Source organism: Amblyomma mixtum, chromosome 4 (genome assembly GCF_055824585.1).
Source record: "Amblyomma mixtum isolate Tamu chromosome 4, ASM5582458v1, whole genome shotgun sequence".
Lineage (NCBI taxonomy): Eukaryota > Metazoa > Arthropoda > Arachnida > Ixodida > Ixodidae > Amblyomma > Amblyomma mixtum.
The window spans coordinates 89674622-89808739 of record NC_143015.1 but is presented as its reverse complement, the minus strand read 5'-3'; the positions used below and the strand labels follow the sequence as shown (position 1 = coordinate 89808739).

General features: G+C 48.1%; 5 protein-coding genes and 2 pseudogenes across 5 annotated transcripts; 5 read left to right on the top strand and 2 right to left on the bottom strand.

The window, feature by feature from the left end:
- Positions 1 to 830: 830 nt before the first annotated feature.
- Positions 831 to 1799, top strand: LOC149347366 (sulfotransferase 2A8-like). The gene has a single exon (XM_089541567.1). The coding sequence runs from the start codon at positions 831 to 833 to the stop codon at positions 1797 to 1799; it is 969 nt and encodes a 322-aa protein (XP_089397693.1).
- Positions 1800 to 26146: 24347 nt separating this feature from the next.
- LOC149347365 (3-alpha-hydroxysteroid sulfotransferase-like) lies at positions 26147 to 27115 on the top strand. The gene has a single exon (XM_089541566.1). It carries the CDS (start codon positions 26147 to 26149, stop codon positions 27113 to 27115), a length of 969 nt encoding a protein of 322 aa, XP_089397692.1.
- A 22365-nt stretch (positions 27116 to 49480) lies between these two features.
- LOC149347364 (sulfotransferase ssu-1-like) lies at positions 49481 to 50458 on the top strand (annotated as a pseudogene).
- Positions 50459 to 56682: 6224 nt separating this feature from the next.
- On the bottom strand, positions 56683 to 94506 carry LOC149347363 (uncharacterized). Its single transcript, XM_089541565.1, has 3 exons — positions 92397 to 94506; positions 60848 to 60941; positions 56683 to 56816 (listed from the first exon to the last, which is right to left on the bottom strand). Exons 1-3 carry the CDS (start codon positions 94251 to 94253, stop codon positions 56683 to 56685), a joined length of 2085 nt encoding a protein of 694 aa, XP_089397691.1. The 5' UTR covers positions 94254 to 94506.
- An 18537-nt stretch (positions 94507 to 113043) lies between these two features.
- Positions 113044 to 114012, top strand: LOC149347362 (sulfotransferase ssu-1-like). The gene has a single exon (XM_089541564.1). It carries the CDS (start codon positions 113044 to 113046, stop codon positions 114010 to 114012), a length of 969 nt encoding a protein of 322 aa, XP_089397690.1.
- Positions 114013 to 122046: 8034 nt separating this feature from the next.
- LOC149347361 (uncharacterized) lies at positions 122047 to 123427 on the top strand (annotated as a pseudogene).
- A 2076-nt stretch (positions 123428 to 125503) lies between these two features.
- On the bottom strand, positions 125504 to 126082 carry LOC149347360 (uncharacterized). The gene has a single exon (XM_089541562.1). It carries the CDS (start codon positions 126080 to 126082, stop codon positions 125504 to 125506), a length of 579 nt encoding a protein of 192 aa, XP_089397688.1.
- Positions 126083 to 134118: the final 8036 nt, after the last annotated feature.

Sequence of the window (134118 nt, the reverse complement as noted above, 5' to 3'; positions counted from 1 at the left end):
AGGTGAAAGTGGCTCATGCTCGCGGTGTCCTTTGGTGCCCTGAAATTGTGCCAATTGTGGTCTCTCCTCCGCGCAGCGGCGCAACCTCCTCCCCCCTTAAAAACCGGTGCGCCGGTGAGGGGCGCAGCTGTGTATAGCAACCGTGGCGTCAGTCAGTAGCGGTAGAAGAGCGCGCGCGCGCGTCGGCGGCGGCACCTGCACTGCTCCTCCTTCGACAGACGTATCATTGCAGTCGAGTGAGCGAGACGCATTGCTCCGAAGCCGCCCAGTGATTCCGCGCCAAGCGGTTTTGTGAAGCGACAGAGGGTCGACCGCAAGGCTTTCGCCAAGCACACTTTAGAATTTGCAGTGTCTTCGGCAATTTTCGACCGGGCAAGCTGATACTCTGTCGGGTCAAATCGCCCCGCTGCGATGGTTCAGTAGTAGTAGCCCTAAGGCGTCGATTGCCAGGAAGCTGATTTCGATGCATAGGGACTTTATCCGGCAGCGGCCGCAGCATTCCAGTTTTGGCAAATGCAAGATGTTAATGCGGGTAGCCGAGCCGTTCGCTACTGCGCCCTTCATACGGCTCCACACGGTTCGCGGAACGCTAGAGCACACAAACAAGAAACCGGTGTATACAGAAGCGTGTGTTAAAACACCTACCTCATGAAGCTTTTTTTTTTGTTTTTAGCTGAACATCAAGCTGCTCACATCCGGTAGCTGGCTTCTGCCAGCGCATTCCTTCATAATACGTTTAAGTACAAAAAAAAAATCTCAAGCTCGGAAATTTCACTCAATCTTTGCTTCACATTTATTATTTGTGCAGGTGTATTGTCTGAAGTCTCCTCATGGCGAAGAGGAAGCCGTCCGTTCAAATAATAGATGGTGTACCCAGGGATCCTCACTACGACCCGGACCTCTTGAGGGACGCACTGAAGTTTCTTCCTGGAAAGGGCGATCTGGTCCTGATGTCTTACCCGAAAGCAGGGACGCACTGGGTTCTCTATATCGTACAGCTCATACTGAAAAGAGGCCAGCCCGTGAGCTCTTATGAACAGTTCAAAGAGAACATGCGCTATCTTGGAGCATCAGAGTTGGAAGGCTGGATGCCAAGCCTGCCCTTGCGGCTTCTGCAAACGCACCTTTCACCGCCACAGGGGGCCGTAAGCGCCGATGCAAAGTACATCTACGTAGCTCGGAACCCGTGGGACTTGGCTGTATCTCATTTTCACTTCGTGACCAAACTCAGCCTTTACAGCTTTCAGGATGGCTCTTTTGATGAGTTTGTTGAGGCCTTCCTCAGTGAGGGCATAGCCGGTTACGGCACCTACTTTGACCTTGTAGTTTCCGCATTTGCTATGAAGGATGAGCCTAACGTGTTCTTCGTTTGCTATGAGGACCTCATGGAAGACACGCAGGGTACGATACTGAAACTGGCGCACTTCCTCGGAGAAAGCTACGGCCGTGAGTTGCAAGGAAACGAACACTTGTTCCAGAAGCTACTGGAACGTAGCGCGGCGGAGAATATGAGAGAAGTAATGGTTGCCAATTTCGCCATCAGCGCACTAACTGAGGCAAATGCATGGAGTGAAAACCATAAAGAAGCATGGAAGGACGCATATCAGGATGACACCAGTAAATATAACTTCGTAAGAAAAGCCAAGGTTGGCGGCTGGAGAGAATATTTCTCTCCAGAACATCTCCGGCACATGGAGGCTGCTATAAGGAGGACAGAACAAACATCGGCGGTGATGGACCTGTGGAGAAACATCCGCAAAGAGGCTGCTGAAGTGGCTGGCATAGAATATGAGAAATAAACTGCCAGCGTTTTCTCTTCCGTGACAAACGGACTTCGTTGAGTTATTTTTCTCATATAAGGATGTCAAGAATAGCCTTGTTTTGAACTTAAGTAGCCGGAGAAAAAGCTTGTATTTCACCAATGGCAGATTTTTGGTTTGTCGCCATCCGCTTGGGTCTTCTTTGTGTTGTTGATATAATTTTTATCTTGCCGTTCATGTAGCAAGGGCCAGATTTTTATATTCCCTCGATCAGCTCACATGTCCTGTCCCACTCAAGACACATGAGGTTCTTTCCGACATTTGCCTCCCAGCGTGTTTTTGGTTGAGCAGCGTTTTTTCGCGGGGCCTGTTTGCTGTATGTTTCTTCAGTTTTACTTCAGCATGTAAGTTCAGGATTTACCAGCCGTCAGATATCCCTGAATAAAACTAAATCATTATTATGAATTCACAAGGCTGTGTGTGTGCGTGCGTGCGTGCGTGCGTGCGTGTGTGTGTGTGCGTGCGTGCGTGCGTGTGTGTGTGTGCGTGTGTGCGTGTGTGCGCGTGTGTGTGTGTGTGTGCGCGTGTGTGTGCGCGCGCGCGTGTGTGTGTGTGTGTGTGTGTGTGTGTGTCCAGAATATGAGAAATAAGTGGCGTCAAATCGTGTACGGTCTTGAAAGGATGCGTCCTTGTCGAGACTTTCCTTGCAAATGTCGCCAGCAAGTCCGAGAGGAATGCTTGTGAATAGCGAGCAGACGTAAAATGAAGCCAGTGAATCATCGTCTTCCAGAACGGTGCCAGCAGCTTTGTTCATGAAATAAGTTGTGTTGCGTACATGTCTCTGTCTTACCGACCAACAGCGAAGGACCTGGCGTAGGTACCCCGAAACCCTATGGAAATGCGATCTTGTGAAATCAGCTATGAGTCGTAACGGAATACCTGTCTTGTGAATATCTGCGAGACGATATACTGCTGGCGGGACTCATTGGTGCAAAGCAGGTAAAATAATAAAGGATCCTTTTCGACGGCAGAAGGCTCCCGAATATTTTCTAGAGTACTTTCCGCCACCCGGTTTGTATTTTTGGAGTCGGATCCTTCTCCAGCTATCAGTACGTTGATTCGTCACCCAACATGCTCATCATTTTCTCGTGGTACGTTGAGCGGTCTAGCAAAATTGTCATGTTCCCCTAGACCGCGGGCAGAATGGCAATGTCAGTGTTGGTCCTTAAGGAATCGAGGGCCAAGCATTCAGCTTCCAACAGGGCAGACTGGCATTTCTTGTTTCTGATGCGGGATAGTATCCCTTCCGCTGCTGTTCGGACTTCGTCCTGGACCTCTGTGTCGAGAAGGCGGATTGCTCCTTCGAAAGAGCAAATCAATTTTCTTGCATCCTGGGGCTTCCCATGGCTGAAATTTATGCCACTGCTCAACATCCAGGTCGCTCCCGCTGCAGAGACCGGGGTGTTGAGCCGTCGCAACTTTGGTGCGAGATGTTGCAAGGTAATGCAAGAGTGATGCAAGTGGGTGAAAACCGTAATGCAAGGCGCAGTAACAGTGACGTGGCTGCTCACCTGTGCTTCGGTAGCCACCCACATCAAGCTCAAAGTTTTTGATTGTGATTTTAAATTGCTGCGTTCGCGAGCTTTTTGGTCTTCTGCAAGATGCAGAAGCGGTGAGCTGTATGCCCCGTTTAGCTTGATCGTTGTAAAAGAAAGCAATTTATAAGGCAACTTTGTTATATTCGCTGAAGGAATAACGCCCTTGTTCTGCCAACGACATTTGATTCTGTTAGCAAGTCTGAGGTCGGACCGGCGCTCTAGGAAAATCGAGGTGGGTAAGAGAACTGGAGGGAAGGGTCTCTCGAATGGGCATGTGTAGAGGCAAGGTCACGGGCCTCGGTAATTCCGCCTCCACCGAAATTCGACCGCCGCGGCCGGGACTGAACTCTCGCCTTTCAGAGTATTATTGGATGCAGCAAATGCTGAAACTATGTTTTAATTCTCCTCCAAAAAATCCTTTACTGCTCTTTCTTACAATCTAGACCCACCGCTAGCATGATTAGTTGGAGACATATAACGTTTGGAACGATATCAGTGAACACTAATGACATCATGGAACAGTAACCTGACGTACTATGAAGGGCGACGTGCAACATCCGCCAGGCACGACATCAACGGCTGGGCGGTCGGTGGACTGATCGGTAAATATACCGTGTCGCTGACGCATCACCTAGCACCACCATCGGCTGCCGAACGAAACATTCACGTCGCCGAGTCGACGAATTGACAATTTGTTCTTATTCATTCCTTGTCCGTCTTATTATTACTGCATTTCGTATATTCACCCTTCGCCATTCATCAGCGGTACTAGTAGACCTAAAGACTCCGCATCATTCGTATGTGCAACGTTCGCGATGCGGTTACCGAGTTAAAAAGTTTTACCGAAGAGAACTGGTCATTATTAGCAAAAGTTACTCCCACTCCAGGGCAAAGGACTCTCCCATCTCTCTCCAATTAACCCTGTCCTTTGGCCGCTGCGGCCACCCTATGAGCGTACACTTCTTAATCTCATTTGCTCCCTTAACTTTCTGCCACCCCTGCTACGCTTGCCATCTCTTGGAATGCCCTCCGTTACCCTTAAGCACCAGCGGGTATCTTGCCTTCGAATTACATGCCCTGCCCAAGCTCATTTCTTCCTCTTGGTTTCGACTAGGATGTCATTAACCCACTCTTTCCGCTTCCGATATGTTAACCTGGCACCTATCAGTTTTCTTTACATAGCTGGCTGTGTTGTACTTCGTGTTTCGTATTTATCTCTCCCTGTTACGAAAAATTCTTCTGCGCAATCTACTGAACTATATGGGCTGAGATGCCGACTACGAGGTAGCTTATGATGGTCTTCGTGTTTCGATAAGTAATTTTACATCTAAACTTACCTACATTTTCAGGAATCGGCGAAAAACTGCATTCGACTGCGGCAGAACGTTTCATCCAGGCGAGAAAAGAAGCCAATTTGACAGGCTGCGCCAACTGGCGAGCGGTGAGGCAACCAATGTCATGGCTCGGGGCGGGAATGGCTTCAAAGGTGCGTGTCGCCACCTGGATCTTGCGCAGCAGCGGGGTTCCCTGAATGTTTCACTGTTTCACACATTAGCACACCGTGCTAAGACCTCAAAGTGTCCCCCAGAAACCTCAATGGATTTATGCTGCCTTTTCTCGTACGCTTTCAAAACTGCAGCCCTCATGCGGTTAGAAATCGCGAGGCAGTGCATCTTCAATGCGCTGCCTTAATTGTCTGCAGCTTGGCACACGGCCACGGCTGTACACTTGCGCCTTCAAAAAGCCTCAGAAAAAGTGGTCACACGGTGTAAGGTCCGACGAACGTGGCGTCCATGGCATGTTGAGGGAACCTCGTCCCATCCACCTGTTGGGGAAGTTTGCTCGTGCCAACTTCGGACGCTCGGTGCATAGTGAACAGGAGCCCCGTCCTGTTGGGATATCACATTTTATTTCTGAATGTGAAGCCCTTCGAGTTCGGGCAAAATCTTGTTTTCCAACATGTCCAAGTAGGAATCGGCCGTCACTGTGTCGTCGAAAAAAAGAAGTCCCCACGATACCTTCCCCCCAAATCCCGCACCAAACGACGACGCGGGTGGACTGTGCGTTTCATGTGGTAAAATATTTAAGATTTTCCTGCGCACAACACCTTGCATTTTGGCTGCTGACCTGATCGTCCAGGTGGAAAACTGCCTCATCCGCGAACAGCAAGAACTGCACATGGCCACGATCCTGCGTAAGTCTTTGGTTTTCTTCTCGACAGAATACGAGCCTGGCGCTCCATGTCCTGCTCCGCAAGCTCTTGTGCGGTTTGCAGTTTGAACGGGTAGTGTCCCTTGTAAGTGAACGGCTGATCGTTGACGAAGACCCCGAACGAAAGCGCAGCGCGCCTGCAGGACAAGTGCGGGTCCGATGCAAATACTCCTTCAACAGCGTTTGCCATGCTGCTGTGCGCCTTGCCTTTGTCGCTCAGCTCCTTCCTTTACAGCGTTCGCTTTTCCTCGAATCTTTTCCGCCACCATCACACTGCTTTCTCAGAGTGCGGACGATGACGCACCTTCTTGAATTCATGACTGACGAAGTGAATTGAACCTAGATTCGAAAACCCGCATTACAGCAGCAGCCTTCTTGCCCGCGAAGTATGACGGCATATTGCTATTTTCCCACAGCACAAACACAAACCACATGGCTAAAACGAAGCTCCCGTAACGTCCGGACCAAACCATCCAAAAAGAGACGGCATTGAAAAAAGATCGAAAACAGAAGTAACCAGCTCCCGTTTATTAGTGTCTTGGATGTTATTTTAAACGTTGTTCTGGGTGATTTTTCGAAAGAAGAACGATATCTCTTTCCGATCGTATTAATTTTAAGGAGCAGATGACACGCATATTCAAAGAAACCGCTCGAGGTGCGCATTCCCGCCCCGAGCCGTGACATCGGTTGCCTCACCGCTCGCCAGATGGCGCAGACTGTCAAACTGGCTTCTTTGCTCGCCTGGACGAAACGTTCTGCTGCAGCCGAATGCAGTTTTTCGCCGATTCCTGAAAATGCAGGCAAGTTTAGATGTTAAATTACTTATCGAAACAAGGAGACCATCTTAAGCTACCTTGTAGTCGGCGTTTGAGCCCGTATAGTCCAGTATTAGCACACGAGAATTTTTCCTAACACGGACAGATAAATACGGAACAGGCGGTAATTAAGCTTTACCCTTTTCGTTAACCTCCACGTTTCTGCCCCGTAGGTCAGTACAGGTAACATACAGCGGTTGTATCTCACCGGTACCAATATCCCTCAAGAAAAAGTAAGCAACAGCTGTGTACAAAAGAATGACCAATGCAATAGTCACTACTGAATGTAGACCTATATAGACCTGACCGGAATGGGTTAATACACTCAGTGAACTCATCGACCAGCGGGTGGCAAATACAGCTCGCCAACATTATCTACAGATCCATTGTTGAAAAGCATTCGACATTGCCTGTCAGCTCACAGACAATGTCTCCACTGTTTCTCCGTCCGTATCCGCCAGCATCGGCCTGAATGGTGCATATTGGATACCGATGCATCCCATATTGCAGAGCAGGGAGTTACTGCTTTGTATAGTCCCCCCGCCATCCGCATCTTAACTCTCGTCCGACACATACCGCGGATACGTGCACCCCCTCACGGTGGAACTTCAAGCCACTTACAGTGCCATTGATTCCCTTTCGCTGGTTCCCACATTCAATACAGTTAATCTTTACACTGACTACCGCGCCACCCATTATCAGAATTAGGCCCTTTGGCGCGCATTCACGATTACAAAATGCATTGATCTGGTCTGCGCGAAGTGCCCACGTCCTGTGCGCATACAGTGGATTCGCAGCCTTGTTCATGGTCCACATAACATTCAAGCGGATGATATTAAATATATTGACGCAATAGACGACCCGCCACACTCCCCTGTTCCCACTGGTCCGTTCCTGTACCATGTTTTCGATTAAAAGTTCTTCGCCAGTGAACAAGAGCGCTTATTCCTCAACGTTAGCACCCTCTCACTCGTAGTCTTACTCGGTAGAAGGGTATCCGAGCGCCCGATTCGGCTACGGGCCGCTTTGACCACATGTGCCCGCCATCGGTGGCGAGATCTGCCAGCAACTCACTATGACGCCGCATATTTGTGATCTGCGGCAATTGCTTTGGTACTACAACGGCTCCTGTTAGAAAACGGCTCCTCTGGGAGGTTGGTCAGCGGTGAAACTGCAAATGTGATTATCAGCAGTGGACAATAAACAATTATTCCAGCGGCAATCACGGCGACTACCTCAGTGAAACTTAAATTTTGTCCTTTTAACTATTTATCTCCTGCATTTTATTCCCCCGTTCTCAACTTCTACCTCATTGCACAGTTATGGAATAAAAAAAGTACAATGTTACAGAGTGGATTTATGGACACCTGGGTATAAACTGAAAATATTATACATGCACACCTGAGCTGAGTAGCACGAGCGTGCTGCGCAGCAACGGTGACAAAACCATGCGGGAAATTACTCAAGCCCAATAATCGCCAGCTAAATGAGCTCTGTGTCTGCCATCATTCCATAGAGCCACGCTGAATAAGGGGTTGCTTTTCCTATCGGAAGCGGGTTATCGCGTTTCCTTGCTTAGTTCCTGGTTCCGATGTCTAGCAGACCTTGCTCTAGTGGTTTTTTTCATGCTTGCTATATATTTACTTAGGTGTCCCAAATTGCCCCGCTACGTGGCTTAGCGGTTGAATTTCAAAGCATTATCAACAACCTAAACCGGAAAGGCAGATCGATGGTCCTAAAAATTAATATGCGGAAAAGAAAACTAATGTTCAGCAGTCTCAGAAGAAAACAGCAGCTTACGATCGGCTGCGAACTGTTACAAGTCTTTAGGGGCTATGTTCGCTCAGCTAATCACCGCATATCTCGACGACGAGAGTAAAATTACAACGAGAATAAGAATAGGGTGGCGTGCATTTCGCGGGTACGCTCAGATAAAGAAAGGCAGTTTCGGAATATTTATCGTGAGAAGAGTATACAAACGGCTGTATCTTACTGGAATTCCCTATGTGGCAGAAACGTGAAGGCTAACGAAAAGGGTTGAATTTAAACAGAAGACTACGCAGCGAGCTATGGAAAGCAAAACCGTAGGTGTAACTCTAAGGGACAGGAAAACGGCAGCGTGGGTGGAGGAACAAACTGACATCAATGACTTCGTAGTCGACATGAAGAACATTTTATTTATTTTTGAAATGAGCATGGACAGGGGGTGTAATGCGAAGGCAAGATTAAGGATGTTGTATAAGATAGCGGACTACTCCTAGAGGAAGCAAGCGTAGGAGGTGGAGGCATAAAGACAGGTAGGCGGCTAATATTCGGAAGTTTGGAAATGTCCGTAGCTGGCACAAGGTAGGATAATTAGAGAGATATACAGAATCTCTGTCCAACAGTTGGTATAGTTTGGCTGATGATGATGATGTTGTTACCATTCCGCAGCCGTAACCTGTCGGTATCGTCTGTGGAGCCAAAACACTCGTGCTACGAACTTTTCTACGGATCAAGTATCGCGCCGTATCATTAGAAAGTTTCGAGTGCAACACTGAAAGCTATCGCTGTAAACAAACCGCATCTTGTCTATACTCCTAAGAACTACTTTTCTCTTTCTGTGCATCCGCCTCAGCTGGCGTGCACTGTTATCCCAGCAAGTTTAAATTCTTGGTGGCGTGCCACCATAATATTGCCTAAAGTGCGCATTGTTACAGCGATTCGAGGCACACATTCTCGTAGCAGCACAAACTCATAACCGCAGCATGCAGACTAGGGCGTGAACATTAATATTGACTTTTACCTCATTATTCAGACTCGCAGGTCGAGTTCTTTCCACTCAGTTTGCCACAACAGTCGAAAAAGTGCTCCGGACCATTTTAATCACGTAGGTTAGCGGGCTTGGTAGCCACTTCGTGTGCTTCACCAGTTCGAAAGCTAACATATCGGTGAACCCGCGGGTGTCCAAAACTTATGCACGCTTGCATAGGACAGCCCTGCTGTACTGCCTGGCTATTCACGCAATAAAAAATATTCGGAATGAGAGCAACTAAAACTAAGGACCAGGAATAGTAAAGACACATAAGGTGCTGTGCCTGCATTTCCTTTCTCCGGTCCTTCGTTTTAGTAATTTCCCCCTCTTTCCTTGCGGATGATGTTAGGAAACATCTTCAGTAGTTGCTTCATAAACTCATCTTAGTTAGGCCAGACGGTCTCATTATTCTCATACCAGGGTCAGGCAGGGCGACCTAGAGCAAAGTAGACGTATCGGGGTTTAGTTCTGCCCCACAGGTTGAAGTCAGCCACATGATTAAACCCGTGGAGGCAATCCTTTGCATCTTCAGTTGTTAGTCCATGGAAAATCGGCCGCTTCCGGTGAAGATGGAAAACTAGTGGCGATGACTGGGTGTCATTTTCGATTCTCCTAAGCATGGCCTGTGGACGATTGAGTACAGTTACCAGACGTCGCATATAGCTGTCGCCAGTGCGGAATTGAAAAAGGCTTTCAAAAGAAGCTTTTTCGGCCTGACTAGACCCACAAAGAACTGAATGATTTGGTGGCGGCAATAGCAACGAGTGAGCTCGGCGGTCGACGAACTGAATGTCCCCCGCTCTCGGCTATGCTTAGCTTAAAGGTGACAAAGAACTTTCAAGATACAGTGCGCAATGTGTTCACATCAGTGACGAACAGCCTAGAATGCTTCCGCATGAGTGTGATCCTTCCAGATACTTCTAGCAGCCTCTGTCGTTACAAAGTAAACAAGTCAAGTGCCGGCGGCCCTGAGCGTACGCAAATAAACATTAGAAAGCTATACGCCAATATACGCTGAAAGGCTACACACTGGCAAAATTCCAAAACAAAGCAGGAATCGCACATCAGTTCAGAATTGCAGCCAATGGCATCGACGTATTGTCATGATGTCGCGGTCGACTGCTTTTATCTGTTAGCGTGACATTGCAGAAGCTCACTGGCTCATGCACTGGTTAGCTTGAATTAAGTATGACAATAGCAATAACAACGTTCTAAAAACACACTCTAAGTTCGTGCCCTCAAAGAATGAGGATATCCAAGAATTATAAAGACACCAAATGGAAAACAATTTTTAACGCTTATGAATACACACTTCAGGTGCCATCCGGAGAGCGGACCTTTTCAAAATGAGAGAGAGCGAAAAACACAATAAAGAGTGACATGAGTGATTAAAATATCATCAGCATCAAGCAAAAGGAAATGGCGCAGTAACAGTCTCACTTATCTTGGTGCACACCTGAACAGCGCTGTAAGGGAAGGGCAAAGGAGGGAGTGAAAGAGGAAAGAAAGAAAGCGGTTCAGAAAAGCGGTTTTGAGGAAACGAAAACCGCAGTAACTGTCTCAGTTCTCGATGGAACGGACGGGATCGAACCCGCGCACTCCAGCTCAATAGTCCAACGTCCTAACCATCGAGCCATCGCGGCGAGTTGCTACTTGAGTAAGGCGCCAAAAGGGATAATTATTGGCGGAGGTGGGGATGGAATGGGGGGATAGAGGAGGAGGAGCCACCGGCTGAGTAGCCGTCCTACCTACACACTACAATGAAGCGGATGTACCGGGGCGTTCTGACGCTTCTGATCTCTCAGCCGCTAGTCCTATTCAGACCTCGCTGATTACATTTCTGTGCTCATACTATTTTGCTCTTTTTCGCACAACTACACGAAAAATTAGTTTTGAGAAAAAGAAGGACGCAGTATGGAACTATCTCGCTTCTTGGGGACACGTCAACCGCGCAGCGAGAGGAGGTCGGAACATCTCCCAAAGAGTAGATGGCGCAAGCAGGCGCAATTCGGCGGTAAGCAACTCGAGTTCGCTGTACTGGCTTCTGCCATTAAACGCGAAACAAGCGGCTGAAGAAATAAGTTTCTGAAGAGAGGAAATACACAGTAACGCCCTCTCTACTCGCGGAAACCTCGACGGTGCCAACTGGGATTGATTTGTCAGGAAATAAAAGGCGAGGTAACTTAATGACTTTTCGGTGAACACCTCAACGGCACCATTAGAGAAGGGGGAAGGTGATAGTGAAAGAAGAGAGAAAAACCGGGTCCGTTATGGAGGGAATCGAAAATAAATTCCTCTCCACGGTGGCTGAGTAGTTGGGGTGTTCAGTAACCGGGTTGAAACCCAGCTGCGGCGGCCACGTTTCGATGATACCCAAAGGGCACCGGTGTGTTTACGATATCAGTGCCCTTTAAAGATCTTCAGGTTCTCGAAATTATACGGACCTCTCGACTACGGCATCACTTCCTTCGTTGACTCTCACCTTCCTCTTTACAATCACGGTTTGGTTCATGTGTCCACAGAGAAGTGGGACAGTTGCAGCGTTCCTCGTTTTCTCTAAACAAATTTCTGGCAAATAATGTCCACAACGCGGGGATCTTAATTCCCATTGGCATCGCATAGCACGCGGGCCCCTTTTTCTTTTCGAATCAAAGAAACGCAACCACAACGATGGTATTTGAACCCGGCAGGCCGAGCGCAGTGTTTAATAAATAAGAAACGCTACTGATGCCTCCCCATTACTCGAGTGCAGCTACCGCCATCCATGAGCCGTCCTGGAACGGTGTACGCATTTCCTGCAATGCTTTTCATGCTTACACCTACTTTTGACAATGAGATCGATTGTCGCTGCTTAAGGTTTAGTTCACCTATGCAGGGTGTTTCACCGAAGACCTTATAGGAGTTTTAAATGTACAGTGATGAGCAGCCTTGTCTAGAGCGCTTGAGCAGTGCGCACTTGGTAACAAAAACCGAAATTAGAGAGCAGCCCCTCATTACAGAGCAAAGTTTTCGTGCCTGCTTTGTTTACGAGCCTATCTGGCGCTACTTTCGTGCAAGCGTTGCAACTGGATCCTAGAGGCTGCCACAAAATCTGGATTTGTTTGCAAAGAAGTGCACCGCCCGAGCGCTCTAGACAAGGCTGCTCACCACTGTACGCTTTTGAATTATAGGAGTGCTCTTTTCGGCATAACCTGTCAGTGGTATAGCACTTCTGAATACAGTTGCGAAGTGCTAATAAGCAGGCCGGTTAACTGAAGTGAATAATTAAGCTTTTAGTCGGTACTCTTAAGCTCCTTAATTACTGAGAGGCATGTAGCCCACCGCAAGTAATATCCATATGAATTTTGAGAATTTCGATAACGCGGTTACTCCCGGCGCTTCGGCTCAACAAATTTTGGCTGTTTCTACGAGTTACGTGTACTGGAGAGATTGTTTTTTCTTGCAAGCCTCTCGAAACCGCATGTAATTTAGCGCGGTGTCGCTAAAATTTGTTGGGCCGCACCGCCGTGGGAAAAGCCATTTCCGAAATTCTAACATTTATATGGATATTACCTGCGGTAGGCTCCATGTCTCTCAAAACTCAAGGAGCCTAATAGTAATGGTTAGAAACTTAAATTTCCATGTTAGTTAAAGATCGTGCTAGTTAGCACGTCTTAGTTTTATTCCGGTATACTCCCCTGCTTACAATTCTGTTAAGAATTCGCTCTTCTATGTCCAAAAGACTATTTTAAAGATTCTGTAAAATCATAGGTGAAGCACCCTACATTTTCGTGTACCCTATTACTTTAATCACAGCAGGATCACAATTCAATTCGGTCATTATAATGCACGTAACGAGCGAGGAGGTATGATCGCCCGCCTTTGCAACACACATGAGAGTGAGGGGCAAGGGACCAGGTTTCGAGAACACGCAACAGCTCTCAAAGCTGGGCTGGCTAACTGGGACAAAAACAGAGATATGAGAAACCGCCGCGGTGGCTGAGTGGTTATGTTGCTCGGCTGCTGACCCGAAAGACGCGGGTTCGATCCCGGCCGCGACGGCTAGAATTTCTTTGGAGGAGAAATTCTAGAGGCCCGTGTACTGTGCGATGTCAGTGCACGTTAAAGAACCCCAGGTGGTCGAAATTTCCGGAGCCCTCCACTACGGCGTCTCTCATAGCCTTAGTCGCTTCGGGACGTTAAACCCCATAAACCCATAAACCAGAGATATGAGAAATGCAAAAGTGGTAGAAGTACAGTAAAAAGAAGCGAACAAATGCTGTTAGATGCCGAAAAAGGGCGCAAAATAAATTGAGGGGTCACTTTTAAGAATATGGCGCGATAACATTCAAGGTTTAATGTCCATATAGGCGGAATTGGTCAATATCTAGTTACATTCATTGATGCCTGGAAGTCTTCGTACTACTCCTGGAGCAGTGGTGATGTGGCTAGGCGATCTGCCACTGCCCTGCGATGAGAACTAGTGCCACTATAGAGCGGTGTCTTCTGACACCCATCACATGTTGTGGACCTGCCCCTCCAACCCCGCTATTCCCTCCATCCACAACCCAACCTGGAAGGACTGGGAGGCGACCCCGCTCGGCTGCCACGACTTACAGGCCCAACAAGCCTTACTTGGGCGGCGGCCACGGCCACTGGGTTCCCAAACTAGGACCTCCACCTTGTGCTTGCATGGATCGGTCCCTTACGGGCTAATAAAAACATTCCTCCTATCCCTTCATATTACATTTCTTCGCCACCACCACCACCTGTGTGCTTCGTGCGACTCAGGTTGATCTTCGAAAGCAACCCTACTGACTAATCGTTAAGTAAACTGCTGCCTACTACGATGGGCAGTTAGCTCACGCTCCGCAGAGCAGCTTATGATGACGCCACAAAGTCACATGACTTAGATGGTCCACCTGAGCTGGGTAGCACGCCTATGACGCTTCTCTGGGTATTTTTATTGTTAGCCGAGCAGGTGAGGAGCCTTCTGACAAGGCAGTGCCCCGAATTGAGGCGCTGGACTCGTATTAGGCCATAACACAATATACAGAGCTTGCCGTCCCGGTTAGCTCAAATGGTAGAGCGACTGCTCCGGTGAAGCGGTGGTCCCGGGTTCGAACCCAGGACCAGGACGAATTTTTCTTTAACTACGACGTTTTGAGAAAGCTCTATAGCTTTCCTTTGTAGCCGTATGGGTGCGCTCGGGTGGACGTCAATGAGTAATTACTCCCTTATTACAATATAGAAAGAGCTGAGTGCTCAATCCTCGGCCCGTTTCCTTCAACATAGAAGAGGCTACCAGAGGGAGACGCCTGCAGACTCGCTCGTAACGGAACCCGTGGACATACTCTACCATATTCTTCTATCTGGCAAATCCGTTCTGTAAGCTGTGTGGTGAGCCTGCCACTTTGGATCACATAGTCTGGGCGTGCTCAGAGAACCCGCCACCGGTAGATCTAGTTACGTCCCTCTCCTGAAAAGTGTGACCCTGTTGGCGGCAGTTCGCACCTCGGCGTTCAGTCTAGGGCTACGACGAGAACGCCAGAGGTCACCGACAGACTACAACTGCCGGCCACCTAAAGGAGCTCATTGACCCACTACACCCGCCATTTGATATGCTGACAAATAAAGTTGTTTCTCTGTCCCTCTCTCGCTCTCCCTTAAGGACAGTGACGCCGTCAACCACAGCGCCTTGCCTGCGACAAGGGCTCCTTAGCGCTGCCGCGTTAAAAAGAAAAGGCCCACTAAGCGCGGCTGTCGGAGCAGTGCATAGCTGGCCCCACAAAGACGCTGCAGGTTCTGAGCGGTCTACTCAAAGTCAAAGTCAAATTTAGTTTCAACATCAAACGTCCGCTAAACAGGTGTGATGTTGAGGGGGGGGGGGGGGGGGGGCAAGCAAAAAGCCTGAAAAAGGCTTGACAGGGCCTCCACTCCGTTGCAGATGGCGGAGCGACGCAGAAACCGACATGATAAGAAAAGAAAGGCAAGTACATTCTTATTTCATGTACAAAAAAAGAAGAAACAAACATACATCAAGGTAGGAATTACAGTGCAAGTAGCAAAGATACAAGAAAGGCGAAAAATACAAGAATACAAGATACAAAAATACAATACAAGAATACAAGATACAAGAAAGGCGAAAAAGACTAGTTACAAGGCAAGGGATAGCTATGGAATTCTAGGAAATTGAAAACTCGCAAAAAATACATATAGAAATAAAAATCACAGAAGTGTGGTAAGAAGTTTGAGAGCACATTGATTACGAGTGAGCGATATGGGCACCATTTAATACACTTGGTAAGGTGTAGCGTAGCATCTGGCGACCGTAATTGGTTAGTGTATATGGTAACTGCCATTGTTCTGTGCTCCTTGTATTATAATCAGCGTGCCGTTATTTCATTTCTGCAAGTTCCTTGAGATAAAAATCATTATTTTTCATCGACGTCTGATAGCGTGGTGCAAGCACTGAATTATAAAGATTTGGTAATGAGATTAGGTTCAAGTTTAAAAAATGGGCTTGGTGTGGACATCATAAGCAGCATTTGAAATTATGCGCACAGTTTTCTTTTGCAACCTTTGTATTTTAGCAAACTTAGTAGCAGTTGTGGTGCCCCACACTAGGTAACAAAATCTTAAAGTTGAAAAAAAGAGGCTATGATAAAGCAATAATTTTATGTTTTGGGGGCAAAAGAAATCGCCGGCGCGATAACATCCCAACACTACGAGATAATTTAGAGCGAGATAATTTAGAGCGCGTCAGGCATCCCGAGGTGCTTGCGAAAATATCGTTCAAGCGCCGAACGAATCGCACGTGTTCGACCCAGCGAAGGCCTTTTGTGACCGTGGCACCTGCGTACCACTGTGCTAGCAGGGTGTGTTTCGAAATTTTTTAATGGATATCTCAAAGCACACACGCATTCACATCTGGCCTAACAGTGTAAATCGGCTGCGGTTTTTTTTTCGTTCTCGGGTAAGGTTCATGAAAATGTGGTGGGAATTATATCCATAAAAATACAAGCAGTGCTTCAGCAAAATCCGGCTCAGCGCTTTCCGTACAAAAGCGACAGCAGTCGGGAGAATATGCATTCAGCTATGCTTTCGCATGTGTTGAGAAGATAAATGTGAACGGCCGGAGACAAAGTGGTGTGATAGAAGAATGAGGGGAGATATAAAAAAAATATTGTATTTAAATCAAAAACTAAAATTACCAAAAGAAAGGCAGCTGCAACGGAAACAGAAAAATTCCATGGGACACAGGTGAGCAGTCAAGAAAGAATAGAAAGTGCATCCGCTCATGCATCACAAAATAGGCGAACGGCATTCAAAGCATAGTTTGCCATCTATCGCGGCGCACAGTCCTGTTTTGCGGTCATCAAGTTTGGCGCAGGTTTCTTTCTGTTCGTACCGTGTATAGTCGGGTGAGTGTGGTGATTTTACCGGCTCTCGAGTTGTCGCAAAACACATATTATCAGCGCTGAAAAGAGAATCCACTAAGGCTATTTAGGGGATATTTGCGGATATATATAAGTGCTAAATGTGTCGATTGAAACTCGCAAGGAAACATAAAATAGGACACCGCACAACGAACAAAAAAGGAATCCGCACAGGATCTTCATAAATGTGGTTTCAGCAAATGAATGCTAGTGTTTGTTTGGACTTCACAGTTCTGCACCGGAATTAAAATTTGATAGAGCTTCAAATATTCAGCATTGATCACAGTTAAACGGCAGAACCCGAAGCACAAGCAGTCTTAAAGCGCCAGCAGCTTTTAACAAGGCTGCAGAAAGTTTTCCCAACTGCAACTTGTCGCATCGTGGCGTTACGGCAAACAAAGGGAGCAATTAGGCTTTGTGGTCGGAGACCTTAAAAGAACATCGGCGTTGGCGCTTTATTTCCTAAAGCTCTCCACTTGTGCAGTCTAACCGAATGTGGCGTCAAGTAGGCTGCCTTGATCGAATAAATGTACCGACTAGCAGAGGAAGCGTGATCTTGGGGCAGTGACGCCACTAGAGAAACGTTGGACCACTCTAGTTTCCTCCGCCTGCTATTGCTCCTATGTGTCACCGGCATCGCTTCAGTCGTTTCAGATTGGCTTCTATCGATATAGCCTCCCATTTTTTCCTTCCATGTACCATCTACTACAATGCCCTACAGGTTTTTTTTTATTTGCTGCGCAAAATGTTTCCGACTTTATGTAGCAGCACGAAAAATATTTGACCTGAATGTCAGGCCTCCGAAATACTTGTGATTCGGTAAATGGTGGTGTAGTGAACGCAAATGGTCCCTTTCTCATTAGTAAATATCTAGTTTAGTACATCCGAAGGATGGTGTATGAGGCGCCTGGCTGACAAGGATAACAGGCCTTTCTCAGCACGTTACATAAAAGTAAAAAATATGTCCATGCTTTCAATATTTTACTCACCAGTACAGTTGTTTCCTTTTACCTAGGTTGCTGTGAATACTAAAACTTTTAAAGGTGATTCGAATAACCTCCTGGCAGATGGCTGAAGGAATAAATTTTAAATATTTTAAATAAATAAGCACTATTTGAAGACCTTTCCAATTATTCGAATAATTTTTTTTAATAATTTGCAAGTTGAAACGCAGTACATTATATCGACGACTATTCCAAAGACAGCGATCAGTTAAACACTACGCAGCATATGAAATCGGCCTTTGCGGACATTAAGTTTGACCGCCGCTATGTGGTGCGTTTTTGGGGCAACGTTGATATTTCTCAGATGCACGACCTTTAAGATTCAGTCTGATTTAGGTAATTCTCGCGCAATTAGATCTCTGAGGCTATCGCTCAGGGCTCTGTTTCTCTCATCGACTGACATAAGGTGCTAGTTCACTCGCTGTAGTTAGCATCTGTAATAAGAGTAAATCGTCGTATACGTGTCACATGGCAGCCATACGCTCACTGAAATAATACCCTGGCTCTGCACATTACTCACCGTGGAGCTCTGGGCTGGTCCTTTTATAGCTCTAGATATATCTCCATGGTTTATAGCGGCGTGCTTTAGTGCGCTGCTGGAGCTTCGCTGTGTTTGCTCGCGCCACAAGTCGAATGGAATCTTCTTATAAACATTCGATTCGTAACAAATTTAACCTTTAGCTGCATGATTTCTACTCGATTCTTCAGCAAAACTACGCTTTTCGTACTACATTCTGTCCTGAGAAGTGTTGCGGAAAGCAATGTGCTGGTTGACGATGAATTCGAGAGCATATTTCATAGCGCTCACGACACAGTTCCTGCATTGACAGAGTTCCCGCATTGGCGCATTGACAGTACCCCGCAGTAGTGTTCTTGTGCACGCATGAGGTCCTAAGTAAACTGCAGTCGATCGCAAACGCTGCAAGACCCATCAAACTCGTCATCAGTGAAGTGTTTCGCTAAGGGGGCATCGACCCCACCAGTATATGGTTGTCCTGGCACACAACGACTCCTAACTTTACGCATATTTTCGAGTTTCGCTGCGTGTTCTTCGGCACTCTAGCGGTCGGGCCGTTGTCGGTGGGCTCAATGCTTGTGTTATAGTCGCCGGTGCTTCTCAGCCTCCGCTGGGCATCGCCGATGGCAGACTTGCCGCTTCTGAAGTAGGCGCTGTTGCTTGACATGGTCTCGCTGCGCTTCCTATCGGCGACACTTGCCGGCTGCGCAGTGACGTTTTCTATGATGATGCTCTTCTTCTGTGGGTCGTGGTCACTTGCGAGGCCCCATGACGTCCGGTATGTCAGGTGCTTAAGTTCGGCAAAGAGACACCGCACAGAAAAGGCGCACGAGCAGCAGCCTGCTGACAATCCGACATTATGAAGGATACAAATCGCGAAAAGGGACGGGAAAGAGGCAGGCAACAACAGAAGGGCGTCCCAGTCGCTGTCCCATCTCATTTTGCGGTTTTTAACCCGATAGCATAAAGGAGACCCAGCCACAGAAAATCCGGCATCGCCGTCGGCGTTCTTAACGGTGTGACTATTCACGACAAATCACCGGAGAATCAAAGTAAGAGGCAGGTGTGCCAACCAGGTTACGGAACCTTGTGGCGTCAACACAGCCTGCCCATCGGATTGTGGGCAAACGGCCGTGGCAGGTGGAAGTCAAGTAAATACCGGCCGCTAAAGGTTGCGCGGCAAGATTAACCAAGGTGCACACGCCACACCCGTGGCAACGCCTGCCATCGCATCGCTTCAACGCTGCATCACTGCGCCACTGTGATATGAGGATCAACAGGAATCTATGAATTTCAAGTAGAGAAAGACTAGTCCTGCATATATGGGCATTAATTTATTAAGGTACACTTTGAAGGTGGAGTGTCTCCTCCAATAATTTCGACGCTAGGTAAAGCCAGGCTCGCGGTGGCGCCCAGTTTCGCCTTCAAATGACCTTGAGCTTCCAAAACAAGTGAAAAGACGCGTAGCTGGCCCCTATGGAACTGTGGACATCTTAGTCGCACTTTAGTTGACGAAACCGATGAAGAACGAGAGCTTCGAAAGGAAAGGAAAGGCGCATAGCTGGCCCCCTTGGACAGTGGACACCTCAGTCGATCTTTAAGCTATGAAACCGATGGAGCGCGAGCTTCGGAACATTACTGCCCCTTGAAACAGCGCACGCCTGTCGGGCTTTAGCTATCTGGTGGTGGTGACAGATGTGCGCGGCATACGTTGGTATTGACAACGTTGTGGCAGGAACTCAGCACTGAGGCCATACGCCGTCAGCGTTCATTGCTTCATTGGCGTTCGCGTTCAGATCATTTTAGAATTAGATGATTTTAAGGTAACGAACTGGACATAACTGGTTCCCTTGATCAGTGGACGCCTGAATTGCACATTGGGGCTCGTGGGGTTGTGAGAGAGAGAGACAGAGAGATGTGGACGACAGGCGTTAGCGCTGACAACGTTGTGGCACGCACACAGTACTCTAGCTATTTAATAGGCCGCAGAGTTCACTGTGTGAGCTACCTGTCGTAGTCAACATTTAACTGCCACCTTCCAGGATGACAGGGTGGGCGCGCTGACGATCCAGTGTTCAGAACACAGTAGACGTTACAGACGCCAAGCCGCGTATAGTTAGTTGCCCGATACGCCATAGCTTTCGCTCTCCGACCAGATTCAGCAGTCGCTGCGGTGGATCAGTGTTTATGGTGCTCGGCTGCTGACCCGAAAGACGCGGGTTCGATCCCAGCCGCGGCAGTCGAATGTCGATACAGGCGAAATTCTAGATTCTGTGATGTCAGTACACATTAAAGAACAACAGGTGGTCGAAATTTCCGCAGCCCTTCCCTACGGCGTCCCTCATAGCCAGAGTCAATTTGGGGCTTTAAACAGCCTTAAACCACCAGTTGAACCGCAGCTATTTTTTTTTTTGTTCTTCATAATGCCGCCCCAACTGGCTTGCAACTTCCCTCTCCTAGCTGGCGATCCGACCGATCACAAGTACGCATGCTCGGCGCGGTGATCTTATTGGTCCAGCTGCAGCGAATGCTATCTCGAAATTGGATACAACGTGTATTCTGGGTAAGGTAGCTGTATAAATTATTATTCGCACCTCAGTACTATTAAACTGCATTTTCACACAACTCATCCTTGTCCCTTCACCCCAAAGGGCGCACATTGAATTGAAACGAAACATCAGAGCGTGTTTTTGCAGCGGTAGCTACACTACGCCAGCCGCTTCGCGAGGTCAGCGTGGCTGTGCGCTGAGCCGAGGCACCACCGCTCCGCCAGTTGTGCGCATGCGTGGAGTGACGTCACAGCAAGAAGCTGGTGTGCGTGCCACACACCTACATTCATCATCATCATCAGCCTGACTACACCCACTGCAGGGCAAAGGCCTCTCCCATATCTCTCCTGTCCTTTGCTAGTTGCCGCCACTGCATCCCCGCAAACTTCTTAATCTCATCCGCCCACCTAACTTTCTGCCGTCCCCTGCTATGTTTGCTTTCTCTTGGAATCCACTCCGTTACCCTTAAGGACCAGCGGTTATCTTGCCTTCGCATTACATGCCCTGCTCAAGCCCACTTCTTCCTCTTGATTTCAACTAGGATGTCATTAACCCGCGTTTGTTCCCTCACCCACTCCGCCCTCTTCCGATCTCTTAACGTTACACCTATCATTTTCCTTTCCATAGCTCGCTGCGTTGTTCATAACTTAAGCTCAACCCTCTTTGTTAGCCTCCACGTTTCTGCCCCATAGGTGAGTACCGGTAGGATACAGCTGTTATATACTCTTCTCTTCATGGATATTGGTAAGCTACCATTCATGACCTGAGAGAACCTGCCATACGCGCTCCACCCCATTCTTATTCTTCTAGTTACTTCCCTCTCACGAACCGGATCTGCGGTCACTACCTGCCCTAAGTAGACATATTCTCTAACTACTTCTAGCACCTCGCTACCAATTGCGAACTGCTGTTCCCTTGCAAGGCTATTGAACATTACTTTGGTTTTCTGCATGTTCAATCTTAGCCCCACCGTTCTACTCTGTCTGTCTAGCTGATTGATCATGCTTTGCAGCACCTACATTACGCTAGCATTTCGAGCCTTCAGCGTGGCGGCGCCGTGGCTGGTCACGTGGTTGATCACGTGGTGCGGGGCAGCTGCCGCATAGCTGCCGGCAGCACGGCGCGCCGGCTGAACCGAGTGGGGCAGGCGTAAAGAGGGGCAGGGGGGGGGGGGGGGAAGAGTGAATCCACGTCCAGGCACGAAGATGAATAAGGAACGCCCAGCCAAATAGAACTGAGAAAGACTGACTGCAATTCGACTGAGCGAGTTCCACTCGGCCAGCTGTCGCTAAACCACAGCCAGTTTTAAGGCGAAAGTTGCTCATGCTCGCGGTGTCCTTTCGCGCGCTGAAATTGTGCCAATTGTGGCCTCTCCTCAGCGCAGCGGCGCAACCTCCTCCCCTCCTTAGCAACCGGTGCGCCGGTGGGGGGCGCAGCTGTGTATAGCAACCGTGGCGTCAGTCAGTAGCGGTAGAACGAGCGCGCGCGCGCGCGTCGGCGGTGGCACCTGCACCGCTGCTCCTTCGACAGACGTATCATTGCAGTCGAGTGAGCGAGACGCATGGCTCCGAAGCGGCCCAGTGATTCCCTGCCAAGCGGTTCTGTGAAGCGACAGTGGGTCGACCACAAGGCTTTCGCCAAGCACAGTTTAGAATTTGCAGTGCCTTCGGTAATTTTCGACCGGGCAAGCTGATAAGCTGTCGGGTCAATTGCCCCGCCGCGATGGCTCAGTAGTAGTAGCCCTAAGGTGTCGATTGCCAAGAAGCTGATTTCGATGCATAGCGACTTTATCCGGCAGCGACCGCAGCATTCCAGTTTTGGCAAATGCAAGATGTGAATGCGGGTTGCCGAGCCGTTTGCTACTGCGCCCTTCAAACGGCTCCACACGATTCGCGGAACGCTACAGCACACAAACAAGAAACCGCTGTATACAGAAGCGCGTGTTAAAACACCTACCTCACGAAGCTTTTCTTTTTTTTTTAGCTGAGCATCATGCTGCTCACATCCGGTCGTAGGCAGTGGCTTCATGAACAGGAAGAAAAGTCAATGAGACTTCATTGTGCAGCCGCAGTGCAGCAGTGACTCAAGATATCTTCGAGCCAAATAACTCAGAGGTGTTCGCAACACCACCTAAGAACAGCATTCTTGCTTTGTTTTTGTTGTCTGGCAGACACGACCTTGGCTGAACGAAAGTTCATTACCGACTTGAAGGAATTGGTGAGCGCTAAAAAAACACGGAAAAAGGCACGACCACACTGGACGATTAGCGCTCACCAATTCCTTCAAGTATGTATTTCCAACTAGCCCCAGTAGTAGCTCTTCTGGCCTTCATTACCGAGCAACACTAAGTGAGCACCACTCAGTGCATAAGATCTCGGCGACAACCTACGGCGCTGTGTTAGGTGCGTTTCACATGCATACTATTTTTCGCAGCGACACTGCGAATTCTTTCAGTCTGCGACTGGGGAACGCCGTCTGTCTAGTCGCAGACTGCTTGCGATAGAGTTCCGTCCAGCGTTGGTGTCGTCAGACTGCGACTGAACAGTGGGGATCATTTACAATAAAAGGAGTCGAGTGGGAGCTGTTGCCACGGCGGAAGCAGGACTGTTTATTCTGTTCAAGACGTACTAAATATTGCGTTGCATCCATAAGTATGCCGGTCATAACATCAACCGGGTAGCGCTTCTGCCGCGTCTAATCATGGTTGCCTATTTGAACATAAAGCAACATTGCATGTCTTGACCACATTCATTGGGCATGCGTTGCATGTGATATCACCGAGCGAAAATCGCGCTTCGGCGTCACCGATTTGGCCTAATATTTCCATTCTACTCGAAGCCTATGGAACGGGCCTTAGGCGACTGCGCCGAAATCGAAGCGCGCGACGCCCGCTTGCTGCTGAATCGGTTTCAGGGCTGGCAGCACTGAGCACCATCCGCGCCGACCTCACATTACCGGTGTTAGTGAAAGTATACTTTAAGGCACAGCATAAGGAAACGGCATTTTTAACCAGTTGGTTACAGTTCATTTCCAACGAAGAACTACGCAAAGCGCACAAAGGACCAGTTCAGGGCGAAGACACGACAAGCGCTGACACTCAATAAGATTGTTGATGCTCGTAGTGAGGTCAGCAGCGTCGATGAAAAAGAAATAACCGTCCACGTATCTGGCCTTCCTCCAATGACAGCAAATCACCTGGCCACCGATTAGTCTGCAAATATGACCGCTAAATATGTCGCTAAACTCAGACACACGCTTAACCCAGAGAGTGTAGGGTAAGCATGTGAAGAGGAGGCTACGGTGAAACTGGTGAAACGCTGAACCGAAGGTTGGTTGCAACGAGAACCGCCCGTGGGAGGACGAGGGCATTGTGTAAGGAAGATGGTCTGATGCGACCGGAGCAAGACTTAAAGGGAGCGTCGCTGCCACCGCAAACAAAAAATTCGCTGTGGCTTAGCTTGGTTAAGCCCGGTAATTGCGAAAGCAATATCCGTACCTACGCCATGGTTCAGCTGGTAGTGTAGCTGGTGGTGGTGCTTGTGGTTAGACTTGTGGCGATGCATCTGCTATACAATCCAATCCAATGCAATCCAATCCAATGTAATCTAATGTAATCTACCCTAACCTAATCTAATCTATTCTAATCCAATCCAATCCAGTCCAGTACAATCCAGTCCAGTCAGGCCACCGTTCATGTGCACCGCCGTCGCACACGGACGGCGCGAGATCGCGAAGCAATGTTAAGCCGCTGGTGGTTGGCACAGCTACTGCTTTCTAGCGACGTGAGTCGAGCCCACGGTAGAAGAATAAGCTCGAGCCTAATCTCTTCAGCGTAACGCCACAATCGCGCTCCTAGCGGAGAGCGCAGGAGTTAGGCGCCGGTGGTGGCACCACCGCGGCTTGCGACGGCGCGACTCGGTCGCCCTTCTCTTCGGCGTGACGTCACAACACCTGTTGCGCTCCTACCGGAGAGCGCAGGAGTTAGGCGCCGGTGGTGGCACCGCCGCGGCTTGCGACGGCGCCAGTCGGTCGCCGTTCTCTTCGGCGTGACGTCACAACACCTGTTACGCTCCTAGCGGAGAGCGCAGGAGTTAGGCGCCGGTGGTGGCACCGACGCGGCTTGCGACGGCGCGAGTCAGTCGCCGTTCTCTTCGGCGTGATGTCACACATGACGTCACACAGAGATCAACTAAAGGTCAATGGTGGCGCCGCCGCGCCACGGCAAAGGCTGAAAGTGCAAGTAGTAACGCTTTCGCTTTAAAAGCGAGCAACCATTACCGTGAAACTAGGAGGGTACGGCAACAGCGGCTGAATGTAGTAAACTTCTTCGGCGACGGCCGCTGCCAAACGCGGCTACCGAGGGTAGGCTCAATGCCGGTGGCGTAGCGTGGTAGGACAGGCGGACTAAAGATGACTGATAGTCAAAGAATGAGTATGTGTTCTGGAATGCAAAGATGTCGCCGACTATCGCGTTAGAAAGTGGTGACCTTCCTGGCGGATTTTTGTTCATAATGTAAGCATTAGCCTACGTAATGTCTTCCGTTTCTAATTAATGCTTCGTTGAAAGTCAACGCACGCTCATAATCCATCTTACCCTCGTCAAGCTCTGTTTTACATTGTTTCGAGTCTGAAATGAAATATCGCATGAAAGGAAACAGCTACTAATAGTCATAACGGTCGAGGAACAGGTTCGCCAATTCAGGTAGATATCCCCACAAAAACTTGGAGCACTGTATAGTTGTTTTGATGTTAAGCTACAAGAATATAAGCCTCTGCTTTCTAAGCAAGAGATGACCATTCTTCGTTGTTAAATTCTGCTATACGCTTACATCGCCTTTTTTGACCCTGGCAAGCCCTAAACAATTCTTATTTTTCGCAACAAGCATTCAAAATCAATATCGGTTATTCATTACCGCCTTTGGGAACATATATTACTCAATTTCTGTTACATACGCTCCAAGCGTAAATTGCCGGAACTTTGTTTTTTCTATTTTAACTCCTGGTTATGAGTTCTAGTGCTAAGGAAAGTTTCATTTCATACTTTCGAAGAAATGATTTTATTCCATCTGTAATCAATTTAAAGAAAAAGGGGAGCTAACCACACCACCTTTGAGGGATAAGGGCGTACGACACTCGCATTTCTCATATTGTGCTCTACCTGGAGCTGTAGCACATTTCGTAGAGCACTCCATGCCACATTTGAAAACCGTGGGTTCTGATCACAAGCGCCGTGACTTTTCTTGTCCTTTTTTTAGTTCTTCTAATTTAAAATTATCTAACAGGTAATTACACATCACGTTCCCAAAAAGAACAAAATAACGGGGGGGGGGGGGGGGGGGGGGGGGGGGGGGCTAGCTGGCTTCTGCCAGCGCATTCCTCCACAATACGTTTAAATACAAAAAAATGTAAACCTCGAAAATTTCACTCAATATTTGCTCCAAATTTATTATTTGTGCAGGAGTATTGTCTCAAGTCTCCTCATGGCGAAGAGGAAGCCGCACGTTCAACTTATAGATGGTGTACCCAGGGATCCTCACTACAACCCGGACCTCTTGAGGGACGCACTGAAGTTTCTTCCAGGAAAGGGCGACCTGGTCCTGATGTCTTACCCAAAAGCAGGGACGCACTGGGTTCTCTACATTGTGCAGCTCATACTGAAAAGAGGCCAGCCCGTGAGCTCTTATGAACAGTTCAAAGAGAACATGCGCTATCTTGGAGGGTCAGAGTTGGAAGGCTGGAAGCCAAGCCTGCCCTTGCGGCTGCTGCAAACGCACCTGTCACCGCCACAGGGGGCCGTAAGCGCCGAAGCAAAGTACATCTACGTAGCTCGGAACCCGTGGGACTTGGCTGTATCTCATTTTCACTTCGTGACCAAACTCAGCCTTTACAGCTTTCAGGATGGCTCTTTTGATGAGTTTGTTGAGGCCTTCCTCAGTGAGGGCATAGCTGGTCACGGCACCTACTTTGACCACGTTGTTTCCGGATATGGCTTGAAGGATGAGCCTAACGTGTTCTTCGTTTGCTATGAGGACCTCATGGAAGACACGCCGGGTACGATACTGAAACTGGCGCACTTTCTCGGAGAAAGCTACGCCCGAGAGTTGCAAGAAAACGAACAGTTACTCCAGAAGCTATTCGAGCGTAGCGCGGCGGAGAATATGAGAGAAGTAATGGTTGCCAATTTCGCCATCAGCGCACTAACTGAGGCAAATGCATGGAGTGAAAACCATAAAGAAGCATGGAAGGACGCATATCAGGATGACACCAGTAAATATAACTTCGTAAGAAAAGCCAAGGTTGGCGGCTGGAGAGAATATTTCACTCCAGAACATCTCCGGCACATGGAGGCTGCTATAAGGAGGACGGAACAAACATCGGCGGTGATGGACCTGTGGAGAAACATCCGCAAAGAGGCTGCAGAAGTGGCTGGCATAGAATATGAGAAATAAACTTCCATCGTTTTCTCTGCCATGGCAAATGGACCTCGTCAAGCCTTGTTTTGACCTTAACGAGCAGGAGAAAAAGAGTGTATTTCACCAATGGTAGATTTCTAGTTGGTCGCTATAACCTTGGGTCTTTTTTGCGTGCTTGATATAACAGTATATCTTGATAAATGTTGATATATTAATATAAGAAATATCTTCCCTTCCATGTAGGAGGGGCTACATATTGTTACGCGGATGTTACGGCGGTAAGTCTGTGTTGGCGGCTGCTCTGAGATGGCCAGCACTCAGCTCAGACACCGAGGGCCCAGCTACCAACTGTCAACGTCGTCGTCGTTCAGCGCACCGCCACTTCTTCGTTCACGGTCCATCGGTAACACTATCCCCCTCGGCTGAAGGCAACGTCCCGGTGCGTGTTGGGCGTGCGATGTCGATGGTGCGTGATAGGGCTTGAGGCGAGCTACATGAACGACGTCGGACTTCAGTGGAGCGGACGTCGACTTTGGGTGCAGCGGCGTGATTTCATACGTGACGTCTGTAACTGCCCGTAATACACGATAAGGACCTGTGTAGCGCGGCAGAAGTTTTTCACATAACCCCACACGACGGGATGGGAGCCACAGCAAGACGAGAGATCCGGCAGGGTAGCGCACATCACGGTGCAGGCCATCGTAGCGGTGTTTTTGAGCCTCTTGGGAGGCGGAGAGCTTGTGACGAGCAACCTGGCGGGCGGCGTCTGCTCGGGCGATCGCGTCATGCGCATATGTAGTGACAGGGCCGGCTGTGGGCAGCAGAGTGTCGAAGGGCAGTAAGGGGTCTCGTCCAAAGAGAAGATAGAAGGGCGAGTAACCAGCGGTATCATGGCGCGAAGAGTTGTAGGCGAAGGTGACAAAAGGCAAGCTTATGTCCCAGTCCCGGTGGTCGTCGGATACGTACATGGCGAGCATGTCTGTAAGCGTGCGGTTGAGACGCTCCGTTAGGCCGTTCGTCTGAGGATGATAAGCAGTGGTGAACTTGTGACGAACGGAGCACGAACGAAGGATTTCGTCAACAACTCGGGAAAGGAAGCAGCGGCCACGGTCGGTAAGGAGTTGACGGGGAGCGCCATGGTGTAATATGACGTCGTGCAGAAGGAAGTCAGCGACGTCAGTGGCGCAGCTGGTTGGAATGGCGCGAGTGATCACGTACCGCGTGGCATAATCGGTGGCGACGGCAATCCACTTGTTCCCCGAGGAGGACTCCGGGAAGGGCCCAAGTAAATCTAGCCCAACACGAGAAAACGGGTCGGTCGGGATGGGAATCGGCTGCAGGTGTCCAGACGGCAGGACAGCGGGCTTCTTGCGGCGCTGACAGACGTCGCAAGCGGCAACGTAGCGTTGGACGGAGCGGTACAGACCAGGCCAGAAGAAACGCCGGCGCACGCGGTCGTACGTACGGGAGACACCAAGATGACCAGCCGTAGGTGCGTCATGCAGTTGTTTGAGGATAGTGGAACGTAGGTGTCGGGGAACAACGAGCAAGTGCTCAGCGCCATCAGGTCGCATGTTGCGGCGGTACAGCGTGTTTCCGTCGAGCAAAAACCGGGCCAGAGAAGTGTCGCGCCGGTCGGTGCTGACGCGGTCGATGAGAGAGGTGAGGGCGGGATCCAAGCGCTGTTCGTCGGCAATGTGGGAGAGGTCGGAGATGGAGAGGACAAAGGCATCCGACGACTCACAGTCTGTAGAAGGAGGATCGACGGGATAGCGTGACAGGCAGTCTGCATCTTGATGAAGGCGACCGGACTTGTGAACCACGGAAAAGGTGTATTCTTGCAATCGCAATGCCCACCGGCCAAGGCGGCCAGTAGGGTCCTTGAGAGAGGAGAGCCAGCACAGGGCGTGGTGGTCGGTGATAACAGTGAATGGGCGGCCAAACAAGTATGTGCGGAATTTTCCAATGGCCCAAACAAGAGCCAGGCACTCGCGTTCTGTGATAGAGTAATTCCTCTCGGCGGAAGAAAGAAGACGGCTGGCGTACGCAATCACGCAGTGCTGGCCGCGTTGTCGCTGAGCAAGGATGGCGCCAATTCCGTGACCACTGGCATCAGTGCGAAGTTCAGTCGGGGCAGACGGGTTGAAATGGGCCAATACAGGAGGGTTAGTGAGGACGGCGATAAGGCTGGAGAATGCAGTAGCCTGCTCTGGGCCCCAGGAAAAAGGAACGCCTTTCTGCAACAGATTGGTGAGAGGGCGAGCGACGGCTGCGAAGTTCGGGACGAACCGGCGAAAGTAGGAACAGAGACCGATGAAGCTGCGGACATCGCTGGGTGAGCGGGGACAGGGAAAAGCACTGACGGCACGAACTTTTTCAGGGTCAGGTTGTATGCCACTCGCATTCACCAAATGGCCGAGGACTTTGAGTTCGCGGCGGCCGAAAGTACATTTTTTTGAGTTGAGTTGAAGACCTGCGCGGCGGAAAAGTGCCAAGATGGACGAAAGGCGAAGCAGGTGGGTTTCAAAAGAGGGCGAGAAAACAATTACATCATCTAAGTAACAAAGACAGGTCGTCCACTTGAAGCCCCGGAGTAACGAATCCATCATCCGTTCAAATGTGGCAGGGGCGTTACAAAGGCCGAAGGGCATGACCTTAAATTGGTAAAGGCCATCAGGGGTGACGAAAGCTGTTTTCTCGCGGTCTCTTGCGTCAACAGAGATTTGCCAATACCCGCTACGAAGGTCGATGGAAGAAAAGTAGCGGGCGCCATGTAAACAGTCCAGGGCATCATCTATGCGCGGAAGGGGATAGACGTCTTTCTTCGTGACCTTGTTAAGATGCCGGTAGTCGACGCAAAACCGCCAAGTTTGGTCTTTCTTTTTCACGAGCACGACAGGAGATGCCCAAGGGCTGTTTGAAGGCTCGATGATATCGTTGGCCAACATCTTGTCCACCTCCCGCTGGATGACCTGGCGCTCTGGTAGCGACACACGATAAGGCCTCCGGTGTATAGGTCTTGCATCGCCGGTGTCAATGCGGTGAGTCACTACCGATGTTTGACCCAGAGGAGCAGAAGCGAAGTCAAAAATGTCGGTGTAGGACACCAAAAGGTTGTGAAGATCCTGTGCATGCTCGGGGCTCAGGTCAGAAGCAATCATCGCAGAAATGGATTGCGGAACGTTGGACGGGATGTCGGGCGCTTGAGAGACAGTAGAAGGCGGTCCAGGTGAGAGAGCAGTGACGGTACAGTCGGTGAGAGAAGACAAAGTAGCAAGCGATATGCCTGCAGGAAGAACTTGTGGTGACAAGCTGAAGTTGAGGACAGGGAGGTAGGTGCTATTCTTGGTGACGCTCACGATGAGGTGCGGAAGAACAACATTGCGAGAGAGAACGACATCGGCGAGTGGGCAGGCAAGATAATCCCCATCAGGAACCGCAGGAAATGGTGACATAGGCAGATAAACGGCAGAGTCAGGGGGCAGGCGAGCGTACTCGGTGGAGCGAAGGCGGGGCGTGGAGCTTGAGGGTGTGTCGGCTGAGCTGAGAGGCAGGTCCAATCGTAGAAGGCCGCTGGAGCAGTCGATAAGGGCAGAGTGAGCGGTTAGAAAGTCTAGACCAAGGATCACATTGTGAGGGCAGTGTTCGAGGATGGTGAACAAAACTGGGATGTTATGACCGGCAAGAGTGACGCGGGCAGTGCACAAGCCAGTGACGGCAGCAGTGCCGCCATCGGCAACGCGAACGGTGGGCGAAGCGGCAGGGGTCTGAACTTTTTTGAGGCGACGGCAAAAGGATGAGCTAAGAACCGAGACTTGGGCACCAGTGTCAATGAGGGCAGAAACAGGAACACCGTCCACAAAAACGTCGAGCAGATTACAGGGCGAAGGCTGGGTCAGTAGAGGATTTTCAGGTCGGGGCACCAATGCAGCATCACCTCCGGGAGCTGCACCGGCTAGTTTCCCGCGAAGCGGCCTGCAGAGGACGGTGAGTAACTGCGGTGCGGAAGAGGTGAGCGGGAACGGTGGGCTGTCGGAGAGGGAGAGCGGCTGGTTCTGCGAGGAGGCGGTGTGGACTCGGCGCTGGGTGGGTCATTCCGAGGCGTGTCATTCCGAAGATGTTACGGGGATGTTACGGCGGTAAGTCTGTGTTGGCGGCTGCTCTGAGATGGCCAGCACTCAGCTCAGACACCGAGGGCCCAGCTACCAACTGTCAACGTCGTCGTCGTTCAGCGCACCGCCACTTCTTCGTTCACGGTCCATCGGTAACAATATCTAAAATTTCGCGATCAACTCGCATGTCCTGTCCCACTCAAGACACATCAAGCACTTTCCGCTGTTTACCTCCCAGCGTGTTTTTGGTCTGGCAGCGTTTTTTTGCACGGCCATGTTTGCTGTATTTTTCTTCAGTTTTGCTTCAGCATGTAAATTCGGGATTGACCAGCTGTCAGGTGTCACTGAATAAAATAAATCCTAATAAAATTTATAATAAATAAGCCGAAATTTTCAGTCTGCCCAATGGTGCATCAGTGCTGCATACCGTAAGAGCTCCGCAGGCGTAAATAACAGGATCCTCCTATTTCTGTTCTGCTCGAGGCTAGCTCGGAAGTTGTCTTTTGTTAACGATACACAAGCAAACTTCGACGTACAGGGTCAGTCAAAAGTTCTAAGGCCACAGGCTTCGCTTGTGACCAGCGCGGTCGGGCATTTGAGATACCCTCGAAGCTCGATATATCTCTAGAGAATAGAAGAAGGATCGTTTTACCATATTAAAACCTTGATAGCTTTATCGGAATCTTAAGTTCCAGGATATACCGATGAAAAGCGGACCATGTGGCCTGGGAATTTTTGACCAACCCTGTACGTTAAGTACACGTTCGTTGCTTCAATTGTTTCCATCACCAAGTTAGCCAGAGTAAGGGAGATCGATTCACCCATAGCGCTTCGAAATGTTGGCTTGTATACGGATCCATTGTACGTGAAGTACGCGTTGCTTAAGGAGAAGTTTAGAAGATTGCAAAGCTAAGTGGCGTCAAATCGTGTACGGTCTTGAAAGGATGCGCCCTTGGCGAGACGTTCCTTGCAAATGTCGCCAGCAAGTCCGAGAGGAATGCTTGTGAATAGCGAGCAGACGTAAAATGAAGCCAGTGAATCATCGTCTTCCAGAACGGTGCCAGCAGCTTTCTTCATGAAATAAGTTGTGTTGCGTACATGTCTCTGTCTTACCGACCAACAGCGAAGGACCTTGCGTAGGTACCCCGAAACCCTATGGAAATGCGATCTTGTGAAATCAGCTATGAGTCGTAACGGAATACCTGTCTTGTGAATATCTGCGAGACGATATACTGCTGGCGGGACTCATTGGTGCAAAGCAGGTAAAATAATAAAGGATCCTTTTCGACGGCAGAAGGCTCCCGAATATTTTCTAGAGTACTTTCCGCCACCCGGTTTGTATTTTTGGAGTCGGATCCTTCTCCAGCTATCAGTACGTTGATTCGTCACCCAACATGCTCATCATTTTCTCGTGGTACGTTGAGCGGTCTAGCAAAATTGTCATGTTCCCCTAGACCGCGGGCAGAATGGCAATGTCAGTGTTGGTCCTTAAGGAATCGAGGGCCAAGGATTCAGCTTCCAACAGGGCAGACTGGCATTTCTTGTTTCTGATGCGGGATAGCATCCCTTCCGCTGCTGTTCGGACTTCGTCCTGGACCTCTGTGTCGAGAAGGCGGATTGCTCCTTCGAAGGAGCAAATCAATTTTCTTGCATCCGGGGGCTTCCCATGGCTAAAATTTATGCCACTGCTCAACATCCAGGTCGCTCCCGCTGCTGAGACCGGGGTGTTGAGCCGTCGCAACTTTGGTGCGAGATGTTGCAAGGTAATGTAAGAGTGATGCAAGTGGGTGAAAACCGTAATGCAAGGCGCAGTAACAGTGACGTGGCTGCTCACCTGTGCTTCGGTAGCCATCCACATCAAGCTCAAAGTTTTTGATTGTGATTTTAAATTGCTGCGTTCGCGAGCTTTTTGGTCTTCTGCAAGATGCAGAAGCGGTGAGCTGTATGCCCCGTTTAGCTTGATCGTTGAAAAAGAAAGCAATTTATAAGGCAACTTTGTTATATTCGCTGAAGGAATAACGCCCTTGTTCTGCCAGCGACATTTGATTCTGTTAGCTAGTCCGAGGTCGGACAGGCGCTCTAGGAAAATCGAGGTGGGTAAGGGAACTGGAGGGAAGGGTCTCTCGAATGGGCATCTGTAGAGGCAAGGTCACGGGCCTCGGTAATTCCGCCTCCACCGAAATTCGACCGCCGCGGCCGGGACTGAACTCTCGCCTTTCAGAGTATTATTGGATGCAGCAAATGCTGAAACTATGTTTTAATTCTCCTCCAAAAAATCCTTTACTGCTCTTTCTTACAATCTAGACCCACCGCTAGCATGATTAGTTGGAGACATATAACGTTTGGAACGATATCAGTGAACACTAATGACATCATGGAACAGTAACCTGACGTACTATGAAGGGCGACGTGCAACATCCGCCAGGCACGACATCAACGGCTGGGCGGTCGGTGGACTGATCGGTAAATATACCGTGTCGCTGACGCATCACCTAGCACCACCATCGGCTGCCGAACAAAACATTCACGTCGCCGAGTCGACGAACTGACAATTTGTTCTTATTCATTCCTTGTCCGTCTTATTATTACTGCATTTCGTATATTCACCCTTCGCCATTCATCAGCGGTACTAGTAGACCTAAAGACTCCGCGTCATTCGTATGTGCAACGTTCGCGATGCGGTTACCGAGTTAAAAAGTTTTACCGAAGAGAACTGGTCATTATTAGCAAAAGTTACTCCCACTGCAGGGCAAAGGCCTCTCCCATCTCTCTCCAATTAACCCTGTCCTTTGGCCGCTGCGGCCACCCTATGAGCGTACACTTCTTAATCTCATTTGCTCCCTTAACTTTCTGCCACCCCTGCTACGCTTCCCATCTCTTGGAATCCCCTCCGTTACCCTTAAGCACCAGCGGGTATCTTGCCTTCTAATTACATGTCCTGCCCAAGCTCATTTCTTCCTCTTGATTTCGACTAGGATGTCATTAACCCACTCTTTCCGCTTCCGGTCTGTTAACCTGGCACCTATCACTTTCTTTCCATAGCTGGCTGCGTTGTACTTCGTGTTTCGTATTTATCTCTCCCTGTTCCTAAAAATTCTTCTGCGCAATCTACTGAACTATATGGGCTGAGATGCCGACTACAAGGTAGCTTATGATGGCCTTCGTGTTTCGATAAGTAATTTTACATCTAAACTTACCTGCATTTTCAGGAATCGGCGAAAACCTGCAGTCGACTGCGGCAGAACTTTTCATCCAGGCGAGAAAAGAAGCCAATTTCACAGGATGCGCCATCTGGCTAGCGGATGAGGCAACCAATGTCATGGCTCGGGGCGGGAATGGCTTCAAAGGTGCGGGTCGCGACCTGGTTGAAATTATTATGATCTTGCGCAGCAGCGGGGTTCCCTGAATGTTTCACGCATTAGCACACCGTGCTCAGACCTCAAAGTGTCCCCCGGAAACCTCAATGGATTTCTGCTGCCTTTTCTCGTACGCTTTCAAAACTGCAGCCCTCATGCGGTTAGAAATCGCGAGGCAGGCATCTTCAATGCGCTGCCTTAATTGTCTGCAGCTTGGCACAAGGCCACGGCTGTACACTTGCGCCTTCGAAAAGCCCCAGAAAAAGTAGTCACACGGTGTAAGGTCCGACGAACGTGGCGGCCATGGCATGTTGGGGGAACCTCGTCCCATCCACCTGTTGGGGAAGTTTGCTCGTGCCAACTTCAGAAGCTCGGTGCATAGTGAACAGGAGCCCCGTCCTGTTGGAATATCACATTTTATTTCTGAATGTGAAGCCCTTCGAGTTCGGGCAAAATCTTGTTTTCCAACATGTCCAAGTAGGAATCCGCCGTCACTGTGTCGTCGAAAAAAAAAAGTCCCCACGATACCTTCCCCCCAAATCCCGCACCAAACGACGACGCGGGTGGACTGTGCGTTTCTTGTGGTAAAATATTTAAGATTTTCCTGCGCACAACACCTTGCACTTTGGCTGCTGACCTGACCGTCCAGGTGGAAAACTGCCTCATCCGCGAACAGCAAGAACTGCACATGGCCACGATCCTGCGTAAGTCTTTGGTTTTCTTCTCGACAGAATATGAGCCTGGCGCTCCATGTCCTGCTCCGCAAGCTCTTGTGCGGTTTGCAGTTTGAACGGGTAGTGTCCCTTGAAAGTGAACGGCTGATCGTTGACGAAGACCCCGAACGAAAGCGCAGCGCGCCTGCAGGACAAGTGCGGGTCCGATGCAAATACTACTTCAAAAGCGTTTGCCATGCTGCTGTGCGCCTTGCCTTTGTCGCTCCGCTCCTTCCTTTACAGCGTTCGCTTTTCCTCGAATCTTTTCCGCCACCATCACACTGCTTTCTCACAGTGCGGACGACGACGCACCTTCTTGAATTCATGACTGACGAAGTGAATTGAACCTAGATTCGAAAACCCGCATTACAGCAGCAGCCTTCTTGCCCGCGAAGTATGACGGCATATTGCTATTTTCCCACAGCACAAACACAAACCACATGGCTAAAACGAAGCTCCCGTAACGTCCGGACCAAACCATCCAAAAACAGACGGCATTGAAAAAAGATCGAAAACAGAAGTAACCAGCTCCCGTTTATTAGTGTCTTGGATGTTATTTTAAACGTTGTTCTGGGTGATTTTTCGAAAGAAGAACGATATCTCTTTCCGATCGTATTAATTTTAAGGTACAGATGACACGCATATTCAAAGAAACCGCTCGAGGTGCGCATTCCCGCCCCGAGCCCTGACATCGGTTGCCTCACCGGTCGCCAGATGGCGCAGACTGCCAAACTGGCTTCTTTGCTCGCCTGGACGAAACGTTCTGCTGCAGCCGAATGCAGTTTTTCGCCGATTCCTGAACATGCAGGCAAGTTTAGATGTTAAATTACTTATCGAAACAAGGAGACCATCTTAAGCTACCTTGTAGTCGGCGTTTGAGCCCGTATAGTCCAGTATTAGCACACGAGAATTTTTTCTAGCACGGACAGATAAATACGGAACAGGCGGTAATTCACCTTTACCCTTTTCGTTAACTTCCACGTTTCTGCCACGTAGGTCAGTACCGGTAAGATACAGCGGTTGTATCTCCCCGGTACCAATATCCCTCAAGAAAAAAGTAAGCAACAGCTGTGTACAAAAGATTGACCAATGCAATAGTCACTACTGAATGTAGACCTATATAGACCTGATCGGAATGGGTTAATACACTCAGTGAACTCATCGATCAGCGGGTGGCAAATAGAGCTCGCAAACATTATCTACAGATCCATTGTTGAAATGCATTCGACATTGCCTGTCAGCTCACAGACAATGTCTCCACTGTTTCTCCGCCCGTATCCGCCAGCATCGGCCTGAATGGTGCATATTGGATACCGATGCATCCCATATTGCAGAGCAGGGAGTTACTGCTTTGTGTAGTCCCCCCGCCATCCGCATCTTAACTCTCGTCCGACACATATCGCGGATACGTGCACCCCCTCACGGTGGAACTTCAAGCCACTTACAGTGCCATTGATTCCCTTTCACTGGTTCCCACTTTCAATACAGTTAATCTTTACACTGACTACCGCGCCACCCATTATCAGAATAAGGCCCTTTGGCGCGCATTCACGATTACAAAATCCATTGATCTGGTCTGCGCGAAGTGCCCACGTCCTGTGCGCATACAGTGGATTCGCAGCCTTGTTCATGGTCCACATAACATTCAAGCGGATGATATTAAATATATTGACGCAATAGACGACCCGCCACACTCCCCTGTTCCCACTGGTCCGTTCCTGTACCATGTTTTCGATTAAAAGTTCTTCGCCAGTGAACAAGAGCGCTTATTCCTCAACGTTAGCACCCTCTCACTCGTAGTCTTACTCGGTAGAAGGGTATCCGAGCGCCCGATTCGGCTACGGGCCACTCTGACCGCATGTGCCCGTCATCGGTGGCGAGATCTGCCAGCAACTCACTGCGGTACCCCATACTTGTGATCTGCGGCAATTGCTTTGGTACAACAACGGCGCCTGTTAGAAAACGGCCCCTCTGGGAGGTTGGCCTCCGGTGAAACTACAAACGTGATTATCAGCAGTGGACAATAAATAATTAGTACAGCAGCAATCACAGCGACTACCTCAGTGAAACTGGATTTTGTCTTTTTAACTATTTATCTCCTGCATTCTTTTCCCCCTTTCTCAACTTCTGCCTCATGGCACAGTTATGGAATAAATAAACTACAATGTTACAGAGTGGATTTAACGACACCTGGGTATTCACTGCCAAGATTATAAATGGACACCTGAGCTGAGTAGCACGAGCGTGCTGCCCAACAACGATGACACATCTACGCGAGAAATCATTCAAGCCCAAAAATCACCAGCTAAATGAGCTCTCTGTCAGCCATCATTCCATAGAGCCCGGCTGAATAAGGGGGTGCTTTTTCAATCTGAAGCGGATTATCGCGGTTCCTTGCTTGGTTTCTGGTTCCGATGTCTAGCAGACCTTGCTCTAGTGGTTTTTTTATGCTTGGTATATGTTTACTGAGGTGTCACAAATTGCCTCGCTACGTTACTTAGCGCATGAATTGCAAAGCATTATCAAACACCTAAACCGGAAAAGCAGAGCGATGGTTCTGAAAATTAATATCCCGAAAAGAAAACTAATGTTCAGCAGTCTCAAAAGAAAACAGCAACTTACGATACGCTGCGAAGCGTTACAAGTTTTTAGGGGCTACGTTCGCTCAGCTAATGACCGCAGATCTGGACGACGAGAGTAAAATTACTGTCAGATTAAGAATAGGGTGGCGTGCATTTCGCGCGTACGCTCAGATGAAGAATGGCAGTTTGGGAATATTTATCGTGAGAAGAGTATGCAAACGGCTGTATCTTACTGGAATTATCTATGTGGCAGCAACGTGAAGGCTAACGAAACGGGTTGAATTTAAACTGAAGACTACGCAGCGAGCTATGGAAAGCAAAATCTAAGGTGTAACGCTAAGGGACAGGAAGGCGGCAGTGTGTGTCAAAGAACAAACTGACATTAAAGGCTTCGTAGTCGACATGAAGAACATGAAAGGAGCATGGACAGGGAGTGTAATGCGAAGGCAAGATGAAGGTTGTTCTGTAAATATAGCGGCCTACTCCAAGACGAGGGAAGCTAGGAGGTAGAGGTATAAAGTCAGGTGGGTGGCTAAGATTAGGACGTTTGGAAATCTCCGTAGCTGGCACAACCTACGATAATTGGAGAGATATAGAGAATCTATGTCCCTCAGTGGGTGTAGTTTGGCTGCGGATGATGATTGTTTTACCATTCCGTAGCCGTGAGCTGTCGGGGTCGTCGGTGGAGCCAAGGCACTCGTGCTGCGAACTTTCCTACGGATCAAATGTGGCCCCGTATCATTAGAAAGTTTCGAGTGCAACACTGAAAGCTATGGCTGTAAACAAACCGCATCTTGTCTATACTCCTAAGAACTACTGCTCTATTGCTGTGCATCAGTTTCAGCTGGCGTGCACTGTTATCCCAGCAAGTTTAAATTCTTGGTGGCATGCCACCATAAAATTGCCTAAAGTGCGCATTGTTACAGCAGTTCGAGGCACACATTCTCGCAGCAGCACAAATTCGTGCCCGCAGCATGCAGACGGGGTCGGAAACATTAATATTGGCTTTTACTTATTATTCAGACTCGCAGGACGAGTTCTTTCCAGACAGTTTGCCATAACAGTCGGAGAAGTGCTCCGGATCATTTTAGTCGCGTAGGTTAGCGGGCATAGTAGCCACTTCGGGCACTTCACCACTACGAAAGCTCAATAAACAGGATAACCCGCGGGTGACCTAAACGTTTGCACGGTTGCATAGGACAGCCCTGCTGTATTGCCTGGCTATTTACGCAATAAAAAATATTCGGAAGAAGGGCAACTAAAACTAAGGGCCAGTAATAGTAAAGGCACATAAGGCGCTGTGCCTGCGTTTCCTTTCTCTGGTCCTTCGTTTTAGTAATGCCCCGCTCTTTCCTTGCGGATGATGTTAGGAAACACCTTCAGTACTTGTTTCATAACCTCGTCTAAGTTAGGCCAGATGGTGGTGGTGGTGGTGATCTATTTTATAACTCCCAAAAACAGAGGACCAGTCCAAAGACCGGTTGCGCTGGCTTAGAGGAGGTAGGCGGGGATCCCTTGGGATGACGCGGCCTCCACCGCGCGCTGAATAAGCCGGCGTTGGTCTGCCGGCTTGGAAGTACGCAGGAGAGACTCCCACGTCTCTGGTGTGTTTGAGTTGTTTGTGTTGTAATGTGTACAAGTCCACACCATGTGTATGAGAGTGGCCGGAGTTGAGCAGTGAACGATGGTCTCATTATTCTCATACCAGGGTCGGGCAGGGCCAACTAGAGCTAAGTAGACGTATCGGGGTTTAGTCCTGCCCCACGGATTGAAGTCTGCCGCACGATTAAACTGGTCGAGGCGAACCTTTGCATCTCCATTTGTTAGTCCGCGGAAATTCGGCCGCTCCCGGTGTAGCTGGAAAACGAGTGGCGATGACTGGGGTGTCATTTTCCATTTTCCTAAGCATGGCCTGTGGACGATTGAGTACAGTTACCAGACGTCGCATATAGGCGTCGCCAGTCCGGCATTGAAAAAGGCTTCCAAAAGAAGCTTTTTCGGGCTCACTAGACCCACAAAGAATTGAATGATTTAAAGGCGGCCATAGCAACGAGTGAGCTCGGCGGTCGACGAACTGAATGTCCCCCGCTCTCGGCTATGCTGAACTTAAAGGCGACAAAGAACTTTCGAGATACAGCGTGCAATACACCCACATCAGTGTGGAGCAGCGTAGAATGCTTCCGCATGAGTGTGATCCTTCCAGATAAGCCTAACAGCATCTCACGTTACAAAGTAAACAGGTCACGTGCCGGCGGCCCTTAGCGTACGCAAATAAACACTACAAAGCTATACGCCAATATATATGCTGAAAGGCTACACACTGCTACAATTGCAAAACAAAGCAGGAATCACGCATCAGTTCAGAATTGCAGCCAATGGCATCAACTTATTGTCATGATGTCGCGGTCGACTGCTTTTATCTGTTAGCGTGACATTGCAGAAGCCCACTGGCTCATGCACTGGTTAGCTTGAATTAAGTGTGACAATAGCAATAAGCGTTCTAAAAACAAGCTCTAAGTTCGTGCCTTCAAAGAATGAGGAAATCCAAGAATTATAAAGACACCAAACGGAAACAATTTTTAACGCTTATGAATACACACGTCAGATGCCATCCGGACAGCGGACCTATTCAAAATAGGCTGTGGCTAGAGTTCCGTCCAGACGGAACTACAATTTGCGCTAGATTTCCGTCCGGACGGAACTGCATGTAGCGATGGGGTTCCGTCCAGACGGAACTGTATCTGACACCATACAGTTCCGTCTAACATTATCTGCCACAAGAGTTATGTCAAGACGTAATTAAAGCTGGCGTTAGGGATTGGGAAACCAGTTTGATTGCAGACTTTTGCATGTCCATTTAAAAAAGTGGCAATCCTGTTCCGCCTAATTTGTGACAGGATATTCTGCTGCATAATTTTATTTTCCATGCAGTCAGTGAGAAATGGCAATAGAGCAAGTTTTGGCTTGGGTTTGTTGGTGCGTTTGCATAATGCTCGTTGACCGTTTGCGTACGTCTTAGTCTTTTTCGCGCTACGTCATCTTGCAGCACAAACAGCGACAGGGCTTCACATCACTTCGCGAAGAGTTTCTGCACTCTGCTTAACAGTATCATTTTCCTGTTCCTGCATGCATGCACGGAAGTTACACTTTCGAGAATGCAACTAAACGCAGTACGCGGACAGATATTTTGGTGCCGTATACATGCGTAGAGAGAGCATCTGGATACGGCTTTGTGAACTGGTTATTCCAGATGCAAATAAATGCGTTACGGCGGTAGAAATCACTCCTTTTGTATAGTATAGAGAGTACGGATATTAGACAGATTTAGTTTTACGTACGTAGAACCTCCACGCACGTAAACGTGAGCAGACAACGCAGCGTACGCTCGTGTCGCTTCGTACTTTTTTAGCTACACGTACGACATAGAAACTCTCTGACGTACGAGAAGCAAACTGTGTAGATCTGCCATAGAACCTAAAAAATGCGCTAGCATGTCGTGCCGCGCCATCTAGTACAGATAAACAAAACTAATTTTGTTCAGTCGAGCTGGTTGGAGCGGAGCTAGGCCAAGCCACACTGTGGGCGGTAAATACTTTCCCCCTTTCTTCTGACAAACGCTGAGCGATTTCATTCCACCGAACTGTATGTTGCATGTTATCTTCAAAGGGATTGCATTCCTTCACGTCCCGCAGCATATTGAAATCATCGCTTTTTGAGAAGCGAAGGCGCGCTGGTGTCCCACTCGTGTTGACAACGTGTGCGTATGGAGCCAAAACGTGCACCGTTTTGCTTTTCCCGCTGGCTGTGCCGAGGGTCACGCCATATCCCGCGAGGTTTTGAGCTTCGCGTGGTCTCGCGAGATTGTCGGCACACTCGTTGCTATGACGACCACAAACGCTTCTCCTTAAGCCTTAGAAGCGGCTGAAACGGATTTCTATATAGAAAACAAAAGCTAGTTATCACCTAAAACTTCATGCGAGAGCAAGAATGGGCCAAATGAAGGCAAATACAACAGTTTACAGCATGATACCACGTCGAGGGATTAGCGGCGAAGCTGTATTCGCTCTGAAGCGGGCGGGCAGGGCGCCGCCATCTTGCCAACGCCACGTACAGGCGCGGACAAAAGTAAACGGAGCACGCAACTGTCTTCGAATATTTTTCACGCGACACCTAAATGATATTTCCAGCAGTGGTGCCCGCATGCTGGTAGCGGACGTTGGTGGGCTTTCTTGTAGACAAACAAGGCTTCTTCATTTCCAGTCGAGAAGGCGTGATTGCACTTCGAACGAAATAGCCTGCTCCGTTTACTTATGGCAGAGCCTGTACGCAAGCAACGTGAAGACCGCAACGCAAAGATCCGAATCTCGCTTAGGTCCGTGCGACCCACGCAGACACTTCACGTTCTGCGCATGCCCACTTGTGACCCGTAAGCGCTCTACTTACGTGAAGCTTCTACGTACGTCAAATTAAAACTGTCTATTGTATGGACGGAACCCTAGCTGCAGTAAATATTCCGTCTGGACGGAACTGCAGCGGCAGCAAATGTTCCGTCTGGACGGAACGCTAGACACTCCGTTCAAAATAAGGGAGAGCGAAAAACACAATAAAGAGTGGCATGAGTGATTAAAATATTCTCAGCATCAAGCAAAAAATGAAAACTGTTTTTGAGGAAAGGAAATGGCGCAGTAACTGTCTCACTTATCTTGGTGCACACCTGCACAGCGCTGTAAGGGAAGGGTAAAGGAGCGAGTGATAGATGAAAGAAAGAAAGAGGTTCAGAAAATTCGTTTTGAGGAAGTGAAAACAGCAGTAACTGTCTCAGTTCTCGATGGAACAGCCAGGATCGAACCCGCGCACTCCAGCTCAATAGTCCAACGTCGTAACCATCGAGCCATCGCGGCGAGTTGCTACTTGAGTCAGGCGCCAGAAGGAATAATCATTCGCGGAGGAGGAGAAGGAATGGGGAGGATAGAGGAGGAGGAGGAGCCACCGGCTGAGTAGCCGTCCTAACTACGGACTACAATGATGCGGATGTACCGGAGCGTTCTGACGCTTCTGACCTCTCAGCCGCTAATGCTATTCTGTTCTCGCTGGTTAAATTTCTGTGCTCATACTATTTTTCTCTTCGCACAACTACGCGAAAAATTAGTTTTGAGAAAAAGAAGGACGCAGTATGGGACTATCTCGCTTCTTTGGGGACATGTCAACCGCGGAGCGAGAGCAGGTCGGAACATCTCCGGAACAGTAGATGGCGCAAGCAGGCGCAATTCGGCGGTAAGCAGCTAGAGTTCACTATACTTGGTTCTGCCATTATACACGAAACAGGCGGCTGAAGAAATAAGTTTTTGTAGAGAGAAAAGACACAGTAACGCTCTCTCTACTTGCGGGAACCTCGACGGTGCCAACTGAGATTGATTTGTCAGGAAATAAAAGGCGCGGTAACTATGACTTTTCGGTGAACACCTCAACGGCACCATTAGAGAAGGGGGAAGGCGATAGTGAAAGAAGAGAGACAAACCGGGTCCGTTATGGAGGGAATCAAAAATACATTGCTCTCCACGGTGGCTGAGTAGCTAGGGCGCTCAGTAACGGTGTTGAAACCCGGCTGCGGCGGCCACGTTTCGGTGATACCCAAAGGGCACCGGTGTGTTTTACGATATCACTGCCCTTTAAAGATCTTCAAGTTCTCGAAATTATACGGATGGATGACTGGATGGAAAAAATCTTTATTGTCAATAAATTGGTGTTCTTGACCCTTACGGGTCACTGGGCGCCGTGGTCGCTCCTTGGTCCAGGATGCCGCACTTGACTGCTGCCATCGTGGCTCGGCGCACAAGGAATCGTTGCGCTTCCTCGTCCTCGCTGGCCAGCAAGTGCTCCCACTGCATCACACTCGGGTTTATTCTTGGCTCTAAGTCTGCCTTTGGGCAGGTCCATGTGATATGTTCTAGTGTAGGTTTACCCTGACACCACGGACATTCGTCTGCATATTGTGTAGGGAAAATCTTGTGTAGTTTGTGCAGGTGTGGGTAGGTACCGGTTTGTAGTCTGCGCCAGTCTACCGCCTCCTCTTTGGTGAGCCTTTTGTGTGGGGCTGGGTAGCGTTTCCGCTGACCCCTGTAATGATCGAGTATATCTGAGTACGTGGGGGTAACTGGGTCAAAGGTGCCTGTGGTGCAAAGTGCTGAGTGTGCTCGGTTGACGTATCCTCGAGCTAACTCGTCTGCTGCCACGTTGCCCTCATCCCCTCATGTCCCGGAACCCACACTATACTATGTTTAGTGTTTTTGTGTCTTCTCGTCGTGTGTAGAATATGATTGGCGATGCTGTCGATCCTGCCTCTTGTGTATAGTTTCTACATGCTTGTTTGGAGTCCGTCACTATAGTGAGGTTGTGTCCTGTTGCGTTGCCGTGCGATATTGCCAGAGCAATGGCGGCTTCTTCAGCTGCTTCTATGTTTGGGTTGTTTATCGTTGCGATGGTTATTTCTTGTCCTCCTTCGTCTGTTACAACGGCGATCGTTTTGCGTTGGTATCGGTACTTTGCTGCGTCCGTGTAGACTACGTTGGTATTGTCGCTGAGTTCCCTGGTGAGTGCTCGGACTCTGGCTTGTCGTCTTTCATGATGTAAATTCGGATCCATGTGTCGGGGCATTGGTCTTACGCGGATGTTGTTTCTGTCTTCATTATTTATCTGTTTCTTGTCTCTTTGTGTACCTAGAGGTAGCCGTAATTTCTCCAGTAGGTGTCTTCCCGTTCTGGTTTGAGTGAGTCTGTCTAATTGCGCACTACGTTGCGCTTCTCGTAGTTCGTCGAAGGTGTTTGATACTCCCAGGGCCATTAGTTTTTCGGTTGGTGTGGACATTGGAAGTTTGAGCGCCATTTTGTACGCTGTGCGTAGTATGGTGTCGATTTGTAGTCTCTTGCTTGTTTAGTTCGTGGTAGGGTAGGCTGTACGTAACCCTGCTCGTGACGAGGCTTTCTATGAGTCTTAGGGTGTCCTGTTTTCTCATCCCCTTCTTTCTACTGCTGATTCCTCGCACGTTTCTTGCGACTTGCTCTGTTGTACTCTTAATAGAGGCAATGGTTTTGCTACATCGTCCTGTGTTTTGCAGCCACATTCCAAGTACCCTGGCTTCCGTTTCCTCAGGTATTGTCTCGTTTCCGACTTTCAGGGTGATTTGGGAGTCGTATTTTCGTGTACCTTTTTTGATTCTTACGTATTCTGATTTTTCTGCTGAGCACGATAATCCTCTGGCCCTGGCGTATTGTTCAGTATGGTCGATCGCTCTTTGTAGCCGCTCTTGTTTAGCTGCTAGGGAGCCTGTGGTTGTCCATATTGTTATGTCATCTGCATACATTGCGTAGCTGATGTTCTCTATTTCGTCTAGTACTTTCGTGAGTCCTATCATCGCTATGTTGAATAGTAGCGGTGATATTACTGAGCCTTGCGGAGTACCCTTGTTTGGCACCGTGAAGCTCTCCGATCTTGTATATCCGATGCCTATCATAGCTGTTCGTTCCGTGAGAAAGGCTTTGACATAACGGAAGGCTCTGCTTCCACAGTTTATGTTATTGAGACCTTCCATGATGGCCGCATGTCCCACGTTATCGAAGGCTCCCTTTATGTCGAGTGCGAGCACTATGTGTTCGCCGCTTCTTGGTATTTCAGTGAGAACATCTTCCATTAATTGTAGGAGTACGTCTTGCGTGGACAGTCCCCTTCTGAAGCCAAACATGGCATTAGGGTAATATCTCTTGTCGGCCAAGTAGTTTGTGATCCTTTCATTAATCACCCTCTCGTATATCTTCCCTAGACAGGAGGTTAGGGAGATTGGTCTTAGGTTTTCAAGTTGAAGTCTTTTACCCGGCTTGGGTATCATAATTACCTCTGCATGTTTCCATTCCGCCGGCACGATTCCTTTTTCCCAGATAGCGTTTAGGTACTTCGTAAGCTCGGCGATGGCCGTGTTTCCTATGTTTCTAATGGTAGCGTTATTTATTCTGTCCTTTCCGGCTGCCGTATTCTTTTTGCTTCCCCTATGGCTGCCCTTACTTCCTCCTCGGTGATTGGCCTATCCATCTCGGGGTTGTTTTCGCCGGTGTATACTTGGTCTTGCTTTGGGTGCATGATTGTGCCGTAGCATTTTTCCCTCAGTGCTTCTGTTGACTTGTGTTGACTCCTTCGTTGACTCTCACTTTCCTTTTTACAATCACGGTTTGGTTGATGTGTCCACAGAGAAGCGGGACAGTTGCAGCGTCCCTCGTTTTCTCTAAACAAATTTCTTGCAAATAATTTCCACAACGCGGGGATCTTAATTCCCACTGGCATCTCATAGCACGCGGGACCCTTTTTCCTTTCCAATCCAAAGAAACGCAGCCACAACGACGGTATTTGAACCCGGCAGGTAGAGCGCAGTGTTTAATAAGTAAGAAATGCTGCTGATGCATCCTCATTACTCGAGTGCAGCTACCGCCATCCATGAGCCGTCCTGGAACGGTGTACGCATTTCCTGCAATGCTTTTCATGCTTACACCTACTTTTGACAATGACATCGATTGTCGCTGCTTAAGGTTTAATTCACCTATCCAGGGTGTTTCACCCAAGAACTTATAGGAGTTTTAAATATACGTTTTTGAATTACAGCAGTGCTCTTTTCGGCATAACATGTATGCGGTATAGCACTTCAGAATACAGTTTCGAGGTGCTAATAAGCAGGCCGGTTAACTGATAGTGAATAATTAAGCTTTTAGTCGTTACTCTTAAGCTCCTTAATTACTGAGAGGCATGTAGCCCATCGCAAGTAATATCTATATGAATTTTGAGAATTTCGATAACGCAGTTACTCTCGGCGCTTCGGTTCAACAAATTTTGGCTGTTTCTACGAGTTACGTGTACTGGAGAGATTGTTTTTTATTGCAAGCCTCTCGAAACCGCATGTAATTTAGCGCGGTGTAGCTAAAATTTGTTGGGCCGCACCGCCGAGGGAAAAGCCATTTCCAAAATTCTAAGAAATGATATGGAGATTACCTGCGGTAGGCTACATGCCTCTCAAAACTTAAGGAGCCTAATAGTAATAGATAGAAACTTAACTTTTCAGGTTAGTTAACCATCGTGCTAGTTATCACGTCGTACCTGTATTCTGATACACTCTACTGCTGACAAATCTATGCAAAAAAGCGCTGTTCTAACAAAAATTTAGTCACTGCTGGATCCCAACATTCAATTCAGTCATTATAATGCACTGAACGACCGAGGAGGTATGATCGCCTGCCTCTGCACACATGAGTGTCAGGGCAACGGACCGGGTTTCGAGATCGCGCAACACCTCTCAAAGCTGGCGTGGCTAACTGGGACAAACACAGAAATATGAGAGATGAAAAATGATAGAAGTACAGAAAAGAGGAGCGAACCTATGCGGTGAGTTGCCGAAAAAGGGCGGAAAAAATTTTGAAGTCACTTTTAAGATTATGCGGCGATAATGTCCATGGCTTGATGTCCATATATGCGGAACTGGTCATGATCTATTTATATTCATTCATGCCTGGGAGTCCTCATACTACTCCAGGCGCAGTGATGCTTTGGTTAAGCGATGTGCCACTGCCCTGCGATGACAGTTGCTGCCACTGTAGAACGGCGTCTTGTGACACCTATCCTATCCTGTGGACCTGCCACTCCAACCCGGCTACTCTCTCCATCCACAAACCAACCCGAGAGGACTGGGACGCGACCCTGTTCGGCTGCCATGACTTACAGGCCCAACAAGCCTTACTTGGGCGGCGGCCACGGCCACTGGGGTCCCAAACTAGGACCTCCACCTTGTGCTTGTATGGACCGGTCTCTTACGGGCTGATAAAAACATTCCTCCTATCCCTTCATATTACATTTTTTCGCCACCACCACCACCTGTGTGCTTCGTGCGACTCAGGTTGATCTTCGAAAGCAACCCTACTGACTAATCTTTAAGTAAACTGATGCCTACTACGATAGGCAGTTAGCTCACGCTCCGCAGAGCAGCTTATGATAACGCCACAAGGTCACGTGAATTAGATGGTCCACCTGAGCTAGGTAGCACACCTATGCCGCTTCTCTGGGTTTTTTTATTGTTAGCCGAGCAGGTGAGGAGCCTTCTGACAAGGCAGCGCCCCGAATTGAGGCACTGGGCTCGTATTAGGCCCTAACGCAATATACAGAGAGCTACGAGTGCTCATTCCTCAGCACGATTCCTTCAACATAGAAGAGGCTACCACAGGGCGACGCCTGTGGTAGCCTCTTGTGGACATACTCTACCATATTCTTCGATCTGGCAAATCCGTTCTGTCAGCTGTGCGGTGAGCCTGCCACTTTGGATCACATAATCTGGCCCTGGCCAGAGGATCCGCCACCGGTAGATCTAGTTACAACTCCCTCTCCTGAAAAGTGCGACCCTGTTCTCGGCAGTTCGCACCTCGGCGTTCAGTCCAGGGCTACGACGAGAACACTAGAGGTCACCGCCAGACTACAACTGCCGGCCGCCTAAAGGAGCTCATTGACCCACTACACCCGCCATTTGATTTGCTGAAAAATAAAGTTGTTTCTCATTCCCTCTCTCGCTCTCCCTTAAGGACAGTGACGCCGTCAACCACAGCGCCTTGCCTGCGACAAGGGCTCCTCAGCGCTACTGCGTTAAAAAGAAAAGGCCCACTAAGCGCGGCTGTCGGAGCAGTGCATAGCTGGCCCCACCGAGACGCTGCAGGTTCTGAGCGGTCTACCCAAAGCCAAAGTCAAATTTAGTTTCAACATCAAACGTCCGCTAGACAGGTGTGATGTTGAGGGGGGGGGGGGCAAGCAAGAAGCCTGAAAAAGGCTTGAAAGGGCCTGCACCCTGTTGCAAATGGCGGAGCGGCGCAGAAAACGACATAAGAAAAGAAAGGCAAGTACATTCTTATTTCATGTACAACAAAAAGAGGAAACAAATATACATCAAGGCAGGAGTTACAGTGCAAGTAGCAAAGATACAAGAAAGGCGAAAAACACAAGAATACAAGATAAAAAAATACAATACAAGAATACAAGATACAAGAAAGGCGAAAAAGACTAGTTACAAGGCAAGGGATAGCTATGGATTTCTAGGAATTTGAAAACTCGCAAAAAATGCATATAGAAATAAAAATCACAGAAGTGTGGTAAGAAGTTTGAGAGCACATTGATTACGACTGAGCGATATGGGCACCACTTAATACACTTGGTAAGGTATAACGTAGCATCTGGCGACCGTAATTGGTTAGTGTATATGGTAACTGCCATTGTTCTGTGCTCCTTGTATTATAATCAGCGTGCCGTAATTTCATTTCTGCAAGTTCCTTGAGATAAAAATTATTATTTTTCATCGAGGTCTGATAGCGTGATGCAAGCACTGAATTGTAGATTTGGTAATGAGATTAGGTTTGAGATTAGATTTGGTAATGTCCATCTCCACAAAGGGAGGTATTGCGCCAAAGCGTTCCTTGCATCGGGTTCGTAGGTATATTTAACATTTAGGTAACTTGCTGGAGCCGGTTGATGAGAGCTGAAAGCAGAACAATGAAAAAAAGAAAATACTTCGTGCACACGGAGGTTTCACTGTTGTTCTTCACTCGAAAATTATCTGTGCAGGAGGACTCTCTCAAGTGACCTCATGGCGAAGAGAAAGCCATACTTTCGACTTATAGATGGCGTCCCAAGGGACGTGCACTACAACTCGGAGCTCTGGAGGGAAGCACTTAAGTTTATTCCGGGAAAAGGCGACGTGGTCGTGCTGTCTTACCCCAAAGCCGGGACACACTGGGTTCTCTACATTGTGCAGCTCATACTGAAGAGGCCAGCCCGTGAGCTCTAATAAGGAGTTCAAAGAAAACATGCGCTATCTAGGAGCATCTCAGATGGAAGGCTGGACGTCAAGCCTGCCCTTGAGAGTTTTGCAAACGCACCTGGTACCGCGAAAGGGGGCCATAAGCGCCGAAGCAAAGTACATCTACATTGTTCGGAACCCGCGGACGTGGCGGCCTCTTTTTTCGACATGGTGACCAACATGAGTGTTTACCGCTTTCAGGATGCCTCGTTTGAGGAGTTTCTTGACGCCTTCCTCAGTGACGACGTAGCCGGTCTCGGAAACTACTTTGACCATCTTGTTTCAGGATACGACATTAGGGATGAGCCCAACGTCTTCTTCGTCAGATATGAGGATCTGATGGAAGATACGCAGGGTGTGATACTGAAACTGGCCCACTTCCTCGGAGAAAGCTACGGACGTGAATTGCAAGAAAACGAACCGTTACTCCAGAAGCTCCTTCAACGGTGTAGGCCGGAAAACATGAGAAAAGTGATGATCGAAAATCTCGACGTCATCTTTGTTCCTGGGTTAAATGATCTGAAAGAAAACCTTACATGTAAGGACGGGTATAACGGTGACAGCAGTAAATACTGCTTGGTTAGAAAAGCCAAGCTTGGTGGCTGGAAAGAATATTTCTCTCCAGAGCAGCTTCAGCGCATGGCGGCTGCGATAAGACCGATGGAAGAAATATCACCGGCGATGGATTTGTGGAGAAACATGCGCAAAGAGACTGTTGCAGCGTCTTGTTTAGAAGACAAGAAATAAGCTGCGTGCATTTCTTCTCCTCTCGCAAATCAATTTCCTGAACGGCTCTTCTTCAAAATAAAATTTTCTAAAAATTGCCCTTTTCGTTTATTTGGACAATTCTTCTATCGCAGTCGAACTTCCTTTTTTTTTCTAAAAGGCTCAGTTAATCATTCGGTGACCGTGTCTCCTTAGCTTCGATTCTCGGCTGATGCTTGTGAATACCTGTACATATCAGGGTCACACTTTTATTTTCTCCTCTGCGTTGCGGGTTGACTGTATTGTTGCGGTAAATTTAATATTGACTAAACTTTCAAATCCCCATCACCAGCACAAATGTTTCCTCAAACTCAATACTGTTGACGCAGATTTAGAGAATTCCTTCTCGAGCGCATACTGCCTTTGCGGTAGCCTTTCTACTAACCCGAATTCTGCTTTCTTCTCCCTTCACTTTACCTCAGCAATTAAGTTTGGTTGTACCGAGCCATCTTGAATCTATGAAAAAAAAACTATTACCGCAGAAGCGCCATAAGAAACGCTGTGTACTATGTGTTTTCTTGTTAGTCTTAATGAGTCTCAATGATTTCTTATGCCTATAAATACAGATTTTAGGGTTTGTTTTCAAATCAAGCCTTGTACATCACCGGAGTTGTGCCTGCAAGGGCCCCGTTTGTGCTTCTGTATTCGGGATGATCATTCCCTGGTAAGTGATTTTGGTGAGAAATGCGAATTCAGTGTAGACATACGGAATTTCTGAGCGAAGTGCTTGTTTTTCTCACATGCACAGGATTTCGCCCAGTAGAAGTGTTTGGTGTCCGGCCGATGCTAGCACGGACCGGCGTGTGCGCTTCGTTGTTTCCAAGCATATCCGCGTGTCCCTGGTTCCAAATAACATGGCACTCTGCCAGTGTGGTTGTTCAGGATATCAGCAGCCCTGAGATTACCTCGTTAACAATGCTGTTTCGGTATGCTACTTCTGGGCCCGTGATTAAGTAGGAGGTAATAAAGTTATGCTTTTTTTGCTAACGCCTCTCCCCCCCCCCGCCACCTCAGCAGAGCGGAAGTTTGGACTACTAGTTGGTAAGTCATGACTAGGAAACGGAGGGGGGGGGATGTTAGCGCGAGAGAATAAAGGAGCTGAGAGGGACACAAGACAACGTCTCTCTCCCTCTAGTTCCCTCACAGTTGGCGCTTCCATTGCGCAAATGAGAGGGACACAGGACGACCGCTCATCCAGTGTCCCTCTCGTTTGTGCATCGGAAGCGCGAGGAAAATAGAGAGAGAAGATGAACAATACGACGAGACAGAACAAGCGCTTACTTTCAAAGGTGTTATACTTCGTTAATATTATTGCAATTTCAAAGTAAGGGTTCATTCTTTTCTTCGTCCCTATCTCGTTCCGTAAAAGTTAACGCTTGCATTGCAAAAACGATATCCCAACTAGCCCTAGGGGCCGGTTTGTTTATTGTCCGTCTCATGCCCTTGTTTCTCTAGCACTAAGCAGCCCCCCCCCCCCCCCCCCCCCCCTGACCCTATATTTCTTGAGGTCGAATGTACTCCTAGAATCGGAGGACCTCCCTCCGATCCCAGTTCCAAATTAAAATGTTTTCAATATCAACGCCCTTGTCGCAAAACTAAATGGCGCATATTTCTGGATAACTATAGTTTGCGAAATACGTCTCCCAAACGCGAAACGCTCCAGATGTCTCTCTCACGTTTGTTTTGTATTGCGCAAGTCTATCTACATGGGATTAAAGTTGGAATGTTAGTGTGTGATGATAGCTGATGCATGCATTTTTGGAATTCCCCAGTGCCTCCGAATCCAGCCTTCCAACTGCTTCCGCAGGCGCCGACAGAAGTGAAGGGAGCGCGCCGCAGAAGAAAAAATTGCGCGTCAGCGCCGCCTAGCCGAACCAGAAAAAAAAGCTCAAAATCGCCACGCGCATGTGCACGCCTCCAACCGGCGCAACCGTCTCATTGCTACGCTTGCCTCGAATTGCGCCGGCGCCAGTGCCCAGGTAATGATAATTCTGGTCGGATGGTTCCGGCCTTTGTTTGCGAGTGGGCATTCAGGAATGCGCAGACCTCTGCCTTGATGCCGCGATAACGCGGTGGCAACGCGTCCAATATGCCGCTTCATCTGAGACAGCTGCAGACGTGTTATTGTAGCACCATCCATCGTCGCAAGGGTGGTAACTGCTCCCAAAGGTGCTGGATGCTGGTACCGGATTGCAACGCGTATATTGAAAACAGGCTGATGTGCGATTGCACACGGTAGCAGTGAAGTAATATAGTAATATAGCAAGTGAAGAAGGACGACGAAGGGGCGCGTCCTCGAGACTGCGACTGGCTCGACGTTGGCCGTTCACCGTTTCACTGTTTGCTCCCATATCCCCGTTCATCCTGTAAATAAACCCATTCCCTTCGTCACAACTTGGTGGAGGTGCGGGGTAAGTCGTTCTGGACCCTGCAGCGCCTCGATGGAGCAAACGCTTGGCTGGGTTCATGGTTGAAAAACAGCGCACAAAAGACTAGACACAAGAGTAAAGGAGACGACAGGACAAGCGCTGAACTCACAACTAAGGCTTTATTGCGAAAAACCTGGGTATATAAGGAAGGTATAATCATGAAAACAAAACTGAACAAATAAAACTATGACAGTGATAAAACTAGCGTGCGCCCGAAGCCCACAATCTGCCAAGAAAAGTGATCTCGTTATCACTTAAAGCAACCGAAGGTTTGCTAACGCAGCCCCGTTGCTCCGTTGCGATGAAGTATGCTTCTGCTATTTCCCGCGTGGTTTGATCCCTATGAGAATACAACACCTTTGCTTGGCTTAACAAAGCAGTGCACTTTTTCTTCTTGTTTTTCATCACTGCGCACCCCTTACAATGGGTAACAAGATAAGATTGGTCATTGCCTTTATCTAAATTGTTGTTGTGTTCTTGCAAGCGCTTGTTCAAGCAACGGCCGGTCTGTCCGATGTAGCGGGCTCCGCAGGAAAGGGGAAAGCTGTAGACGACACACGTGCGGCAGTTGACAAACGGATCCGTGTGCGCGACACCGCAACCTTTTCTCTTTTTCGACACTTTCTTCCTTTCTATCGCAGCACACACTTGTTTAAGCTTGACAGGAGCAGACAGCAATACATCAACGTTGAACCTTCTTCCTACATTTTTCAGTCCGTGGGAAATCTGGTGCAAATATGGCACAACTGAGGTGCTTTTCTTTTCTTTTTCCTGACTGTTGAGTGGTGCATTCAGGGCCATCTGTCGCTTGAAGCACTTAAGTAATCTTGAGCAAGCCTCGTTCACCATGGCATCTTGGTAGCCGGCATTCCTTATCCTCATGAGTTGTGATCGGAAACTGTCAGCAACACCGTGGTGGCAGGATTTTATCAATGCATACCTCAGGCAAGAACTTACAATGCAGTTCTTCACCAATTTTGAGTGCCCCGATTGAGAACTCAGCAACGGCTTTACAGACCTTGGGTTGTATTTCCAGCAGACATGTTCACGGGCGAACCGCAGTTGCAAATCTAAATACTGTAGTTCATCGCTTACGGGCAACTCGAAAGTGAACAGCAAACCAGACCCGCACTCTTTAAACACTTTGACGATGTCAACCACACGCGCATCGAAGCGATCGCGTTCAGTGAAAACCAGATAATCGTCCACATACCTAACGGTGGTGTGATGCAGTCCTGTCAAGTTCTTTTCAAGGTCCCTGTCCACATACATCAGGAAAATTTCACTCAACACGGGAGCAACGCTGGACCCAATGCGTACTCCAGCTTTCTGCGAGTAGAACTTGCCCTCCCAGCCTACGAAAGTGGAACGTAGGTAAAACCGCAAAAGCTCAAGGAAACTTTCGACGCTCAGTCCTGTGTTGTTGCAGAAAACCATTTCGTCATTCTCTTCTGTGATGAACATCTTCACCCGCTTAAGCAGGGTGTCGTGAGGAAGGCTGTAGTAAAGGTCGGTGACGTCGATGCTGAAGGCAACACAGTTGCGGGGGTTGTGGTCTTTTAGGAAGGTTACTAAAGCATCTGAGTTGGCGATCTTTAAAGGGTCACAAAAGTGCAGAGAGGAAAGGTGTCTTTGCAGGAAAACTGACACCTGGTGCTGCCAAGTGTCCCTCTCTGACACGATAGCCCTAAACGGGACGTCCGCCTTATGTGTTTTTGCGGTGAAAAATACTTCCAAATGCAGCTTCTTGCATTTGTTGATCTGTGTGCAGAACCGCTCAAGGCCAAGTTCCTTGAGTAGATCAACAGCTTCCTTCTTTACCCTCGCTTCTTTCAATGGAGCTACATCAAAGTTTTTCGTAACAGCTGCCAATGCTTTTTCCTGGAACTGAGCTTCGGAAAGAATGGTGAAGTATCCTTCTTTGTCTGAAAGGATGACCCTCAGGTCCTTGGAGTGCATCCAATTTGCTATCGCGTTGATCGGACTTGGCTTAACAGTATTCCGCTTTGTGCGCTCTAAAACTTCAAGACATTCGGTGATGCAGCGAGCCCTTTCACTTTCTTCTGCTTTCCTTGCGATGGACCTTGACATAGCTAGCTTTCCCGGCCCGTATAGCTTAGGCTCAAAGGCATGCTTAGGACCCAGCTTAAGCACGTTGTTAATGTCAGGTGGGATCTGTTGCTCAGCAAAATTCAAAACCTTGCAAAGAAGCATACTTCATCGCAACGGAGCAACGGGGCTGCGTTAGCAAACCTTCGGTTGCTTTAAGTGATAACGAGATCACTTTTCTTGGCAGATTGTGGGCTTCGGGCGCACGCTAGTTTTATCACTGTCATAGTTTTATTTGTTCAATTTTGTTTTCATGATTATACCTTCCTTATATACCCAGGTTTTTCGCAATAAAGCCTTAGTTGTGAGTTCAGCGCTTGTCCTGTCGTCTCCTTTACTCTTGTGTCTAGTCTTTTGTGCGCTGTTTTTCAACCATGAACCTATACCAACTCGCCCAACTTAACGTTCTACTAAGCTTGGCTGGGCTATCCCCTGACCAACCCGACATGGCGAGCCAAGACGGACGCGGTCCTTCTTCGGGTACGGCTGGTACTGTTTCGAACGCAGGCCGTGAACACCAAGCATCGACCAATTCCTGGCCTCCTCAGCGCGAGCCTAGAACGTTTTCCGGCGGCGTGGACGAGGACGTTGAAGATTGGCTCAAACACTACCAACGGGTCAGCAAGTACAACCGCTGGGACCCAACCATGCAGCTCATCAACGTGGTTTTTTATCTCACCGGTACCGCACTACTGTGGTTCGAAAACCACGAAGAATCCTTCTCCACCTGGGCTAAGTTCGTGGAGGAGATCGCAAAGTGCTTCGGCGACTCCCTTACAAAGAAACGCAAGGAAGAGAACACCCTATCTCAACGAGCACAGTTGCCTGGAGAAACCTGTATAACCTACATCGAGGAAGTCTTGCGGCTCTGTCGAAGTGTGAACAGAAGCATATCCGAGGAGGACAAGGTTGGCCACATTTTGAAAGGAATTGCTGAAGACGTGTATAATTTTCTGATCACCAAGGACACCCTCACCAGCACGTCTGACGTTCTTCAGCATCGCCGCACGTTCGAGGCATTGAAAATGCGGCGAATTGCACCGAAGTTTGGGCGCCTTGCTAATGTTACCACTGTTGCTAGCCTCGACTATTCTACCCATGGCGATCTTGCCACGCTCGTCCGCAGGGTTGTCGCCGACGAGTTGAGCAAGCAGTTGCAAGGCGTCGGCGCACCACCACCACCTGTCTATCACGAATGAGCAGTCCAACCACCGCCTTCCGATCCCCAAGCTTCGTGGACATGGCCTCCTGACCATAAGCGAAACTCCTACAGTTATGATCGTGTCTCCGAGCCCCCATACACCCTGTGTACACCCGTACCCCGTACACCCAACGTGCGTTCTGCAGCTGCCTCCGACTCCCGAGCACCGCCCGCTCCCGTCGATACCTACGGTTTTCGTGAGTCGCCGACTTGCTATCATTGTGGCCGCCGCGCACACATCGCGAGGTTTTGCCAACGCCGGCGACCACAGCCTCCACGATCCTGGACCCGATCTTCGACCAATTTCCGGGACAACACTGCGTGGAATCAACCAGCCAGTTTCCGGGAGAACACTGTGTGGAATGAGTCGACCGGTGTCCGGGGAAATGCTGTTTGGGTTCAACCTCCTCCCACGCCACTTCGCCCTGGCGCCTTCCGGAGTGACTCTCCCGCTTCTGACCGTAGCTTCACTCCACCACCGCAGCGACGGGGCCGGTCTCCATCTCCACGCCAGCGCTCTTCTTCGCCCCCGCCGGGAAACCAGCGGGAGCGGCCGATGGGGGTGAGGTCGCAGAACGTTCAGCTTCGCCAATTCCTCCGCCTGCTGTGATGTTGAAAAACAAAGTGCCAGTTACTGTAAATGGTGTAAATGCTCTCGCTTTTGTGAACACCGGTGCCACAGTGCCTGTAATGAGTATGTGTTTTAAAAATTGGTTGGGCCCAACGGTTATGTTTGCTTTGGAGCGCAGCGCCAGTTTTCGCGGAGTTGGGGGCGAACATTTGCGACCTTTAGGACTCTGCTGTGTGCCGGTCGAGATCGCTGGAGAAACGTTTAGGGTCGAATACAAGGTTTTGGAACGAACCACGCATGACGTTATTCTCGGTATTCACTTTCTCCGTGAGTGTGGAGCGACGCTCGACTGTGCCGCTGGAGAAATTATCCTTCGGCGGAATATTTTGTCTGCTTTAGTTGAAGATTCAGCCGCCCCTGTTCACGGCGTATTGTGTGTCGCCAAAGATGTACTGTTACCAGCTGAGGCGGCAATGTTTGTGCACGTACGCTGCTCCGCCGACCGATCAGGCATCCGTCGTTTGCTCGTTGAACGCAACCATAACAACGCCGTCAAGAAAAGTCTCCTTGTGCCCCGTGCGATTGTTGAGGCCGTCGATTGCTGCGCCCACGTGTGGACGGTGAACATTTCGTCGGAGCCCGTTTGTATACCTTCCGGCCTCAAGTTGGCGACGTTTGGCGACTATGAAACCCTAAATATTCGGTCCGTGTCTCCTGTCCCGCATCAGAGGGCAGAATCCGACTATCATGCCGATATTAACCGCATGATCAACAAATCTCTCTCTACGCCCGAGCAGCGTGCCTTACATGAAGTCCTGACTCACTACGCATCCGTGTTCGATTATGCTCACAAAGCTGATTTGCCTGCTCCGCCGGTATCGCGTATGCACCGTCAGATAAACACCGATGACGCAGCCCCTATCAGGCAGAAGCCATATCGTGTGTCCCCAGCGGAGCGGCGGATAATCAACGAGCAAGTCCGAGACATGCTGGAGAAAGGTGTTAGCCAGGAGTCAGCAAGCCCTTGGGCTGCCCCTGTCATCTTGGTGCGGAAAAAAGACAACTCATGGAGGTTTTGTCTTGATTATCGGCGTCTAAATGCCATCACAAAGAAGGACGTCTACCCTCTGCCGCGCATCGATGATGCCGTGGACTGCCTACAATCCGCATCCTATTTCTCGTCGGCGGAATTGCGATCTGGCTATTGGCAGATACCGATGCATCCGGCGTACCGGGAAATGACAGCATTTGTGACTCCTGATGGACTCTACGAATTCAATATGATGCCCTTTGGATTGTGTAATGCCCCAGCGACGTTCAAAAGATTTATGGACACAATCTTGCGTGGCCTAAAGTGGGAGGTATGCATGTGTTACCTGGACGACGTCATCCTTTATGGAACGACATTTCGTGAGCATTACGAACGTCTTGGACTCGTGCTAGACTGTATTCAACAAGCTGGACTAATTTTAAATTCTAAAAAGTGTCACTTCGGCGAGCGACAAACCATGGTGCTGGGATTCCTCGTCGACCAGAACGGGATTCGGCCGGACCCGCAAAAGATTTCTCCTGTGCGTGACTTTCCGGAACCTCAAAATGTAAAGCATTTAAGGGGCTTTTTGGGCCTGTGCTCGTATTTTCGTCGATTTATCCAAGGTCTTGCCCAAATTGCCCATCCGTTGACTTGCCTCCTGCACAAAGACGCTCAGTTTGTGTGGTCTCAAGAATGTGCGTCATCATTCCAACAACTGAAGTTCGTGCTAACTTCTGGCCCTGTTTTGCGTCATTTCGATCCCGCGGCTCCTACGGAGGTCCACATCGACGCTAGCGGCGTGGGCGTCGGCGCGATGCTCGTCCAGCTTCAGAATGACGCCCAACACGTTGTTGCCTACGCCAGGCGCGCTTTAACGAAAGCCGAACGCAATTATACCGTCAGAGGAATGGAATGTCTCGCCATCGTTTTCGCTGTCGCCAAGTTTCGACCGTACCTCTATGGACGCCACTTCAACGTGATCAGCGACCATCGCTCCCTATGTTGGCGCGTTGGCTTACGCGACCCTTCAGGTCGGTTAGCTCGATGGGCCTTACGTCTTCAAGAATACGACTTTTCTGTGTCCTATAAGAGCGGCCGCCGCCACGCTGACGCTGACTGTTTATCGCGTTTCCCTCTTCCTTCAACGGCAGTCGGTGAGGATGAACTGGATGACTGCCTAGCCTCTTTGACCGAGACATTTCGAGATCATGTCACGTTCCAACAAGCACAACGCCAAGATCCAGCTTTGAGTGCGCTCTTTGCCAAGGCTCACATGGCTGTAACTACTACACCCTTCGTTATCCGGGACGGCCTACTTTACAAAAAGAACTACTCAGCTGACGGCGCCCGTCTGCTGCTTGTTGCCCCGGCTTCTCTTCGCGGTGCCGTATTACATGCGCATGCATGATGACATCACCTCCGGTCACCTTCGGTTTGCTCGCACCCTTGCTCGAACCCGACAACGTTTTAATGGCCAAGAATGTACACAACGACACAGCAATACGTAGCAAGCTGTACTCCCTGCCAACGGCTTAAGCGGTGCAACATACCACCGGCCGGTCTTCTGCAACCGGTAAGGCCACCGAGCTTACCTTTTGAGAAAATCAGAATTGACTTGGTCGGCCCGTTTCCGAAGTCGTCTGCAGGCCACCGCTGGATTATCGTAGCTGTGGACTACTTGACCCGCTATGTGGAAACTGCTGCACTTGTTTCCGCCAAAGCAGCAGACGTGTAAGAATTTTTGCTTTCCCACGTCGTTCTTCGTCACGGTGCGCCTCGTGTAGTGATCAGTGACCGCGGCCGGCATTTCACTGCCGACGTTGTAGAAGCACTACTCCGGCTGTGCGGCTCCGAATACACCATTCTATGCCCTACCATCCCCAGAAGAATGGGTTGACAGAGTGCGTCAACCAGACTCTGATCAACATAATGTCCATGTACGTAGCATCAGACCACAAGAATTGGGACACCGTGCTGCGATTTAATTTCATTTCATTTCATTTATTAAGTCATCAAAGGCCCCATTTAAGGGGTATTACATGAGGGGTGGGCGGGGAGTACGGCAGTTATGACAAAAAAAATGATTTCCGATGGCAGTCTTGAATTGTTCAAGATCTTCAAGGGAAGCGATATGGCCGGGAAGGTCGTTCCAGTCCAGGGCAGTACGGAGGGAAAATGATTTTTGGAACGTTGTGGTATGGGCGCGCTGGGGCTAGACTGCTTTGAGATGGCTGTGACGGGATAAACGATGGGCTGGGCGGATGAGTGCGTTGTTCGGTGGCAAGCTATGAAAAAATGTATGATAAAAAGGAAGGCGAGCTATTTGACGACGGAATGCTAGGGTACGAAGTTCAAGTCGAGATTTTAGTCCAGTTACTCTAGCGCGATATGAGTACTCTGAAAGAATAAATCGCGAAGCGCGATTTTGAATAGATTCCAGTAAATTCGACAGGTTGGTTTGGTGAGGATCGAATATAGAACTGGCGTACTCTAGTTTAGGTCGGACAAGTGATATATAGGCAATTAGTTTGACGGAAGGGGGTGCTAAGGAAAAGTTACGCCGTAAGTAGCCAAGGACGCGATTGGCTGAGTTAGCTATATTAGTAACATGACTGTGCCAGGGTAGGTCACTGGAGATATGGACACCTAGGTACTTAATATTGCCGGTTTGAGTTATGGGACAACCGTAAAGGAGGTAGTTGGGAGGTGAGTAGTTACGTCGGCGGTGAAAAGAGACTAAAAAGGTTTTATTGACATTTAGTTTCATGAGCCAGGTATCGCATCACTCTTGCACTTTAACGAGGTCGTTCTGTAGGACGGCAACATCTGATTGGTTATTTATGGAGCGGTAAATCACACAATCGTCGGCAAACAGGCGTATGTTCGATGACATGTTATTTGGCAGGTCATTAATATAAATTAGGAAAAGAAGGGGGCCTAAAACAGTTACGCAAGCCTAAAACACAGTGAAACACGAGGTCACGGGATTCTCCCCTTTCTTCCTGCTCTATGCACGCCTCCCGCGTACCTTCTTGGACACTATTCTGCCATTCTCCGGACATGAGGACATCACCCTCTCGCAACACCTCTGCCGCGCTGAGGAAGCCCGTCGCCTTGCTCGTCTGCGAACCATCACAGCTCAAGGCCGCGCCAAGGCTCGGTATGACGATGCGCATATGGCAGTGACTTACGCACCCGGAGTTCTCGTTTGGCTTTGGACACCATTAGGTCGTCGGGGCCTGTACCAGAAATTCCTTTGGAAGTACACCGGGCCCTTTGTCGTCATCAGCCGGCTGAGTGAAGTCACCTATGTTATCGCGAAAGTAACCTCGGCGAATCACCGCTCACGAAAGTAGAGGTCGCTCACATCGCTCGACTGAAGCGCTGCCATCCTAGGTCTTAACTCACTCGGGGCCGAGCTTCGTCTGCCCGGGAAGAAGTGTTAGGGAATTAATGCCGGGTCGCTACGCAACTTACGCCGGGCCGCGCTGTCGAACAAGTGAAGAAGGAAGACGAAGGGCGCAGCGGAAGAGAAGAGGACGACGAAGGGGCGCGTACTCGAGACTGGGACTGGCGCGACGTTGGCCGTTCACCGTTTCACTGTTTGCTCCCATATCCCCGTTCATCCTGTAAATAAACCCATTCCCTTCGTCACAATATAACTAGGACAGAGGAGACGTTCGCTAGCTGGTGACTGTCGTGGCTCATTATCTGATTAGATCATAAGGTGCAGGCAAGGTAATTAATTACCTGTGCTTCGCTCCGCAATTTCACCGCCATACACAGCGCGCTCTCTTGGTGGCGGTTAGCTAAAGCGATAAGAGCAGGTTCCAGAACACGGATGGTGCACTCGACGAGAGACAAACACGATGTATGCATTGGTGCTGCGTCGGCTCCTCGCAGGGGCCAGACGAACCATCAGTGATACTTTAATAAATTGACACGCACGTGCGGCAGCACGTGCAGTGTTTCGAGCGTATTCGTTTGCTAGCGAGATGCAGATGAGTTCCACAGTCAACAAAAGTTCGAAACATGCGGGTTATTTGCGGCGTAAACGCGCCTCCAGCTCTCTCAGACGAATCGGACTTTTGGGAGAGCCGTCCGCAGTGGTTTGCCTTATAAAAGCAGCAGTGTGTGCATTGGAAATGCCCGCTTGCCCCACAGGTCGCGACTATCCGATCATCATCACCATCAGCACGACACTGACGCCGGCCGATGCGCCGAGGTAAAAGGCCTACCGAAAGAAACAGCAGGAGAATTTGCCAAATTTTTCGTAGAGTGCATTCTTCTTTGACAGGGCGCCCCCGGTGGGCTCATCCCGGACAGAGAGAGAGAATTCATGGTGGAACTGACGCACGCCATCCTGCGCTACAGCCAAACCAGCCACCGGAGGACAACCGCATACCTCCCGCAGACCGACTGACTGACCGATAGCCTGAACAAAAGTGTCGCCGATATGCTGGTCATGTATGTCGATGCCGAATGCAAGGCCTAGGACATCATCCTGCCTTACATCCTCTTTTCCTACAACACTACAGTGCAGGAGACCAGCCAGATGACGCCTTTTAGGCTCGTCCATGGCAGGGATCCCAGGACCGTGATAGACGTCTTGCCGCCGAACGTTACCAAAGGTAACGTCGATGTCGCCGCATTCCTTCAACGCGAAGAAGCTCGAAGACTTGCCCGATTGCGGATCAAAGACCAGCAGCGGACCAATGCAAGACGCTACAACCTACGAAGACGCAACGCGGAATGCAAGCTAGGAATCCGAGTCTGGGTTTGAACGCCCATTTCCTGCCGCAGTTTGAGTGAAAAACTTTTGCGCCGCTATTTCGGTCCGAGCATGGTTCTTCGTCGGCTAGGTGAAGTGGACTTTGAAGTCTTCAATGACGAAATGACTCCATCCCAGCGACGCCACGCGCGACCAGAAGTTGTGGTCCGTCTAAAGCCCTATTATGCGCGCTAAAGGACGCTGTGTTTCCACACTTTGTGTTTATTTTTGTCAATCCGCTTTTCTTCTTTCTAGACGCGTTATGTTTTAAAGCATCGGGTCGATGCTTCTTTCGGAGGAGAGCAATGCCACGAGTCTTTGTAGTGTTTGCTCATTCTTCTTAGCTGCCGGCGCGCCACTTGCAACCCAATAACTTTGATTGGGTTGCAAGATGCGACCAGATTTATCTGGATTGATCGCATCGAGGAGGACCGTTACTACGCTGTTACAGAATGTTCTAGTAATTTTGCAGAGTTTATATGGAAAGTTCGCTCTGAACTTTAAATTCAGCACGGTCGAGAGCGGCGGGCATTCGGTTCGACGACCGCCGAGCACGCTTGTTGCTACGCCGCCACCGACTCATTCAGTTCTCTGCGGGCGCAAGCCGGCCGAAATGAAAACTTTTGTTTTGTTTCGTTTGTCTTCCTGAACTCTAGACTGTAGTCATCTCCACGTGACAACACATTCAGGACAGCATTACCAGGGCTGTTGGTTCATTTTAAAAATAAAAGCTGTCAACTTGAAGATGCAGCAAAGTGATGCCAGTAAAAACAAAGCAATCACCGTTTTCTATTTTTCTTTGGCATTCTTTGGTCTAGCTTAAAATTGGTCTTTTCTAAATTTCTGATGCCTATCCATGCGTCAGTAATTTCTTTGTTTGAAAACCAGACTCCCAGTAAATAGGTATGTTGTGCTGAAGATATTCAAAGTCGGCAACTAAAAAAACTCTAAAATTCAACATGCGTTAAATGATATGAGCATCAGTTAGTAGTTAGCAATGATAAATTTTTCTTGCTAGCTCACAGTCAGTCATTCTACATTTTACTCATGAGAGAAGACACCTCGTAGACATTGCATTAAAATTGTATCAGAGAACGTATCCATATACCTATGCCTGCCACATACTTAAACGGTTCATTTTTAATTTCATTTTATTCTGCGGCATCATAGCTGTCATACTGGAAATGCAAATTACAAATTCTGTTGAAAGGTTGGCGTTTGCTCGAGATAGAGAGAGAGAGAGAGAGAAAAGGACGGAAAGGCAGAGAGCTTAACCAGGCGATGCCCAGTTGGCTACCCTACACTTGGGCAGGGGAACAAAGGGGAAAAAAGGAAAAAGGGCGGCAATAAAATGAGTTTTCTAAATGTTCAGCGACCACTATGTCACGGGGACAGAGGGCGCGCACTGAAAACTTAAAGATTATAGACGGGAATACAACCCCGAGTCCCTTAAGAATCTCAAGGGCGCTTTCAGCGCTTTCCTTTGTGAGGAAGGTTGTGTCCAAGGCCCCAGAACGTTGGACTCTGCTCGAGATAACCTGATAAAATAGACATCATGTCCTGTTTCCCTGACTATACCTAGTATTCTTTCTCAACCTAAGCCAGCAGCCACTGCCATGTAAACCCTCGAAATTGATTCTTGTATTTCCTCTACGTGTAATCCAGTTTGCTGACTCCCACATCTCATTCTGCTTATATTAATGAGAATGGCATGCATAGACTTTTATGCAATACAAAGGCATCCACTTAGTTTTCCATTCACAGGGACATCTGTGAATGCTTTGGAGTTGTACAGAGTATATGCCAGCTTGTTTTGTACATTGCAACAACAACATGTCCTCCAGTAGAACTTCCCATATTTATTTTCGACGCTGCATTCCGGCTTGTGCACCTGCAATTTGAGTTGAGGAAGGAATGCTAAAGCACAACCTGATGGCCAGCTGCCACAGTTGCTTTGTTTTGCCTTCAGAACAACATTTTAGAGTGCTTTGGAGTTCCACAGAGCATATTCCAGCTTATTTTGTTCATGGCAACAATGACATGGCCTTCGACAGAACTTCCCATACTTGTTTTCAACGTTGCATTTTGGCTTGTGCAGCTGCAATAAGAGCTCAGGAATAAATAATAAAGGACAATTTGATGGCCCGTTGTCACTGTGCAGCCCAAAGCCGCACACTTTAGCCGAGTTATGCGCGTCTAAGCCCTTTTCCACCCACACCATGCTATTTCTATTCTGGCTTTAGTACTGGCCTGAAAAATACGACCACAATACATCACTGTTGTTTCATTTTTATTTTTCTGTGAAATGCAGAACTGCTTTAATCGCAAGTGATTTTACCGTTTCCAAATACTTGGAAGCGTCATAATTTATCTTATGCATTAGCATTTGTGTTTGACAGCAATCTTTTGCTAAAATGTCAATTTTTAATGGATGCATAATTCAGACAGAAACATACACACCTACACCTTATATTGTCACGGAACCAAGGAAGGAGACACCGTTCGCCAGAAGCGTTTCCAGAACCAGCTCTCCGGGCGCGTGAGCCAACCCTCACCTCTTTGTCTTCTGATGCTACCTGGGCCCCCTGGTGGCAATATATTGAATAGATAAGCATGTCTTTTTGCAGTAGCAGTCAGTACGGAGCCAGGGAGGTGGCCGTTTACATATTACAGGGACAAGTACTGTGCAAATGTTGAGAAAGTCTGCAAGTGCAATTATTTTTTTCTCTGCCAGCAATACAAAAAAACACTGCAGTGTGCTATTTTGAGTAACGGACTTATAAACTATTTCCGAAATGATTATCCTGGTTATAATTACGGACTGTTGTTAGCAGCGTGTACTGTGGCCTCCCCCGATCAATAATTCGCAATAAGAACCGCGTCGTCGTTCTGAAGTCGTCGGGCAGCGCAACTTTCAGAGGAAGCAGCATTCTGTTATTTTGGGGCACAAATTGTAAACCGCTGTGACAACACAGAGATGAAACGAGGAGGAAAAGGTTGTCGCCATGTGACGCGTTTTTCAGTCTCTTGGATAGAAATAGTCCAAATACGCATCGTTTCTCGCGACGCCGCCTTACGTGACCGGGCTCGCCTGCGATGTTCCAAAGTTCTGGCGCGAATTTGGTCATCAAACTAATAATGACTTTCTCCTCTCCAGCAATGTTTGTTTTCTAGATATTTTGCCTTACCATCATTTTTCGCGTCAAAAAATCATTTCAAATCTGGGTAGGTTGCGAGCAGAATGACCGCGATGATTGTAGTGAACACCCAGGCAAAGCAAAATTGGGACGACTTGCAAAATTCCCACCTGTGTTTCTCTAATCAAATGAGATGCCTGGAGCACTGACACCCAAAATTCCAATTGTGCTGTCCAATTAGTTCCAAATACGCAACTGGAGCAACTAGACATTCCAATTGGACCCAGTTGTATGCAACTAGTTAGTGATTTGAACCAGTTAGAAGTAATTTGGCTTTGATCATGTATTTGGAAGCACCTGGAGCCTATAAGAATGGTTGTTTGACTCGCGCCAGCTCGACGTGGACCACAGAAGACCATGCATGACCCATAACCACAGGAACAGTGAAGGTCTGAAGAGGTGACACGAAACCGGAGTGTTCAGTGTGCCCACTAAATAACGTTTTATTCGATCTTATATAAGTTATTCATTGGGCTTTCATCCTGGAGACAATGGCATAGGTGCGTTCAGTGAAGGTATTGTATTATATCTCAACAGCATAGATGGTGGGAATGATGACAACAATTAGATTAAGCAGATAATTAGTTTTTTTTTTTCAAGAACCTCTTTATTTCGCACCTCTGCGGTTGAACAGAGCAATGTGGAAATCACTGGCTTCCAGTTGCGCTTTTGAACTAGAAGCTCCAACTGGAACATATTAGCAGCTCAAATTCGAACGTTTTAAAAAAATACTATAACATACTCCCGCAAAGTGAGCGCTGCAAATCTTCTTTTCCAGAGCCAATGCGGGTCGTGTACCGACGAAACAGAAACATTCGCGACATTTTACCTTCGATCAAAATTAGCACCCTGCAATAAGACTCGTCAGGTAAGCGCCCATATGAAGTCATCAACCACCGCCTTTAGCACAGCCACCGAATTTTTTATCACAGCCAACAGAAACTTTAATTGTGAGAACTCGAACATGGTGCACATTCTTGACTGTTCGGCGCGTCAGCTTCTATATATCGACTTAACATAGACGCGCTTTAGAGTATGGTTCACCGTGCACAAGCTAAATCTCTTACTAACATGCTAACATTACAGCTCGTGAATTCTAAGCCTGAAAATAACCATTCTTCTGCCGAATTTCCGCTTGCATCATGACAGAGGAGTGCCAGAGTCATATCTTATCTGTGAACTCAAAATACCTTCCTCGGGACTTTATGAGATCCCGCCCGAACTCTGTTGTCTACCTAGAAGATGAAATGCATGGTTAAATTAATAATTCAGAACAGAAAACATGATATTCCGTGTGCTTAGTCATCAGAGTTCTATTTATTTTTAATTTATTTTCCAAGTTGTTTTCGCACTCTCACTTACTTTTTTACTTAGTATAATGGTGTTTCTATTTGCTCTTTTGGAGATCGCTTACTTTTATTATTATTTCCACCAGTCCTGTAACACTCGGGTGAGTATTTGGGTGGGTTGGACGCGATGCCCCATGGCATTTCTATTGTGTGCACCAGCAAATAAGGGCACAAAGGCACAGCATGCAGCCTACAACACTGCCTCGGTTAATTCCTCCACCACTCATCACGCCTTTCGACAGACCTACACAAACCTCTAGTAAAGACGACAAACACGCCGTTTAGGTAAACTTAGGGTTCACTCCACCGACATATTCGTCAGGGCCTTGCTTTACTCCGCACTCGAAGACCGATATCCCCCTGCCTATTAAGTATAGCTCCTCCCGGAAAACTAGACCACCATCCACATTCGTGGCTCCGAATTCCTGTCCGTCTGACTTATGTCCTTCCTACAATCAAAGGATACACTTATCAGATAAAGAAAACGTGTTTTGACCAATGCCCCATCCGCTACGGACAATGAATTTCTCAGAAACTTCACTGGAATGGCATGTGTGCGAGTGTTTTAAGGTTCTGTATTGTGTGCTCTAAGGGTGAGTGTTCCGACAGTTTGTGCTATACCTAAAGTACGGCCACTGGACACAAAATTTAACTTTAATGGTTAACCTTTTAACTATTTCCGATAGAAACCCAATTGCAAATGCCGGTTTGTAGCCTATCGTTATAATAAAAATATCAGATTTGATAATTTTGAAAACCGGCTGTAGCTCAACAAAATTACATGATTTCGACTAGTAGCGTATACTGGAAGGGTTTATGCACGCTTTTCGAATGCGCATGTATTTTGGCACGATCTAAGCAAAATTAGTGGAGCGACAGCGGTGATGGTAATTGCGTTTTTGAAATTTTTAAAAGAGCTTTTGCTATTACTAACGGCTGGATACAAATCTCAAATTGCAATCAGGAGCCAATCGCTAACATTTAACTATTAAACTTTAGTTAATAAATTTACTACTTAACTTAATTCGCCCGTGTTTTAGTGTCCGCCACCACTGGTATCACTATGACACAAAAGGTTATTTTTACCTACCTGAAAAGCCCTATGTTTAAAAGTCATCGGTTTCCCTGGTAAACATCTGCTAACACATATTTGACGAGGCTTCAGACAAACACATAGCGGCTAAATGCAGCAAAGGTCTACTTTAAGTGCTAGCGCACTAAAATATGCACCGTCGCCGCAGAATATAAAGTAAAAAGATATGTGCAGAATTCCTCTCATCTCAGTGAAGTAACCATTAATGCATAATGTTCACAAACGTGTTCACAAAGTGTTCACAAAAAAAGTTCACAAACTATCGTTAGGCAGACGGATGCCGTGTGTAGTTTCCCTGTTCTCTTCAGTTGCGACTTAATTCAGATATTTGCGACTCTATTACCTCCTGTCAGCAATATTTCACTCATGGACGACCGGAAGGGCGGCCAAAGAGGAGCGGCAGGTTTCATGGGCGCTGCTCTTGGGCAGAGTCGTTGACGCATACGCCAGTACTGAAGCTGGGAATCTTCCGTTTCCTCAGAACTTTGCACGCTTGGTTCCTAGAACCGTCTCGAGCTTCCAGTGCCGGCAGTAGCACGATGTGCAGCGAAGCAAGAAAGGGGAGTAGGTGACGTGTCGTCTCCGAACCGAACATAATTGGCTCTTCAGGGCGTGCGCAGCTCGTGGAACGGCAGTCAAGAATAGCAACTGAGGTTGCCGGAACCCCGGGGATGGAGAAGTTGTCGGGGGGGATAGAGGGTTGTGTATCTATCAGCATGCAAGCCGTCGCGGACGCTAAGTAAACAAGGTTGCAGCTTAACCTGTAAATCACTCGCAGCTGACGGCAATGTTTAGGTTTGTAGCATAACTTGCGGTATACGGAACGTTGTCACTGTCAAAAATGAAGGTGCACAAGTTTTTGAACGCGCGGACTTAGACTAAGGGTTACCAGGTTTGGAGTGTAGGAACAGCAAAGGAGAGTTACTAGTAGAATTTGCAGAACGAAATAGTTTACGGGTCATGAGTACCTTTGTCTGCCTACAAAATATATGGAAGTGACGAGAAATTCCCGAGGGGCCATAATAAAATGAAGTAGACTACTTATACTGCGCTTATCCTGTAGTTTTGCGCGGTGCGCATGTGAACGACAGGGTGAGGTGTGTGGATAGGTTGGTTAAGTCTCGAATTAGCTCAGACATGAACAGGCAATGGAAATCAACTAGTAAAGAAGAAGCCCATCACTGCGTTAGTGGGGAGAGGGAAAAGTAGAGGGAATCGTAATCTTGCTGTAGAATGAATACAGAATTTCCGCATAAGACGAGGACGAGCACCTTACTGCTCTTGCAAAGAATAATAATCACACAGATAACACTGCAAAGTGCGCAACAAAAGTAACTGGTAGAATGCCTAAGAGGATAGCGGTAATCTCCCTCTGGAGACGAAAATTGCGATTAAGAAACGCCAAAATATGAAAGTTTCTAATAACACCTATTGAACGACACTGGCTTATCTGTCAACGTTAATAAATAAGCTCAAGATAACAGAAATAAATAAGAATAATATGCAAACAATCTAGCTTGCTATAAAGAACGGAGTTCGCATAAAAAGCGGTCAAAGGGAAACTAGGCGACAGCAAAAACGGAATGTATACAATGATAGACAAAACGGACCATGCTATTAGCAGCAATAATAAGGTGTTTATGGTGGTGGATGATTTTTATAACGATTTTTAATGTAGCCGAAGCAGTCAGGACAATAATGACAGAGCGAGGAGTGCAGATGATTTGAACATGCCGGCGCTCACGAAAGCGGAATAAAGAAGTCTTAGAAGCAATGCAAAGGCGGAACGCTCCTGATGAGGGTCAGGTAAGTACCGATAGGGTGAAGGACACTGACAAGACTGTCCTAGAAAAAGGGGCAGTGCTTCGCAACGTCCAGAGTACCGGAACCTTGGAAGAAAGCTGACATCCTCTAATTCTTTAAAAAGGTGACGTCAAGAAATAGGATCATTAAAGCCCAGTCAGTTTGCTTTCCTTTGCCGGCAAGGTACTTACTAACGTTACCGCTAATAGAATTAGAACAACTATAGAATTCAATCTCCCTAAAGGCCAGCCACGCTTTCGTAAAGGTTGATAATGATGAATTTTTATGGCGCAAAGGCAGCTAGGGCCAAAGAACGCCATGGTACAAGATTTTTTCTTCTACTCAAGGTGGGGTGAATACCCATTTCCCAAGCATTTCATCCTAAAGAAGACGAGCACCATGCAGGGGAAAGCTTGTACCTACTGTATCACCGGTGGGTAGTCGGTATTGCATCACCGAACCCCACACCTCCTGCATGCCACGTGGTTGCTCCAGCAACTAGGCCACCCCTACGCTACACTTTCGTAAAGGTGATATGACAATAGACCATATTCAAATGCGCAGAATATGAAAACTATGCACAGCCTTCATATATTGCGGCAAACCATTCTGCGCAGTCATGCACGCATCGTGAAATCTGGGAGCTAGGGGTGTGCGAATATCAAATTTTTCGAATACGAATCGAATACGAATACTTAGTTCCGAATATCGAATCGAATATCGAATAGTGAAGGAAACACGCATTTAACCACTTCAAAATATTTATTTGAGCATCCAAGAACATCACAGCTCAACTATCAATAAGTAAATGAACACAAAAGTTGTGTGTGGCTGCACAGAAAGTACCGAAGTCTAGAACATTATTCTTAGAAGAGTGGAATTTTCTGAGAAAATGGCTAGTACACAGCACTGATTGAATCTAGCATGCCATCAGCGCAAAAGTGCGTTGCTGGGATGAGCATTAAAGTTTGTTGTGAAGGAAAATCAGCTGCTCCACAAGGTCAGGCAGGAGTCGTTCCCTTCTAGCTGAAACGACTTCTCCAGAGACAGGTAATTCCCTCTCACTTGGCACTGAAGTGACAGATATTGCGAGGTACTTCGTGCACAGCTTTGAGTATATCAGCTTCGCAGGTATAGCCACAAAGAAGCTCACAAGCACAGTCAGCTACGGCATGTCCCAACATTACGCATGGCTCTGGACGTCGCCATGTTGTTATGTCTATGTCGATTGGACTTGCGCACCAAAATGTACGCCGGTGCTCACAATAAAATATTCGGCTAAATACGAATATTCGCATGGGATCGAATAATCGAAACAACACGAATACTTAGATTTCGAATCGAGTACGAAATGCAAAAATCTAATATTCGAATTATATTCGAAAATTTCGAATATTTCGAATATTCGCACACCCCTACTGGGAGCAGAAAAGATTTTGGTTTATTGGAGTTTAACGTCCCAAAGCCACTCAGGCTATGAGGGACGCTGGGCGCAGAAAAGGAATAAATAGAAGTACTGCAACAAATCTGTAGCGGCTGCACAGCCACCATAACTCTCTAAAGACCAAAGAAATAAAACTCTAATCAGGAAGGGTGTCTGGCAGGGATATTCGAGCTCTGAAGTATTGTTATTGCATGTTTACAGAACATAATCAGATATGACTGGGGACAGTCGGGGATAATAGTTAATGGAAAATACCTCAGAAATCTGAGATTCCCTCACAAAATTGCCTCGCTAAGTGACTCAGGGGATGAATTGCAAAGCATTATCAGTGACGTAAACAAATAAAGAAGAGAGGTGGGTCGAAAAATAAATATCCTGAAAACTAAAGTGATGTTCAAGTCTCGTAAGAAAAGAGCCGCTTACGATAGGCAGCTAAACGTTGATGCTGTTCTCGACTCGAAAATCTCGACTTAGGGCAGGTAGTAGCCGTGTATCTGGAGTTGGAGTACAGCGCCCGTCCTGTAAAGTACTTTCTATGTCCTTGTCTTTTAAATGTAGCGCTGGATTACTTTTAAAAAACAATGCATAAGCAACTAGCCCCGCAACCTGTTTTGTTAAGAGTAAATTAACAATAGGAATAAGAATGGCGTGGCGTTCAATCACCGGATTCGCTCAGATCAAAAATGGCAGTTTAACAGTACTCATAACCCCAACAGCATGTAATGGCTGCATTTTGTTGGAATTAGCTATAGGCCAGAAACGTGCAGACTAACAGAAAAGGCTGAATTTACCCTCAAGGCAACGCAGCGAGCTACGGAGAGAAACTCTTAGGTGGAAGATTAGCAGACAAGAGGAAGGCTTGGTAGGTAAGAGAAGAAACGCAAGATAATGACATCTTAGTCGTTATGAAGAAGGCAAAATGAGCGTGCAGGGCATTTAATACAAAGGCAAGATAAAGGATGGCGGGTAAAAGCCGCGGACTACTCTAAGAGAAGGCAAGAGTAGAAGGTGGTAGAAAAGGTCAGGCGCTCGGCTGGGAATGGTAGATTTGTAGGAACAAAGTGGCTGTAGCTGGCACAAACCAGGGTCATTGGAAAAACGGAAAGAGTCCTCTGTCCCGCAGTGGGTATAGTTAGGCTGACGATGATGATGGTGGTGATGGTTATTACCACTGCGCCGCCATGAACTGTGTCTGTCGTCTGGCTGCCAAGACACTTGTTACGCTCTTTCCTATCAATCAAGGGCTCCATCGTATCATGAGAAAGTTTCGAGTGTACTACTGAAAGCTTCGTTAAAACATTAATTTGGCCTAGATGGTGATTGCTTCCTGGAATCATTTTTTTAGAGGTTTAAAAAACAGTGCCACTCCGAATAGACATCTACAATATACACGCTACATGCAAATACTACACACTGATAACTGGGGACATACGCACTAGCGGATGTCCCTTGTGTATTGTCGAGGTGTAGTATCGGTGTTTTTTAAACCGATAAGAAAACGATTCCAGCCAGTACTAAAAGCTCTCGCTGCAAGCGATCCGCGACTTGTCAGTGCTCTTAAGAACTAATCGCTCTTACTTTCCATGGAATAATCTCACTGGAATATTTTGCTATCCCAGCCAGTTTAAATTCTTGCTGGATTCCTTACAAAAGAGTACGTAAAATGCGTCTTCTTACACTTATCCTTGGGTACACATTCTCGTAGCACAGAAACTCACACACACAGCATGCAGATAGAAGAGGGGACATTAATACTGGCTTTTAAGTCATTATTCAGACTAGCGCAACTTTTCTTGCCGCTATGATTTCCGCAACATTCGAAGAGGTGCATCAGATCATTTGAGTCGCGATGTTAGAAGGCATGGTAGCCACTTCGTGTGCATCCCCCCTTGTAAGGTTCAACATATCAGGAAAGCCGCGGGTGACCTCAACCAATGCGTGGTTGCATAGGCTAGCCGTGCTGTCTTGCCTATCTTCTTCCCGCAGTAAAAAATATTTGAAATGAGCTCAAATGAAACTAAGGGCCAGGAAAACAAAAACACGCACGGCGCTGTGCTTGTGTTTCCTTTCCCTGGACCTAAATTTTAGTTTCGCCCTGCTCTTTCCTGCAGACGATGTTAGGGATTTTTTTCAGTAGTTTTTTTTTATAAACTCGTCCTGTTTTCGCCAGATGGTCTCATTATTCTCATACCAGGTACGGGCATGGCCATCTAGGGTGAAGTACAAATACCGGAGTTTGTTTTGGCCGTCTGGCATGTTGAAGTCTGCCACACGAGTAAACTGGCTGAGACGATCCTTTTCACCTAAATTATGTTAGTCCGTGGAAAATCGGCGGCTCCCGGTGTAGCTGGAAAACTAATGTCGAAGACTGGGTGTCATTTTCTAGCTTCCTAAGCATGGCCTGTTGACGTTTCAGTACAGCTGCCAGACGTCAAATATAGGCGCCGCCAGACCGGCAGTCCAAAAGAATCCGGCTTCCAAAGACCAGCTTCCAAAAGAAACTTTTTTCGTGCTTTTGCTCACAAAAAACTGAATGATTTGGTGGGGCTTATAGCAACGAGCATGCTCGGCGGTCGACGAACAGAATATGCTCCGCCCTCGGCCATGCTGAACTTTAAGCTGCCAACGAACTTTCGAGATACAGCATACAATGTAACAAGATCAGTGTCAAACAGCGTAGAATGGCTTCCGCGTGAGTGCGGTAAATCCAGCTAATTCTAGTCGCATCTGGCGTTACAGACAAAGTAATAAAGCCACGCGCCGGCGTCCTTGAGCATACGCAAGTAAACATCACAAAGCTCTGCGGCAATATGTGTGCTGAAAGTCTGCAGACTGGTACAATTCCAAAACCAAGCAGGAATAGCACATCATTTGACACTTACAGCCAATTGCATCGACTTATTGCCGTGATGTGTCGGTCGACTGTTTTTATGTGTTAGCGTGGCATTCGAGAAGCTTACTGGCTAATGCACTTGTTAGCTTGCATTAAGGGTGGCAATAGCAATAACAAGCATTCTAAAAACAGGCTAAGTTCGTATACTTAAAGCATGAGGAAATCTAAGTATTATAAAGACATCGAATGGAAAACAATTTTTTACGCTTATAAATACACACTTCAAGTTTCATCCGTGTTGCGGGCCTTTTCAAAATGAACGCGAGCGAAAAACATCAACAAAGAGTGACATGAGTGATCAAAATATTCTTACCGTAATCAAAAAATGAGTTGTTTTTGAGGAAAGAAAATGGCGCAGGAACTGTCTCAGTTCTCGATGGAGCGGCAGTGTTTGAACTCGCGTACTGGAGCTCAATAGTCCAACGCCGTAATCATCTAGCCACCGCGTTGAGTTGCTGCTTGGGTCAGGCGCCTAGAGGGATAATCATTTGCGGAGGAGGAGAGCGAAGGGGGTAGAGGAGGAGGAGCCACCGCCTGCGTAGCCGTCCTAACTACGGACAACTATAAGGTGGATGTACCGGAGCGTTCTAACGCTTCTGACTTCTCTGCCCCTAATGTTATTCAGTTCTCGCTGACTACTTTTTGTGTGCTCGTGTTGTTTATTATTCCTTCTCACGAGTACTCGAAAAGTTGATTTTGAGAAAAAGATGGATGCAGTATGTAACTATCTCGCTTCTTTGGCGATACCTCAACCGCGCCGTGAGAGGATATCGGAACATGTACCGAAGAAGAGTAGATGGCGCAAGCAGGCGCTATTCGACGGTAAGCAACTGGAGTTCGCGGTACTCGATTCTGCCATTAAACCCAGAACAGGCGGCGGAAGAACTAAGTTCCTGGAGAGAGGAAAGATAAAGTAACGCGCTCACTTCTCGTGGTAACTTCTACGGTGCCAGATGGGGTCGATTTTTTAGGAAATGAATAGCGCGATAACTTTATGACTTATCGGTGAACACCTCAACGGCACCATTAGAGAAACGGGAAGGTGATAGCGAAAGAAGAGAGACAAGCCGGGTTCGTTATGAAGGACATCACAAATAAAATACTCTTCACGGTAGCCGAGTGGTTTGGGCGCTCAGTAGTTGGGTTCAAACTCGGCTGCGGCGGCCCCGTTTTGATCATATGCAAAGGGCGCCGGTGGGTTTTACGATATCGATGCCCTTTTAAGGTATTCAGGTGCTCGAAATTATACGGATCTCTATTACGGCATACTTCTACGGCATACTACTACGGCACACTACTCTACTACAGCATACTTCTTTCGTTAACTCTCATCTTCCTTTTTTACACTCACGGCTTGGATAGAGTGTCCACAGAGAAGTGGGAGGGTTGCTGCGTCTTTCATGTTTTCTAAACCAATTTGTGGCGAATAATTTAGACCACGCGGGGATCTTTAATTCCCACTGGCATCGCATAGCACACGCACCCCTTTTGCCTTTCGCCGCCGAAGAAACGCAGCCAAAACTACGGTACTTGAACATCAGAAACGCTCCTGATGGCTCCTAATTACTCGAGTGTAGCTACAGCCATCTATTGGTCGTTTTGGAACGGTGTACGCTTTTCCTGCAATGTTTTTCATGCTTACACCTACTTTTCACAATGAGACCGAATGTCGCTGCTTAAGGTTTAGTTCACCTATGCAGAGTGTTTCACCTCAGACCTTACAGGAGTGTTGAATATAGGCTTTTGAGTTAGAACAGCGCTTTTTTCGCCATAGCATGTCAGCGGTATAGTACATCAGAATACAGTTACGGAGTGCTAATAAGCAGGTTGGTTAACTAATACTGAATAACTAAGATTTTGGCTGTTACCCTTACGCTCCTTAATTACTGAAATGCATCTAGCCAATCGCAAGTAATATCCGTAAGAATTTTGAGAATTTCGAAAACGGGGTTACCCTCCGCGCTGTGCCTCAACCCATTTTGGCTGTTTCGACGAGTTACGTGCACTGAGGAGGTTTCTTTTCCCGCAAGGTTCTCGAAAGCGCATGTATTTTAGCGCGATGTAGCTAAAATCTGTTCGGCCGCAGCGCCGCGGTTATAGCCATTTCCGAAATTGTAAAAAATGATATGGATACTGCTTTAGGTGGGCTGCACGTCTCAGTACTCAAGGAGCCTAATAGTAATAGTTGTAAAGTTAAATTTTCAATGTTTTTCTTAACCATCGTGCTAGTTAGCACGTCTTAGCTGTATTCTGATATACTCCACTTCTGAAAATTCTATGCGAAAAAAGCACTCTTCCAAGTCAAAAAGACTATTTTTAAAAACTGTATAAAATATTACGTGAAACACCCAGTATTTTTATGTACCGCATTACTTTAGCCACAGCAGGATCAAAAGATTCCATTAAGTGATTATAATGCACGTAACGAGCGAGGAGGTATGATCGTCCGCCCTAGCAACACACATGAGAGTGAGGGCAAGGGACCGGGTTTCGAGATCACGCGACAGCTCTCAAAGCTGGCCTGGATGAGACAAACACAGAAATATGAGAGATTCAAAATGGTAGAAGTGCAGGAAAAGAAGCGAACAAATAGGTGAGTTGCCGAAAAAGGGCACAAAAAAGTTGGGTGGTCACTTTTAAGTATACGGCACGATAACATTCATGGCTTAATGTCCATATATACGGAATTAATCATCATCTATTTACCTTCATTGATGCCTGGGAGTCCTCATACTACTCCTGGTGCAGTGGTGCAGTGGTTAGGCGATGTACCACTGCCCTGCGATGACAGTTGCTGCCACTGTAGAGCGGTGTCTTCTAACACGTATCTTATGGTGTGGGCCTGCCCCTCCGACTCTGCTATTCCCCCATTCCCAACCCAATCCGGGAGGACTGGGAGGCGACCCTGCTCGGCTGCCCCGGCTTACAGGCCCAACAAGTCTTAGTCGGGCGCGCCCAGGCGGCGGCCGCCACCACTGGAGTCCCAAACTAGGGATCTCCACCTAGTGCTTGTAAGGATCGGTCCCTTACGGGCTGATCCAAACATATCTCTTGTCTCTTCCTAATAAATTTTTTCACCACCACCACCACCGGTGTGCCTAATGTGATTCAGGTTGATCTTCGAAAGTAACCCTACTGACTAATCATTAAGTTAACTGCCACCCACCACGATGGGCAATTCGCTCGCGCTCCTGAGAGAACCTTATCATGGCGCCACAAGGCCACATGACCTAGATGGCCCACCTGCGCTGGTAGCCCACCTATATCGCTTCTCTGGGAATTTTTTCTTGTTAGCCGAGCAGGTGAGGAGCCTTCTAACAAGGCAGTGCCCAGAAGTAGTGCACTGGGCTCGTATCAGGTCATAACGGAATATAAAGCGAGCTACAATTGGGCCTGCCTCCTCAGCACGATTCGCTCAACATAGAACAGGCTACCACGGGGCGACCGCTGCTGACTGGCTCATAGCCGAACCCGGGGACATACTCTAACATATTCACCGATCTGGTAAATCCATTCTGTCAATTGCGCTGTGACCCTGCCACTTTGGATCACATAATCTGGGCCTGCTCAGAAGATCCGCCGCCGGTAGATCTAGTTACAACTCCCTCTCCTGAAAAGCGGGAGGCTTTTCTAGGCAGTTCGGACCTCGGCGTTCAGTCCAGGGCGACGACGAGCGCGCTAAAGGTCACCGACAGACTACAACTGCCGGCCACCAGGAGGGGCTTATCGACCCAGTACACCCGCCATTTGATATGCTGACATATAAAGTTGTTTTTTATGCGTAGCATATTGCAATCACTCAGTTCAGCCCTTGGGCGCGGCCGGGCAGCCACCAAACCACGTGACGTGACGTCACGTTTTTTGGTGACGTCACGTCAGGTGTTGACGTGACGTCACCAAAACACGAAAAAAAAGAAAAAAAGAAAAAGAAAACAAAAAAAACAAGAAAAACAGAAAGGACGGCTGATCATGGTGGCGGTTGCCACCGCCCCGTTTCAAAGGGGGCGCTCCTATCCATCCATCCATCCATCCATCCATCCATCCATACGTCACGGAGGAAAAACTGCTGAGAAAATGGAGTTTCGCCATGCAATACCTCGCGCAAAAAGACCGCGCAATATGCAACGCATTCTTGGCTTAACCAAGCTAAGCCTGGGCATTTTTTCTGTCTCGTGCTCTCCCTCATGGCAAGTGACGCCGACGACTGCTCCGTCTTTTCTGCGACAAGGGCTCCTTAGCGCTATCGCGATAAAAAGGGAAGGACCACTAAGCGAGGCTGGCCGAGCAGTGCATAGTTGGCCCCAGCAAGACTCCGCAGGTTCTTAGCGGGCGGCCCGCGTCAGGCAACCCTAGGCGCTTGAGAGAAGCTCGTTCAAGCGCCGAACGAATCGCGTGTGTTCCACTTCGCATCGGCCTTTTGGGGCCGTGGCACCTGCGTACCTGCGCTAGCAGTTTATATGTTTCGAAACTTTTAAATACATATTTGAAAGCACAACGCTAGCGCACGTATTCGTATCTGGCTTAAGAGTGCAAATCGACTGCCGTTTTTTTTTCATTCTCGCGTAAAGTTCTTCAAAATCTGCTGGCAATTCTTTCCATAAATATACAAGCAGTGTTTGACCCGATTCCGGTGCAGTGGTTTCCGTACAAAAACGACAGCAGTGGGAAAACATCCAATCAACTAAGCTTTCGCAAGTGCTGAGAGGATAAAAGCGAAAGGTGGAAGAAAAACTGGTGCAATAGAAGAAACAGGCCAGAGGTATATAAAGAGCATTAGATTAAAATTACAAACAAAAAAGACCAAAAGCAAGGCAGCTGTGACGGAAACAAAAAATTTTTATGGGACACAGGTGAGCAGTCAAGAAAGAATAGAAAGTGCATCCGCTCATGCGCCACAAAATAGGCAATCGGTATTGAGAGCACAGATTGCCATCTATCACGGCGCACAGCCCTGTTTTTGTGGCCATCGAGCTTGGCGCAGGTTTCTTTCTGTTCGTACCGCGCATAGTAGGGTAAGTGTGGTGATTTTACCGGCTCTCGACTTTTCGCAAATAGCATCATTAGGAGCGCTGGAAAAAGAATCCAGTTAGGCTAATTATGTGATATTTGCGGCGCTTCATAAATGCTACAGTTTTGCATTGAAATTTCCAAGTAAATATAAAATAGGCCACAGAACAGTATGAACAAAAACTAAGTCTGCACGGGACATTCATAAGTATTGTTTCAGCAAATGAGGGCAAGTACAGAGTTTGTGCATACTTAGCAGTGGTGCACTTCAGTGAAATTTTAATACCCTTTCAAATATTTAGCATTGATATGAGTAGAACGCCAGACGCAGAAGCACAAGCTATCTCAATGTACCAGCTGCTTTTAACAAGAGTGCAGAAAGTTTTGCAAACTGCAACTCGTCGCATTCTGGCGTTAGGGAAGACAAACGCAGGAATAAGGCTTTGTGTTCGGAGAGCTTAAAACAACATTGGCGTTGGCGCTTTCTTTCCCAAAGCTCCTCACTTGTGCAGTCAAACCGCATGTGGCGTGAAGTAGGGTGCCTTGATAGGATAAGTGCACCAACTGGCAGAGGAATCATGAGCTTGAGGCAGTGACGCCACTAGCGAAAATCTGGACTAGTCCAATTTCCTCTGCCTGCTATAGCGCTTACGTGTCAGCGGCATCTTTCAGGTCGGTTGAGATTCCCCTCTATTGATACAGTCTTCTAATTTTTTTTCTTCCAACTACTCTCCAGTACATTGCCGTAAAGTTTTTTTTTTATTTCCTGTGCAAAATATTTCCGCCTCAACGTAGCAGCACGAAAAATATCTGACCTGAATGTTAGGCCCCCGAAATACTTGTTTGGTAAATGGAGGTGTAGTCAACGAAAACGGTCCCTTTCTTATTTTTGACCATTCTAGTTCAACACCCCTGAAGAATGGTACATTCGGCACCTGGCTGACAGGGATAACATGGGTCTTTCTGAGTACATTACGTGAATGTAAAAAAAATGTCTGTGCTTCCAAAATTTGTTTCGCCAGTACAGTGGTTCCCTTTTATCTAGGTTGCCGCCAATAGTAAAATTTTTTTTAAGTGATTCGAATAACCTCCAGTGAGATTCCTGCAGGAACGAAATTTTAAATATTTTAAATAAATAGGCACTATTTGAAGATCTTTTCAAGTATTCGAATAATTTTTTAATAATTTGCGAGACCAAACGCCGTACTTTTTATCGACCACTATTCCAAAGACAGCGACCACTTATACACTGCACAGCATATGAAATCAGCCTTACCGGACACAAGTTTGACCGCCGCTACATGGTGCATTCTTGCGGCAGCGTTCATATTTCTCACACGCGCTGCCTCCAAGATTCAGTCGGGTTTAGGGCATTCTCGCGCAATGAGATCTCTGAGGCCATGGGTTAGGGCTCGCCTTTTCTCATCTAGTCATATGGTGCCAGTTCACTCGCTGTAGTTAGCATCTGTAATAAAAGTGAATTTTCTTATACGTGTCACGTGGCAGTCATAAGCTCACTAAAATTATACCGTGGCTCTCTACCATTCCTGCAGTGGAGGTCGGGGCTGGCCTTTTGACAGCTATAGCTATATCTGCATGGTTTATAGCGTCATGTGTCAGTGCGCCGCTAGAGCTTCACTGTATTTGCTCGCGCCACAAATCGAATAGAATGTTCTTATAAACATTCGATTCATATTCGATTCAGCTATTAGCTACATGATTTTAACTCTATTCGTTAGCAAAGCTACGCCCTTCGTGCTCCATTCAGTCTTGAGAAGTGTTCCAAAAAGCAATATGCTGTTTGACCATGGATTGAGAGGGCATTGTTTATAACGCTCACGACAGAGTTCACTATTAAAACAATGGCGCATTGACAGTACCTCGCAGTGTTGTACACGCATGAGGTCCTACGTAAACTGCAGTTCATCGCAAACGCTGCAAGATTAACCATATCCCTCATCAATGAAGTGTTTCGCGATGTGGGCACCGACCCCACCAGAATATAGTTGTCCTTGCACACGACGGCGCCTAACTTTACGCATGTTTTCTGCCTTCACTGCGTGTTCTTCGGCAGTCTAGCGGTCGGGTCGTTGTCGGTCGGCTCAATGCTTGTGTTATAGTCTCCTTTGATTCTCAACCTCCTCTGGGCATCGCCGATGGCAGACTTCCCGCGTCTGAAGTGGGCGCTGTTGCTTGACATCGTCTCGTGCGCTTCGTATCGACGACGCTTGGCGGCTGCGCAGCTACGTTTTCTACCATGATGCCCTTCTACTGTGGGTCGTAGTCGCTTGTGAGGCCCCATCATGTCCGACATGTGAGGTGCTTAAATTCAACAAGGAGAGCCCATACAGACACGGCACGCGAGCACAGGCCTGCTGACAATCCGACATTATGAAGAGAGAAAACCACGAAAAGGAACAGGACATAGGCAGACGACAAGAAAGGGCGGTTGCCGTCTCTGTCCCGTCTCTTTTTGCGGTTTTTAACGCGATATAGTAAAGGAGATCATGTCGCGGAAAATCCGGCATCGCTGTCGGCGACCTTGTCGTTATGAACTTTCACCACAAATCTCCGGAGAAGCAAACTAAGAGACAGGTGGGCTACCTCTACAACAGAACATTGTGGTGCCATCACAACCTGCCCATCGGAATGTTGGCAAACGGCAGTGGCAGGTGGTCAAGATAAACCAAGGTGCACAAGCCAAGGCGCATAACCGCTGCATCACTGCGCCAGGACTCTTTGGAGGACTCTCAGGGATCTATGAAGTTCAAGTAGAGAAAGGCCAGCTCTGCATATATGGGCATTGATCCATTAAACTCCGCCTCACAGGCGGAGCTTCAGTGTCCTCTCCAGTTCTTTGAAGCGAAAGCTTGACTTCGCGAGGTAAAGCCAGGTTCGCGGTGGCTCTAACTTCCGCCTTCAGATGACCTAGAGCTTCGAAAGCAAAAGAAAAGGCAAATAACTCGCCTCTATGGGGCTGTGGACATCTTAGACGCGCTTTAAGCTACGAAACCGATGAAGAATGAGAGCTTCGAAAGGAAAGGAAAGGCGCATAACTGGCCCCCTGGGACAGTGGACACCTCAGTCGCCCTTCAAGCTTTGAAACTGATGGAGCGGGAGCTTCGGACGTCCTTGATGTCCTGAGTCGCTATGAGAGATTTAACTGAAATCGCTGTGGCAGAAACGCGGCACTGAAGCCTTAGGCCGTCAGTGTTCATTGTGTTCATTGGCGCTAGCGTTGAGATTGTTTTAGAATTCGGTGATTTTAAGGAAAGGAAGTGGACATAACTGGCTCCCTGGATAAGTGGAGGACTGAATTGCGCTTTGAGGTACGTGGGGTGTGCAGAGAGAGAAAGATGCAGGCACCAGGCGTTAGCGCTGACAACGCTGCGGCAGGCACATGGCAGTCCGGGCCATGTGCGCACATTTAATTGGAGAGAAACATCAGGGTGTGTTTTTTTAGCTGAGCATCATGCTTCTCACATCCGGTCGTAGGCGGTGGCTTCATAAACAGGAAGAATAGAAGTCAATGAGACTTCGATGTGCAGTCGCAGTGCAGCATTGAGTCTAGATATCTTTGAGCCAAATAAAGCACAGGTGTGCACAACACCGCCTAATAACAGTATCCTCGTTTTGATTTTGCTCTCTGGCAGACGTGAGCTTGGCTGAACTAAAGTTCATCACCAAGCAACACTAAGCGAGCACCACTCGGGGCATAAGGACTCGGCGACAACCTACGGCACTGTGTTAGGCGAGTTTCACATGCATGCTATTTTTCCAAACGACACTGCAAATTTAGTCGCAGACTGCTTGCGATCGAGTTCCGTCTAGTCAGAATTCGTTCGCAGCGTCGGAGTGATCGAACTGGGACTGAAAAATGGGGAGCACCGAAATGACGTGCTACGTGGGGTCAAAGGAGACTGTTGCCACGGCGGAAGCAATAATGTTTATTCTGTTCAAGACGTACAAAAGATTAAGGTGCATCTAAAAGTACGCCGGTATTAACATCAAGACATTCCGGCAGCACTTTTGTCGTGTTTAGCCATGGGTTGACTATGCGAACATCAAGCAACCTTGATGAAAAAACTGTAGCGCTCGAGACAAGGACACAACGAAGACGACAACACATGCGCTGACTTTCAAGTCTGAAAGTTAGCGCAAGTGTTGTCGTCTTCGTTGTGTCCCTGTCTCGAGCGCTACAGTTTTTTCATCATGAGCAACCAACTCGCCCAAACATCCACCCTGATCAAGGAACCTTGCGTGTCCCGACGGCCAGATTCGCTGGGTACTCGATGCATGTGAAAGCACCCAGCGAAAATCGGGCCGCGGCGTCACCAACTAGGCGGAATATTTTCGTTCTACTCGGGCCTTAGGCGGCTGCATCGAAACTGAGCCGCGCTTCAGCCTGAGCACAATCCTGAGCACAATCCGCATCGACTTTACATTACCGATGTGAGCGAAAATGTACTATAAGACACATCATAACGAAACAGACATTTCAACAAGTTGGTTATGGTTCATTTTCAGCGAAGAACGACGCAAACGGACAAAGGATGGGTTCAGCACAAAGGCACGACAAGCGTTGACATTCAAGATTGCCGATGTTCCTAGTGAGACTAGGAGCGTCGATGAAAAGAAAATAACCGTCCACACATTTGGACATCTTCCAGTGATGACAAATCATCTGGCCACCGATCAGTCGGCAAATATGACCGCGAAAAATGTCGCTAAACACAGGCGCCGCGCTCAACCAAGAGATTGTAGAGTCAGCATGTGAAGTGGAGGGTATGGTGGAACTGGTGAAACGCTCAACCGAGGGGTGGTCGCAACGGGAACCATCCGTGGGAGGACGAGGGCGTTGTGGAAGGAACATAGTTTGATGCCACCGGAAGAAGACTCAAAGGGAGCGTCGCTGCCACACTAATCAAAAAGGGCACGGTTACCGTGGAACAAGGAGGGTACGGTGACAGCGGCTGAATGTAGTACACTTCCAGAGTGATAGCTGCTGCGGAACGCGGCTTCCGATGGTCGGCTCAGTGAAGGCGACGCAGCGCGCCAGGAGAGGCGGACTAGAGAGGAGTGGCAGTCAGAGAACGAGTATGTGTGCTGGACTAAAAAGAGTGCTATATACCCATGCCTGCCTATGCATATATGCATGTCTCTTTGAAATAATTTACCACCCCATATCGCGAAACGAAAATACACGAAAGATGTTGCTGAATATCAAGTTAGAACGTGGTGACTATCGTGTGAGATTTTTGTTTATGATGTAATACATTCTGCAGAGCAACGAATTTATTGTGCCTTAAAGGGTTGGGCATTTTCATTCAATTTTACATGTCGTGCGAACAGCAAGGCCAGGATTTGGCATAGTTTTATAGGGTGACAGCAGTCATTCCTCTTCGGGTACCTCACTCGCACTTTGCGGACTCTACCCTTCGAGTGCTGGAACCAATGTACATTCTACCCTCCAGTCACAGAAAACCAAATGTGCTTAGACGCGACCAACCAGGTAAGACGAACATGTCTTCGAAAGAAGTTGCTGTCTGTTTTGACTTGCTTCTACATGAGAATCGTGCCGTGAGCTATGGCCATCCGCTTCTTCAAGTAGAGGCTCCTCTTTAACACTACTATGTCCTTTCCAAGTATAAATGTCACATTTATACTGCAACAATGGCTCGACTCATAAGCACGACAATAGAACCCACCGTTATGGAAACCTGGTACTCATGAAATCACAGCTCTAGAGCACGTGAACCATAAAATTAGCCATTGCAATGATCACAATTGAAGTACTAAAACAGCGAACAAGGCAGGGGAAAGCCTTAGGGTGTTTGCCAGTGTTTCGACGAAAGGCTGAAGACAAGTGCCCTCGAAACTTTGGCAACCACCCTGAAGTTTCCCCCCACTTGTTCACTTTGTGGTTATCAAGCACCCACTTTATTTATTCCCAAAACCAGCGCAGACTAGAACGGCCCTCCTCCCTCCGTCGCTGCCATTTCTGACACCTACAATTTCAAGAATACTGTATTTTCTGCTTTTTTGTAAACAATATTGTATAACATGCACTGTTCATTTTATGCACCTTACAACTCCTTTATCTAATGCCTTCGGGGCTGGAAAGTATTCGAAACAAATAAATAGCACGCATGTTTGCGTTTGATAACTTGTCGTAGTTGTACTGAAGGTTTCATGAAACATGTGCATACTTATCCCGTTTCTTGAGCTATATCTGATACGAAGACATGTTGGCATATAACGAAACGCCACCAATAGTCTTAGAAATTAGAATATGTTCGCTATCAACCAATAAGTACAATTTACCATCATCACTTCTTGCAGCATCATTCAATAAAATTCAGGTGGGTTCATATGCGGCTAAGTCGACATGCAACACAGAACTAAATTTACCCTGCACTGAAGGCACCTTCCCTGCAGTCAAACGCCGTCTTGTCAAGTTATAAAATATGGCTGTTGCCAGCAAATGTGTCTCTACGTATTTATCCTAAGGAGCATTCCACGACGTCTGCGAGAAAATCGTTCGAGCGACGATCGAATCGCACATGTTCGACGCCGCAACGTCCTTTAGTGACCATGACAGCTGCGAAGGTTTGTTTCATTTCTCATGTCTTATGGGGATATCTGCACTAGGAGGGTGCGGTTCGAAATGTTTTAAGAAACATTTTCGACGCGCAACCGTCTGGCGCACATATTCGCATTGGGTCTAAATGCTCAAATGGGCAGCCATTTTTTTTCGTTTCCATTTCGCGTAAGGCTCTTCACCACGCAATCCATTCAGAATTCCTATAGTAAAAATAAACAAGGGGTGCTTGAAAATCCATCCGGGGCCGCGCTTTCGGTAGAAGAGTCACGGCAGTCGGGAAAATGTCCCTTCAACTGAGCTTTAGTGCTTCATAAGAGGATAACAGCGAAAGGTTTTGGAAAAAGAGTCAAGAGAAAAGAATCACAAAAGCGTAAATAACGCAACATTCAAATTACAAATGAATTACGACTGAAAGCAAGGAATCCGTGGCTAAAAAAAAAGTTTCCACAGGGCACACGTCAGCACTCAACAAATATTAGAAAGCTCATTCCTTCAGGCGTCGTAAAAAGAGGCTATCGAGAATGTGAGCATTGTCTGCCGTCTATCACAGCGCACATCCCTCTTTTTGCGGCTGTCGAGCTTGGTGCAGCCTTCTTTCAGTACGCACCGCGTATAATAGGTTAAGTGTGGTGATTGTACCGGCTCTCGATTTGTCAAAAAGTACATCATTAGGAGCGCTTGAAAGTGAAGCCAGGAACGCCATTTAGGGGAATTTAGCTGCGCTTCATATATGCTCAAATTTTGCACTGAAATTTGAAAACAAATATAATACGCCACACAACAGTCAAAACAAAAACTGAATTCGTACCGGACCTTCATAAATATCGTTTCAGCAAATGTATACATTTAAGTGTTTTTGCGGACTTCACAGTGCTCCACTGCATTGAGTTTTGGATGCGCTGGGTCGGTCAAATGTTCCCAGGCCACGGAGTGTGCTTTGGAGCAGTACAGTCAGGCACTTACGACATCTCCGAAGCGAAAAATATCTGTAGAGGGCAGAAAAGGTATAGATCTGACGTCTCAGAACCTTAATAGCTTTATTGGCATCTTAAGTGCCAGGATATACCAATGAAAAGCAGACCCTGCGGCCTGGAAACTTCTGACCAAACCTGTACCTTCAAATATTAGCGTTGATCACAGATTAATAGCAGATGCAGAATCCTAAAAAATCCTGAAGTACAAGCTGTTATTAACCAGGTTGCAGAAAGATCTTTGAACTGCTCCTTGTCTCCTCTTGGTGTTAGGCAGGGGAAAGGCTGGGGTGATGTCTTTTTGTTTAGAGAAGTTAAAGAAACATTCGGTTCAGCGCTTTCTTAACTTAAGCTGCAGACAAGAGCAGTCGAACGGAATGCTACACAAAGTAAGGTGCCTTCATTGGTTAGCTGCACCAACTGCCAGAGGGAGCATGAGCTCTTGGCGGCAGCTTCTCTAGTGACAGCCTGGACCACACCTGTTACATCCGCCCGTTACGGCACCCACATGTCGGCGGCATGCCATCAGTTGTTTCCAAAACAAGAGCCAAAACAAGTAGCATAAGCAGCAATGTTTCTGGCCCGCCTTGCCTCCTCCTTTGTGTAAACGACCCCTCCTTCCATGGTAGGCATGTCTTTCACTCAGAGCAAGCGTGACGCGCCGACGGAATTACTGCTGCGTATCCCCCTTGCTTTGGTTTTTAATGCGAAAGCCTTTAATGCCTCATCGTTGTAAGCAGCAGTTGTCGACAGATATGTCACGCTTTTCAATTGGTCGAAACGGTCGTGACGTCACAGTGCGCCAATTTCAAACGTGGCCAATTGCACTTTGGCTAGTAATTACTACCATATAGTGATGCTCTAAGTGGGACTGAGCTTAGTTAATTGCTTAATTATCCAATTAGACTAATTAACATTTCTAGTCAGGCCATATAAATAAATAAAACCGAGTAGGAAATTGGTCGAGCTCGGGAATCGAACCCCGGTCTTCAGAGTGCGACACGAGCATGCTATCCACTCCGCCGTGCCAGCTTTTTTTTTCTTTATTGCCAGGCTTTGGCTCATGACATTGCACAACAAAAATACACATAACGCTATATACATACGACACTGTCGTGGTCAGCCAGCACGGGACTGAAGCTCCGCCATGCCAGCTCGATGGTTTGGAATGTACAAAGGCGCCTCCAGTGAATACGGTGTCTTCGCTCACTGCCATCCTCCTCCCTTCCCTTTCGGCAAGGTTTAGGTGTCCACCGAGATATGAGAGACAGGTACATTTCCTTTCCTCAAAAACCAATTTACCGACGAGCGAGGCGTAGAACCGAATGGGCGATGGCGTTCTATGGACTCCCTGGCAGCGTTGCAAGACGCTGTCGCGTTCGGCTCTTAGAGGCGAAGCTTAACATCTTAACCGCACATCAGTGACCGCACTTTAGGTAAAAAAAAGTGCACCCCCCCACCCCTGAATTTTGACGGGTTTCCACCAAGATATGTGAGACCACGGTGTAAGTGTGTGAGACAGGTACCGCGTAATTTCCTTTCCTCAAATACAATTTTCATTTTCTTCATTACGGGACATCTTTGTCTTTCTTCTTTCAATCCCACTTCCTCCCTTCCTCTATGGTGCGGTTCAGGTGTCCACCGAGACGGCAGAGAATTACTGCGCCATTTCCTTTCCTCAAAAAGCGTTACGTTCTAACGGCAAGGCATCGCGCCGAATGGGTGGTGGCGTTCCGTGGACTCCCTGGCAGGTGGTGGTGGTGGTGTGAAACATTTATTTCTACTATATACAGAGGTATTGCTTGGACCGTGCCTGAAGGGCCCGGCCCTCACAATCACTAGGAGGGATCTCTAGTCCGGGACCCCTGTGGCCTCCGCGGCGGCCCGGGCTCTTGTCACCAGGGCTCGTTGGTCCTGGAGAGTTGAGCAGCCGAGCAGGGCAGCCTCCCAGTCCTCTCGGGTGGGGTGGGGGTGGGGTGGGAAAGCAGGATTCGCCGGGCATGCCCACACCATGTGATACGTGTCCGCAAACACTTCCCCACAGTGTGGACACTCGCCCGAAAATGCCGAATTGAAATGTTTGAGCACTGCCGGGCACAGTACCGTGTTGGTGTAGAGGCGAAGTAGCCAACGCTCCTCTGACTTATTGAGGCCTTTACAGGGGGGTGGGTATCGGCCGTGAGCGTTTTGATACAGGAGAGAGATCTCCCGAAAAGTAATAGCCGGATTAAAATCAGTAGCCGGATCAGGCGGCGAGAGAGGCGATGCCCGGTGGTTAAGCGCGCGGGCGGTAGTGTCCGCTACCTTATTTCCCTCTATCCCCGCATGTGCTGGGGCCCAGATGATGGTGCGCCGGGTTGGGAAATCCCGGTACTCACATCTGTGTAAAATTTGGAAAGCACGATCTGGAATTTGGCCCTGTTCAAAATTGCGGCAAGCTTCTCTTGAGTCGGTGATAATGACTCGGGACGCTGGATCCGCAGCTGCAAGTGCGATAGCAACTTCCTCCGCCAATGTAATGTTGGGGGCACGGAAGGTGAGGCCCTGAACTGGGTTGTTTTGGTGGACAACGGCAGCCGTGTACCAACCCCCATGGTGTGGACCTGCCGCGTCCGTGTAAAATACCCCTGGTCGAGCACCATACTGCTTGGAAATGGCCTCCGCTCGCGCGAGGCGGCGGCCATCATGGGCATCTTTTGTCATGTTATTGGGGAGGGGGCGAACCTTTAGTGCGAAGCGCCAGGCCTCGGGCATGGATACCCGCTTCTCCTCTTGGGTTGTGTAATTGATGTGGAGGCGGGTCAGTAGGCGGCTACCCGCACGTGTTTTGCTTAACCGCAAGTATTGATTGCTGAGATGAGCCTCGCGCAGCTCCCCAAAGGTGTTCGTCATCCCCAGGCCGAGGAGACGTTGGTTGGATGTTGCAATTGGGAGGTCGAGAGCTCTCTTATAGATTTTTCGGAGAATCACTTCGAAAGCGTTCTCATCGCATTTGCGCGGGTGGAGGTACGGTGCCCAATATAGGATTCGACTGGTTACGAATGCATTGGCCAGCCGCAGGGCGTCTTTGCGTCGCAACCCCCCTCGTTTGTTTGATACCCGGCGGACCATACGGCCCACCTGATCCCCCACCTTGCGGAGTTTCTTCAGCGTGGTGTCAATCTTGCGGTTCTTTTGTATGTAGAGTCCCAATACTCTGATTTCATCGTGTTCAGGTATCGGGCCACTAAGCAGGGAGAGGGCAATTTTGGTTGTGCACCTTGGATTGGGACGTATGTGCACGAATTCCGATTTGCTCGGGGAGCACTCAAGGCCGCAGCGGTGTGCATAATCGTCCACAATAGCCGCCGCTTGCTGCAGGTTGGCCTCGATTTCTCCAACCAAACCGTGTGTTGCCCAGAGGGTGATGTCGTCCGCGTACAGGGCATGCCGCACACCCGGGACCTCACCCAGCTGGGTAGGGAGCTTCATCATGGCCAGATTGAAGAGAAGAGGCGAGAGGACTGCTCCCTGTGGAGTCCCTCGCGTACCAAGTTGGTACGGGCCATGTTCACTGTCTTGGAGTCGGATATATGATTGCCGATCTGTGAGGAATTGCTTGATGTATTGGAATGTGTTGTACCCACAGTTCACTTGGGACAGGTGGGAGAGCATGATATCATGGGTAACATTGTCGAAAGCCCCCCCGCAAGTCCAATGCGAGGACCACCTTGTCATCGCTAGGGTGCTCGACGGGATCAAGAATCTCTCTATGAAGTTGCAGCAGCACATCTTGTGTGGACCGGTGTGGGCGGAACCCGTACATGGTGTCTGCAAAGGCGTTGTGCGTTTCTAGGTAGGTGGATAGTCTGTCACGGACCATGGTCTCCATCAACTTCCCCACACAAGAAGTGCGAGATATGGGCCGGAGGTTGTCATTGTTGAGAGGTTTGCCTGGTTTGGGTATGAATGTGACGAGAGCCGTCTTCCAATCCACTGGGAGAGGCGTACCTCCCGTCCAGATTGCATTGAAGTATTCGAGCAGCCGCTCGTAGGCCGGTTCGGGTAGGTTAGCGAGAAGTTTCACAGTTACCTTGTCCCTGCCCGGGGCTGTCCCTCGTTTCATTTTGGCCAGGGCCGCTTTGAGGTCGTGAAGCTGGAACGTTCAATCCAGCTCTGCGTTCTCAGAACCTGCATACGAGTACGCCGGACCACGCGAATCCTGGTCTGTGTACAGATATTTGTCTCGGAGCGCGTCAGCCAGTTTGGCTGTGTCTCCGTTGAAGGTGTGAATTGCTCGTTGAAGATGTTTTTGTGTTTCGGTGCGGGTTTGGGTCGGATCAATGAGGGCGCGGAAAAGGCGCCACGTGCTCCGGCTCGACATTTGCCGAGCAGCGGTGTTGCATCGGTCTACCCAGTTCGAGTCGGCGAGTTGGGCCGCATACTCTGCCGCTTGTTGGGTGAGTTCCGCGATGCGGATTTTGAGTTGCCGATTGTACTTCTGCCGGCGCCATCGGCGGACGAGGCTGTGCCGGGCCTCCCAGAGGTGAAGGAGGTGGTTGTCCACCGCCGGGTTCGCCTCTGAGAGCTGAACGTGGTGTTCGGTATCTTTGAGTTGGCAGATGAGGTGTTGTGACCAGGTAGTGTAACCTTGATCCGCTATAGGGGTAGGGTTAGTGTAGTTGGATCTGAATTTGGTCCAGTCTGGAAGGATTGCTTTAGTGTGAGGTCTTCTAAGGGGTTTGGTGCGGATTGTGGTCGCAAGAATGCAGTGGTCGCTACCCAGGGTTTCCTCGGTGTTGTGCCATTCTGCATATCTAATATTTTTGGTAAAGCTGAGATCTGGGCACGTGTCGCGTGCCACGGAGTTCCCAATGCGAGTGGGTTGTGCAGGGTCCGTGTGAAGAGTAAGGCCCAACGTTGACGCAAGTTCCGCCAGCTTGCGTCCTCGTTTTTCTTCACGTATGTATCCCCATAAGGGGCTGGGGGCATTAAAGTCCCCAACGATTATGAGGGGGTCCCTGTTCGCCACCTTTAACGCCCGACTGAATAAGTCTGCAAATGTGACGTTTGGAAGTTTTGGAGAGCTGTAAACGTTGAGTACGTGTAATGGGGGGTCCTGTTTGCGTAGCGGAAGGATCGTCACCATCGCATACGAGAAAATCGCCTTGTAATCCAGGTCCACCGGGGAGGCCGTATAATTTTTATGTACGCAGAGGCAGCTCTGCGCATCCTGCTGATACACTGAGTAATTTGTGAGGGTGGCTGCGTCCCCCGGCTCTTGGAGGGCCACTACAGCAGGAGGACTGGGGAACGTTGTTAGGAAAAGCCGTAGGTCGGCCCGTAGTACGGGCCTTGAAACCTCTGCAGTTCCACTGTAAAATTTGGACAGGGGCCGAATTGCTGCGTGAGTACCATCGCGATTTATTAATGTCCGCCATGATTATGATTATAATTTATGCTTACTTGGAAGGGGCCCGCCTCTGAGCCGGGTGCCCCAATGACAGCAGGTTGCGTCACGCTGGGCAGGTTGAGGGCGGGCTCCTGTTCCTCATGTGCGACTTTTGGTCTACCAGCCTTAATATTGGGGCTCCTTATACGCTTGAGTTGGCCGGAGCGCCTGGTAGTTACAGTTTGTTTCGTCATATGTGCGGCTATAATGGTCGGAATTTTGTCTAGAGCCGCCTTGATGGTGGTTGCGATTTGCATTTCTAAGGCGGAGAATGCGGAGTTCATCTGAGCCTCCAGTGCGCTAACCCTCGCCTCAAGCGCAGACTGCGCGGCTGCAGTCTGCGCGTTCGCCGGTGTGTCGCTATCCATCTCCTCCACCGCGGGGGGAGTGGGCCTCTGGGTTTGAAAATTTTGGCGCGCCTCAGTGAGGGCAAGACACTTCTGTAGGTTAGCGATTTCCTCTTTGAGGGCGGAAATTTGGGATTGCTCGGCCGTTTTTGTCGGCGGTTTGGAAGGGGGGGGGTGATGAGGAGGGGCTGCCCTGCCCTTGCTGCTCACCTGGGATCCCTGGATGACGGCTTGCGCCCATGTCCGCGAAGAACCTGGTGGGGGGGTACTCGTTCGTTTCTCCACGTCGGCTTGGGGTGGTGGTGGTATTGCCTTAGGCAACTCCGGCTTCTCGGTAGATGGACCGGCTGGCTTTCCGGGAGATGGACCGCCTGGCTTGCCGGTAGATGGACCGCCTGGCTTGCCGGTAGATGTACCGCCTGGCTTGCCGGTAGACGGACCGCCTGGCTTGCTCGGGGGCTGGTTGGCTCCCTTGTCCTTGGCTTGGCGGGGCCGCCGTTTCCGGCGTTTACGGCGGCCCTTCTTGTGCGTCGGTCCCTGCTCTGGGCGCAGGGGCTGGGGGGTTCGATACTTTGCAACGCACCCGCGGGCCCCCGTGGTATGGGCTCCGCCACACAGAGAGCATTTTGGAACGCACTCGTGAGAGACCCGCACTCCCTCAACGAGCTCGGCTTGTTGGCCGCACACACCACATTTGTCCGGTCTTGGGCCGGGACAGGCGTCCATACGGTGACCGACAACACCGCAGTGACCGCAGGCCGGGATGGTGCGCTGGTATTCACGGACTTGGATGAGCATGCACTCGTAATGTACGTAGCGCGGCTTCAGCTTTCCGGAAAATGTTATTCGCGCCTTGTTTGACGTGCCGAATTTGCGTATCTCCAGAATCTCGCCCTGGCGCCACTCGAGACTTGAGCGGAGGGATTCCGCTGTATCTGTATTGCGTACTGTTACCACGCCGTAACAGACGTTACCACCGTCTTGCCTTAGGTGGCCTGTAAGTTGGACTTTCTTATTTTGCAGATTTATCTCGAAGTCCCCGATAAGTTTATCCGCAATTTCGGCTTTTGAAGTGTAAATTAGAATTAAATTTTGGTCGCGTACCGGAAGAATTGTGAAAAATTGCGAGCAGTCCGGTCCGAGGTAGGTTATGAACGCCCGCCCGTATCCGTTCTCTTCGAATACCTCTTGCAATGATACTCGAGTTCGCGGCTTGAGGACTACCACGAAGTCTTCGGGTGTCGGTTTTGGTAATGGCTGCGGCCTCCAGGTCGTAAGAGGCCGGCCCGCTGTGCGTTGAGCGGAGTTGTCGGAGCTGGCGCCGGCGGCGGGAGCGGCACGGGAGGCCGCGTCGACGGACGCCGCTTTTAGGGCACGGCCCTGCGCTCGGCGAGCTACCGCGGCAGCGAGCGCGGCGCTCTTGAAGCTTGCTGCTGTTGTCTCACCCACGTTCTGGGGATGAACGGTGGTCCACGCCATCGCCTCCGGGTCATATCCCTGGCTGGTGGCTTGTTGGAAGGCCATATTATCGCAGAGCAGGGGCTCCGCCGCGCCGGGCGTTGGCGCCGCTGTCAGGCCTAGCGGCGCCGTCCAGCGTGGTCGAAACTTCGCTTTGCCAGGATTTGTAAAAGGGGATCTCACCTCGGAAAAAAAGATATCCACCGATCCCCTGTGACTTCCGGAGCACGGTGGTGCAGGTCTTGTTGGCCCGGGGTGGAAAAAATCCGGGGCTCCAGCCGAGAATCGGCAGAGCCGATGCGCACCTGCTGAACGCTCGGCGCGCGTCCGAGCAGCCTCCTCCCTGGCAGCGCTACAACACGCTGTCGCGTTCCACTCCTAAAGGCGAAGCTTAAGCATCATTAATTAGCAGTTAATTAGTATCCAGGCACTAATCAGTAATTAAACATTAATTAGTGATTTGTCATTCTTTAGTAATTAGTACTCAAATACATGTGACGCCACCAGTGCCACAGGAGCAGGCAAAGTGGTGCGGAAAACGCATTCGCCTCTACGCACTTTAGACAGTCAAAGTGCCCCCTGAACTTTTCATAGCCGCAGGTGATGAAAATTTCTAATCATATTGATCTAATCAGGTACCTACTCCTTTCAAACACGATAGTTAAAGAAGGGAACAATTGAATGCCGATTTGCTCATCAAATTAGAGAATGAATATGCAGCAGCCTCGCGGAGAGAAGCATTTTATGAGATGCATTTCGCAATGCGACACTGGAGCTGGTTAAAGACTTGTAGGAATGTAGGTATCACGCCGTCCTATTTTCTAGGTTGCGCCAATACTCAAATTTTTCAACAGTGAACCGAATAACCTCCAACTCGATTTTCTCAATCAATAAAATTGCATATAGGCACTATTCGAATATTTTCAAGGTATTGGGATGAATTACTAATAATTCGTATGAATAAACGCAATGACCACTTCCTGAAATTAGCGGACATTTGTACGCTGCAGAGCATACGAAATCGGTCTTCGCAGACAGTAGGTGCGAACGCAGCCACGTGGCTCGTTCTTGCCGCAACGCTCTTAGAGCTCAAATTCATTGCCTCCAAGACTAGGACCTCAGCTAGGTTTAGCTAACCCTAGCAGCGTCCCAGGTCTCTGAGGCCATGGCTCAAGGCTAGCGCTTCTCTACTGGAGTATAGTGCAAGCTCATTCACAGAGGCCAGCAGCTGTAATAAAAGTGAATTTTGTTATGCATGTCACACGGAAATTATCGGCTCACTGAAGTAAGACACTAACTCTGCTGAATTTCAAGAGTAGAGATTGGTGTTGGGCCCTTTGGCAGCGAAAGCCACCATAAATTATTCCGCTACACTTGATCGCTGCCGCTAGAGCTTCGCTGCATTTGCTACCCCCACTAGCTGAATGGGATGTTATTCGATTCGATTCGTATTCAATTCAACTGTTAGCTACATAATTTGTCTTCGATTGGTTAGCAAACTTGTGCTATTGGTGTTCCATTCTACCTTGAGAAGTGTTGCAGAAACTCTAGGCTGGTTGTCGATCATTTTTGGGATCATTCGTCCTAAAACTCAATATGCAATTCATTACTAAAACAACGGCACATTCATAGTACCCCGTGGTGTCGTCCTTGTACACGCATTATGTCCTACATAAACCACAGTCGATCGGGAGCGCTGCAATACGTGCCACACTCGCAATGAATAAGAGCTTCGCGATGTAGCTACTCCCTACAGTTGTCCTTGCAAACAACCGCACCTAACTTCCCGCATGATTTTCTCTTTCGCTGCGTGTTCTTCAATGGTCACTCGGGCACACTTTGGGCGGCACCCTGCCTGTGTTATAGTCGACATTCCTTTTCCGCCAGCACTGTGCATCGGCGACGGTTCACTTCCTGCTTCTGAAGTAGGCACTGCTTCTAGGCATTGTCTCCCTTCACTATGTATCGCCCGGCGGCAGCGCATCGTTTTCTATCATGGTACCCTTTTCTTGGTGGTGGTCGCTAGCGACGCCCCACCTTGGCTGACAGGATAAAATTCTTCAAAGTTCGGCAAGGCGTCCCCGCCCAGACAACGTGCCCGAGCACCGACGTGCTGATAGTCCGACCGATCTTTTGAGGGCATTCGTTGCGCGGCGCTCTTATTCGGCCAGCTGGGGCGAGTGTCATCCATAATTTGGATAGATCGCGTAGAATGGGGGAGGTCGCTAAAATATACATCGAGTCAAATGAGCTATTCACACCCGTCCCCAATTTAGAAGTGTTTTCGCCCACCTTATTAACGCAGTAGCATAAAAGACCCCGTTCTGAAGAAAATCCGATGTCGGCGTTGCGAGCGAAAAATCGCAAGCATGGCTGTGCGAGGTGTACCCAGGGAGCAACCTAGGAGGCAGGGTGGGCCGCATATGTCACGTGACATTGCGGTGCCATCACAACCTGCCCATCGGATAGTGAGCAAACTGCCCACCGTGGCAGGGGGCAATAAAATTAGTGATTGGTGCCTCAAGAAGAGCAATGTGGGTTGCAGGGCAGTGGCACTTCACTTAATCGCTGCACCACTCCTCCAGGAGGAGTATGAGGGCTCCCGTAATTCTATGATTGTAACGCACAGAAAGATATTGTAACGTTGTAGTGACGGCAGTCCAGCGGTCAGGAAGACACCAACCAGTATTGGAAACGAAGCTCTTTATTTGGGCTGACTTGTGCCCACAAAAGAACTGAATCACTCGGCGGCGGCGTGAGCAACAAACGTGCTCGTCGGTCGTCGAACTACGAATGTCCGCCGCTCGCGGCATCGCTCAATTTAAAGCCGGCAAGGAAACTTCCAGATAACAGGTCAAGATCATCTACGGTAATCTGGAAAAACCTAGATGCAGCCTTTCATGGCTGCGAACAATCTAAATTAGTCTGGTCGCTTCTCGCGCCACGAACAAAAGTGATAACGATCCTTTCCTGCTGCCTTGAGCGTGAACGAACACACACTGCAATGATACGTGGCATTACCCCCCTTCCAAAGAAGCATCGTCTCGATGCTTTAAAATGAGAATAAACACGTACAATGAAAACTTCCAGTCCTTTAGCGTTCATAATATGGCTTCAGGCGTACGACATGTACGACTTCCGGGCGTGTGCGGCGTCGCTGAGATGCTGTCGTGCCGTCGGGGATGACTTCGTAGTCGAGGTCACCGATGCGACGGAGAACCTTGTACGGGCCAAAGTAGCGTCGCAGCAACTTTTCACTCAATCCACGGCGGCGAACTGGCGTCCATATCCAAACACGATCACCTGGCTTGTAATGCGTGTCTCGTCGGCGCAGATTGTAGCGTCGGGCGTCGGTGTGCTGCTGGTCTTGAATGCGAAGCCGCGCAAGTCTTCGGGCTTCCTCGGCGCGATGAAGGTAGGCGGCGACGTCGAGGTTGTCTTCGTCAGAAACGTGCGGGAGCATTGCGTCGAGTGTTGTCGTGGGCTTCCTGCCGTATACAAGCTGGAATGGGGTAAACCTGGTTGTCTCCTGGACGGCAGTATTGTAGGCGAAAATCACGTAGGGCAGAATGGAGTCCCACGTCTTGTGTTCGGCGTCGATGTACATGGAGAGCATGTCTGCGATGGTCTTGTTCAGACGCTCTGTGAGTCCGTTGGTTTGTGGATGATAGGTAGTTGTCCTCCTATGGCTTGTCTGGCTGTAGTTTAAAATGGCTTGCGTCAGCTCCGCTGTAAATGCCGTCCCTCTGTCTGTCATGAGCACTTCGGGGGCGCCGTGTCGCAGGAGAATTTGCTCGACAAAAAATTTTGCGACTTCTGTTGCGGTACCATTAGGCAACGCTTTTGCTTCGGCGTATCGGGTCATGTAGTCGGTGGCCACGATGATCCACTTGTTACCTGATGATGAAGTCGGAAAGGGGCCGAGGAGGTCCATTCCTATTTGCTGAAAGGGCTTAGTTGCAGGTGGTATGGGGTGGAGGAGTCCGGCTGGTCTAGTCGGAGGCGTTTTGCGTCGCTGACACTCACGGCACGTTTTCACGTAATGGGAAACGTCGGAAGCTAGCCGCGGCCAATAGTACTTCTCCTGGATGCGGTGCAACGTGCGACCAATCCCGAGATGCCCTGCAGTCGGCTCATCATGACATGCCTGCATAATTTCTTGCCTAAGATTCTTGGGCACGACAAGAAGATGTACTGTCCTGTTGGGCGCGAAGTCCTTCTTCAGGAGGACATTATTGTGAAGGACGAAGGACGACAGTTGGCGCTTGAACTCCCGGGGAGGCGATGCGGTCTTGCCTTTCAAATAATCAACTAGGCTTTGCAACTCAGGATCCGAGCGCTGCTGCTGCGCGAAATTGCTGGCGCTTACCGGTCCTAGGAAAGCATCGTCATCTTCTTCTTCCGGTGCTGCGTCTACGGGGGCTCGCGATAGGCAGTCTGCATCGGAATGTTTGCGGCCAGATTTGTAGACTACAGTTATGTCGAATTCTTGAAGACGCAGGCTCCATCGAGCAAGGCGGCCGGAGAGATCTTTCAAATTGGCCAGCCAGCAGAGAGCATGGTGATCGCTCACAACCTTGAATGGTCGTCCGTATAGGTAGGGGCGAAATTTCGACGTGGCCCAAATAATGGCGAGACATTCTTTCTCTGTCGTCGAATAGTTGGCTTGGGCTCTCGACAGTGAACGGCTAGCGTACGCGATAACGTTCTCCTCTCTGCCATTTTTCTGAACGAGGACCGCTCCTAAGCCCACACTGCTTGCATCGGTATGAACTTCGGTTTCGGCGTTTTCATCAAAGTGCCCGAGCACAGGAGGGGACTGTAAGCGGCGCTTCAGCTCGTTGAAAGCTTCCTCTTGCGGCCTTTCCCATTTAAAAGGCACGTAAGCCTTGGTAAGTTGGGTCAAAGGTTCAGCGATGCGCGAAAGTTTTGACGAATCGCCGGTAATAAGCGCACAATCCAAGGAGTCTGCGTATAGCTTTCTTGTCATTAGGCTGTGGAAACTCTGCGATCGCAGCCGTCTTCTGGGGGTCTGGGCGAACTCCATCCTTGCTTACGACGTGACCAAGGAACAGCAGCTCCTCGTAGGCGAAGTGGCACTTCTCTGGTTTCAGTGTCAGGCCTGAAGACTTGATCGTTTCCAGCACTATCCGAAGCCTTCTGAGGTGGTCTTCAAAGTTTGAGGAGAAGACAACAACGTCATCTAAGTAGACGAGGCAAATCTGCCACTTCAAGCCTGCGAGCACCGTATCCATTACTCGCTGGAACGTCGCTGGTGCAGAGCAGAGGCCGAATGGCATCACCTTGAACTCGAAGAGTCCGTCTGGCGTGATGAACGCAGTCTTCTCGCGATCTCTTTCGTCGACTTCAATTTGCCAGTAGCCGCTCTTCAGGTCCATCGATGAGAAGTACTTAGCGTTGCATAGCCGATCCAGTGTGTCGTCGATGCGGGGGACATCCTTCTTCGTAATGCTGTTCAGGCGGCGGTAATCGACGCAGAAGCGAAGGGTGCCGTCTTTCTTTTTCACTAGGACAACTGGTGCTGCCCAGGGGCTCCTTGATGGCTGGATGACGTCGTCACGTAGCATTTCCTCAACTTGCTTGCGAATAGCTTGGCGTTCTAGCGGCGATACGCGGTAGGGGCTCTGTCGCAGTGGTCGGGCGTGTTCGTCTGTGTCAATGCGGTGCTTGGCAAGCTGGGTTCTTCGCACATTCGATGCTGATGAGAAGCAATCGCTGTACTTTTGAAGAAGACTGCGTATTTGTTCTTGTCTGCTCCGTGGTAATGCAGGGTTGATATCAAACGTTGGTTGATGGCCTTGGTTAGATGGTTCTAGGGGTTGGTCGGGTAGGGCACATATGTCTCTGATGTCTGCCAGCTCGTCGAGGAATGCGATCGTCGTACCTTTGTTTAGATGCCGGTATTCTTCGGTGAAGTTGGTTAGCAGCACCTGGGCTTGGCCATTTCGGATTTGGGCGACTCCCCTTGCGACGCCCAGTCCTCGATCAAGGAGTAACTGGGTGTTCCCCTCGACGACGCCTTCGGCAGTTTCGACGTCTCCAGTACCTATGCAGGCGAAGACACGTGATCGGGGCGGCACGCTCAGTACTTCGTCAAGGACGTTTAAGGCAACGCAATGAGTCGCTGTCGTCGCTGCAGATATGGCTTTGTCCGTGGAAAGCTTGATCGACTTGGATCGAAGGTTGATGATCGCCCGATGTTCATTCAGGAAGTCCATTCCTAAAATCACGTCTCGCGATCATTGCTGTAGGATCAGGAAGGTTGTCGCGTAGGTTCTCCCATTTACAGTAACTCTCGCGGTGCAGCGTCCTGACGGCGTAATCAGGTTACCACCTGCGGTGCGGATCAGCGGGCCATCCCAAGTTGTTGTTACCTTCCTGAGTCGGACAGCGAGTGGCCCACTCATGACGGAGTAGTCAGCTCCGGTGTCCACCAAGGCAGTAACCGCGTGATCGTCGATCATAACTTCAAGGTCACTTGTTCGCGTTTTCGCATTGCACGTTGTCTTCGGTGTACGATCTCGGCTTCGTCGAGTAGTGAGGCTGCGGTGGGCGTACTGCGACGTTACATCACTGGGCAACGGTAAAAGCTTCAAGTCTGGCCACGTCGTCGTCGTCGTCGTCGTCGGTGTTGTCGTCATCGGTGTTGTCGTCGTAGTTGAGGCATGGTTTTGAGTACGCGTCGATGGAGGATCTTTATCATTGCGCTTAGAAGCAACCTCACCTCCAGAGGCTGCTTTATTTAGTTTAACCTTCGGGGGCTGGGGGAGCGTCCACGCATGGCGTAACCTCGGCTAGGAGATACAAAGCGCGGGGACGATGGCAACGGGGAACGTGATAGGCGGCTCGGCGATGAGTATTCTTCCCGACGCAAAAACTCCTCGATTTCGGCTGGTCGCTGGCCGGGTCGGGGTCGTGGAGCGTCGTAAGAGAACCCTCGGATGCCCAGTCTTCTGTATGGGCAGTGCCGGAGGACGTGACCGGCTTCACCACAGTGGAAGCATAGTAGGCGGCGCTGGTCGGGAGTTCTCCACTCGTCGCATTTCCTCGGCTGCGCCCGTCGCTCGTAGGACGGGCGGGTTGGGGCGAGTGGGCGGCGGTCCAACGCAGCTGGCTGAGGGCGACAGGGGCTTGGGTCCCGTCGTCGAGGGGCAGGACGGCGCACAGCTGCGGCGTAAGTCATGGCTGGGAGCTGCAGAGGCTGCGTGGGTGTCGGCGTCACACCCAAGGCCTGTTGAACCTCGTCCCTGATGACGTCCGTGAGCGATGAAATTTGCGGCTGCGTTCCCGTTGGCAGCAATCGTTGGAGCTCCTCTCGCACAACTTGACGTATAACATCCCGCAGGTCATTGCTGTTAGCGGTGTCCAGGCAGCTTGCTGAGAAAATGCGCTGCTGGCGGTCATACTGGCGGGCTCCGGCATCCAGAGTTTTTTCCATCGTGGATGCCTCTTCTACAAATTCCGCGACAGTTTTTGGTGGGTTTCGGACGAGGCCGGCAAAGAGTTGCTCTTTAACTCCTCGCATGAGCAACCTTCCTTTTTCTTCTTCCTTCATGTTTGCGTCGGTACGCCGGAAGAGACGCTTCATTTCCTCAGTGTACACAGCAACGGTCTCGTTTGGGTGCTGTATGCGAGACTGTAGCAGCTGCTGGGCTCTCTCCTTTCGCACGACGTTCGTGAAGGTCTTTAGAAGCTGCTCCTTGAAGGTTTCCCAGTTCGAGAGGTTAGCTTCCTCATTCTCAAACCAGACTTTTGCTGGTCCCTCCAAGGTGAAGAACACGTACCTAAGTTTCGTGGCATCGTCCCAGTTGTTGAAGATAGCCACACGGTCGAACTGCTCCAGCCATTCTTCGGGGTTGGCGCCAGGCGAAGCGTCGAAGGTTGGTGGCACCCGGGGCTGCTGAAGAATGATTGGAGTCATCGTCTGGGGCAAGCTCATGGTAGATGTTGCTGCTGGCTTTCGCTTCCGGGTAGGGTCCGGCAGAATCCCGAACTCAGGTTCGTCCCCTTGCAGGCGTCGGCTTGCGCGGTGGACTGGACTCAGGTCCTGCGGTAGATGACTCAAAGGGCTGGCGTCACGACTTGTAGGGGGTGTCCGGAACATGGGAGGCTACCCCGCACCTCCACCAGATGTCACGTTGTAGTGACGGCAGTCCAGCGGTCAGGAAGACACCAACCAGTATTGGAAACGAAGCTCTTTATTTGGGCTGACTTGCGCCCACAAAAGAACTGAATCACTCGGCGGCGGCGTAAGCAACAAACGTGCTCGTCGGTCGTCGAACTACGAATGTCCGCCGCTCGCGGCATCGCTCAATTTAAAGCCGGCAAGGAAACTTCCAGATAACAGGTCAAGATCATCTGCGGTAATCTGGAGAAACCTAGATGCAGCCTTTCATGGCTGCGAACAATCTAGATTAGTCTGGTCGCTTCTCGCGCCACGAACAAAAGTGATAACGATCCTTTCCTGCTGCCTTAAGCGTGAACGAACACACACTGCAATGATACGTGGCAATATTCTGCATACATGGTGTCTAACCCATTACGCTATAGCGTCATACTCTTAAAGCTGAATTTAAGTGTCCCCTCAATTGTTTTCTTGCGCTTTGACAGAAACGTGTACGCATCTACATGGACCGAAACACGAAGCTGTGTTATCAGAGCTGTTCATCGCGCTGCTCACATCCGGTCGTAGGCAGTAGTTTCATCAACACGATTAAGAGAAATCAGCGACACTTTCCCGTCTAAGTAAAGACGCTATGAAGCAGAGAGTGAAGGTACCTTTAAGAGAAATCGCATACACGTGTTCACAACACCGGATGTGGACCGCAGTCCTGATTTGCACGGGTTGTCTAGCAAATGCGACCTTGGTTGAACGAAAGTTCGTCAGCCAGCAACATTCAGCGAGCATTGCTCGGCGCATCCGGTGTCGGCGACAACCTGCGGCGGTTTGTTATGGGGCAGCATCAGTAACTAGCAGCGAGTCACCCTGTTGCTGCTGTGACCGGTTTAAGTGCTGCCAGCGCTCAGCACATTGTGCGCCGACTCCACATTGAAATGCTCGAAATCATGCACCCCTCCTCCTCTAACGTAATGTGCATTCACCGAAGTGTTTGGCACTCAGCAGCAGATGAGAAACATGTCCTTGCGCCTTTCCTATCGAACGAAACATCTCTAGTTTTCCTAACGTGGAGCTCAAGGAGCACATCTTTCACGAGGATGATACATTGCGTGACTTTGCGTTAGAAAAACAATTGTCCCCGCGGAGCTAGACCTGAACGTAATGGCATGTTCAAGCACTGTCTCGTATTGTGCAGGTACTGAACTTAATTCGTAATTCGAAGCAAAGCTTTATAACTAAGGGAATACCTTCTGCGGGGACTGAAAGCCTGTTTGAGGGTTATTTTCACTTGTCATCGAAGGTCTATTTCGTTCTATTCTTGACAGGGCTTTCTTTGTCACATTGTTGTAAAAAGATCCCCTCATTTTACAATCCGAACCTTGCACTTCATTACGGTGATAAGACCCGCAACCACACGCAATTCTTTTCCCGAAGTATAGAGGCCTCTTTCCCAGTACTGAGGGGCAGCAGACGGCAAACAGGAAAAAGCGTAAACCGGTGTAGTAATGTTTATTTACGGTTCCACATCGCAAGAATCAAGACCGCTTACTCCCAGTAGGTATTGTGCTAGTTACAAGCTTGAATAACCTTTCTGAGACAGAACATAGTTTAGTAAAAGGCTAGGTGCATCTCACGACAAGCTTCACATCACACGACCACGAACGCTTGGCGGAAAGTGAGCTCAATTGTTTCTGTCCGCATGAAGCGGAAAGCCCTGGACTACTCTCAACGCTTTGCCTGTCGCCACATCTACTCAAGTGCGGACCGCACGTAAAGAAAGCTGGTCACACCAAGGCAACGCCGGCTATATGACTCGCATATTTTCGTTTTCACGTAAAACGGAGCTTTCGTAGTCCTGAAACCTAGCTTTCCTAGTCCTGATATGCAGCGTACATAAAGTAAAGCATTTTCTGTGGATATGAAAGCAGAATAGTTTCATCTGGAATTATTGGTTCTTTCCAGATTAAGGTATGAAGTACGTCCTTCCTTGAATCACATTTCCTGAGAGGCTGCTTCAAGCAATTCGACCCTGAGATGTCAACATCAAACTCCATCTTTTTTTCCACCTAAACACGCAAGAAAGTCCAAATATATTACCGATATATTTTCGCGCCATGGTAATCTTATTGTGGATATTGGTTCTACGGCGCTCTGGTATTAATGAAAGCTCACAACATTCGTCTAGTCTGGCAGCCAGAATGTTCTGTATATCAGCTGGTCCAAATCTGTGGTGCGGAACTGTGTGAGACTGCAAATGAATTAAGTTTCAAAAATATAATAAAATTTCTAAGAATCGATTCTGACTTGAGTTCCCTGGTCAGGCATATACCTCGTCAAACAAACTTTCTTCCTATTGACTAACAACTTCAACAAAATATTTCTAAGTTTTCCATTTGCCCACTTTGCACTGCGCAAAAGGAGCACCTTGAAAAAAAAACTGGAGAGGTCATTTAAGTTCTGCATTAAGTGCATGACGCGACACCGTTAATTAGTTCATGCCGATGTATCCGGCCTTGGTCATTCTCTACATCTATAGATCCCTAGGAGGCCTCATGCAACTCGTGATGCAGTGGCGCAACGATTAGGCGATGTGCCACTGTGATGCAATGGCAGGTGTTGCCACCTGCGGAGCCTGCGAGTCTGAGGTTGCTCTTCTCGCAACCAATCATTTTATGCGAAGCATATTACTAGAGCTACACTAAAGCCCGTCGAGCGCGGCGGTGGAGCTACCATTGACCACGTGACACCACGTGACACCACGTGACAACTTGACGTCACAGCAGAGGAGAGATGGGCTGCCGGCCTGCTGCCGGCTCGTGCGGTCGGCCGCGGCGGTGGAGGCTCCGCATCAGAGGCGCGACGGCTAACCACGTGACAACATGACGTCACAGCAGAGGAGAGATGGGCTGCCGGCTCGCGCGGTCGGCCGCGGCGGTGGAGGCTCCACATCAGAGGCGCTGCCTGTTGCTACTGGGGGTACAACAATACAGTCTATAGGGAATGGTGGCTGTACTTTCCATGGGTGCCAAGAATGCTGTTGTAGCCGGTGCTGGGGCAGCGGTTGTACACTCTGCATTGAATTCACCGATGATCCCGTATATAGCTGCCACGGCAATCCTTGCTACACTTCTAGTGGTTGTATTAAAATGACCAGTATTCAACCAAGGAAAGCGATGTATTACCAAGCCTAGCCATCAATATGCTTCGCATCTGACTAGGCTTAACCTTAGCTAAGCCTCAGCCATTTTTTAACTGCCATTTGCCAGGATGGATAGTATGCCCACAATATGGTGGGCAGGTTGTTATGGCGTCACAAAGTCACGAAAGGTCCCACCTGACGCCGAGGTTGCTTCTCTAAGGGTCTTTCGTGGATTTCTCGCTCACGGCGAACGACGCCGACGCAGTTTTTCTGCGCCACGCTGCCGATAATGTTGTCGTGTTAAAATCACCTTTAAACCGCTCAGCTTTTAAGGAGTTCTGGGAGGATAAACGTATTGAAACTAACACCCTTACAAAGCGAGATCACTCGACGACTAAACTCGGAAATCTAACTGCCGCGTGAAAATATACCTCAGCAGAACGGACATTTGGGCGAGTTGGTTGTGGCAGAGTCCATGAATACTTTTTACTGGCCATGAAACTCCGCCGACAGGGCGATTTGGTTATGGTTTAGGTTGAGGTATATGAGGTTTTACCACCCAAAGCGACTCAGGCTCACAGGAATGCCGGAGTAAAGGACCCAGGAAATTTTTACAACACGGTGTTTTTTTTAACGTGCACTGACGTCACATAATAGAGAGGCTCATAGAATTTTGCCTTCATCGAAATTCTACCGCCGCGGCCGAGATCCAATCCGCGTCTTACAGGTCGGCAGCCGAGCTCCATAACCACTGAGCCACCGCGAAGGCTAGATTCATTTTCAAAAACAAAAACAAGGCAAATGAGCAAAAGACGAGTTTAGGATGAAAAAGGACAAGCGCTGAGACTTACCTATCGTTTTTTTTCGAAAAAACAGATATTAGTTAGTCCTACTGGACAGCAAAACCCGCAAGTAAAAAGAGTGAAGACGCAAAATATCCAAAGCAGAAACGAATACTGTGTTTTAATAGTACGCTTCCTGGTTCCTTCACATCAAGCGTGGGCTTGTTTATTGCCTCTGAACGTGTTAACATACGGTCTGCATACTGAAAAAATTGCGCAATTTTTTCAGTATGCATATCAACCAAGTTCCCCAACTTTCTGCTCTCCTAAGATACGGTCCCACAATGTTGTTTACGATAGCGTACGCTATCGAAAATGGCTGTGCAATTTCCGGTGCCGAAATGGGAAGCTAAATGTTTGAGGTTATTATTCTACATTTCTCTACCGTTCACACGACAGAGTGTTCAAGTAACTGCCAGTCTGTCACACATTTATTACACCACATGCAAGTGGTATACTTTGCACAGCGTCACAAGTTTTACCTTCTCGTCAATACCACACCGCTTGCGCGGTAACGTAGTGAAGACGCTTTCCTTAAATCTTGCAGCACACGTGACACAATCTGCGGAGTCGATGCACATGAACGCCATGACTCTAAGCCGCATTATTTAAGCCCTATGATACATGTTGCACGCATAGAACCGCTGTGCGTACTGTGTTACTACATTGGCTTCCTTCGTTTCACTTTGGAAGCGTTGGTTCATCCTTTGCCATTTTGGCTAAAGGAGAACACACCTGTGTGCAACACAGTTGTGATAATGAAATCGTTAACCACGCAGATTGTATCTGAAAGCTGTGGAAAGGGAGATTATGATACTTTGTCATGCAAAATGGCATTTAATTTGGATTATTGCAGTCTTCAAAACATTTCAATGCGTCAAGGTGTAGCTGATGAGCAGTTATGAGGTCTTAGAAAATGCTCAACTAGTGAATAAGGATAACTCAAAGCAGCGAGCGAATTATCCACACCAGAATATATTATCTGCATAGTGCAAACGTGTTCAGGAAGTAAGCAGCATTAGTGGCTGACAGCTTTATTACACTTAGCTCACCCGTGAGAAAATATAACACTAGCAGCGGAAAGCGTTTTGTGACCTTTTCTTCCTTGCGACGAATGCTGTCCTCACGTCTGAAGATTTTGCACCCCTTCGAACAGGACAACTGATGTTCTAGGTAATAGTCACTGCCAATTGCAGCCAAATATTTCTGAATGGTTCGTACTCACTCTGTTCAGACTCGTCATAATCAGTCGTAGCAGCGCCAGACTAACTACGTTCAAAAGGACAGATTTCACCAGCTGACCTCTGACCTCCTCCCTGTGGCAGCGGCCTCCATCTTATCCGAGCAAGCTTTCTATTGTCATTCGGCCAAATGCCTTTGGCCGCCCCTTGGAATAGTAAACCACGAAGGTATTTTTACAGTTGGCATGAGGTTAGTGAAGTTAAAGGAATTAAAAACATTTTACATCCATTTGTCACCTTGCTGAAACCTCTAGTGTGCCATACAGCTAGCGAAAATTAGTTTGCAGACACATGAATAAACTAGTATGCTTTAAAGTTCATAGACACACACGCCGTTAGGTAAATACAACACAAAATAATTTACAGCGGGACTACTGCTGAAAACGCGGAATATATTTTCGTCATGTGCGCACCGTTTTCACACCATTAGGGTGATGTGTAGTAGTGAGACGTGAGCAAGAGCGTTGGCCTCAAACATACTGTTTTAAATTAGAACAGTCAAGTCATTAAGTCAAATTAATAGAGGATTTTGCTAATGGAACAATCCATTCACCGATGCCCGATAGAAAACGAATTTTATGCGCGTCGGGTGAGATGTTAAGCGCGTTTTCGGCTCTTATGCTCTCAAGATTTCCGCGGACTGCACAGCAGAAGCCCATGAAAGCAGTGAGGAAAAAATAGAAAACGTAAAAAGGCCAGCGTTAAGATATAACTACCTAGTAAACAGGTTGATTTTCAGCGGTGCGACTAGAATGCGGCTGTCACTCCTCTCCCTCAACATCACCCGCTCGTGATGTGCTAGGCCTTCTTATTGGCCAGTGATATTCCTTTAAGAGTTTATAAGATCCGGGGCACCGAACAAAGCTGAACCATCTAGTGAAGTTCTCCACGTGTTCCGATTGAAGATGGAAAAGTTCATCACCAGAGATTTGTCACAGGGTGTACCGCAGAGAGAGAGATATAACGACGAACTAAGAGATCGAGGACAAGTGAGCATAGTTATCTGTGCCTTTCGAGATGAGATAAAAAATTCAGGGGGCACTTTGACTGTCTAATGTGCGTAGAGGCGAAAGCTTTTACGCACCACTTTCACTACTTCTGTGGCACTGGTGGCGTCACATGTAAATGAGTACTAATTACTAAGTGATGACAAATCACTAATTAATGGTTAATTACTGATTAATGTCTGAATACTAATTAACTGCTAATTAATGACCCTTAAGCTTCGCCTTTAGGAGTGGAACGCGACATCGTGTTGTAGCGGTGCCAGGGAGTCCACGGAACGCCACCACCCTTTCGGCGCGATGCCTTCCCGTTTGAACGCAACAGTTTTTGAGGAAAGGAAATGGCGCAGTAATTCTCTGTCATCTCGGTGGACACCTGAACCGCACCGTAGAGGAAGGGAGAAAGTGGGAGTGAAAGAAGAAAGACAAAGATGGCCCGTAATGAAGAAAATTAAAATTGTATTTGAGGAAAGAAAATTACGCAGTAACTGTCTCACATATCTCGGTGGACACCCGTCAAAATTCAGGGGGGGGGGGGTGCACTTTTTGACCTAAAGTGCAATCACTGATGTGTGGCTAAGGTGTTAAGCTTCGCCTCTAAGAGTGGAACGCGAGAGCGTCTTGCAACGCTGCCAGGGAGTCCATAGAACGCCATCGCCCATTCGGTTCTACGCCTCGCTCGTCGGTAAATTGGTTTCTGAGGAAAGGAAATGTATTTCCCTCCCATATCTCGGTGGACAGGTAAACCTCGCCGGAAGAGAAGGGAGGAGGATGGCAGTGAGCAAAGACACCGTATTCACTAGACGCGCCTTTGTTCATTCCAAACCATCGAGCTGGCGTGGCGGAAATAGATTCGGGCCGGTCGTGCGTCTTTGTCACAATGGTAGCCTGCCATTCTGGAGCGCCATATACAGTGGAGGCCCAAGAGCATTATGAGATCAAAAGGTGCCCCATCCTCAATATCAGTGCTTAAATAGCGAATTCCGTGCTTAAATAGCGAATTTCGTACTGGTTTCTTGCAATCCAAAAAGCAGCTGCGGAGCCTCCCGAGTGGCTCTCAAGACTAGAGCCGTTGTGTATGTTGCGGGAATTTTAAGCTGACGAAGACAGTCTCGTGCTGGCTGCCCACGACAGTGTCGTATGTATATAGCGTTATGTGTATTTTTGTTGTGCAATGTCATGCGCCAAAGCCAGGCAATAAGGAAAAAAAGAGCTGGCATGGCGGAGTGGATAGCATGCTCGTCTCGCACTCCGAAGACCTGGGTTCGATTCCCGAGCTCGACCAATTTTTTACTCGGTTTTATTTGTTTATATGGCTTGACTAGAAAAGTTAATTAGGCTAATTGGGTAATTAAGCAATTAACTAAGCTCAGTCCCACTTACTTGGAGCATCACTATATGATCCCTTCAATTTGTTGCATGGTTACTAGCCAAAGTACAATTGGCCCCGTTTGAAATTGGCGCACTGTGACGTCACGACCGTTTCGACCAACTGAAAAGCGTGACATTTCTGTCGACAACTGCTGCTTACAACGATGAGACATTAAAGGCTTTCGCCTTAAAATTGTAGAAGCAAAGAAATGCAGTCGCTCAAGGGTCACGAGGAATCAGCAGGACGTACTCAGTATTTTCTGCAGCTGCTATGGACCCTCTTCTTAATCCTAAAAAAAGTTGCGAACAGTTCTGACTGCATATGTCTCAGTTCTGGTTTTGGAACCATTTACAAGCTCCTGTTAGAGCCATTCGGAATGGCAGAAGCATAATAATCGATCATTACAACCGGACCGTGCAACCGGTTCGAAATGCATAATTGGAACTAATTGGACATTACAAGTGCTTCCTGTATTATAAATTGGATTCAGTAGACTGTGATTCAAACCATTTGGAACCAATTGGAAAAACCAGTTGGCTCCGATTGTGCGTTCGGAACCAATCGAAGCATATAAGAGCTATTGATTAACTATTGGCTACCATATAAAGTAGCATCTCCAAGTAGGACACCGGCAAGCATGCCTGACACTAAAACCATAGGAACGCTAAAAGACTGAAGAGGCGACACAAAACCACAGGGTTCAGTATGTGTCCGCCAAAATAACCGTCCCCGCACTTGTGTACACCATTCATTAGATTCCCATTCTCAAGCCAGGGGCGCTGCTCCGTTTAGTGTAGTTATTGTATATAATCCCGACTGCAGAGATTACGGAATGACGAAAACAATTCAGCACATTATGCTGCTAATATATTTTTTCTCAGTTACTTCATTATATCGTTGTTCTGTGCTTGTGCAGCGCAATGCGAAAACCATTGGGTTCCATTTGTGTTTTCTAACTGGAAGCTAATCGAAGCCATTTGGAAGCTGCAGTTGCAATGACCACTCGTAAACTCCAATGGAACGCCTTATTGGAGACCGCCAAAGTGGAGGTGAAAACATCCACTGGGATACCGAATTAGATTTCTGAGTCCAACTGGCTAACCTACTGAATCTATTTGATTGAAACTGGATCCAACTGGAATGCGCAGTTCAACTCGTTTGTTGTTTTCCTCGGTAACTTACGGCAGTAACCTCTCTCGCACTTCAAAGCAGAAATATAAAAATGCGCATGTTAGTACAGCACGTGGATCATAAAGGCCAATGCGTAGGGGAAGCGCACATGTCCCTGAAAAAGTAATCTTCCACAGGAGACAGGTGCGCAGTTAACAAAAATCAGAAAGCATGTCCCCTGAGGTCTCGATAAACAGACGTGATGTATAAAAATAGTGCTCTCTGTCCTCCATCAGACGTCGCAGCGTTCAGGTTTATCGCTGTGGTGCCTGGTACAAGCTTTTCTATTCGTATTGCACGTACTGGGGTAAGTGTGGATATTTCAGGTGCTATCGAATTCTCTGAACTGCGCACCAGTAATAGAGGGATGAAAAGAGCACTCATGGAGGCTAACATGTAGACGGTTCCGGCGCGCACATACGCCCATTTCTCACATGAAATATGCAATCGAAATAATACCCTCCGAACACTCTTATGATAAAAACCTGAACACTGCCTTTAATGAAAATCGTTTTAGCAAATGGCTGCAACTATGTATTTATATGCGTGCTTCCCTGCGGCATACAAACTTATGTTAGATATACCTACAAACGACCGTAGGGGCCGTAGAATCTTAAAGCATCAGTTGTTAGCAGGCATAGCGCAAAAACGTTTTTTTCATGGGCTCCTTGTCACATCTTGGCGTTGGGCACAGGAATAGTTCGCCTTTTGTGCGCTGAAAACTTTAAAGAAGCATATATTGCACTGTAGAAAAGAGCACCGACAGCCGTCGCTGACTCTGCTGTTACGCAGCGATAACCGTCGTCTCCAGTCTCTGGCCTTTGCTGTAGGCCTACAATATGCATGCGCTCTCCAATAAAGCTTCAGCTCACAGTCAGCGTTTGCCCTCTCTTCACCTTACAGTCATCCGGTATATCGTTAAATATCGCATTAAACGAAACAGCTAATAAAGCTCAAAAGTTGTAGGAAATTGGTTCCCGAATTTTGATAAAAATCGCCACCGCAGTTCGGCAGCACTGCCGACGTCCACTTCTGTCGTTATAACTGAAATGAACCGTCTCTTCCCTAAGCGGCCAATGACGGTTCTTCTCCCTTCACTATCACGCTACGCTTTCATCGTCTTTTTAACCTTTGAAAGCGTCAAGCAGTATAGCTATCGCTTGTACAGAGAGAGTTTCACCATTCATTCCAGATAAAAGAATGATTACATGAACAAAAATGTATCAAACAGGCGTTCATTAATCGCTTATTTACAATCTCCATTTGAGCGATATATTTGTAACTTCTGATGCATAAGCGCGCAGGGCTCTTCGCCCACAAAAGATTCTTATAGTTTGTTTTTCTCCTGTTCAGAGGCACTCAGTAATGGTGTCTTCGTCGCTGCTCCACCAGACTGGGGAGTCGAGAGGAGGGGCTCGTTAAGACATGTTTAAAAGAAGCAAGCAAGAAGCATGCAAAGCCCAAAGAAATTCTCCGTTGAGTTTTTTAAAGCGTGTAGTTAGTTACGTCACCAATTTAAAGCAGTACGGTAGGCAACCACACGCCACTGGCGTGATTTAATCTTGGGACCATAAATGTCCTCGAGCTGCAGATTAGTTGACGTAGTACTTCACACGAGATGCGGAGGTCGTGGGTTATGATCACAAGCACCAATTGTTTTCTTGTACTTTTTCCACGAAGTATCTTCCAAAATGATTAATATATAACTAATTACACTCCCAAATGATAGGCTTCAAAAAAATAAAAAGTTCGCCATGCTTTGCTTGGTTTAAAATATTAGACGTATAAAATCTAAGCGCTACCCCGGTGAAAGTAAGTGGTTCTGCCAGAGCATCGCAGTGCAATGCAAGGATATACATAAAATAAGGTAATCATCATGATCGGATATTTACTTCGTATTGTTTACTTGAAAATAATTCTGTGCAGGTGGGTTGCCTGAAGTCTTCTCATGGCGAAGAGGAAGCCGCACGTTCAGCTTATAGATGGCGAACCGAGGGATCCTCACTACATCCCGGACCTCTTCAGGGACGCGCTCAGATTTCATCCAGGAAAGGGCGACCTAGTACTGCTTTCTTACCCAAAAGCAGGGACGCACTGGGTTCTCTACATTGCGCAGCTCATACTGCATAGAGGACAGCCCGTGAGCTCTCGTGAGCAGTTCAAAGAGAACGTGCGTTATCTTGGAGTATCAGAGTTGGAAGGTTGGAAGCCAAGCCTGCCTTTGCGGCTGCTGCAAAGTCACCTTCCACAGCGAAAGGGGGCACTAAGTGCTGAAGCAAAGTACATCTACGTAGCTCGGAACCCTTGGGACTTGGCCGTATCTTTTTTCCGCTTCGTGACCAACGTGAACATTTATCGCTTTCAGGATGGCTCGTTTGATGAGTTTGTTGAGTTCTTCCTCAGTGAGGGCATACTTGGTCATGGCACCTACTTTGACCACGTAGTTTCTGGTTATGCCATTAAAGAGGAGCCCAATGTGTTCTTCGTTTGCTATGAGGATCTGATCGAAGACACGCAGGGTACGGTACTGAAACTGGCGCGTTTCCTTGGAGATAGCTACGCGTTTGAATTGCAAGAAAACGAAGAGTTACTCAAGAAGCTAATTGAACGCTGCGCGGCAGAGAACATGAGAGAAGTCATGAATGTAAATTTGGACATGAACTCACTACCTCCATCGAATAGAGTGAGTGAAAGCAATAAAGAGGCATGGAAGGATGCACATAAATCTGGCAGCAGTAAATATATCTTCGTAAGAAAAGCCAAGATTGGCAGCTGGAAAGAATATTTCTCGCCAGAACACCTCCGACGCATGGAGGCTGCGATAAGACGGACGGAAGAAATATCACCTGTGATGGACCTGTGGAAACTCATCCGCTGCGAGGCTGTAGCAGCAGCTGGCATAGAAGATGACAAATAAAATTCCTGCGTTTGCTCTTATCTGCAAAATATACTTCGTCCAGCTCTTTTCCTAGGATAAAGATGTCCATGGATTGCCTTGATTAACCTTAACGAAGGAGAGAAAAAGCTGGTTTTCCAATGGCAATTTTTTCCCATTTACATTTATTTTATTTGCTCAGAGTAAATACAGTAGATCCAAACGTGTTGGACCGATAGCCGAAGCTAGTTGGGGCCCCTAGTCATACATACTTGGCAGCAACAAATAACGCAGTGTTAAGAATAAATGGTCACAAAGCAAGTTTAGTGAAGCACAACAGGAAAAATTTTTGAACTATGAATGTCGCAATACATTATGAAGAAAAAGTATTTTCACATGAGTGTTAGTTTCTGGATGCTTTGAAGTCAAGCCGAATATTATCCAATTTTTTGAGGACGAGGAAACTATTATGGGCTCCCCATGAATTTTTTTCCTAATTCCATGAATAAATGCATCAGTAAAATATTGTAGTTGTTAGCCCCTTCGCAGACAACCTTCTCTGATAAACTTTCATCAACAAAAGTTGGTCTGTCAGACTCAATACATCATCCGCATAGCCCGGCTGCTTCAAGACAACTTTTAATTTACCCATAGCTTCCACAAAATATTCACATACCGATCGGGCACCCAAGTCACAATGTCTAACAGCCGTTCTACTGATCCAAATGCAGTGAAGTTCCAATAACGTAATCTGGTCAAACTGTGGAACATCACTTGCAGTGGTCAGGTGCCTAATTGCGCACGGTGTTAATAGCAAGTTTTTTTTTTAGGGTTATTTGTGAAACATCCCAGCAGAACACCGCATCCCAACAATCCAGGAACACGTGTTCTACCGTCTCTGGTCTTCTGCACAAGAGCCAGTGTGATCCCCAAGGAACAAAGAGGCCCTTTTTTTCTAGCCATGTTTTTACTGATAGGGTGCCTGTTTACAGTTTGAAAAAGGATGTTTTGACGCCAGATGCAACAGTCATATTCTGAACTCACCTAAGAAGTATAAAGTTCTGTACAATGACGCTGGGAACAACTGTTCAATAAAATCCTTGTATAGTCGCTTCGTCGTTACATTCGCGAAATGCTCTAGAGGGAACCGCAATCGCAAAACCCTCAACGAGCAGACCACCTCTCGCAGGAAGCGAGACACTGTGTACATCCGGGCATTGCACGAAGAGGCAATTAATTCTGGAAGTGCACTGGATAACATGATTTGTATGGCTGTTCGTAGGAAGGCGTCATTCTGCTCATGCAAAAAAGAAAACGTTAAAAGAACCTGCTGCACATATAGATGCAATAAAGACAGTCCCCGTCCCTTACTCTCCAAAAGAGATTATCTGCGAATTCGCTCCGAAATGGACGCCCAAATGAAGACCGCGGAAACACAATGGAACTTTTCGATATCGGTTCGTGCACAGTACAATACTTGACGTAAATACATGACCCTTGCCACAAGAAAGGGCTCACATACAGCTGCACGCACGGAAATGGAAACACTACTGCGCATCCATCCTTTCATCCCGCCCCGCATTTATTCCGCTTTTCATTGCAGTAATCGGTATTCCCCCATAATTGTCCAGCGGGACTCCCAAGTAAACTCCGGGAATTGTTGTCCATCGGATTCAGCAGAACAATTCTGGTTCTAAGTCCCATTGCCTATGCCAGGCTCCGAGACATTTGTCTAAATTAACTGCGGTACCAGTTTGCAAGCAATACCTTTCGGTTACTTGTAACGCTACTACCATACTTTTGCGGTTTTCACAACAGACCGCCACGTCATCACCGTATGCCACTATTCTAAACTCACACGCTCCCAAACTAGAACCCCGAATGTACTCATTCGCAGTTATCCTCCTACATAAAGGCTCCGAATAACCAGCAAAAAGCAGAGAGGACAATGACATCCTTGCCGAAAAGATGCCCTTACATCATTTCTTTCAGATAACATTTTGTTTATCATAAGGCGTGCCGAGCAACATGCATAAGCCATTTTTAACCCTTTTAGAACAACCGAAACAATAACATTATGTTCCAACAAACAATAGAGTATTTCATGAGACGCCCGATCAAATGCTTTTTCTGTCATTTTGAACCATAGCCAGTTTCTTGGTTAGAGCATCGCAGCACTCGAGCACGCTGCGTGCTACATGAATATTTTTTAATGTACTTCTTGTTTTTATTCCACACGTTTCGTGATGTTCTACACTATTTTGATGTCTTATTGAAATCGCTTAGCTAACACTTTCATCAGAAGTTTATAATCAGCGTTTGTTAACGTAATCAGCCTGTAGCTTGTTACTTTTAATAGCGTTGCTGTGTCATATCTTTTAGGAATTAAGACCGTATGAGCATTGCTAAACGAAGATGGCAGCCTACCGACCTCAAAACACTCTTTGAAAAGCTTATAAATCATAGTGGCAAAGTCATATTTAAAGGTTCTATAGAAAGCCGCACTCAAACGGTCAGATACCGGGGACTTTCCGGCATTCAATTCATCAATTGCTATCTCGATTTCTTTAATACTTATTTTATTCTCTAGTTCATCAGTAATCTCATATCCTAATATTGGCATAAGTGGCCGAAAGTTTTCCCGACACTCTTCTTTACTTCGTGCTTTGCTTGAAAACAGCCCACGGTAATGTTCCACGATTGCACTCGAAATTTTACTTTCAGCACTGAGGTTTTGTCCTTTGTATTCGATAACTGAGATCTTGTACCACCGTAGGAATCGCTTTTCATCTGAGAGCGCGCGTTTTGTTGGCATAAAGCCAGTAAGCTGTTTCTCCGTGCGTGGTCTTATCGCTCCCCTCTGTACCTGTGAGCATCTGAAGGTTCTAGCCTAATTTTGACGCCTTTTATATCATGCATGAACATGCACACCGTTTGTTTGTTTCGCACCCTAATTCGCCAGAAGCTGCTGCAGTGTCTTTTCTTCTTCTTCCCCCATACTTTCTTATGGTTGAGCGCTCAATCGCATGGATTTTCGCCTTGTGCTTAAAGCGCTCCCAAGATTGAATACATCCTGTTTCACTATTATTAAACATATCCATGCTTTCCTTAACTTTTCTTAAAAACATGTCGTCTTCTATAAACCTTAAGTTTAAGTAAAGTTCAGGTTCTCTATCTTCCTTGCACCAGAGGTGCCCCGCCAGAGACGGTTTGTTTAACTGAAGAGTGAAGCGTTCCTTCGCACCAGGGGTGCCCCGTCAGAGACGGTCTTGCGATGATTTTAGACGCAGGGATAAAGGGAAACTTGAAGTTTTATACACAGATATTTACAGCATATACAAATTTAGGCACTAGAGACATTAAGCAGCAAGAAGGACAAAACAACAAAAGGTGGATCTGGCTAACATTAGGGGAGGTCCCTACTCGGCATAGCCGAAGATGCATAACATCTCACCTTAGCGCAGAACCCTTATTCCGGCTCTGGGGCCCGGTTTTAAAGCCCTAAAGGCCCGGCCCACATTTGGTGGCTTCCAATCATGTTACAATGTCCACATGATTGGTTTATCGAGAGCCTGGCCAGAACTCCAGCTCCCGTAAGACAAAACGCCCTTTCCACAAACACTAACGCACGGTCGTGCCAGCATGGGCGTAGTAGAACATTCTCTCCACCACAAAATAGAAATAAAAACAAACACAAATACACATTTGTGCCGGCACGTGCGCGAATCGGTTCCGCGGGGCGGGGGACACCCGTACTTCCCGTCGCGTTCGCGAGCGACCGCGTTCCAAGAAAGTAGACGCTTCGCTTTGAGCGCCCCCAGCCGCGTTCCGATGACCCCGCGTACACTACCGATCCCTTACAGTTTAGTTTCCACATATCGCAGTTAATTTCTGCTTTACGCTGCTTCCTTATTCCCAAAGTTATCGTAGCTAAGCAGTAGTCACTCAATGACACTTGCTTCACTTCATACTGCTCACAGGAAGGAGAAAACTGCGCCGACACATATATTCTCTCCAGTCGTGCGTGGCTACTACCTCGAAAATGCGCAAAATACACATGTTTCTGACTATTCATCACGCCTATTACGTCCTCTAAGCTTCCCTCGTTTAGGACACTCTACAACAAATCAACACTCATGTATTATAGACCTTTTTCAGGTGCGCGCGGCCATCTTTCGACAGCAGAGCCGTCTTGCGTCTGGCCGGTTTCTCCGCCAAGTTGGCTTGGGTGGCAGCCGCTGCAATACAGACAGCGAGTACTCGCCGGGCTGTTTAGCCTTATCGGAGTGTTGATTTTTGCATTATTTTGACCCGCAAAGTGTTGCACTGTATGCACTGAGCAACTGTGAACAAAATGGCCCGTGCTTCGGCGAGCGGCGAGGCGGATGTCTCCCTGCAAGTTGTGCCGAAAATCGACATTGGAGGTGCGCTTCTATGCAAGTGTGCGCAATTCATTTAACGGCTATCTGGTGTCTATAATGGAGACATTTATTGATGCGAGCACGAAACATGCTGGGCGCTTCTCTGTTGTAGTTATAATTATAAAAGAAAAACCGCTCCGTTCCGAGCTAACAGCAGTGTTTCTGTCAAGCGGTCTTCTCTGAGTTGCGCCGGTGACACGAACAGATTGAAACTGCGTTTGAACGCGTCCTTCACTACATTTTCCCTCTGCACTGACCTAAAAAACGGTACTTTCTGTAGTGCTACATGGAGAAGGCACCGCTGGAGCGCATAAGCGCACAGAATTCTGTTACGGCTTTATACTTTGCATAAATTTCTTGATTACTTCGTACTAACGGTAAAATAACTGGTGAAGCGTGCATATGTAGGGTGGTCCACACTTAGGGGGAACATGCGAGTGTGTGGCCGCGCTCTTCGGAGCGCCAATCCATCCGTCGGCGCCGCTCGTCGAAGCAAAGTATAGCAGGAACAGAGGAAAATGGATGTGGAGCTTCGCGTCGTCTTTCGCTGAACTTGGAAAAAGATGTAGTAGAGAGGCAACTGGCCTTCGAACGCGATGTAATTTATACACTTGAAACTGGTGCACCTGCTGTGACAGTCCCTGAGGGGCCTATCTGCTTGGTCCGTGTCGGGTGCGGCCTCTGATTAATGCCGAAACAGCAAGAAAGCGCGTGCGTGTGGTCGGGTGGGCACTGCGTGCCTGCTGATTTCACGTCCCTAATAGGCACATTTTTTTTAAGCATGAAATGCTTTTAGCTCCCGTTGTCGGCAGTGTGGTGACGTCACGCCGAGACCGAGAGCCATCATCCGGGCACTGAAATCCACTCATCCGGGCACTGAATTCCAGTTATCCGGGAACTGAAATCCACTCATCCGGGCACTGAAATCCACTCATCCGGGCACTGAAATCCAGTTATCCGGGCACTGAATTCCAGTTATCCGGGAACTGAAATCCACTCATCCGGGCACTGAATTCCAGTCATCCGGGCTCTGAAACGAGAACATCCGGGCACCGTACGAGACTTAACGAGATTTAACGAGACTCTCTAAGCCCTCCTACGCGACCGGCATGCAAGCGCCGGTTGGTCTCCAAACGAGACAAAAAATAACTGCTACCAGTGCCTTCTCAATGTTTATCAAGATATCAGTGGAGCTGTGGGTTTGATAATGCACGGAATTATAATTTCCGATTTCTAATAACGCGTGCAAAAAGCACATAAATGCCACGTTACACTTCGTTGTCATACGTGATCCGGGGGAGAAGCGCTGCGTTCAAAGGGCAAGGCATCGCGCCGAACGGGTGGTGGCGTTCCTCCCTTCCATTACGGTGCGGTTCGGGTGTCCACCGAGATGGCAGAGAATTACTGCGCCATTTCCTTTCCTCAAAAAAACCTTGCGTTCAAATGGCAAGGCATCGCGCTGAACGGGTGGTGGCGTTCCTCCCTTCCTGTACGGTGCGGTTCGGGTGTCCACCGAGATGACATTAGGCCCGTAAACATTTCATGCTTACTCTACTCTCGGTTACGGGAGAGGCAGAGAATTTTTTTAAGCATGAAATGCTTTTAGCTCCCGTTGTACGCCGAGACCGAGAGCCATCATCCGGGCACTGAAATCCACTCATCCGGGCACTGAATTCCAGTCATCAGGGCACTGAATTCCAGTCATCCGGGCTCTAAAATGAGAACATCCGGGCATCGTACGAGACTTAACGAGATTTAACGAGACTCTCTAAGCCCTCCTAAGCGACCGGCATGCAAGCGCCGGTTGGTCTCCAAACGAGACAAAAAATAACTGCTGCCAGTGCCTTCTCAATGTTTATCAAGATATCAGTGGAGCTGTGGGTTTGATAATGCACGGAATTATAATTTCCGATTTCTAATAACGTGCAAAAAGCACATAAATGCCATGTTACACTTCGTTGTCATACGTGATCCGGGGGAGAAGCGCTGCGTTCAAAGGGCAAGGCATCGCGCCGAACGGGTGGTGGCGTTCCTCCCTTCCTTTACGGTGCGGTTCGGGTGTCCACCGAGATGGCAGAGAATTACTGCGCCATTTCCTTTCCTCAAAAAACCTTGCGTTCAAATGGCAAGGCATCGCGCTGAACGGGTGGTGGCGTTCCTCCCTTCCTGTACGGTGCGGTTCGGGTGTCCACCGAGATGACATTAGGCCGTAAACATTTCATGCTTACTCTACTCTCGTTTACGGGAGGCGCAGAGATTTTTTTAAACAATCGGCACTTTGCATTATGGCGTCAGTTGAAAATAGTATTTGGTCGAAGCATGAGGTCTCACGATGCAAGGTGGACACGTCAAAGCTGCGGCCTTCAGTTTTTTAAGTCCTGCGGGTTTATGGGATATTTACTGCAAGCATACAGCTGTGGCATTTCTGCAATGCATCATGGCTTTCATGTACTGTCAAACAGCTATGTTGACAGTGCCGTTGTCGGCAATATTCAGTCCCCAGTGTCGGCAGTTATAACAAAAATGTTTCACGTAACCCGCAGTGCTGCTGCATCATTTACCCAAATTATTACTTATGTTTTGATTTTGCAAGGGTCACAGACGACACATATCTTAGCGACATCAGCAGTAGATGCTCGCGTGTAAGGTATGTGTAGCTGAAACAGCCCGCAACCGCACTGCCGCCGTGGCTCTCCGTGTTTTTCACACTGCTCCGCTTCAAGCCGCCTTCGCTTCCTGTAGTTGTTTGAACAGCAGACGACTGCGCAGTGGTTTCGCGAAGACCTCGTTTCAGCTTTAATCGCACATACACCCAAATCGGGCTACTACAGCTAAGCAACCGCATACAGTAAACACGGAGAACCGCAGAGAACGCACGGGACGCACGGACACCGCCTTTCCGAACCAGCCAGAGAGGAGGAAAGCAACATGGCGGTGTTCGGCGCGCTGGGAGCGAAGCTAAAACTGAAAACGGTCTATAGATCCTTTACATTTGAACTATCTATAGGGTCCAAAACATAATTGAAATCTCCCAATGATATGAGCACTGGACTTTATTCAAGGAACCAAGATAACTGATCAAAATATCCGCGCCGTTCCTTTCGTATCGTAGGAGCATACAGGACAACAACCCTCACCGCGAATCTTTCGTATGTGAAGTCACACACCATAAACTGGCCCATTGTACCAGGTATTATTTGTTCCTCTACTATGCCTATGTACTTGATCTGGAAAAGACAACATCCCGCCGACAAACCAGCCGCGTGGCTTTCGCAGACATTTGTGACCGAAAACCTAGCACCATGCTACCTGTTTGCTGCTCATCCTCAAATTTTGTTTCTTGAATAGCCGGGATACCTAGGTCTAACTCGCAGAACAGTCGCTTCAACTGCACTTGCTTACGCTTCGAGGGAAGTCCTCGTGCGTTCAGAGCGCCAACTTTTAGCGGTTTCATCAAATACGCCATAGCGTGCACGCAGCAAATTAACTACAGTGACTAAAGCTCACTGCTTCGGTCTCTCGTCGCTCACTCGCGACGAGAACCGCGACAAGGCTATAACTTGCCTTTCTTGGCTCCTTTCCCTTTCTAATGCCTTTCTAGCCGACGAATTTCTCGTCCCGTAGCCGAAGTGAATTTCAAACAACACATGGCATCATGGGTAGGGCTGTGAAGCCTCCTATGTGCACGTCGAATAGCTCAACAGGTGACCATGAGCGGTAAATTTAATCTCTCTTTATCTGAAATGACAAAAGGTCACAATTTTTTTCTTTCAGAAAAGAAAGAATGAATATCAACAGGTGTGGATATGACATGGCATACAAAAGGTTGCCTGAAGAGTTCATCATAAGAATTTCAGAAAAATATGCGGACGTCTGAAAAAAGAAATCATTGTTGCCCTTTAGAGACCTTTTCAAAAAGAGGTCAAAGGATGTCGTCACATTGGACACTGGGCAGGGCTCCTAAAGTAAGAAAGAGCTGGTGGTCAAGCTCCGCTCTGCTCTCGTCACAGCCAAACAAAAATGTTTGCTCAGCGAATTATGAAGAGGTGTATTTGTGGCTAATTTCCTGAGTGCTGCATTGTCATAATAGTGGATTGCCATGATGGAATGCAAATCAGTGGGTTCCATTAGTTGTAGGGCCTCCTTTGGGCATCACTTGCTCCTTTGCTGTGGATATACACCATGTCAGTGTCGGAACAGCATGTGTTCTTTCCTTTGTCTTCATTATTTATTTATTTATTTATTTATTTATACAGAATACCCCCTAATTACATAGGGGGGGGGGGCACAGGCAATTGAACAGAATAAAACAAAACCACAAATATAAAACAAACAACAAAAGCACAAATAAGACACTTTGGATGACATAAGTAAGCAAAAGAATCAAAAGAATGGCAGCGCGGCAAAGAACGAAGATTACTGCAGTATTAAAATTGTCATTGCCCTGAAATACAATGCAAACGGTTCTTTGATTAATTGCTGTAGACGAGGTGAGCACACACCCCTTGAGACGAAGGTGAAATTCTGACTTGCTTTTTTATGCCGTTAATGCAGGTACAGCATTACGAATGAGCAGCCAGCTGTGCAACCATACGTGGCTGCGATGAAAGCCAGGACCCATGATGTTGAGGCATTTCGCAATGAATTGGTCGTGAACCCTTGATGTTCATGGCTAGGAGCTTCACCGGACAGGCTAGTCTTCGACCGGTGTAAAACTTGTTCACTTGACATTCTTGAGGTGAAGTGCCTATACAGTTTGAAGGGAAAAATTCCCGATGATATGGGGGATGGGCACTGCCTCAAGAAGGACAGCATGGGCGTGTTTTGGCTGGACCGTGGCCATGACTACTGCTATCAGGTCCTTGGCCAAATGGCTTTATCTGGTTTATCCTGCAGCGATTTTGTTGTGTTTTCTGAACAGTTCTTGATCACTGACCACATTAAGTTTTCTGCTCAAGATTGGGCTGTTGCAAAACGAAAACTTGGCAATTTCTCTTTCTGTGCTGTAGCCATACATGGCCTCGAAATTCCCTTAAGGTCCGCAGCCATTAAAATTGTATTTCGTCTGCCATCGCGTCGTCCTGTTCTTTGGCTTGCCCCCTCGTATCAACATATTTAAAGGAGTGTAGACACCAAGTTTTTGCGTGTCTTCCCCTCCGTCATTTGTGAGTTAAGTGTAGCTCTTGTGAGGCATGAAAACTTCAGCATCATTTCCTTTTTTATGTAATTCACTTCAGGACTGAGGCCAGCCTGCCTCAAGAGCCAGAAAGAGCTAGCGAGAACCAGATGGTGATCTACATTTACTATTGTGGTGTCAACCATTAAAAACACAAGCCAACTAAAGTTTGGTGTCTGTTCTCTGGGGTGTCTTAGTGACAGGAAACACAACAGTGTTTGTTATGCGATGAATATGACAAGCATATCGAAATGTTTATAGAACATTGAAAAATACATGAAAATACATGGGAATCCTACAAATATTGTCACGTTGGTAATCAGCGGCTGAGGGTCCACAGCGGGTCAACAGACGTGCGCTTCCAGGTCACTTTCACTTTCACACACACACTTCCTCTTCTTCCTGAGAGGCGCTTCCGTCTGCACGAGCGCTGGCGTAATTAGTCCCCCTCCTGCGAAGGCATCGACCCGATGCCGCCACGAACGCAGGGGTGGTCTCGAGAAGAGTTAGTGCGCCCTTTCGTAGTAGGGCCTCAGGCGAACGACACGGGCCACCTCGGGGCGGGGGTGGCGTCGAGATTGTTGAGGCTCGTGAGGGACGACTTCATAATTCAGGGCTCCAAGGCGTCGCACAATTCGGTAAGGACCGAAATAGCGGCGCAAGAGCTTTTCACTTAGGCCGCGTCGACGGATTGGGCACCAAACCCAGACGAGGTCACCCGGGAGGTATTCAACAAGCCGTCTCCGTAGGTTGTAGCGTTGCGCGTCCTGGCCCTGTTGATCTCGAATGCGAAGCCGTGCGAGTTGGCGGGCAGCTTCAGCGCGTTGTAAGAAGAATGCAACGTCGTCATTTGGGTGGTCTTCGTCATGGGGCAGCATGGCATCGAGTGTTGTCGTCACCTGACGGCCATAAACGAGGCTAAAGGGGGTCATGTTGGTGGTTTCTTGTACGGCTGTATTATACGCGAACGTGACATAGGGCAGGACGTCGTCCCAGGTTTTATGTTCGACGTCCATGTACATGGAAAGCATGTCTGTAAGCGTCTTGTTTAGACGTTCCGTCAGTCCGTTACTTTGGGGATGATAAGAATTCGTCCTATGGTGACTGGTGTGACTAAAGACTAGAATATGGTGCAAGAGCTCAGAGGAGAAGGCAGCCCCTCTGTCCGTAATCAAAACTTGTGGGGCTCCATGACGTAAGACGATTTGATGCATCAAGAACTGGGCTACTTCGAGGGCGGTGCTACTCGGAAGGGATGCTGTCTCTGCATAACGCGTCAATATTCGTTTGTGCCCCGTGCGTGCATAAATACTTGTTCCGTCAGTTCAATGGATATCCAGCAGCCAGTTCGGAGTGTCCAAGTCATGCTGACTTTAATTTCTCTCTTTGTGGCACTGGTGACTTCCACCTTTTTATGCCTGTCTATACAACCTTATGCTTTTATTTGTTCTTGCTTATTGTTACACTGTTATTTCGTAAAGCTCCTAATGTGCCAAACTGGGTTTTTCACGCCAGACTTCCTTAGTGTGCTTCTCTGGTAACCAAGCGACAAGGGATGAAGGACACCACCCAGGCCTTGTTGCTTTACCTGAGTGAATAACGAAGTCGAGCAGTGACATTTATATTGCTGAGTTCTTGTGTCAATTCGTAATGTGAAATGGGTGCATTTACTAATAACTGAGATCTTCTGGCATGCATTTTTTGTTCTGTATGCTGCATCCTATAGCCCTTGTCTTCTTCTTTTATGTCCGTGTAAATGAAGAATGTCATGGTTGTGAGGAGACAGGTAATAGGCTCTACAGCTACCCTATTCACAACGTCCAGCATCAGTTTTCAAACGTCACTTATTTGCAGTAACATACAACATAACACCAAGGCTCATAAAAAGAGAGCAAAACTTGCCTTTTATTGTGGCAGGAGCAGATCTGTAACACATTCACTCATAAGATTGTTGCACCCGCAAACACTGGAATTTATTTAGCATAGCACATACAATCCACATTTTGTTTATGATGGGGCCAAGAGAAAGCGGTATGAGCCTATCAAAGATATGAAATTTTTTGATGCGCTGTATGCGTCGCTCAATATATATCCGCAGGGATGTTATTTCTTCCGTTTCTTCTACCTCCTCTTCACTGAACTGTCCTCCTCTGAGACAAAACGGGTTATTCAAGGTCAGGTTGGTTGTCTCAAGCATTTCTTCAATCTTGAAGCATTTGTCCGCCATGACAACATCACCATCATTGAAAGGAAGGGCCAAGAAACCACTCTGGCGCACACATTCTTTGTCAGAAACGGAACCTGGAAACCAGTTGGAGACAAAGGTCATTGTACCATCGAGTGCGGGCCCTTTATAGGTGTTTGCTGATCTGTATGATGCAAATGTTGCTGACTGCAGTGCAAATGAGCTGGATGCCTGACATTTAATTCCTGTTGCACCCAGCGTGACTCTTGCAGCGGAGTACTTTCCTTGGAAAGATAGTGGCATTTCCCTTTGAACGAGCTCCTTTGACATACAGCGCGGTATCTCTGTTAGTTTCGTGAAAGCAAAACTGGCCCAGGTAATACAGATTCTTGATGCTGTGGTAGTTGACACATGTGGCAGTTGACACACAGAACCTGCCAGCAAGGTCCTTCTTTCGTTTCGTTTTCCACTTTGAGGCTTCTTGGCCTACCTCGGGGTGCCCTTGTGATGAAGATTTCAGTCTGATATTTCCTCTCTGTTACCTTGGATTACGAAAAAACTAAAATTAATTTAAACATTCTATACGATGGCAGCCAGGTATAAAATCTAATTTCATCATCACTCTGCTTGAATTGGTTAATAGAGAACTCTCTTCCAACTTTTTTTTCAAGCTTCTCTACTGTTGCTTTGGCGAGTTCCAGTTCTCTGCTGGTACGAAACAGCATTTCTTTTGCTGATTTTATTTCTTCTTGCTTTTCTTTAGCTTCTTGTATTGCTCTTTGAAGTTCCAGATGAGCATGTCGGAGTTCTTGTTCGGTAACTTTCAGCTCATGCTTCACTGCTGTGAGTGATTTCCTCAGATCTTGTGCTTCTTTTTGTGCGGTGAGTCCCGTGTACATTGTGGCGGCTGTGATTTCAAGGAGCTACTGTCCATTTCAGCATCCAGACATGCTGTTGGTACATGAAACGTTCCAGAATGTTCATTACAAATGTCGTCAGCTCGCATTCCACTGGCTGCTGTGACTTCTCCATTCAGAGCAAAATTCTGCACTCAACGCTCTTTCGGTGTCTTCCTTTGCACCTTATTTTGTTTGCTTGCAAAACTAAATATTCTTGTCACCGCATCATCCTTGAGGCGCCTTGTGCCGATTGCATAGTTTGCGTAAACGTCGCCACCGGCAAAGTGCTTTGAGCACACCTCTGTGTGCTTGTTTATGCGGAACTCCTTTCCCTCATCTCTCCTTATTGCGACAATCCATTTTTTTAAACCGGGATTTGTGGGGAAACCTAGGAAAGCGACCTGCTAAAGTAGAGCCAACTTAGTAACTGGTCAAGATGCACAATGTAAAAGCATAAAGAAACACGCACTTTGAAAACATGGTATCTGATGTAGTCTTCTTGCATATTCATCAAGGTAATGAAATGAAAAATGAACATTTTCTTCACCTCTTCAGTACATACCGTCTTTGTCGAAAGTAACCAGGCTTCATGGTTTGGTTCTAGCTTGTATAGTGGAGCCCTTGTTGCTTTCCTAAAGATCAAATGTGTTGGAAGGTAAGAAGACCCCCAGCCCTTCCCTTTAACGACCACTTCTGCTTCAGGGAAGCTGTAAGCGCTCCACTGTAGGAGCTAGAACCAAACCATGCACCCTAGTTACTTTTAACAAAGACGGTACAGTTGAAGACAGAATAATATGAACCACGCTTGTGCAATCAAGCTCGTCTAAGCATCATCTAGCAATATGAATGTAGTGTCTAATACCTCTACAAGTGTCACATGTGCACTTGCACGTAAAGGCAGAAAACCTTTGTATTTTCGCAAGGTAAGAGTTGAAACCACAGAGTGTGGCCCATAATATTTTGTCTGCGAATATGTTTCAGCCTGGCACAGAGTTCCGGAGAAGCATATGCACATGTAAAGTTTATCCGTTCAGTGTTTTTAGGCGCACCCGCGTACCGTTAGTTACTACTAAGCTAGTGGGATGATTTTGAACACACTAATAACGCTGCTAAAGGCTGAGCTTTACGCACACGAAATTTCGATAGAAGGTCCTAGCTACGAACAGCGTTCTCGCGCTCTTTTGCCTGTGCCGCTCTAGGTTCTGCGTTCACATAAAATGTTGCCCGTAGCCCCAGACATACACTCCGCTCAAGCTTTATTTTAGGCTTCCAGTTTGCGCGCTCCTCCGCGTGATCCATCGTCATCTCAGCAAGCGCAGCGGCTTGGGTAATCACCGATGCCGTAGAGAAAATATTGCTTTTGCTGTGACTGTGACGAAGAGCCGCAAAACCGAGCTTAACTAAACGAATCTGCTGTCGATAAAGAAGGGCTAACGACACTTGGGGCGGACTCGATACGAGCAGGTGCACTGCAGGGAGAAATGCGTGTCGATCCGGGTACGGGCGATCAATCAGCAGTCCCGGTGAGCTAGCCGTCGGTTCCAAATACTCCCATTCTAGCTGTTCACATGCATAGTTTGCTCACTTCAGATGAAGGTGACAGATTAGCGGAGGGCTTGCTAAGCCGAAGTGCGCAGGCACTGACCTAACGAAAACACACCGCTGCTGCTGCTGCACTCCGCCTATGTCGCCTTCGCGTTGCTGCAGGTTCGCAACGGAGAGAACGACGGCGCTCCTCGCCGCGTCGATCCGTCGTGCTCTTTTTCGCGCAACGGAATTAACCATGAATGGTTGAGACGCGGATGCTAGCAAATCCAAAACAAGCGCGCTTGAGCAACGTTCTGATTTTCTGACACGCTGAAACAGTCGCCAGCATCGGAAACAATGAATGCCCTCGAGCGCACCGAAGCTGACACCTTTATATTTGTGCTCACTATACAGCGGAAGGGCTACACGGTAGAAGGAACTTTTCGCTGCACTTGCAATACTTATATAATTTATTTTAAAGTGAAAACGAACAGAAACAGAGGGAAGAAAGAAACATGCAACTATTTCATGCGCTCCGTGCTCTGGGTACACCCTTGCGCCGCGCTGGCTGCAGAAAGGCACTTAGCAGCATGCCGGCATCGCGACTGTAGCTTGTAGCAGAGAACCAATGTCAAGGAAGATGGCTAGGACACAGAAACAAGAAAACTGCGCTTGTGGTGGCTTCGCCGGGGGCCGTGCTTTTCAATCCGGCCCGAGCGCAGTCCGGCAGGCGCATGCCCAAGTAATGGTGGAGGCACTGCAGTTCGCGCGCCACATACCAGATGGCGCTGAATTTTTTAAAGGGCCTATTACCTTCATGTACAAAAATAAGATCAGTGTTCTTAGCGCATTATAACAACTCACAGTAGGACTAGTGTCTTTACTAGTTAAAACGTGCGTTACAAAACCTTTATGAGAGGAAACGATAACATACCATCCAAGCGATCTAGAAAGGTCTGCTACAGACTTCCACTGATCTGGACGAAACCCGAGAACCTGTAATTTCTTTTACTGGGACATCCTTATCGAGGATCAACTGGCTCGACTTCTGCGTTACTTGCATGCTGCGGGGCTACCATATTTGGTGTGTGCGCTACGCGTCTCTGTTAGTGAAGAAAGCAGTAAGATTCTGCAGTAAACGGTACATTGAGCAGTAAGTGGTACACGACTGCTGCACTACCTCTCTTTTCTCAGGACTCATTCGTCTAATATAAAATGCCTCGCTCCCCGCATTTCATGAAATGTGCCAGTTGTCTATGATTTTTCAAACGTTGCCCAGAAAGTTCTGATTGCATTCGATCCATTGTCAGTTATGACCATTGCGCCCTTTTTTTCGGCCCGGCATCCCTCTATGTTGTTGTCCGAGCTTATTGGAAATTAATAAGTAGGTTACGGTTGCTGCCGCGCCGATTAAATTCCGATCCCTGGCGTGAATTATATCGAGCTTACCTTATTCCGAATTGAAGCTGCGGTGCTTCTAGCAATTTTAACTATTCAAAATAAGCTCTTTACGAGACTTTTCTTGATAATTTGTGCGTTGATGCAAGCCCCCATCGCAGAGGCAGTGTACCTGGTGTCGAAACCCCTCCTTTCAGATAAGCGTCCCATAAGACACTGCGGGCAGGAGCTAGCAGCTGTGCCTGGTCTCCTCGCAGCGTTTCTAGATACAGGCCGTCGTAAGGCCGCCGCACATACACTGGAGCCAACGACCACTTTTTCAGAACCCCTTCCTCCTCCCCCCCCCCTTCCTTTTCTTAAGCAGCGCCGCCACAACCTTTCCTTTGTGATATCGCCCACTTGCTTCACACGCCAATTTTTTTTTGTCCCGTACTCTGCGGAGTGCATTAAAAATCCGCCGCTACGAACAGGTACATCTCCGAGTGAAGCATGTACGCAGCCATATGGGCCATGTGCGGACGAAGGTTCTACAAAACAGCCTCCTCCTTATGAGGTGCTGTACACTTTGCCCTTAACATGATGTCATTGTCAAGATTTTTTATCGTGCCTCATCGACAAGCTCAGCTTTGAACCGGACCTTTGTTTGTTGAGAAACGCCTGAAGTAAGAAGCTATCCCACAGCAGACAGATTCCTTTTAACATACCTGAATGTCTATGGCAAAGTGAAGAAAGGGCATGCGCGCGAGAGCACGGTGGGTTAAGTAACCGGCCGCTTCTTGCTAAAAGAATAATTTCTGTTTTCCAAGATATACTCTGGATATTTCAGTCTCTTTATGCTAGTCCATGCAGCATGTATCCGTCAGGTCTTTGTGTCGTCAAGAATAATCGCCGCTTGCTTGAGTCTACCATTAAAGAACCATTGTTTCCTCTCCATCGCAGCCTCGTTCAGATTGTAAACCTATCCGCAAGGACGAAAAGCTGCGAGTGGACTGAAAAAAAAAGTGGCTATTTCTTTTCGGAAGTTATTAACCTCAAATGCATAAAAAGTATCAAAGTGCATCTGCCCAATTAGTATGGAGGTGTTGAACTAGCGTAGCCTTGACGTTCATGTGAAGGACTTAGTGCGCGACAACCGACATCGCGCCTATCGAATGCGCTTATCCCAAGCACTTCCAGTGTCCACCGAGGCAGCCACGTGTGGTCCGCTATTTACGCAGCCCTGATGCATAGAACGCATGTATAGCCTGGCTATGTATTAAATAGCATTATTCATAAACTATAGACATACGCAAGGGCATAGATAAGATAACAGAGGAAAATATACCTGTATAGAATTTCCGCGAACCCAATTAGATCGAACTAATTCGTTTTTACAAGCAGCCAGACCTCACCAAATGCTCTCCACATTTCTCAAAAGTAATTACGGGCTATGAAAGGCACACTATGAATGGTGGCACTTTAATCTGCCATATAGCCTCCCGCTACAATATTTGCCACTATACGACCAGAAGCAGTAGCAGGACAACATCCAGTGGAAAATCCTCAAGAAGGACCGGAACTTCGGTGTTGACTCGCGATGGAGTTGGGTGACAGCGGGTTTCCTGAGCTGGCATTCGGCAATGGTCTTGATAGCGCCATTAGTCGCAGGGAGTGCTTATCTGCGGGGTCATCCAGGGATGCGGCGTCAGCCGGGAGGAAGCTGCATGAACCCTCGTACTCAACACAACTTTCGGCTACTTAGCAGGTATACCAATATCCACGTAATACAGTATGATTGGACTGCGTTACAACATTTTATGCGGCGCAGGAAGCGAGCAGAAAAAAGTTGCCAAAGGCCAACATAAAAACAATACGAACAGCATCTTTGTCATAGCATAATGAAACGTTAAAGTACAGTACATCCATATCACTGGGCGCACTTCATTGCAAGAGGTAATATCAGGTTCTGTAACAACCAGATTTAACCTGGGAATCACTCGGAAACATAACAAAATTTAAAACAAAAAAGCAAACAATAATGGCAACTAACACATCTTCTAAAAACTGCGCAGTGTCTAGCAGATGGCGGTCTTAAGTTGGATGTTTCTAGCGCGTAAACTGTTCAGTATACGGAATGCGCATTAAGTAGTGCCTCAGTACATGGATTTTTTTCGTGATTAGCAAGAGCATCCTTTCACCTACGTTTCTTTTGTTAACAACTTGATTATGGTAAATAAAATGGCTGTACATCACGGAGTCATGAAATAACTACTGAATAGCGCTACCCAGTATAAATTCTTTCAAAAGAGCTACTACTGGGGCTAGTTTGAAATACATACTTGAAGTAACTGGTGAGCGCTAAAAACACGGAAAAGGGACGAACACACAGGACGAAGCACTTTCTAAACAGTTGTTAGAAAGCGCTTCGTCCTGTGTGTTCGTCCCTTTTCCGTGTTTTAGCGCTCACCAGTTCCTTCAAGCAAATTCTTTTAGATGGCATGAATGCCTCAGCATTACGAAAACCATTTCAGTTCCTAATGTGAACGTAACCTAACTATGACAGCCGCTGCTGTGCCTTTGGATTTTCACTACTCATGTTCTCGTGTACAGGATCAGTTTGTACCCTCAGGCATGAATGCATTTCTCACAAAATTATCTCATCGGGCACCTTCTCGGTTAAATTTTTTTTTTTCACATGACGCTCGTGCTTAGTGCGTTGTTCGTTAGGTTAAAAGGTGGATATAAATTATTTTATTTCTGGACATAAACACTGATCGAAAAAGCGATTCCGCATGCATTTTTATCAAAGCACATAGAAGCTGATAAGATATTCAGTTTAACTGCCGTTTTTCCATGAGGGCACAGAGGAACTGGAACTTTAGTCTACTGATAAATGGCTGAAACAAGTGGCACGGAAACAATGTAGGGCTTCAAAAGAAGGCTAAAGCTTGGAAGACTGATATCCGCTTAGGAAAATCCAATGACCTGTCTTTTTAAAGTAAACATTGAACGACAACTGGAAATCATAAACGGTGCGAGACACTTACTGAAGGGATTAAGTTATTCCCCGGACGACTACTTGGTCTTGGCTACCCAGAAAGGTAATCTACATGCACGGAATGAAAAGGATATCGAGGGAACCAATTAGCATAAATTGAATCCTTCGCCAACAAATCGATCATGTAGTAAGAAACTAGGACCAAATTCAGTGGTGTACAGCTGCCCCTAACTCCTCGTAATATTTCTCTCGACACCGATCCTTTATAACTTACGGATTTTTCACTGTTTCCCCGGATAACTCTCTTGCTCGGCTTTACTCAACAGGCGTTCGAAATGATCAGTTGTCTTCCAAACTCTCAGTGCGCGACGCACGTTTTATCATTTTGAGCAGCACTGAAATGTGTACTTGTACACACTAATCACACATATTCTCGTATTATGTTTGCAGGACAGGCGATGTTGGGCATTTTGGTGGCATCAACGTCCTTGTGTTGCAGCACATTGAGAAAGAGAGTACGGCTGCTTGCAGCCTTCTTTTTTTCGTCTGTGGACTCGACATCCTGTTCGCTCCACCTCTGGCTGAACTGTTCCGCTCCACTTACGGCATATGGGGCATATTTCTTCGGCTGGGCAGCCTCACGCTGGACGCTGTCCCTGCAGCCATTGTACTACGCACTCCGATTTAGATCAAGCAAAGGGAACGCTCATTCGTCGGCAAAGGGTGAAAAACTGCAAGCAATGCTGCGGCTAATACAGGCGGCAAAGAAATTCTAAATTCAGACGGCCACCTTCTTTATTACCACTGTTTTCTTGACTTCAAGGCTGGAAGGGCGGAGGGTTGCATGGCTTTTCCCTCGTGCCGCCGCAGTTCTGGGCGGTTGTGTGGGCTTGCATGCCTTGACCTTTGGCGTGGTAGTGTTTGGAAGAGAAAAGTTTACGATGCTGCTAATGGACATTGCAGCAGACAGAGGCGCGGCGCCCTACGACGCTGTGCTCCTCATGAACGCATTTGGCATCAGGGATCTTGTCCTCATGCCACTCAGTGGTCTGGTCATCGACTCTGGTGTCTTAAGCTTAGCAGCACTGATGTTTATCTCGTCATGCTCCAGGCGGTCGCCACTGAGCTCTACGCCTGGCTGAGAACTTATCCAGCGATGCTCGCCTGCTCGGTGCTGATGGGTGTAAGCAACGGAATGAGGATCTCACTCCAGGCTTCAGCTCTCGTTAAGGACTTCTGGGTCAAAAAAACTGCCCATGCTAATTGGTGGAGCAATGGCTGGCGGTCACATTGTAGTATCAATGAGGAAATATTTGTTTTGTCAATAAAGTATTTTTTCAATACTTTAGCCTTTTCGATAATATTGATGCAGGGTTGAGTAAACAGAAATGCGCATATTTAGCCATGCAATATATATAAACGCTTTTTTTACACTTTTTACAACGTCTGATTACATGCTTCACATGTGTTGTTAAAAACAAGTCTTCTCTTGAGTGATGTATTCAGCGTTTCCTTAGCTTACCTACTATTTTTGACATATTTTGCTAGCAAGTGTTCAGCGATGC

What these genes read in the sequence shown, in the direction of transcription:
- LOC149347366 (XM_089541567.1), top strand. Translation starts at nt 831, where the DNA reads ATGGCGAAGAGGAAGCCGTCCGTTCAAATAATAGATGGTGTACCCAGG.
- LOC149347365 (XM_089541566.1), top strand. Translation starts at nt 26,147, where the DNA reads ATGGCGAAGAGGAAGCCGCACGTTCAACTTATAGATGGTGTACCCAGG.
- LOC149347363 (XM_089541565.1), bottom strand. Translation starts at nt 94,253, where the DNA reads ATGGCCTTCCAACAAGCCACCAGCCAGGGATATGACCCGGAGGCGATG. An exon ending in CAGAGGCGGGCCCCTTCCAA is followed by an intron (nt 60,942 to 92,396) that starts GTAAGCATAAAT and finishes GATGGTTCGCAG; the next exon opens with ACGAGCAAGGCGACGGGCTT. An exon ending in GCAGAATAGTGTCCAAGAAG is followed by an intron (nt 56,817 to 60,847) that starts GTACGCGGGAGG and finishes ACATCACAGCAG; the next exon opens with GCGGAGGAATTGGCGAAGCT.
- LOC149347362 (XM_089541564.1), top strand. Translation starts at nt 113,044, where the DNA reads ATGGCGAAGAGGAAGCCGCACGTTCAGCTTATAGATGGCGAACCGAGG.
- LOC149347360 (XM_089541562.1), bottom strand. Translation starts at nt 126,082, where the DNA reads ATGTCAAAGGAGCTCGTTCAAAGGGAAATGCCACTATCTTTCCAAGGA.